Here is a 144,179-nt window from a genome sequence, read left to right as displayed (position 1 = left end):
GTTCCTTGTTCGTTTTATCCGTTCCGCAAAAGGATCGGTCATCGATTTTCTTTGCTCCTCAGGTATGAATTTCCTAGAACTATTACCTCTTTTAGGTATTCTTGTCTTGTCTAGACTCATTTCCTATTTGTACTTTCTCAAGCCTGTACACTCAATTCGATTTATGTCTTGACTATTAATAAAATTAACACAACACAATAAGTTTCACAAGTTTCTATCAGATAGTGACCACGAATCCCTGTATGTTATCAGAATACACCTCGTATACAATTTTATTCACACTAATCAATTATTGGTCGTAAGATATGAGAACTAGCACAATGTTATGTTATCAGTCAATTTAAAAGATAGTGTACTCACTACCCAATCAAGCACAGTTTATGTTGATTTAAAATCAAAAGTAACAGACTAAGAATATTTCTATGAAAAACATATGTGTATTGTATTTCAGTCGGTCGTAGTACTTTAGTCGAACTTAAGTTTTTTAAAGAAAAAGCTTTCCCCGCTTGGTGCAGCACCAAACAGACAAAACTCTAAAGGCAGTAATTTTCTCGAGTGGGCGTCTATTGCACCCACCGAGTACTGTGTTACCTATCTGCCTTCGGACTGCCCGAGCTAGACCTACTATAATCCTCAGGGCAGTCACTTATCGTAAAAACGTATTGGTTTTCAATTTACACCAAAGAGTTACACTATTCCTCAATTTAGACCTAGTGTTGCGAATATCCGAGATCGGACCCGTTTTGTTTTGGTCTGGTCTTATGCAAAAGGCAAGTTACCAGTGCAGTCACTGGCCCCTAGCCTGAGTCTTAATAACCTAAGGCCTCTCACTAGTGTCTTTCTTCTGTTTTGCCTAAGTCCTTAAAATAAAATTTTATCTCTCCGAGTTGACAAAAACAGTACCCCTCCGGATTGGCAAAATTAGGACCCTTCCGGATTGGTAAAATTAAGACCCCTCCGAATTAGGATCCCTCTGAGTTAGTAAATAGTAGACCCCTCCGGATTGGGACCCCTCCGGTTTTGTGGAAAGTAGACCCCTCCAGATTCGGACCCTTCTGACTTTGAAAAAAAAATTTTGACCCCTCCGGATTGGGAGCCCTTTGGTTCTGTCAAAGTAGCTTTTCGGAGTTTTCTTAATTTCAGCTTATACCCCTCCGGATACGTTCTGCGATGCTTTTGTGCTGTTTGAATTAACTGGGAAGGGTATAGGATCCTTTCCTAGACCCCTCCGGATTGAAGTTAAGCCACTTATTTGACAATTCACACTAACGGTGAAGGGTCTTATCACTTGCCTAATTTCGACTCTATTATGGTTGTCTTGTGTCTTCAGCCCTCCCTTTTTGCCTAGAACTGTCCTAAGTTACTTAGTTCAATCGCTATCAACTTTTGGTAGGGGTCTAAGGGTTTTTCAGAAAAATTTATAAAACGTGGAGGGTGTACCCCTCCGGATTTGAGTAATTTGCTAAAAACAACCCCAAAAAATTTTCGCGCTTGCTTTTTCGAGTAATTCTTTTTCCTACTAGTTAGTTCAGCTAATTTCTGATCTAATGGTACCAAGATCAACCGGATCTGTCTAGTTGTCGAAAAGTTATTAGCCAAAACGTCTTTCTTTCAATCTCAAAAAATTTCTCACTTATAGGTTCCACCTAACTTTTTCCGCAATTCTGTTCCTTTCGACCTGAAAATTATTGATCCGAGCTCAGAAGGTCTATAATCTTCTAGTTCAATGCAAAAGACCCGATCTAAAACGCTTTAGCTGAAAAAATTTGCGAAAAACTATGCTACCTGTACCCCTCCGGATTGATGAATCCACCAAATCAAACTCGTTAACTTCGATTTCTCTGGAACGCGGAAGGCTTTCGGTTAGCGGGTTTTAGAACTCGTAGATTCACTATTGGACGTTGTCCAAACAACTATTTTTACTGATCTAACTCAAAAATTTCAAAAAATTTTCTGATTTTATAGTGTTTCTTACTATCAAAAATGGGAAAATTTGGTTTTTGGTACCAAACTAGTTCCAACCACTTCCGAACTAAAGTTAACCGGTTCTAGTTATCATAGTAGTGCAATTACGATATAACACACTAATTTAGCGCTTTTCTCCGTTTCAAAAAATATCAATATTTCAAAAATCGCGATTTGTGGGGGGATCAAAATATCGCTATTTTGACCCTAAAAACCGGTCTGTTTTCCTGTTTTTCACTGAAAAACGATATGGGTTAATAATATAAGCTATAAAAGTAATAATAGTAGTAATACTATACCCCTCCGGGTTTGTTTGATATCCGAATTAAGGTGCTTAACTCGGATATTCGCAGTTCGGTGAAGGGTCACTACAGTGCAGCACTGTCGAGCCCCCCACAGATTACTATCTTACTTTTTGTACCAAAAGGGATACAAAACTTGTTAACGATACCCAACAGTCGATTGTTGTTGTCGTTGAGCCCCTTCTTGTTGCTCCTTGAACTGCTTGCCGGATCGGTCTTCACCCAAGACCCTTCCGAATTGAGCGCAAATCAGCTGACCCCTCCGGGTTGAGCGCAATTTATCATTAACGTGCTTAAATGCTCAAATAACCCTACAGTACAAGCCTCACAAACGGGCAACAAAATTGATCGTAACGATCCTGACTGATATAAATGCCTGTAACAACAATATATCTATCAACAACAAACGGGGGGGTTGAATCACATCTTGTCTGGGGGGATGATTTCTACTGATTTTTTACTTTTTTACTGTTTTTGTTTTTTTTTTGGTTATTTTTTATGTTTTTTGTTTTTCTTGGGTACTATACTACTTTTTGTTTGGTTTTATAAATATCTTTAAGTGTTTTTGGTCACAAACCACTCAGGGGACGAGTGGTTCGCGATTCCCCCCACCCTTCCTGGTTCGTGAATTTTCGGTCTTAACTAGGTTAAAAAGCTATTCACGGCAATCCGGAAGGCTTCCGCGTTCCGAACTACCCTTCCGCCCCGGCGGTTTAGGCCTATTAAGGGCGTTAATGTGAGCATCCGCTCGGCGCGGAGTGCTCGTTAACGGTTCCGCCGGTCATGATGTTATAAAAGAATAACACCCAGGAGCGCCATAAAAACATGTATGTAACATTCGCTCGGAAGATACATATCGACGGAAAACAAAACTAAGTCTTAAGACGACTGGCTAACGTCTAGACAGAGCTTTGCATGCTTTTCACCGTCTCTACCAAGCCAGTACTTTCGGTGGTCTTTCTAACATCGGGTCGACAAAAATGTTACTGTTCTCCGGCTTCGACCAGAACGCTCAAATTCACTTAATTACATGCAAATAGTGAGCTCATCGCTGGGTCTCAGTATCCCCAGACCACGAGGTCACTCCTAAAAACAGGGCTATTACTATTTATTGATTTATTGTTTTTGTTCAGTAGATAAAAATCATCATCTCCATCGAAGATGGATCAACCCTTTCCCCCCAACTCCTAGCTCCTCATCCTTGTCAAAACTAATCCAAATATCAATTAAATTCAGGTCAGGACATGACAGGATGCTTAAAGTTTACGTGGCAGGATAAAAGTTTCAGTTCCTTTACCCTTCCGGATTGACGAATCCGCTGAATCAAGCTCGTTAGTCTTGATTTCCTCCTAATCCGTAAGGCTGTCTCTTACCCTTCACCGTTGTTCGCAACGGCCTTGCAACTATTGTAGCGGCACAATAGTTGCAACTCGGAGTATTCTCTGCTACTCTGTAACTCGTTGTCGTTTTTAATCTCGATTTTCGTCCTGTTCGCTATCGCAGATAAAGTTGTTCTGTTTTTCTTTCTCGTTTTTGCCAAAATGGCCGTTTCTGACGTTTCTCAGAAATATGACGTCATAATTCGAATTTTTGAAATTTTAAAATACCAGAATATTCCGGCCCTCACCGTTTGGCCAATCGTTCAAATAACGTTCTTAACTCTCAATAACCACCAATCCGGAGGGCTTGCTGCTAAAAATTCGAATTCCGCAGAGATTGCATTTTGGCCATTCTGGTCGAATGTCACATACTCCCCGGACAGTCCGGTCAATGTCCTCATTCAATCTCGCAATGTTCGTATAATCGGCACAGTGTCATCGAACAGAATTTACAAAATGCACGTAATCAGTTTTATCCACATCACGTCGACTCACTGCAGAATACATATGGCATCACACTATATCACTATAGCCCTCAAATTCTTTCATTAATCTGCACACTGAGGACTTGACTTAAGATAAAAACGTCTTTTCTGACCTCCAATGTCAATGTCCTGACTAAAAACCTTTCTCTTAGATTTATAAAGGTGCTGGTTTGCAGGACAGTCCTGCCAACCAACAAATTAAAATTATCCTACTATGCTCCTTCCCTTCGGAAATCTTGCTTGTTTTTTGTCTTGAATATTAAAACTAAGGAACTCTGTGGTTAGAAAGAACAATGTAACAATCTCCCTTTTCAAGAGATTACTCAAGTCTTTCATGTCACCACAAAGTGATCAGTTTTCCTAAGTGATTAAAAACAATCATGCAGGCTGGAATGTTTAAATATACTTTCCTCTTAAGCCTTTCTAAATAAATAATAAGTGTCTCTAAAGCCACTTCGCTAAAAATCAAAATGCAAATTTATAAACGCAACAAATTCTCCAATGTTCAAAACTCAACTAAATGTTTCAGTTTTCAATTACAACTTGGTTGCTTGGTTTCTCACTTGAGTTTTTCACACACATAAAACAATTCTGAGTTTTAACTTTTCTTCGTCACTCCTTTGTTTTCTTCTTTTTTGTCGTTTAGAAGTTCTAAAACTTCTAAATTCTTCTAATTTCATCTCTTTCCTTTTGCTTCTTGTTCTTTCGGCCATTCATCAATGTTCCATTTCCTCCTCCTGTGATATTGACTCCGCACTTTCAGTCTCTGTGTCTTGTAACACATCGTTAGCTATCCTGACGCTGTTGGAAGCAGTCCTCCAACACTTCTGCTCTTCTACCCTCTGTTTGCAACAAGGTAGGGGATCCACGTTGGATTCTCTGTTCCTGCAGAAGCTGTTGTGGAGACACAACGTCACATTTCTCTCCAAATCTTCCTTCAACATCTCCTCCTTTTCTTTTCCACTACGTTCACTTGTCCTGGAGATTTTTTCACTGCGGTGGTCACTGCATTCCGATGAGTCACGAAGGCTCGCTTGAAGGCTCCCGCTCCAATGTCCAGCTGATATCCACTATACACCCTGCCGTGCTTCGACATATGCTTCTTAGCATACTCGTACAACCATGCAGTCATGTCAGCTCTGAACCATGGCATCAATCGTTTTCTCGCCCATATCCTCTTCACTCCCATCGGAACGTTCAGAATTTTGCACATTGTTTCAAAAAGATCTAAATCTTTTAGACAATCCAACTTCTGCAAATTGACCTCCACTTCTAACATTACTTTTCTTTCTTCTGAGGTCTTCTGACTCCTCGTTTCAACCATTCTGCCTGAAACCGTCTCTCCTTTGTCGGCCCGGGCTCGTTTGATTCGATCCACAAAAGTGTCGGTCATTGTTTTTCTTTGCTTTTTAGGTATGAACCTCCTAGAGCTAATACCTCGCTTAGGTATCCTTGACTTGTCTAGACTCATTCGCAATTTGTCACTTCTTAATGCCTATACAATCAATTTGATTGCTAGTGACCTTATATTTTGACTACCAATAATAATGACACAACACAATAAATTTCACAAGATTCTATAAAATAGTGACCACGAATTTTGTATGTTATCAGAGTACAGTTTGTAAATAATTTATTCACACTAACCGATTACCGGTCGTAAGATTTGAGAACTAGCACAATATGATGATATCAGTTAATTTAAAAGATAATGTACTCACTACCTAATCAAGCACAAATTATGTTGATTTAAAATCAAAATCAAAAAATCATATATATTGACAGAATATGAATATCTCTATAAAAAACGTATGTGAGTTGTACTTTTAGTCGGTCGCAGTACAGTAGTCGAACTTGTCTTTTAAAGAAAAAGCTTTCTCTGCTTGGTGCTGCACCAAACAGACAAAACTATGAAGGCAGTTATTTTCTCAAGTGGGCATCTATTGCACCCACCGAGTACTGTGTTACCTATGTGCCTTCGGACTGCCCGAGCTAGACCTACTAAAATCCTCAGGGCAGTCAATTTTCACAAAAACGTATTGGGTTTCAATCCACACCAATGAATTGAGCTCTTTTTAGTTTAGACTTATTGTCGCGAATATCCGAGATCGGACCTGTTTTGTTTTGGTCTGGTTCTTATTGGAAGGCAAGTTACCAGTGCAGTCACTGATTCCTAGCCTGTCTGCTAAAAACCTAACACCTCTCACTGTAGTCTTTCTTCTGTTTACCTAAGTTCTTTAATAAAATAATACCCCTCCGGATTGGCAAAAAATAGGACTCTTCCGGATTGGCACAATTGAGACCCCTCCGGATTTAGACCCCTCTGAGTTAGCAAAAATAAGACCCCTCCGGATTGGGACCCCTCCGGTTTTGTGATAACAAGACCTCTCCGGATTGGGACCCCTCCGAATTTGAAAAAAAAACTTCTGACCCCTCCGGATTGGGACCCCTCCGAATTTGAAAAAACTGTTCTTCGGCCAAATTATCGCCAAGTTTGGCCAGTGGCGCTAGCATGATTCGATACAAATCGATGAATCTCAGATTTTTGTAGAGTTTTTTGATTTTTCCGTTTTTGTCCGTGTACGTTTTGATATATACTGAGATGGTCAAGGGTATATTTTTTTCCGCAGATGCGGGTATTACAGTAAAAGTGTTTTCTAAAGCGCTTTTTGCCAGCGCTTTGATTACAAAATGTAAGTCATAATTTGAGAAGTAACGAGCTACTACTGGGATCTAATTCGTTGTTTTCTATTAACGCTACACTTATTGTGTGCCCAACCCAGGAACTTGTTGGTGTAATGACAATGATCAAGTACCACTTGATCATTGTCGGAAAAATCATTCTCGCATATCCAACAAAGTGTAACTCCTTCCCGTTCCTGGTCTGTTATACCAGTGAAAGCGTAATATTTCCTTTTTTCTACGGAATTTTGTCTCGCTAACGATTCAAGAGAGCTAATTAGCTCTTCCGTCACATTCGGTCCTCTTTTAAGCTCAAACTTTAACAAGTCTTATTCCCAAATTCGATTACTGCTAACGCGTAGCCACAAGGTTGATGGATTTTAACTGTTTGCGTGCTAGATTTTTGCGGATCAGTCTGAGTATATTACTCTGGGTACGTACCAATGAGCTGTTAAATTTTTGAACTTGTGGCCGTCTTTTCCCGGCTTGGGCATTGTTATGACGACATCTTCGTCTTGATAGCATAGTTCTTGGTGTCTTCTCAGAGTTTCGAATTAAGCGCATTTGTGGAAACTTTTGCGGCAAATCTCAGATTGGAATCGGTGAACTTTGAGCCGCACGTACTCGACCAAATTCTGGTGATCACTTATCAAGACATAGTGATATTTTGATCCATCTGTCAGCAGCAACAAGTCCACAACCAGGCTACTGGTGAATCTGCTCGAAAATGTTATGGGCAACAATTCGGCATAGTTGAAACTGAACAGAAAAATTAATTTTTAAATCTAGTTTTGGCGTGAAAAGTAAAAGGGGGTTTGAATAGGCGAAGAAAATTGTTGAGCGGGTTTAACGTATTGCTTACCAAAAGACCTTGATTTGACAATTGTTCATTCTTTCAAATATGTCCATAATCATCAGACCCATTGGCATTTCAAATTTCCCATTAATTTTCGCAGCTCCCTCTCTGTCCAGATCGTAGGTTGAGACTTTGTTTTTCTCCAGCCACCGTCTTGATATGAAGTAGAGGGCGGGCTCTTTCACGTTGTCTTATGCTGCAACAAAGCAGTATAGAAAATAACGGTCATCATCTTTAAAGTTGATATTTGTGAGCAGATTAGAAGCAGCGCTGAGTGCATCAGGTAGATCGAGGTAGGATCCTGCTGTTATTGGTGAGAAGGCCGCAAAACTGACTTGCAGTTTTTCAATTAGATCAAAAATTCATCCGCTACCATGAGAAGAGGACGAATTTTAATTGATTGACCATTCGATCAGTTGCAAGTTTTGATCCCCAGCTATTCCCTCGAAGTACACTGTCAATGTCTCAGTGTTTAGAAATAGCATGGCCTTTTCGAAGTTTCTAGTGTCCCTGTCTTGCACAGTGGGATTTTTGATCAACACCACTTCCACATGGAATTGCACTTTGTTCGTACCTTCTTTGATCCTTTCCAGCATTGAAGCATCTATTTTTCCTTGTTTTGCATCATGACTTGAATCAAATCAATTTCTTTTTTTTACCAACATTGAGATCGTATCGGCGCAATTTACCTCTGAACGCGCTTTCCGTCGGTGCAGCGGAAGAGCTCGTCTCGATGCCATCCCAAACTGGCAATGCGTGTTTCTTCAGCAAATGTTTTTGGTAGCTTTCCGCGGTGAGAAAAATTGTATGGCAATAGATACAATGACTATTGGAAGTAAAGTCATGTGCCAGCTCGATGTGCTCTCGGGCTTCTGACAAACTCTCGAGTTATAAGAGACGCTCATCGCAAACAGTTTGAGGAGGAGGAGGAAGAATCTTGTGTACGTTTTGCTCATTTCTTCTCAAGTTCCTTTTCTACAGAATTGAGCTCAGTTTTTTTCCGAAATGCTGGCAAGGAACAGGTGTCGCAATAGAAGTAGAGTTCGGCATTGCTTTTTTGAAGTTACTAAAATAATTCAAAAAATTTTCAAGATTGAAGTATACTGGTTATGAAGAAGCAAAAACAAGATGTGACTAGGACTAAAATCCAAGAACTTGGCCAAGAGCAAGGACAAGTAGAAGCCATTAACGAGAGTTATACTTCGCCGTGAACTTGGCAATAAGTACTTTCCTTTCCAAAAACAGGGTTTATTACAGCTTCAGGCTCTATATGTCTCATCACCTTGTTCAAGTGCAAGAGTTTCGTATATTGAAAAAACTGATTCATTTACAGCCTCAAAATTGTGCTGTTAATTTTAACGGGTAGCGATAAATTTTTTAAGGTTTGGCAATTTTTAGTAAACTGTTTCAGGTTTTCAATTAACATTTCAGCACTAAATTACAAAATTTAAAGCTTAGAACGACTCAGATTCAGCATTAAACTTTTTCAAGTCCACTTTTTGGTTAGCTTAAATCGGTATAATAAAAGTAGAAATGTGAAGTAAAAGTGTAAAAAAATTAAAACCATCAACTATATAAATAAGTTGCAATGTAAAATGGTGTGAGGCAAAAGAATTATTTTCAAACTGGATATCTTGATAATTGAAGATGCATGATAAGCATAGATTGTCATTTGAATATGTTTAAAACATATCGAAATCAAAGTTTCTTTCACGTGGTTCAGTCTACAGTGAAACATTTCATATCAGGTCATTCGAAATTTTTGGGCATGGCCGTTTGGTATAAGGGGCAATAGCTAACCCGGCTTTGTTCGTCGCTACGCTCCTCGGGAACGCCTCCCGTTCTGTAAAGTCAAGTAAAAAAATGTTTCTTTCCAAATTGAGAGAACACCTCCAACTTAAAATATTGTGAAAAAAAAGGAAAAGAAAATTAAACAAAAAGTATTTGAAACCATTTAACAACAAACGAGTAAATTGTAAATGATCTCGAGCACAGTTCTACTGTTCGTGTTGAAAAATTGAAAGCATAAATTTTAAAACTTTTTCTCTTCGTTTTTAACGTAAATCGATCTTTCTCATTTTAAAACCTAGTTAAATTGTTATATGATTTTTTAGTAGCTATTTGACGCCCTATTAGGACCAGCGTAAAAATTAAAAGTGGGTTTAAAGCCAATCAATGAGAGTAGACGCTTGAAAAAATTGTGATTTTTTGAGATAATCCTATTTTTGTGTAAATATTAAAAACAAAAGATGAGAAAAAGAAAATTTTGTCTCCAAATCTATTGACAGGACCCTCGATCAATTTGCCATAATTTTCTGAGCAGTTTCAAGAGTCATGTTCTTTTTTCGAAAATTTTTTTCGTTTTTTTACGTTTTTTACCAAAAAAAATTGTCAGTTACATGCAAAACATGGATTTAAACGATATAAAAAGCTGAATTATATCTTAAAACACTCTCTGTTATTTTGCGTGAGACTTGGCTAACCCAACCGGGCACAAATCAAAATGAGAGAAAGAGAGCAGAGAGTGTTTGATAAAAAAAGCCAAAAAAATATAGTTGGACAACCAACAAGAAAATGTTGCACCCTTCCATTTTTTTCTTTTTTTTTGAAATTAAAGCAGTATACTGAAAAGCATATTTCAAATGAGGTTCATAAAAGCAAGTGCATTTATCTCTCTCTCTCTCTCTCATTCTTTGTTAAATAAAAAGTTTAGTGAAAAATTATTCTCGAATAATGATTTTTTTTAAATTTTTCAAGTTTTTTTCATTTGCTGAAAATTTTACAGAGCAAACTTTAATTAATTTATTAAGCGAGAAAAAATTTTGCTGAAAATTTTACAGTGCAAACTTTAATTGGTTTATTTAGAGAGACAAAAAAATACACACGTCATTGTGAATCAAATTAAAAATCAAATCAAACGAAAATTAAACTGTAAAACCTTGGAAAAATAATTAAATCAAAAGAAAGTTTTTTTGTTTAATTTATAAGAACTCTCGAAATTGTAGTTTTCTCTTTTTGGGCGCTTACCAGGATGCAGTTGGAGGAGTTCCTTGAATAAGCTCTGGGAGCACTAGATCAATTGTCTCCGCAATCTGTGTGGATGAAACCCGAGCATCCGAATAGGAAGTTGATTGTTCTGGAGTTGAAACTTCTACCCTAACAAACTCCTCGGGAGACATTGCTGTCGGAATAACACAGGACGCTTCACGCTCTGCATAATCACGAATACATCCCTTCTAATTCTCATACAACGGCATTGACTCGCAGTCGTAGGCGAAGAGAATTTTTCGCGGAGACTGCTCGAGCGAGTTTGTGTCGTTTATCTCAGTCTTTTATAAAGCTGAATAGCTCCTGTGAATAGTGCAACTCTCTTACATTCTCTTTCGGTTCTATCAAAGTAGATCGATGTGATCTAGTAGGTAGTGCGGTAGCCATTTGTGGCTTTTTGTAGTCCATTCCGCGTTTTGATTGCCGTCGGTTTTTCGGGGAGCATTGAACGGACTTGCTGTAGACGGGGAGACTCTCTTTTTCTGTTGATGGATAATTGCAATCTATTCGCTCGTACAGCGAAGCTATCATATTTTATTTTTTCTTTTACGCACGACGCTTAAGGTTATGTGAAGTTTGCATGTGAAAAAATGACTTTCGAGATTCATATGATAGCTTTATTATAGTGGCTACGGGCGAATGCACTCAGGTTCAAGTTTTCTTCTTAGTTTGCCAGACATTCTTTGACATGTTTCTAAAGTTTCTTGACCATGATTGATAGCAGTCATTAAACTAACCGTGATAAAAAACAAAAGAAGATTTTTAGGATATACCCGCAAGGAAAAAAGCAACTAAATACACGTATAAAATTTTGTTTCTCTTTGAAGATATTTTTTTCTTGGTGATTAAATTTTATCATTATGGCTTATGGCGCTTGTAAAATTGTCAGATACACTTTTACTTTGGTAACGCAAGATCTGTCTTGTATACTGTGATCATTCATTCTTCAACGGTTCACACTAGAAACCAGTTGGTTGTTATACAATTATTATGTATGCTTCCCTTGCAACAGATGCTGACTATTTGGATGAATTTTGGGATAAATCCTCGAATGATAAACGTTCACTTAGAGTCGGTGGAAAAGCATTCGCAAAGACCGGTACTTATGTAACTATCAATTTGTACATTCTTGTATTCTTCTAGCAGCCATTTGCTGAGCTCTAGATGACCTTCTGAACACGACCAGTGGAAAGCCGTCCAGCCATTGTTTTTTGGCGGTGAAATCAAGAAGTTTTGCCCGATAATTTCAACTATTTTAAGAGAACAGAAGCAATTTCACCTTTGCCGTTTGCAGGTGCGCAATGAAATACGGTTTTTTTTATTTTTCATTCGTGTTTTCATAAAGTCCGGATCAATGCCGGCAAAGACAAACAATTTCAAGATGATGACTCAGCAGAGCCTGCATAATTTGCCTGTATCCATTTTTATCTTATATTGTGTGTAATGGCTGATCTGATTCTGACTTGCAATTCTTGTATTCTTCAAGCAGCCATTTGCTGAGCTCGAGATGACCTTCTGAACAAAATCAGTGAAAGCCGTCCAGCCATCGTTTTGTGGCGATGAAATCAAGGAATGTTTGTCCGATGATTTTAACGATTTTAAGAATACAGAAGCAATTTCAGTGTTTCCGTTTGCAGCTGCGAAATGAAACTCGCTTTGTTTGTCTTTGTTTCGTGTTTTCATACAATCCGTATCAATTCTTGCAGCCAACTAAAAACTCCAAGATGATTATCAGCACAGCCAGCATAAGAGGCGTGTTTCCATTGTTATCTTGAACTGTGTGTAACAGCGGATCAGATTCTGACTTGCAATTCTTGTATTCTTCAAGTAGCCATTTGCTGAACTCAAGATAACCTACAGAAGACGACCAGTGGAAAGCCGTCCATCCATCGTTTCCTGGCGATGAATTCAAGGAATTTTTGTCTGATGAATTCGTTTTTTTAGGAGAAAGGATGCAGTTTCAGTATTGTTGTTTGCAGCTGCGTAAAGTAGTACACTTTGTTCGTTTTCGTTTTGTGTTTTCATGCAAACAGGATCAATTTTGGCAAGCCAACTAAGAATTTCAAGATGTTGAATCAGCACAGCCTGCATAGGAGGTGTGTATCCATTGTTATCTTAAATTGTTTGTAACAGCGGACCAGATTCTAACCTGCAAGCTTTGTATGCATCAAGCAGCCAATTGGTGAACTCGAGAAGACCTTCTGAACACGACCAGTGGAACGCCTTCAGGCGATCGTTGTCTGGTGATGAAATCAATGAACTTTTGTCCGAAGAGTTCAACGACTTCAAGAGAGCAGAAGAAATTTCACTTTTGCCGTTTGCAGCTGCGCAATGAAGTACGGTTTTTTTCTTCTGTTTCGTGTTTTCATACAATCCGGATGAATGCTGGCAAAGATTAACAATTTCGAGATGATGACTCAGCACAGCCCGCATAAGAGGCGTGTATCCATTGTTATCTTGTATTGTGTGTTACGCGGATCAGATTCTAAATTGCAATTCTTGTATTCTTCAAGCAGCCATTTGCTGAACTCAAGATAACCTATAGAAGACGACCAGTGGAAAGCCGTCCAGCCATCGTTTCCTGGCGATGAATTCAAGGAGTTTTCGTCTGATGAATTCATTTTTTTAGGAGAAAGGATGCAGTTTCAGTATTGTTGTTTGCAGCTGCGTAAAGTAGTACACTTTGTTCGTTTTTGTTTTGTGTTTTCATGCAAACAGGATCAATTTTGGCAAGCCAACTGAGAATTTCAAGATGTTGAATCAGCAAAGCCTGCATAGGAGGTGTCTATCCATTGTTATCTTAAATTGTTTGTAACAGCGGACCAGATTCTAACTTGCAAGCTTTGTATGAATCAAGCAGCCAATTGGTGAACTCGAGTTGACCTTCTGAACACGACCAGTGGAACGCCTTCATGCGATCGTTGTCTGGTGATGAAATCAATGAACTTTTGTCCGAAGAGTTCAACGACTTCAAGAGAGCAGAAGAAATTTCACTTTTGCCGTTTGCAGCTGCGCAATGACGTACGGTTTCTTTCTTTTGTTTCGTGTTTTCATACAATCCGGATGAATGCTGGCAAGGATTAACAATTTCGAGATGATGACTCAGCACAGCCCGCATAAGAGGCGTGTATCCATTGTTATCTTGTATTGTGTGTTACGCGGATCAGATTATGACTTGCAATTCTTGTATTCTTCAAGCAGCCATTTGCTGAACTCGAGATGACCTTCTGAACACGACTAGTGGAAAGCCGTCCAGCCATCGTTTTTCGGCGATGAAATCAAGAAATTTTTCCGATGATTTTCCAACGATTTTATGAGAACAGGAACAGTTTCACTTTTGCCGTTTGCAGCTGCGCAATGAAGTACGGTTTATTTTTTTTTGATTCGTGTTTTCATACAATCCGGATCAATGCCGGCAAAAATTTTTAATTTCAAGATGATGACTCAGCACAGCCTGCATAAGAGGCCTGTATCCATTGTTATCTTGTATTGTGTGTAACGGCGGATCTGATTCTGACTTGCATTTCTTGTATTCTTCAAGCAGCCATTTGCTGAACTCGAGATGACCTTCTGAACACGACCAGTGAAAGCCGTTCAGCCATCGTTTTGTGGTGATGAAATCAAGGAGTTTTTGCCCAATGATTTCAAAGATTTTAAGAATACAGAAGCAATTTCAGTTTTTCCGTTTGCAGCTGCGAAATGAAGTACGCTTTGTTTGTCTTTGTTTCGTGTTTTCATACAATCGACATCAATTCTTACAGCCAAATAAAAAATTCAAGATGATTATCAGCACAGGCAGCATAAGAGGCGTGTTTCCATTGTTATCTTGTATTGTGTGTAACAGCGGATCAGATTCTGACTTGCAATTCATGTATTATTCAAGCAGCCATTTGCTGAATTCGAGATGACCTTCTGAACACGACCAGTGGAAAACCGTCCAACCATCATTTTTCGGCGATGAAATCAAGAAGTTTTTCCCGATGATTTTCCAACGATTTTATGAGAACAGGACAAGTTTCACTTTTGCCGTTTGCAGCTGCGCAATGAAGTACGGTTTATTTCTTTTTGATTCGTGTTTTCATACAATCCGGATCAATGCCGGCAAAAACTTTTAATTTCAAGATGATGACTCAGCACAGCCTGCATAGGAGGCCTGTATCCATTGTTATCTTGTATTGTGTGTAACGGCGGATCTGATTCTGACTTGCATTTCTTGTATTCTTCAAGCAGCCATTTGCTGAACTCGAGATGACCTTCTGAACACGACCAGTGAAAGCCGTCCAGCCATCGTTTTGTGGCGATGAAATCAAGGAGTTTTTGCCCAATGATTTCAAAGATTTTAAGAATACAGAAGCAATTTCAGTTTTTCCGTTTGCAGCTGCGAAATGAAGTACGCTTTGTTTGTCTTTGTTTCGTGTTTTCATACAATGGACATCAATTCTTACAGCCAAATAAAAAATTCAAGATGATTATCAGCACAGCCAGCATAAGAGGCGTGTTTCCACTGTTATCTTGTATTGTGTGTAACAGCGGATCAGATTCTGACTTGCAATTCTTGTATTATTCAAGCAGCCATTTGCTGAACTCAAGATAACATTTAGAAGACGACCAGTGGAAAGCCGTCCAGCCATCGTTTCCTGCCGATGAAGTCAAGGAATTTTTGTCCGATGAATTCAATTTTTTCGGAGAAAAGAAGCAGTTTCAGTATTCTTGTTTGCAGCTGCGTAAAGTAGTACACTTTGTTCGTTTTCGTTATGTGTTTTCATGCAATCAGGCCAATTTTGGCAAGCCAACTAAGAATTTCAAGATGTTGAATCAGCACAGCCTGCATAAGAGGTGTGCATCCATTGTTGTCTTAAATTGTGCGTAACAGCTGACCAGATTCTAACCTGCAAGCTTTGTATTCATCAAGCAGCCATTTGGTGAACTCGAGATGACCTTCTGAACACAACCAGCGGAACGCTTTCATGCCATCGTTGTCTGGTAATGAAATCAATGAACTTTTGTCCGAAGAGGTCAACGTCTTCAAGAGAGCAGAAGCAATTTCACTTTTGCCGCTTGCAGTTGCTCAATGAAGTACGGTTTCTTTCTTTTGATTCGTGTTTTCATACAATCCGGATGAATGCTGGCAAAAACTAACAACTTCGAGATGATGACTCAGCACAGCCCGCATAAGAGGCTGTATCCATTGTTATCTTGTATTGTGTGTTACGCGGATCAGATTCTGACTTGCAATTCTTGTATTCTTCAAGCAGCCATTTTCTGAACTCGAGATAACCTTCTGAACACGACCAGTGGAAAGCCGTCCAGCCATAGTTTTTCGGCGATGAAATCAAGAAATTTTGCCCAATGATTTCAACAATTTTAGGAGAACAGAAACAATTTCACTTTTGCCGTTTGCAGCTGCGCAATGAAGTACGGTTTATTTCTTTTTGATTCGTAATTTCATACAATCCGGATCAATGCCGGCAAAGAATATTAATTTCAAGATGATGACTCAGCACAGCCTGCATAAGAGGCATGTCCTATTGTTATCTTGTATTGTGTGTAAGGGCGGATTTGATTCTGACTTCATTTCTTGTATTCATCAAGCAGCCATTTGCTGAATTCGAGATGACCTTCTGAACAAGTCCAGTGAAAACTGTCCAGCCATCGTTTTGTCGCGATGAAATCAGGAACTTTTGTCCGATGATTTGAACGATTTTAAGAGAACAGAAGCAATTTCGGTTTTTCCGTTTGCAGCTGCGAAATGAAGTATGCCTTGTTTGTCTTTGTTTCGTGTTTTCATACACTCCGGATCAATTCTTGCAGCCAACTAAAAATTTCAAGATGATTATCGCAGAGCCAGCAAAGGAAGCGTGTTTCCATTGTTATCTTGAATTGTGTGTTACAGCGGATCAGATTCTGACTTGCAATTCTTGCACTCTTCAAGCAGCCATTTGCTGAACTTGAGATGACCTTCTGAACACGACCAGTGGAATGCCGTTTTGACATCGTTGTCTGGTGATGAAATCAATGACTTTTTGTCCGATGAGTTCAACGACTCTAAGGGAGCAAAAGCAGTTTAAGTTTTGCCATTTGCAGCTGCGACATGAAGCACGCTTAATTTGTCTTTGTTTTGTGTTTTCAGACAAGCCAGATCAATGCTGGTGAGCCAAGTAACATTTTCAAGCTGATTTCTCAGCACAGCCAGCATAAGAGCCGTGTTTCCATAGTTAACTTGAATTAAGTGTAACAGCTGATCAGATTCTGAGTTGCAATTATTCTATTCTCCTAGCAGCCATTTGCTGAACTCGAGATGACCTTGTGAACACGAAAAGTAGAAAGCCGTTTTGCCAACGTTGTCTGTTGATGAAAACAAAGAACTTATGTCCGATGAGTTCACCAATTTTAAGAGAATCGAAGCAATTTCAGCTTGGCCGTTTGCAGCTGCAAACTGAAGTGCGCTTACTTTGTCTTTGCTTTGTAATTTCATAAGAGCCGGCTCAATGCTGGGAAGTCAACAAACAATTTCAATATGGTTAAACAGCTAACCCGGCATAAGAGGCGTGTTTCCATTGTTATCTTGAATTGTGTGTATCAGCGGATCAGATTCTGACTTGTAATTCTTTTATTCTTCTAGCAGCGATTTGCTGAACTCGAGAAGACCTTGTGATTACGACCAATGGAAAGCCGTTATGCCATTGTTGTCTTGGGATGAAATCGAGGAACTTTTGTCCGATGATTTGAACGACTTTAAGAGAACAGAAGCAATTTCTGTTTCGCCGTTTGCAGCTGCGTATTGAATTACGCTTTTTTTCTTACTGTTTTGTGTTTTCGTACAATCCGGTTCAATGCTGGTGAGCCAACTAACAATTTCAATCTTTAGATAAATTACAGCAACAGAAGGAGGCGTGTTTCCATTGTTACCATGAATTGTGTGTAACAGCGGATCAAATTCTGACTTGCAATTCTTGCACTCTTCAAGCAGCCATTTGCTGAACTTGAGATGACCTTCTGAACACGACCAGTGGAATGCCGTTTTGACATCGTTGTCTGGTGATGAAATCAATGACTTTTTGTCCGATGAGTTCAACGACTCCAAGGGAGCAAAAGCAGTTTAAGTTTTGCCATTTGCAGCTGCGACATGAAGTACGCTTAATTTGTCTTTGTTTTGTGTTTTCAGACAAGCCAGATCAATGCTGGTGAGCCAAGTAACATTTTCAAGCTGATTTCTCAGCACAGCCAGCATAAGAGCCGTGTTTCCATAGTTAACTTGAATTAAGTGTAACAGCTGATCAGATTCTGAGTTGCAATTATTCTATTCTCCTAGCAGCCATTTGCTGAACTCGAGATGACCTTGTGAACACGAAAAGTAGAAAGCCGTTTTGCCAACGTTGTCTGTTGATGAAAACAAAGAACTTATGTCCGATGAGTTCACCAATTTTAAGAGAATCGAAGCAATTTCAGCTTGGCCGTTTGCAGCTGCAAACTGAAGTGCGCTTACTTTGTCTTTGCTTTGTAATTTCATAAGAGCCGGCTCAATGCTGGGAAGTCAACAAACAATTTCAATATGGTTAAACAGCTAACCCGGTATAAGAGGCGTGTTTCCATTGTTATCTTGAATTGTGTGTATCAGCGGATCAGATTCTGACTTGTAATTCTTTTATTCTTCTAGCAGCGATTTGCTGAACTCGAGAAGACCTTGTGATTACGACCAATGGAAAGCCGTTATGCCATTGTTGTCTTGGGATGAAATCGAGGAACTTTTGTCCGATGATTTGAACGACTTTAAGAGAACAGAAGCAATTTCTGTTTCGCCGTTTGCAGCTGCGTATTGAATTACGCTTTTTTTCTTACTGTTTTGTGTTTTCGTACAATCCGGTTCAATGCTGGTGAGCCAACTAACAATTTCAATCTTTAGATAAATTACAGCAACAGAAGGAGGCGTGTTTCCATTGTTACCATGAATTGTGTGTAACAGCGGATCAAATTCTGACTTGCAATTCTTGCACTCTTCAAGCAGCCATTTGCTGAACTTGAGATGACCTTCTGAACACGACCAGTGGAATGCCGTTTTGACATCGTTGTCTGGTGATGAAATCAATGACTTTTTGTCCGATGAGTTCAACGACTCCAAGGGAGCAAAAGCAGTTTAAGTTTTGCCATTTGCAGCTGCGACATGAAGTACGCTTAATTTGTCTTTGTTTTGTGTTTTCAGACAAGCCAGATCAATGCTGGTGAGCCAAGTAACATTTTCAAGCTGATTTCTCAGCACAGCCAGCATAAGAGCCGTGTTTCCATAGTTAACTTGAATTGTGTGTAACAGCTGATCAGATTCTGAGTTGCAATTATTCTATTCTCCTAGCAGCCATTTGCTGAACTCGAGATGACCTTGTGAACACGAAAAGTAGAAAGCCGTTTTGCCAACGTTGTCTGTTGATGAAAACAAAGAACTTTTGTCCGATGAGTTCACCAATTTTAAGAGAATCGAAGCAATTTCAGCTTGGCCGTTTGCAGCTGCAAACTGAAGTGCGCTTACTTTGTCTTTGTTTTGTAATTTCATAAGAGCCGGCTCAATGCTGGGAAGTCAATAAACAATTTCAATATGGTTAAACAGCTAAGCCGGCATAAGAGGCGTGTTTCCATTGTTATCTTGAATTGTGTGTATCAGCGGATCTGATTCTGACTTGTAATTCTTTTATTCTTCTAGCAGCGATTTGCTGAACTCGAGAAGACCTTGTGATTACGACCAGTGGAAAGCCGTTATGCCATTGTTGTCTTGGGATGAAATCGAGGAACTTTTGTCCGATGATTTGAACGACTTTAAGAGAACAGAAACAATTTCTGTTTTGCCGTTTGCAGCTGCGTATTGAATTACGCTTTTTTTCTTACTGTTTTGTGTTTTCGTACAATCCGGTTCAATGCTGGTGAGCCAACTAACAATTTCAATCTTTAGATAAATTACAGCAACAGAAGGAGGCGTGTTTCCATTGTTACCATGAATTGTGTGTAACAGCGGATCAAATTCTGACTGACAATACTTGTATTTTTCAAGCAGCCATTTGCTGAGCTCAAGATAACCTATAGAAGGCGACCAGTGGAAAGCCGTCCAGCCATCGTTTCCTGGCGATGAAGTCAAGGAAGTTTTGTCTGATGAATTCATTTTTTTAGGAGAAAAGATGCAGTTTCGGTATTGTTGTTTGCAGCTGCGTAAAGTAGTACACTTTGTTAGCTTTCCTTTCGTGTTTTCATGCAATCAGGATCAATTTTGGCAAGCCAACTAGGAATTTCAAGATGTTGAATCAGCACAGCCTGCATAGGAGGTGTATCCATTTTTATCTTAAATTGTGTGTAACAGCGGACCAGATTCTAACCTGCAAGCTTTGTATTCATCAAGCAGCCATTTGGTGAACTCGAGATGATCTTCTGAACACGACCAGTAGAACGCCTTCATGCCGTCGTTCTCTGGTGATGAAATCAATGAAATTTTGTCCGAAAAGTTCAACGACTTCAAGAGAGCAGAAGAAATTTCACTTTTGCCGTTTGCAGCTGCGCAATGAAGTACGGTTTCTTTCTTTTGCTTCGTGTTTTCATACAATCCGGATGAATGCCGGCAAATACTTTTAATTTCAAGATGATGACTCAGCACAGCCTGCATAAGAGGCCTGTATCCATTGTTGTCTTGTATTGCGTGTAACGGCGGGTCTGATTCTGACTTGCATTTCTTGTATTCTTCAAGCAGCCATTTGCTGAACTCGAGATGACCTTCTGAACACGACCAGTGAAAGCCGTCTAGCCATCGTTTAGTGGCGATGAAATCAAAGAGTTTTTGCCTAATGATTTCAAAGATTTTAAGAATACAGAAGCAATTTCAGTTTTTCCGTTTGCAGCTGCGAAATGAAGTACGCTTTGTTTTTCTTTGTTTCGTGTTTTCATACAATCCGTATCAATTCTTGCAGCCAACTAAAACATTCAAGATGATTATCAGCACAGCCAGCATAAGAGGCGTGTTTCCTTTGTTATCTTGTATTGTGTGTTACAGCGGATCAGATTCTGATTTGTAATTCTTGAATTCTTCAAGCAGTGATTTGTTGAACTCAAGATAACCTATAGAAGACGACCAGTGGAAAGCCGTCCAGCCATCGTTTCCTGGCGATGAAGTCAAGGAATTTTTGTGCGATTATTTCAATTTTTTTGGAGAAAAGAAACAGTTTCAGTATTGTTGTTTGCAGCTGCGTAAAGTAGTGCACTTTGTTCGCTTTTGTTTTGTGTTTTCATGCAATTAGGATCAATTTTGGCAAGCCGACTAAAAATTTCAAGATGTTGAATCAGCACAGCCTGCATATCAGGTGTGTATCCATTGTTATCTTAAATTGTGCTTAACAGCGGACCAGATTCTAACCTGCAAGCTTTGTATTCACCAAGCAGCCATTTGGTGAACTCGAGATGACCTTCTGAACACGACCAGTGGAACGCTTTCATGGCATCGTTGTCTGGTGATGAAATCAATGAACTTTTGTCCGAAGAGTTCAACGACTTCAAGAGAGCAGAAGACTAACAATTTCGAGATGATGACTCAGCACAGCCAGCATAAGAGGCGTGTATCCATGGTTATCTCGTATTGTGTGTTACACGGATCAGATTCTGACTTTCAATTCTTGTATTCTTCAAGCAGCCATTTTCTGAACTCGAGATAACCTTCTGAACACGACCAGTGGAAAGCCGTTTTGACAACGTTGTCTGGCGATGAAATCAATGAATTTTTATCCGGTGAGTTCAACAAATTTATGGGAGCAAAAGCAATTTAAGTTTTGCCATTTGCAGCTGCGACATGAATACGCTCATTTTGTCTTTTTTTGTGATTTCAGACAAGCCAGATCAATGGTGGCGAGCCAACTAACAATTTCAAGCTGATTTCTCAGCACAGCCAGCATAAGAGCCGTGTTTCCATATTTACCTTGAATTGTGTGTAACAGCTGATCAGATTCTGACTTGCAACTATTGTATTCTCTTAGCAGCCATTTGCTGAACTTGAGATGACCTTGTGAACACGAAAAGTGGAAAACCGTTTTGCCATCGTTGTCTGTTGATGAAAACAACGAACTTTTGTCCGATGAGTTCACCAATTTTAAAAGAACCGAAGCATTTTCAGTTTTGCCGTTTGCAGCTGCGAATTGAAGTACGCTTACTCTGTCTTTGTTTTGTAATTTCATACAAGCCGACTCAAAGCTGGGAAGTCAACAATCATTTTCAAGATGGTTAAATAGCTAAGCCGGCATAGGAGGCGTGTTTCCATTGTTATCTTGAATTGTGTGTAACAGCGGATCAGATTCTGACTGGCAATACTTGTATTTTTCAAGCAGCCATTCGTTGAACTCAAGATAATCTATAGAAGACGACCAGTGGAAAGCCGTCCAGCCATCGTTTCCTGGCAATACTTGTATTTTTCAAGCAGCCATATGTTAAACTCAAGATAATCTATAGAAGACGACCAGTGGAAAGCCGTCCAGCCATTTGTTGAACTCAAGATAATCTATAGAAGACGACCAGTGGAAAGCCGTCCAGCCATCGAATTTTTGTCTGATGAATTCAATTTATTTAGGAGAAAGGACGCAGTTTTAATATTTCTGCTTGCAGCTGCGTAAAGTAGTACACTTTGTTCGCTTTGACAACGTTGTGTTTTCATGCAATCAGGATCAATTTTGGCAAGCCAACTAGGAATTTCAAGATGTTGAATCAGCACAGCCTGCACAGGAGGTGTGTATCCATTTTTATCTTGAATTGTGTGTAACAGTGAATCAAATTCTGACTTGCAATTCTTGTACTCTTCAAGCAGCCATTTGCTGAACTTGAGATGACCTTCTGAACACGATCAGTGGAGTGCCGTTTTGACAACGTTGTCTGGCGATGAAATCAATGAAGAGTTCAACGACTTCAAGAGAGCAGATGAAATTTCACTTTTGACGTTTGCAGCTGCGCAATGAAGTAGAGTTTCTTTCTTTTGTTTCGTGTTTTCATACAATCCGGATGAATGCTGGCAAAGACTATTAATTTCAAGATGATGACTCAGCACAGCCTGCATAAGAGGCCTGTATCCATTGTCATCTTGTATTGTGTGTTACGCGGATCAGATTCTGACCTGCAATTCTTGTATTCTTCAAGCAGCCATTTGCTGAACTCGAGATGACCTTCTGAACGCGACCAGTGGAACGCTTTCATGCCATCGTTGTCTGGTGATGAAATCAATGAACGTTTGTCCGAAGAGGTCAACGTCTTCAAGAGAGCAGAAGCAATTTCACTTTTGCCGCTTGCAGTTGCGCAATGAAGTACGGTTTATTTCTTTTTGATTCGTGTTTTCATACAATCCGGATCAATGCCGGCAAAGACTATTTTTTTCAAGATGATGACTCAGCACAGCCTGCATAAGAAGCCTGTATCCATTGTTATCTTGTATTGTGTGTAACGGCGGATCTGATTTTGACTTGCATTTCTTGTATTCTTCTAGCAGCCATTTGATGAACTCGAGATGACCTTGTGAACACGACCAGTGAAAGCCGTGCAGCCATCGTTTTGTGGCGATGAAATCAAGGAGTTTTTGCCCAATGATTTCAAAGATTTTAAGAATACAGAAGCAATTTCAGTTTTTCCGTTTGCAGCTTGCGAAATGAAGTACGCTTTGTTTGTCTTTGTTTCGTGTTTTCATACAATCCGTATCAATTCTTGCAGCCAACTAAAAAATTCAAGATGATTATCGCAGAGCCAGCAATCTCAAGATGAATACTCAGCACAGCCAGCATAAGAGGCGTGTTTCCATTGTTGTCTTGTATTGTGTGTAACAGCGGATCAGATTCTGACTTGAAATTCTTGTATTCTTCAAGCAGCCATTTGATGAACTCAAGATAACCTAAAGAAGACGACCAGTGGAAAGCCGTCCAGCCATTGTTTCCCGGCGATGAAGTCAAGGAATTTTTGTCCGATGAATTCAATTTTTTTGGAGAAAAGAAGCAGTTTCAGTATTGTTGTTTGCAGCTGCGTAAAGTAGTGCACTTTGTTCGTTTTCGTTTGGTGTTTTCATGCAATCAGGATCAATTTTGGCAAGCAAACTAAGAATTTCAAGATGTTGAATCAGCACAGCCTGCATAGGAGGTGTGTATCCATTGTCATCTTAAATTGTGCGTAACGGCGGACCAGATTCTAACCTGCAAGCTTTGTATTCATCAAGCAGGCATTTGGTGAACTCGAGATGACCTTCTGAACACGACCAGTGGAACGTTTTCATGCCATCGTTGTCTGGTGATGGAATCAATGAAATTTTGTCCGAAGAGTTCAACGATTTCAAGAGAGCAGAAGCAATTTCATTTTGCCGCTTGCAGTTGCACAATGAAGTACGGTTTCTTTCTTTTGTTTCGTGTTTTCATACAATCCGGATGAATGATGGCAAAGACTAACAGTTTCGAGATGATGACTCAGCACAGCCCGCAATAGAGGCGTGTATACATTGTATCTTGTATTGTGTGTTACGCGGATCAGATTCTGACTTGCAATTCTTGTATTCTTCAAGCAGCCATTTTCTGAACTCGAGATAACCCTCTGAACACGACCAGTGGAAAGCCGTCCAGCCATCGTTGTCTGGCAATGAAATCAATGAATTTTTATCCGGTGAGTTCAACGACTTTAAGGGAGCAAAAGCAATTTAAGTTTTGCCATTTGCAGCTGCGACATGAAGTACGATTAATTTGTCTTTGTTTTGTGTTTTCAGACAAGCCAGATCAATGCTGGTGGGCCAACTAACAGTTTCAAGCTGATTTCTTAGGACAGCCAGCATAAGAGACGTGTTTCCAGAGTTACCTTGAATTCTGGTAGAAAGCAGTTTTGCAATCGTTGTCTGTTGATGAAAACAACGAACTTTTGTCCGATGAGTTCACCAATTTTAAGAGAACCGAAGCATTTTCAGTTTTGCCGTTTGCAGCTGCGAATTGAAGTACGCTCACTTTGTCTTTGTTCTGTAATTTCATACAAGCCGGCTCAATGCTGGAAAATCAACTAACAATTTCAAGATGATTAAACAGCTAAGCCGGCATAGGAGGTGGGTTTCCATTGTTATCTTGAATTGTGTGTAACAGCGGATCAGGTTCTGACTTGTAGTTCTTGTACACCTCTAGCAACCAACTCGAGAAGACCTTGTGATTACGACCAGTAGAAAGCCGTTATGCGATTGTTGTCTGGTGATGAAATGAATGAATTTTTGTCCGATGAACTCAACGACTTCAAGGGAGCAAAAGCAATTTCAGTTTTGCCGCTTGCAGCTGCGCAATGTAGTAAGATTTTTTCTTTTTGTTTCGTGTTTTCATCCACGCCGGATCAATGCTGGCAAGCCAACTAATAATTTCAAGATGATTACTCAGCACAGCCAGCATAAGAGGCGTGTTTCTATTGTTATTTTGAATTGTGTGTAACAGCGGATCAGACTCTGACTTGCAATTCTTGTATTCTTCAAGCAGCCATTTGCTGAACTTGAGATGACCTTCTGAACACGACCAGTGGAATGCCGTTTTGACATCGTTGTCTGGTGTTGAAATCAATGAGTTTTTGTCCGATGAGTTCAATGACTTCAAGGGAGCAAAAGCAATTTCAGTTTTGCCGTTTGCAGCTGCGCAATGTAGTAAGATTTTTTTCTTTTTGTTTCGTGTTTTCATCCAAGCCGGATCAAGGCTGGCAAGCCAACTAACAACTTCAAGATGATTACTCAGCATAGCCAGCATAAGAGGCGTGTTTCTATTGTTATTTTGAATTGTGTGTAACAGCGGATCAGACTCTGACTTGCAATTCTCGTATTCTTCGGGCAGCCAATTGCTGAACTCGAGATGACCTCCGGAACACAACCAGCGGAAAGCCGTCCAGCCGTCGTTTTGTGGCCATGAAGTCAAAGAGTTTTGGACCGAAGAATACAGCCTTTATAAGAGAACAGAAGCAATTTCAGTACGCTATCTTTGTGTTTGTTTTGTATTTTCATACAAGCCGGATCAATGCTGGCAAGAAAACTAACAATTTCAAGATGATTACTCAGCACAGCCAGCATAAGAGGCGTGTTTTCATTGTTATCTTGAATTGTGTGTAACAGCTGATCAGATTCTGACTTGCAGTTATTGTATTCTCCTAGCAGCCGTTTGCTGAACTCGAGATTACCTTGTGAACACGAAAAATAGAAAGCCGTTTTGCCATCGTTGTCTGTTGATGAAAACAACGAACTTTTGTCCGATGAGTTCACCAATTTTAAGAGAACCGAAGCAATTTCAGTTTTGCCGTTTGCAGCTGCGAATTGAAGTACGCTTACTTTGTCTTTGTTTTGTAATTTCATACAAGCCGGCTCAATGCTGGCAAGCCAACTAACAATTTTCAGATAATTAAACAGCACAGCCGGCATAAGAGGCGTGTTTCCATTGTTATCTTGAATTGTGTGTAACAGCTGATCAGATTCTGACTTGCAGTTATTGTATTCTCCTAGCAGCCGTTTGCTGAACTCGAGATTACCTTTTGAACACGAAAAATAGAAAGCCGTTTTGCCATCGTTGTCTGTTGATGAAAACAACGAACTTTTGTCCGATGAGTTCACCAATTTTAAGAGAACCGAAGCATTTTCAGTTTTGCCGTTTGCAGCTGCGAATTGAAGTACGCTCACTTTGTCTTTGTTCTGTAATTTCATACAAGCCGGCTCAATGCTGGAAAATCAACTAACAATTTCAAGATGATTAAACAGCTAAGCCGGCATAGGAGGTGGGTTTCCATTGTTATCTTGAATTGTGTGTAACAGCGGATCAGGTTCTGACTTGTAGTTCTTGTACACCTCTAGCAACCAACTCGAGAAGACCTTGTGATTACGACCAGTAGAAAGCCGTTATGCGATTGTTGTCTGGTGATGAAATCAATGAATTTTTGTCCGATGAACTCAACGACTTCAAGGGAGCAAAAGCAATTTCAGTTTTGCCGCTTGCAGCTGCGCAATGTAGTAAGATTTTTTCTTTTTGTTTCGTGTTTTCATCCACGCCGGATCAATTCTGGCAAGCCAACTAATAATTTCAAGATGATTACTCAGCACAGCCAGCATAAGAGGCGTGTTTCTATTGTTGTTTTGAATTGTGTGTAACAGCGGATCAGACTCTGACTTGCAATTCTTGTATTCTTCAAGCAGCCATTTGCTGAACTTGAGATGACCTTCTGAACACGACCAGTGGAATACCGTTTTGACATCGTTGTCTGGTGTTGAAATCAATGAGTTTTTGTCCGATGAGTTCAATGACTTCAAGGGAGCAAAAGCAATTTCAGTTTTGCCGTTTGCAGCTGCGCAATGTAGTAAGATTTTTTTCTTTTTGTTTCGTGTTTTCATCCAAGCCGGATCAAGGCTGGCAAGCCAACTAACAACTTCAAGATGATTACTCAGCATAGCCAGCATAAGAGGCGTGTTTCTATTGTTATTTTGAATTGTGTGTAACAGCGGATCAGACTCTGACTTGCAATTCTTGTATTCTTCGGGCAGCCAATTGCTGAACTCGAGATGACCTCCGGAACACAACCAGCGGAAAGCCGTCCAGCCGTCGTTTTGTGGCCATGAAGTCAAAGAGTTTTGGACCGAAGAATACAGCCTTTATAAGAGAACAGAAGCAATTTCAGTACGCTATCTTTGTGTTTGTTTTGTATTTTCATACAAGCCGGATCAATGCTGGCAAGAAAACTAACAATTTCAAGATGATTACTCAGCACAGCCAGCATAAGAGGCGTGTTTCCATTGTTATCTTGAATTGTGTGCAACAGCTGATCAGATTCTGACTTGCAGTTATTGTATTCTCCTAGCAGCCGTTTGCTGAACTCGAGATTACCTTGTGAACACGAAAAATAGAAAGCCGTTTTGCCATCGTTGTCTGTTGATGAAAACAACGAACTTTTGTCCGATGAGTTTACCAATTTTAAGAGAACCGAAGCAATTTCAGTTTTGCCGTTTGCAGCTGCGAATTGAAGTACGCTTACTTTGTCTTTGTTTTGTAATTTCATACAAGCCGGCTCAATGCTGGCAAGCCAACTAACAATTTTCAGATAATTAAACAGCACAGCCGGCATAAGAGGCGTGTTTCCATTGTTATCTTCGATTGTGGGTAACGGCGGATCAGATTCTGACTTGCAATTCTTGTATTCTTCTAGCAGCCATTTGCTGAACTCGAGATGATCTTGTAAACACGACTTGTAGAAAGCCGTTCTGCCACCGTTGTCTGGTGATGAATTCGATGAACTTTTGTCCGATGAGTTCATCGACATTAAGAGAGCAGAAGCATTTCAGTTTTGCCGTCTGCAGCTGCGAAATGAAGTTTGCTTATTTTGTATTTGTTTTGTATTTTCATACAAGCCGGATCAATTCTGGCAAGCCAATTAACAATTTCAGGATGATTAAACAGCACAGCCGGCATAAGAGGCGTGTTTCCGTCATTATCTTGAATTGTTTGTAACAGCTGATCAGATTCTGACTTGCATTTATTGTATTCTCCTAGCAGCCATTTTCTGAACTCGAGATGACCTTGTGAACACGAAAAGTAGAAAACCGTTTTGCCATCGTTGTCTGGTGATGAAATCAATGAAATTTTGTCCGATTAGTTCAACGACATAAAGGGAGCAGAGGCAAGTTCAGTTTTGCCGTCTGCAGCTGCGAAATGAAGTTCGCTTATATTGTAATTTTTTTTGTATTTTCATACAAGCCGGATCAATGCTGGCAAGCCAACTAACAATTTCAGGATGATAACTCAGCATAGCCGTTATAAGAGGCGTGTTTCCGTGAATATCTTGAATTGTGTGTAAAAGCTGATCAGATTCTGACTTGCAATTATTGTATTCTCCTAGCAGCCCTTTTCTGAACTCGAGATGACCTTGTGAACACGAAAAGTAGAAAACCGTTTTGCCATCGTTGTCTGGTGATGAAATCAATGAAATTTTGTCCGATTAGTTCAACGACATTAAGGGAGCAGAAGCAAGTTCAATTTTGCCGTCTGCAGCTGCGAAATTAAGTTCGCTTATTTTGTATTTGTTTTGTATTTTCATACAAGCCGGATCAATGCTGGCAAGCCAGCTAACAATTTCAGGATGATTACTCAGCACAGCCGTTATAAGAGGCGTGTTTCTGTCAATATCTTGAATTGTGTGTAACAGCTGATCAGATTCTGACTTGCAATTATTGTATTCTCCTAGCAGCCATTTTCTGAACTCGAGATGACCTTGTGAACACGAAAAGTAGAAAGCCGTTTTGCCATCGTTGTCTGGTGATGAAATCAATGAACTTTTGTCTGATGAGTTCAACCACTCCAAGAGAGCAAAAGCAATTTGAGTTTTGCCGTTTGCAGCTGCGCAAGGAAGTACGCTTTGTTTCTTTTTTTCGTGTTTCCATTTAATCCATATCAGTGCTGGCAAGCGAACTAACACTTTGAAGATGATTATTCAGCACAACCAGCTTAAGATGCGTGTTTCCAATGTTATCTTGAATTGTGTGTAACAGTGAACATGATTCGGACCTACAATCTTGTATTCTTCAAGCAGCCATTTGCTGACCTCGAGAAGATCTTGTGAACACGACCAGTGGAACGCCGTTATGCCATTGTTTTGTGGTGATGAAATCACTAAATTTTTGTCCGATAGTTCAACTATTTAAAGACAACCGAAGCAATTTCAGTTTTGCCGTTTGCAGCTGCGAATTGAAGTACGCTTACTTTGTCTTTGTTCTGTAATTTCATACAAGCCGGCTCAATGCTGGCAAGTCAACTAACAATTTCCAGATGATTAAACAGCACTGCCGGCATAAGAGGTGTTTTTCTATCATTATCTTGTATTGTGTGTAACAGCTGATCAGAATCTGACTGGCAATTTTTGTATTCTCCTCGCAGCCATTTGCTGAACTCGAGATGACCTTGTGAACATGAAAAGTAGAACGCTGTTTTGCCATCGTTGTCTGTTGATGAAAACAACGAACTTTTGTCCAATGAGTTCAACAATTTTAAGAGAACAGAAGCTATTTCATTTTGCCGTTTGCGACTGCGAAATGAAGTACGCTTTGTTAGTATTTGTTTTGTATTTTCATACAAGCCGGATCAATACGGACAAGCCAACTAACAATTTCAAGATGATTACTCAGCACAGCCAGCTCAAGAGGCATGTTTCCCTTGTTATCTTGAATTATGTGTAACAGCGGATCAGATTCTGACATGCAGTTCTTGTATTCTTCTAGCAGCCATTTGCTGAACTCGAGATGACCTTGTGAAAACAACTTGTGAAAAGCCGTTCTGCCACCGTTGTCTGGTGATGAAATCAATGAACTTTCGTCCGATGAGTTCAACGACTTTAAGAGAGCAGAAGCAATTTCAGTTTTGCCGTTTGCAGCTGCGAATGAAGTACGTTTAATTTGTGTTTCTTTTGTATTTTCTTACAAACCGGTTCGTTGCTCGCAAGCCAACTAACAGTTTCAAGATTATTAAAAAGCACAGCCGGCATAAGAGGTGTTTTTCCATCATTATCTTGTATTGTGTGTAACAGCTGATCAGATTCTGACTTGCAATTATTGTATTCTCCTCGCAGCCATTTGCTGAACTCGAGATGACCTTGTGAACACGAAAAGTAGAAAGCTGTTTTGCCATCGTTGTCTGTTGATGAAAACAACGAACTTTTGTCCGATGAGTTCAACAATTTTAAGAGAACAGAAGCAATTTCATTTTGCCGTTTGCGGCTGCGAAAGTAAGTACCCTTTGATTGTATTTGTTTTGTATTTTCATACAAGCCGGATCATTATTGAAAAGCCAACTAACAATTTCAAGACGATTACTCAGCACAGCCGTTATAAGAGGCGCGTTTCCCTCAATATCTTGAATTGTGTGTAACAGCGGATCAGATACTGACTTGCAATTCTTGTATTTTTCAAGCTTCCATTTGCTGAACTCGACGTGACATACTGAACACGAGCAGTGGAAAGCCGTTATGACATCGTTGTCTGGTGATGAAATCAAGGAATTTTTGTCCGATGAGTTCCCCAATTTTGAGAGAACCGAAGCAATTTCAGTTTTGCCATTTGCAGCTGCGACATGAAGTACGCTTTCTTCGTCTTTGTTTTGTATTTTCATACAAGCCGGATCAATACGGACAAGCCAACTAACAATTTCAAGATGATTACTCAGCCCAGCCAGCTTAAGAGGCGTGTTTCCCTTGTTATCTTGAATTATGTGTAACAGCGGATCAGATTCTGACTTGCAGTTCTTGTATTCTTCTAGCAGCCTTTTGCTGAACTCGAGATGACCGTGTGAACACGACTTGTGAAAACCGTTCTGCCACCGTTGTCTGGCGATGAAATCAATGAACTTTCGTCCGATGAGTTCAACGACTTTAAGAGAGAAGAAGCAATTTCAGTTTTGCCGTTTGCAGCTGCGAATGAAGTACGCTTAATTTGTTTTTGTTTTGTTTTTCTTACAACCCGGCTCGATGCTGGCAAGCCAACTAACAACTTCAAGATTATTAAAAAGCACAGCCGGCATAAGAGGTGTTTTTCCATCATTATCTTGTATTGTGTGTAACAGCTGATCAGATTCTGACTTGCAATTATTGTATTCTCCTCGCAGCCATTTGCTGAACTCGAGATGACCTTAAGAACACGAAAAACAGAAAGCTGTTTTGCCATCGTTGTCTGTTGATGAAAACAACGATTTTTTGTCCGATGAGTTCAACAATTTTAAGTGAACAGAAGCAATTTCATTTTGCCGTTTGCGGCTGCGAAATGAAGTACGCTTTGTTTGTATTTGTTTTGTATTTTCATACAAGCCAGATCAATGCTGGCGAGCCAACCAACATTTTCAAGATGTTTTCTCAGCACAGCCAGCACATGAGGCGTGATTCCATTGTTATCTTGAATTGTGTGTAACAGCGGATCAGACTCTGAATTGCAATTCTTGTATTCTCCTAGCAGCCAATTGCTGAACTCGGTTTGACCTTTTAAACACGACCAGTGCAAAGCCGTCATGCCTTCGTATCTGACGATGAAATCAATGATTTTTTGTCCGATGAGTTCACCGATTTTAAGAGAACCGAAGCAATTTCAGTTTTGCCATTTGCAGCTGCGACATGAAGTACGCTTAATTTGTCTTTGTTTGGTCATTTCAAACAAGCCGGATCATTACTGAAAAGCCAACTAACAATTTCAAGACGATTACTCAGCACAGCCGTTATAAGAGGCGCGTTTCCATCAATATCTTGAATTGTGTAAAACAGCGGATCAGATTCTGACTTGCAATTCTTGTATTTTTCAAGCTTCCATTTGCTGATTTCGACGTGACCTACTGAACACGACCAGTGGAAAGCCGTTATGACATCGTTGTCTGGTGATGAAATCAAGGAATTTTTGTCCGATGAGTTCCCCGATTTTGAGAGAACCGAAGCAATTTCAGTTTTGTCATTTGCAGCTGCGACATGAAGTACGCTTTATTCGTCTTTGTTTTGTATTTTCATACAAGCCGGATCAATACGGACAAGCCAACTAACAACTTCAAGATGATTACTCAGCACAGCCAGCATAAGAGGCGTGTTTCCATTGTTATCTTGAATTGTGTGTAACATCGGATCAGATTCTGACTTATAAATCTGGTATTCTTCTAGCAGCCATTTGCTGAGCTCGAGAAGACCTTGTGAACACGACCAGTGAAAAGCCGTCCAGCTTCCGTCAACTGGCGATGAAATCAAAGAACTTTTTTCCGATGAACTCAACGATGTTAAGAGAACCGAAGCAATTTCAGTTTTGCCATTTGCAGCTGCGACTTGAAGTACGCTTTATTCGTCTTTGTTTTGTACTTTCATACAAGCCGGATCAATACGGACAAGCCAACTAACAACTTCAAGATGATTACTCAGCACATCCAGCATAAGAGGCGTGTTTCCACTTTCATCTCGAATTGTGTGCAACATCGGATCAGATTCTGACTTATAAATCTGGTATTCTTCTAGCAGCCATTTGCTGAGCTCGAGAAGACCTTGTGAACACGACCAGTGGAAAGCCGTCCAGCTTCCGTCAACTGGCGATGAAATCAAAGAACTTTTTTCCGATGAACTCAACGATGTTAAGAGAACCGAAGCAATTTCAGTTTTGCCATTTGCAGCTGCGACATGAAGTACGCTTTATTCGTCTTTGTTTTGTATTTTCATACAAGCCGGATCAATACGGACAAGCCAACTAACAACTTCAAGATGATTACTCAGCACAGCCAGCATAAGAGGCGTGTTTCCATTGTTATCTTGAATTGTGTGTAACAGCGGATCAGACTCTGAATTGCAATTCTTGTATTCTCCTAGCAGCCAATTGCTGAACTCGAGATGACCTTGTGAACACGAAAATTAGAAACCGTTTTGACATCGTTGTCTGTTGATGAAAACAACGAACTTTTTTCCGATGAGTTCAACGATTTTAAGAGAACAGAAGCAATTTCATTTTGCCGTTTGTGGCTGCGAAATGAAAAACGCTTTGTTTGTATTTGTTTTGTATTTTCATACAAGCCGGAACATTACTGAAAAGCCAACTAACAGTTTTAAGACGATTACTCAGCACAGCCGTTATAAGAGGCGCGTTTCCATCAATATCTTCAATTGTGTGTAACAGCGGATCATATTCTTACTTGCAATTCTTGTATTCTTCAAGCATCCTTTTGCTGAACTCGACATGATCCAATTAACACTACCAGTGGAAAGCCGTTATGACATCGTTGTCTGGTGATGAAATCAAGGAATTTTTGGCCAATGAATTCCCCGATTTTTTGAGAACCGAAGCAAATTCAGTTTTGCCATTTGCAGCTGCGACATGAACTACGCTTACTTTGTCTTTGTTTTGTATTCTCATACAAGCCAGATCGTTACTGACAAGCCAACTAACAATCTCAAGATGAATACTCAGCACAGCCAGCATAGGAGGAGTGTTTCCATTGTTATCTTGAATTGTGTGTAACAGTGGATCAGATTCTGACGTGTAATTCTTGTATTCTTCTAGCAGCCATTTACTGAACTCGAAATGACCTTTGAATACGACCGGTGGAAAGTTTTTCTGCCATCTATGTCTGGCAATGAAATCAAGGAAACTTTGTCCGATGAGTTCAACGATTTTAAGAGAACAGAAGCAATTTCAGTTTTGTCGTTTGCGGCTGCGAAATGAATTACGTTTTTTTTTCATTTTGTTTCGTGTTTTCATACAAGCCGGATCAAGGATGGCGAGCCAACTAACATTTTCAAAATGATTTCTCAACACAGCCAGCTTAAGAGGCGTGTTTCCATCAATATCTTGAATTGTGTGTAACAGCGGATCAGATTCTGACTTGCTGAACTCGAGATGACCTTTAGAACACGACCAGTGGAAAGCCGTCCAGACTTTATCATCTGGCGATGAAATCAAGGAATTTTTGTCCGTTGAATTCAACGATTTTAAGAGAACAGAAACAGTTTCAATTTGGCCGTTCACAGCAGCGAAATGAAGTACGCTTCTGTTTTTGTCTTGTATTTTCATACAAGCTGGATCAAAAATAACAAGCCAACTAACAGTTTGAAGATGATCACTCAGCACAGCCAACATAAGAGGCGTGTTTCCATTGTCATCTTGAATAGTGTGTAACAGCTGATCAGATTCTGACATGTAATTCCTGTGTTTTGCTAGAAGTCATTTGCTGAACTCGGGATGACCTTCTATACACGACTGGTGGAAAGCTGTTCTGCCATCGTTGTCTGGCGGTGAAATTAAGGACAATTTGTCCGATTATTTCAAAGATTTTAAAAGAACAGAAGCAAATTCAGTTTTGCCGTTTTCAGCTGCGAAATGAAACCCGCTCTGTTTTGTATTCTCATACAAGCCGGATCAATACTGAAAAGCCAACTAACAATTTCATGATGATTACTCAGCACATCCAGCATACGAGGCGTGTTTCCACTTTCATCTCGAATTGTGTGTAACAGCGGATCAGATTCTGACTTGCAATTCTTGTATTCTTCAAGCAGCCATTTGCTGAATTCGAGATGACCATCTGAACACGACCAGTGAAAAGTCGTTATGACATTGTTGTCTGGTGGTGAAATCAATGAATTTTTGTCCGATGAGTTCACCGATTTTTTGAGAACCGAAGCAATTACAGTTTTGCCAATTGCAGCTGCGAAATGAAGTACGGTTTTTTCTTTTTGTGTCGTGTTTTCAAACAAACCAGATCAATGCTGGCGAGCCAACTAACATTTTCAAGATTATTTCTTGGCACAGCCAGCATAAGAGGAGTGTTTCCATTGTTATCTTGAATTGTGTGTAACAGTGGATCAGATTCTAACGTGTAATTCTTGTATTCTTCTAGCAGCCATTTACTGAACTCGAAATGACCTCTGAACACGACCGGTGGAAAGTTGTTCTGTCATCTATGTCTGGCAATGAAATCAAGGAAACTTTGTCCGATGAGTTCAACGATTTCAAGAGAACAGAAGCAACTTCAGTTTTGTCGTTTGCGGCTGCGAAATGAATTACGTTTTTTTTTCATTTTGTATCGTGTTTTCATACAAGCCGGATCAAGGCTGGCGAGCCAACTATCATTTTCAAAATGATTTCTCAGCACAGCCAGCTTAACAGGCGTGTTTCCATCAATATCTTGAATTGTGTGTAACAGCGGATCAGATTCTGACATGTATTTCCTGTATTCTGCTAGCAGCCATTTGCTGAACTCGGGATGACCTTCTATACACGACCGGTGGAAAGCTGTTCTGCCATCGTTGTCTGGCGGTGAAATTAAGGAAAATTTGTCCGATGAATTCAACGATTTTAATAGAACAGAAGCAAATTCAGTTTTGCCGTTTCAGCTGCGAAATGAAACACGCTTTGTTTTGTATTTTCATACAAGCCGCATCAATACTGAAAAGCCAACTAACAATTTCATGATAATTACTCAGCACATCCAGCATAAGAGGCGTGTTTCCACTTTCATCTCGAATTGTGTGCAACAGCGGATCAGATTCTGACTTATAAATCTGGTATTCTTCTAGCAGCCATTTGCTGAGCTGGAAATGAATTTCTGAATACGACCCGTGGAAAACCGGTCTGCCATCGTTGTCTGGCAATGAAATAAAGAAATTTTTGTCCCTTGAGTTCAACGATTTTAAGAGAACAGAAACAGTTTCAATTTTGCCGTTCACAGCTGCGAAATGAAAAATGCTTCTGTTTTTGTTTTGTATTTTCATACAAGCTGGATCAAAACTGACAAGCCAACTAACAGTTTGAAGATGATCACTCAGCACAGCTAACATAAGAGTTATCTTGAATTGTGTGTAACAGCTGATCAGATTCTGACATGTAATTCCTGTATTTTGATAGCAGCCATTTGCTGAACTCGGGATGACCTTCTATACACGACCGGTGGAAATCTGTTCTGCCATCGTTGTCTGGCGGTGAAATTAAGGACAATTTGTCCGATGAATTCAACGATTTTAAAAGAACAGAAGCAAATTCAGTTTTGCCGTTTTCAGCTGCGAAATGAAACACGCTTCGTTTTGTATTTTCATACAAGCCGGATCAATACTGAAAAGCCAACTAACAATTTCATGATGATTACTCAGCACATCCAGCATAAGAGGCGTGTTTCCACTTTCATCTCGAATTGTGTGTAACAGCGGATCAGATTCTGACTTATAAATCTGGTGGTCTTCTAGCAGCCTTTTGCTGAGCCCGAGAAAACCTTGTGAACACGACCAGTGGAAAGCTGTCCAGCTTCCGTCATCTGGCGATGAAATCAAAGAACTTTTTTCCGATGAACTCAACGATGTTAAGAGAACAGAAGCAATTTCAGTTTTGCCGTTTTCAGCTGCGAAATGAAGTACGCTTTGTTCGTTTTTGTTTTCTATTTTCATACAAGCCGGATCAATACTGACAAGCGAACTAGCAATTTCAGGATGATTACTCAGCACAGCCAGCAGTAGAGGCGTGTTTCCAAGGTTATCTGAATTGTGTGTAACAGCGGATAAGATTCTGACTTATAATTCTTGTATTCTTCTAGCAGCCATTTGCTGAGCTCGAGAAGACCTTGTGATTACGACCAGTGGAAAGCCGTTATGCCATTGTTTTCTGGTGACAAAATCATTGAATTTTTGTCGGATGAATTCACCAATTTTAAGAGAACCGAAGCAAATTCGGTTTGCTTTTTGCAGCTGCGAAATGAAGTACGCTTTGTTCGTTTTTGTTTTTTATTTTCATACAAGCCGGATCAATACTGACAAGCGAACTAGCAACTTCAGGATGATTACTCAGCACAGCCAGCATAAGAGGCGTGTTTCCAAGGTTATCTAATTTGTGTGTAACATCGGATCAGATTCTGACTTGTAATTCTTGTATTCTACTAGCAGCCATTTGCTGAACTCTAAATGACCTTCTGAACACGACCGGTGGAAATTCGTTCTGCCATCGCTGTCTTGCGATGAAATCAAGGAAAATTTGTCCGATGAATACTACAATTTTAAGAGAACAGAAGCAGTTTCAAATTTGTAGTTTGCAGCTGCGAAATGAAGTACGATTTTTTTTCGTTTCGTGTTTTCAAACAAGCCAGATCAGTGCTGGCGAGCCAACTAACATTTTCACATTTTCAAGATGATTTCTCAGCACAGCCAACGACAACATAGGCGGCGTTTTTCAAAATATACTTTGAATTGTGTGTAACAGTGGATCAGATTCGGACTTGCAATTCTTGTATTCTTCAAGCAGCCATTTGCTGAAATCCATATGACCTTGTGAACACGACGAGTGGAAAACCGTCCGGCCTTCGTCATCTGGCGATGAAATCAAGAAACTTTTGTTCGATGATTTCGCTATTTTAAGAGAACCGAAGCAATTTCAGTTTTGCCCTTTATAGCTGCGACATGGAGTACGCTTCATTTGTCTTTGTTTTGTATTTTCATACAAGCCAGATCAATGCTGGCGAGCCAAATTACATTTTCAAGATGATTTCTCAGCACAGCCAGCACAAGAGGCGTGATTCCATCAAAATCTCGTATTGTGTGTAACAGCGGATCAGATTCTGACTTGTAACTCTTGTATTCTTCTAGAAGCCATTTGCTTAACTCGAGATTACCTTCTGAACACGACCAGTGGAAAGCCGTCATGCCTTCGTCATCTGGCAATGAAATCAATGAACTTTTGTCCGATGAGTTCACCGATTTTAAGAGAACCGAAGCAGTTTCAGTCTTGCCATTTGCAGCTGCGACATGAAGTACGCATACTTTCTCTTTGTTTTGTATTTTCATACATGCCAGATCAATAGTGACAAGCCAACTTACAATTTCAAGTTGATTACTCAGCACAGCGAGCATAAGAGGCGTGATTCCATTGTAATTTTGAATTGTGTGTAACAGCGGATCTGATTCTAACTTGTAATTCTTGTATTCTTCTAGCAGCCATTTGCTGAACTCGAAAGGACCTTCTGAACACGACCAGAGGAAAGCCGTCCGACCTTCGTCATCTGGCGATGAAATCAATGAACTTTTGTCCGATGAGTTCACCAATTTTAAGAGAACGGAAGCAATTTAAGTTTTGCCCTTTATAGCTGCGACATGGAGTACGCTTCATTTGTCTTTGTTTTGTATTTTCATACAAGCCAGATCAATGCTGGCAAGCCAACTTACATTTTCAAGCTGATTTCTCAGCACAGCCGTCATAAGAGGCGTGTTTTCATTGTTATCTTGAAATGTGTGCAACAGCGGATCAGATTCTGACTTGTAAATCTTGTATTCTTCTAGCAGTCATTTCCTGAATTTGAAATGACCTTCTGAACACGACCGGTGGAAAGCCGTTCTGCCATCATCCTTGTCTGGCGATGAAATCAATGAACTTTTGTCCGACGAGTTCACCGATTTTAAGAGAACCGAAGCAGTTTCAGTCTTGCCATTTGCAGCTGCGACATGAAGTACGCATACTTTCTCTTTGTTTTGTATTTTCATACATGCCAGATCAATAGTGACAAGCCAACTAACAATTTCAAGTTGATTACTCAGCACAGCCAGCATAAGAGGCGTGTTTCCATTGTTATCTTGATTTGTGTGTAACAGCGGATCAGATTCTGGTTTGTAGTTTTTGTATTCTTCTAGCAGCCATTTGCTGAACTTGAAATGACCTTCTGAACACGACCAGAGGAAAGCCGTCCGGCCTTCGTCATCTGGCGATGAAATCAATGAAGTTTTGTCCGATGAGTTCACCAATTTTAAGAGAACGGAGGCAATTTAAGTTTTGCCATTTGCAGCTGCGACATGAAGTACGCTTAATTTGTCTTTGTTTTGTGTTTTCCGACAAGCCAGATCAATGCTGGCGAGCCAACTTACATTTTCAAGCTGATTTCTCAGCACAGCCGGCAAAGAGGCGTGTTTCCAATGTTAACTTGAATTTTGTGTAACAGCGGATCAGATTCTGACTTGTCAATCTTGTATTCTTCTAGCAGCCATTTTCTGAACTCGAAATGACCTTATGCACACGACCGGTGGAAAGCCGTTCTGCCATCGTTGTCTGGCGATTAAATCAAGGCATTTTTGTCCGATGAATACAACGATTTTAAGAGAACAGAAGCAATTTCAGTTTTGTCGTTTGTAGCTGCGAAATGAAGTACAATCTTTTTTCTTTTTGTTTTGTGTTTTCAAACAAACCAGATCAGTGCTGGCGAGCAAACTAACATTTTCAAGATGATTTCTCAGCACAGCCAGCATAGGATGCGTTTTTCAATAGTTACTTTGAATTGTGTGTAACAGCGGATCAGATTCGGACTTGCAATTCTTGTATTTTTCAAGCAGCCTTTTACTGAACTCGAGATGACCTTCTGAACACAACCAGAGGAAAGCCGTCCGGCCTTCGTCATCTGGCGATGAATTTAATTAACTTTTGTCCGATGAGTTCACCGATTTTAAGAGAACGGAAGCAATTTAAGTTTTGCCATTCGCAGCTGCGACATGAAGTACGCTTAATTTGTCTTTGTTTTGTGTTTTCAGACGAGCCAGATCAACGCTAGCGAGTCAACTTACATTTTCAAGCTGATTTCTCAGTACAGCCGGCATAAGAGGCGTGTTTCTATTGTTATCTTGAATTGTGTGTAACAGCGGATCAGATTCTGACTTGTAAATCTTGTATTCTTCTAGCAGCCATTTGCTGAACTCGAAATGACCTTCTGCACACGATCGGTGGAAAGCCGTTCTGCCATCGTTGTCTGGCGATGAAATCAATGAGCTTTTGTCCGATGAGTTCACCAATTTTAAGAGAACCGAAGCAATTTCCTTTTTGCCATTTGCACCTGAGACATGAAGTACGCTTACATGTCTTTTTTTTGTATTTTCATACAAGCCGGATCAATTCTGACAGGTCAACTAACAATTTGAAGATGGTTACTCAGCACAGCCAGCATAAGAGGCGTTTTTCCATCATTATCTTGTATTGTGTGTTACAGCTGATCAGATTCTGACTTGTAAATCTTGTATTCTTCTAGCAGTCATTTCCTGAACTCGAAATGACCTTCTGAACACGACCGGTGGAAAGCCGTTCTGCCATCGTTGTCTGGCAATGAAATCAAGGAAATTTTGTCCAATGATTACCACAATTTCAAGAGCACAGAAGCAATTTCAGTTTTGTCGTTTGCAGCTGGGGAATGAAGTACGGTTTTTTTTCTTTTTGTTTCGTGTTTTCAAACAAGCCAGATCAGTGCTGGCGAGCTAACTAACATTTTCAAGATGATTTCTCAGCACAGCCGTTATAAGAGGCTTGTTTCCATCAATATCTTGAATTGTGTGTAACAGCTGATCAGATTCCAACATGCAATTCTTCTATTCTTCAAGCAGCCAATTGCTAAACTCGATATGACCTTCTGAACACGATCAGCGGAATGCCGTCCGACCTTCGTCATCTGGCGATGAAATTAATGAACTTTTGTCAGATGAGTTCAACGATTTTAAGAGAACCGAAGCAATTTCATTTTTGCCATTTGCAGTTGCGACATGAAGTACGCTTAATTTGTCTTTATTTTGTATTTTCATACCAGCCAGATCAATGCTGGCGAGCCAAGTAACATTTTTAAGATGATTTCTCAGCACAGCCGGCATAAGAGGCGTGTTTCCATAGTTACTTTAAATTGTGTGTAACAGCAGATCATATTCGGACTTGCCTTTCTTGTAATCTTCAAGCAGCCATTTGCTGAACTCGAGATGAACTTCTGAATACGACCAGTGGAAGGCCGTCCGGCCTTCGTCATCTGGTGATGAAATCAAAGATTTTTTCTCCGATAGTTCGCGAAATGAAGTACGCTATGTTTGTTTTCGTTTCGTGTTATCATACAATCAGGATCAATGGTGTCAAGCCAACTAACGATTTCAAAATGATTACTCGGCACAGCCAGCATAAGAGGCGTGATTTCCTTGTAATTTTGAATTGTATGTAACAGCGGATCTGATTCTGTCTTGTAATTTTTATATTCTTCTAGCAGCAATTTGCTGAACTCGAAATGCTCTTGTGAACACGACCAGTGGAAAACCTTCCGGCCTTCGTCATCTGGCGATGAAATCAAGGAACTTTTTTCCGATGACTTCACTGACTTTAAGAGAACAAAAGCAATTTCAGTTTTGCCATTTGCAGCTGCGACTTGAAGTACGCTTACATTGTCTTTGTCTTGTGTTTCAATACAAGCTGGATCAATACTGACAAGCCAACTAACAATTTCACGATGATTACTCAGCACAGCTAGCATAAGAGGCGTGTTTCCATTGTTATCTTGGATTGTGTGTAACAGCGGATCAGATTCTGACTTGCAATTCCTGTATTCTTCTAGCAGCCATTTGCTGAACTCGAAATGACCTTGTGAACACGACCAGTGGAAAGCAGTCCGGCCTTTGTCATCTGGCGATGAAATCAATGAATTTTTGTCCGATTAATTCAACGATTTTAAGAGAACAGAAGCAATTTCAGTTTTGTCGTTTGCAGCTGCGAAATGAAGTACGGTTTTTTCTTTTTGTTTCGTGTTTTCAAGCAAACCAGATCAATGCTGGCGAGCCAACTAACATTTTCAAGATGATTTCTTGGCACAGCCAGCATAAGAGGCGTGTTTCCATAGTAACTTTGAATTGTGTGTAACAGCGGATCAGATTCTGACTTGTAATTCTTGTATTCTTCTAGCAGCCATTTGCTGAACTTGAAATGACCTTCTGAACACGACCGGTGAAAAGCCGTTCTGTCATCGTTGTCTGGCGATGAAATCAAGGAAAATTTTTCCGATTAATTCAATGATTTTAAGAGAACAGAAGCAACTTTAGTTTTGTCATTTGCAGCTGCGAAATGAAGCACCGTTTTTTTCTTTTTGTTTTGTATTTTCATACAAGCCGGATCAATACTGACAAGCCAACTAACAATTTCAAGATGATTACTCAGCACAGCAGGATAAGAGGCGTGTTTCAATTGTTATCTTGAATTATGTGTAACAGCGGATCAGATTTTGACTTGTAATTCTTGTATTCTTCCAGCAGCCATCTGCTGAACTCGAGAAGACCTTGTGATTACGACCAGTGGAAAGCCGTTTTGTCATTGTTGTCTGGTGATGAAATCGAGGAACTTTTGTCCGATGATTTGAACGACTTTAAGAGAAAAGAAGCAATTTCGGTTTTTCCGTTTGCAGCTGCGAAATGAAGTACGCCTTGTTTGTCTTTGTTTCGTGTTTTCATACAATCCGGATCAATTCTTGCAGCCAACTAAAAATTTCAAGATGATTACTCAGCACAGCCAGCATAAGAGGCGTGTTTCCATTGTTATCTTGAATTGTGTGTAACTGCGGATCAGATTCTGACTTGCAATTCTTGTACTCTTCAAGCAGCCATTTGCTGAACTCGAGATGACCTTGTGAACACGACCGCTGGAAAGCCGTCCGGCCTTTGTCATCTGGCGATGAAATCAACGAATTTTTCTCCGGTGAGTTCAACGACTTTAAGGGAGCAAAAGCAATTTCAGTTTTGCCGTTTGCAGCTGCGACATGAAGTTTGCTAAATTTGTCTTTGTTTTGTATTTTCATACAAGACGGCTCAATGCTGGCAAGCCAACTAACGATTTCAAGATGATTAAACATTACAGCCAGCATAAGAGGCGTGTTTCCCTTGTTATCTTGAATTGTGTGTAACTGCGGATCAGATTCTGACTTGCAATTCTTGTACTCTTCAAGCAGCCATTTGCTGAACTCGAGATGACCTTGTGAACAGGACCGGTGGAAAGCCGTTTGGCCTTTGTCATCTGGCGATGAAATCAATGAATTTTTGTCCGGTGAGTTCAACGACTTTAAGTGAGCAAAAGCAATTTCAGTTTTGCCGTTTGCAGCTGCGACATGAAGTTTGCTAAATTTGTCTTTGTTTTGTATTTTCATACAAGCCGGCTCAATGCTGGTAAGCCAACTAACAATTTCAAGATGATTAAACAGCACAGCCGGCATAAGATGCGTGTTTCCATTGTTATCTTGGATTGTGTGTAACAGCAGATCAGATTCTGACTTGCAATTCTTGTATTTTTCTAGCAGCCATTTGCTGATCTGGAGATGACCTTGTGAACACGACCAGTGGAAAACCGTCCGGCCTTCGTCATCTGGCGATGAAATCAAGGAAGTTTTTTCCGATGTCTTCACTGGCTTTAAGAGAACAAAAGCAATTTCAGTTTTGCCATTTGCAGCTGCGACTTGAAGTACGCTTACATTGTCTTTGTCTTGTATTTTCATACAAACTGGATCAATACTGACAAGCCATCTAACAATTTCAAGATGATTACTCAGCACAGCCGGCATAAGAGGCGTGTTTTCATTGTTATCTTGGATTGTGTGTAACAGCGGATCAGATTCTGACTTGCAATTCTTGTATTTTTCTAGCAGCCATTTGCTGATCTGGAGATGACCTTGTGAACACGACCAGTGGAAAACCGTCCGGCCTTCGTCATCTGGCGATGAAATCAAGGAAGTTTTTTCCGATGACTTCACTGGCTTTAAGAGAACAAAAGCAATTTCAGATTTGCCATTTGCAGCTGCGACTTGAAGTACGCTTACATTGTCTTTGTCTTGTATTTTCATACAAACTGGATCAATACTGACAAGCCAACTAACAATTTCAAGATGATTACTCAGCACAGCCAGCATAAGAGGCGTGTTTCCATTGTTATCTTGAATTGTGTGTAACAGCGGATCAGATTCTGACTGTTAATTCTTGTATTCTTCTAGCAGCCATTTGCTGAACTCGAAATGACCTTCTGAACACAACCGGTAGAAAGCCGTTCTACCATTGTTGTCTGGCGAGGAAATCAAGGAATTTTTGTCCGATTAGTTCAACGATTTTAAGAGAATAGAAGCGATTCCAGTTTTGTCGTTTGCAGCTGCGAAAGGAAAGACGGTTTTGTTCTTTTTGTTTCGTGTTTTCAAACAAGCCAGATCAATGCTGGCGAGCCAACTAACTTTTTCAAGATGATTTTTCAGCACACTCAGCATCAGAGGCGTGTTTCCATAGTTACTTTGAATTTTGTGTAACAGCGGATCAAATTCGGACTTGCAATTTTTGTATTCTTCAAGCAGCCATTTGCTGAACTCGAGATGACTTTGTGAACACGACCAGAGGAAAGCTGTCCGGCCTTCGTCAGCTGGCGATGAAATCAAGGAACTTTTTTCCGATGACTTGACCGATTTCAAGAGAACAGTTGCAATTCCAGTTTTGCTATTTGCAGCTGCGACTTGAAGTACGCTTAAATTGTCTTTGTTTTGTATTTTATTACAAGCTGGATCAATACTGACAAGCCAACTAACAATTTCAAGATGATTACTCAGCACAGCCAGCATAAGAGGCGTGTTTCCATTGTTATCTTGAATTGTGAGTAACAGCGGAACAGATTCTGACTTTTAATTCTTGTATCTTTCTAGCAGCCATTTGCTGAACTCAAAATTACCTTGTGAACACGACCAGTGGAAAGCCGTCCGGCCTTCGTCATCTGGCGATGAAATCAAGGAAGGTTTTTCCGATGACTTCACCGATTTTAAGAGAACAGAAGCAATTTCAGTTTTGCCATTTGCATCTGCGACTTGAAGTACGCTTACATTGTCTTTGTTTTGTATTTTAATACAAGCTGGATCAATACTGACAAGCCAACAACAATTTCAAGATGATTACTCAGCACAGCCAGCATAAGAGGCGTGTTTCCATTGTTATCTTGAATTGTGTGTAACAGCGGATCAGATTCTGACTTTTATCTCTTGTATACTTCTAGCAGCCATTTGCTGAACTCGAGATGGCATTGTGAACACGACCAGTGGAAAGCCGTCCGGCCTTCGTCATCTGGCGATGAAATCAAGGAACTTTTGTCCGATGAATTCAACGATTTTAAGAGAACAGAAGCAATTTCATTTTTGTCGTGTGCAGCTGCAAACTGAAGTACGGTTTTTTCTTTTTGTTTTGTTTTTTCATACAAGCCGCATCAATACTGACATGCCAACTAACAATTTCAAGATGATTACTCAGCACAGCCAGCATACGAGGCGTGTTTCCATTTTTATCTTGAATTGTGTGTAACAGCGGATCAGATTCTGACTTTTAATTCTTGTGTTCTTCTAGCAGCCAATCGCTGAACTCGAAATTACCTTGTGAACACGACCAGTGGAAAACCGTCCGGCCTTCGTCATCTGGCGATGAGATCAAGAAACGTTTTTCCGATGACTTCACCGATTTTAAGAGAAAGGAAGCAATTTCAGTTTTGCCATTTGCAGCTGCGACTTGAAGTACACTTACATTGTCTTTGTTTTGTATTTTAATACAAGCTGGATTAATACTGACAAGCCAACTAACATTTTCAAGATGATTTCTCAGCACAGCCAGCATACGAGGCGTGTTTCCATTTTTATCTTGAATTGTGTGTAACAGCGGATCAGATTCTGACTTTTAATTCTTGTGTTCTTCTAGCAGCCAATCGCTGAACTCGAAATTACCTTGTGAACACGACCAGTGGAAAACCGTCCGGCCTTCGTCATCTGGCGATGATATCAAGAAACGTTTTTCCGATGACTTCACCGATTTTAAGAGAAAGGAAGCAATTTCAGTTTTGCCATTTGCAGCTGCGACTTGAAGTACACTTACATTGTCTTTGTTTTGTATTTTAATACAAGCTGGATTAATACTGACAAGCCAACTAACATTTTCAAGATGATTTCTCAGCACAGCCAGCATGAGAGGTGTGTTTCTTTAGTTACTTTGAATTGTGTGTAACCGTGGATCAGATTCTGACTTTTGATTCTTGTATACTTCAAGCAGCCATTTGCTGAACTCGAGATGACCATGTGAACACGACCAGTGAAAAACCGTCCCGCCTTCGTCATCTGGCGATGAAATCATAGAACTTTTGTCCGATGAGTTCAACGATTTTAAGAGAACAGAAGCAATTTCAGTTTTGTTGTGTGCAGCTGCAAAATGAAGTACGGTTTTTTTTCTTTTTGTTTCGTATTTTCATACAAGCCGGATCAATGCTGGCGAGCCAACTAACTTTTTCAAGATGATTTCTCGGTAAACCAGCAAGAGAGGCGTGTTTCCATATCTACTTTGAATTGTGTGTAACAGCGCATCAGACTCGACTTGCAATTCTTGTATTCTTCAAGCAGCCATTTGCTGAACTCGAGATGACCTTGTGAACACAACCAGTGGAAAGCCGTCCCGCCTTCGTCATCTGGCGATGAAATCAAGGAACTTTTGTCCGATGAATTCAACGATTTTAAGAGAACAGAAACAATTTCAGTTTTGTCGTGTGCAGCTGCAAAATGAAGTACGGTTTTTTCTTTTTGGTTCACCGCTTTTAAGAGAAACGAAGCAATTTCAGTTATGCCATTTGCAGCTGCTACATGAAGTACGCTTAATTTGTCTTTGTTTTGTAGTTTTATACAAGCCGGATCAATGCTGGCGAGCCAACTAACTTTTTCAAGATGATTTCTCGGCAAAACCAGCATAAGAGGCGTTATTCCATTGTTATATTGAATTGTGTGTAACAGCGGATCAGATTCTGACTTGTAATTCTTGTATTCTTCTATTTGCTGAACTGGAAATGACTTTCTGAACACGACCGGTGGAAAGCCGTTCTGCCATCGTTGTCTGGCAATGAAATAAAGAAAATTTTGCAACGATTTTAGGAGAACAGAAGCAATTTCAGTTTTGCCATTTGCAGCTGCGACTTTAAGTACGCTTACATTGTCTTTAATTTGTATTTTAATACAAGCTGGATCAATACTGACAAGCCAACTAACAATTTCACGATGATTACTCAGAACAGCCAGCATAAGAGGCGTATTTCCATTGTTATCTTGAATTGTGTGTAACAGCGGATCAGATTCTGACCTCTTAATTCTTGTATTCTTCTAGCAGCCATTTGCTGAACTCAAAATTACCTTGTGAACACGACCAGTGGAAAGCCGTCCGGTTTTCGTCATCTGACGATGAAATCAAGGAACGTTTTTCCGATGACTTCACCGATTTTAAGAGAACAGAAGCAATTTCAGTTTTGCCATTTGCAGCTGCGACTTCAAGTGCGCTTACATTGTCTTTAATTTGTATTTTAATACAAGCTGGATCAATACTGACAAGCCAACTAACAATTTCAAGATGATTTCTCAGCACAGCCAGCATGAGAGGTGTGTTTCTTTAGTTACTTTAAATTGTGTGTATCAGCGGATCAGATTCGGACTTGCAATTCTTGTATTCTTAAGAAGCCATTTGCTGAGCTCGAGATGACCTTGTGAACACGACCAGTGGAAAGCCGTCCGGCCTTTGTCATCAGGCGATGAAATCAAGGAACTTTTGCCCGATGAATTTAACGATTTTAAGAGAACAGAAGCAATTTCATTTTTGTCGTGTTCAGCTGCAAAATGAAGTACGGTTTTTTCACTTTTTTTCGTGTTTTCAAATGAGCCAGATCAATACTGGCGAGCCAACTAACATTTTCAGGATGATTTCTCAGCACAGCTAGCATAAGATGCGTGATTCCATAGTTACTTTGAATTGTGTGTAACAGCGGATCAGATTCGGACTTGCAATTCTTGTATTCTTCAAGCAGCCATTTGCTGAAATCCATATGACCTTGTGAACACGACGAGTGGAAAGCCGTCCGGCCTTCGTCATCTGGCGATGAAATCAAGAAACTTTTGTTCGATGAGGTCATTATTTTAAGAGAACCGAAGCAATTTCAGTTTTGCCCTTTATAGCTGCGACATGGAGTACGGTTTTTTCACTTTGTTTTGTATTTTCATACAAGCCAGATCAATGCTAGCGAGCCAACTAACAATTTCAAGATGATTTCTCAGCACAGCCAGCATAAGAGGCGTGAGTCCAATGTTACTTTGAATTGTGTGTAACAGCGGATCAGATTCGGACTTGCAATTCTTGTATTCTTCTAGCAGCTATTTGCTGAACTCGAGATGACCCTGTGAACACGACTTGTGCAAAGCCGTTCTGCCACCCTTGTCTGGTGATGAAATCAAGGAACTTTTGTCCGATGAGTTCAACGATTTTAAGAGAACAGAAGCAATTTCAATTTTGTCGTGTGCAGCTGCAAAACGAAGAACGGTTTTTTCTTTTTGTTTTGTATTTTCATACAAGCCGGATCAATACTAACAAGCCAACTAACAATTTCAAGATGATTACTCAGCAGAGCCAGCATAAGAGGAGTTATTCCATTGTTATTTTGAGTTGTATGTAACAGCGGATCAGATTCTGACTTGTAATTCTTGTATTCTTCTAGCAGCCATTTGCTGAACTGGAAATGACTTTCTGAACACGACCGGTGGAAAGCCGTTCTGCCATCGTTGTCTGGAAATGAAATAAAGAAAATTTTGTCCGATAAGCTCAACGATTTTAAGAGAACAGAAGCAATTTCAGTTTTGTCGTTTGCAGCTGCGAAATGATGTACGGTTTTTTCATTTTTGTTTTGTGTTTTAAAATGAGCCAGATCAATACTGGCGAGCCAACTAACATTTTCAGGATGATTTCTCAGCAAACCAGCATAAGATGCGTATTTCCATAGTTACTTTGAATTGTGTGTAACAGCGGATCAGATTCGGACTTGCAATTCTTGTATTCTTCAAGCAGCCATTTGCTGAAATCCATATGACCTTGTGAACACGACGAGTGGAAAGCCGTCCGGCCTTCGTCATCTGGCGATGAAATCAAGAAACTTTTGTTCGATGAGGTCATTATTTTAAGAGAACCGAAGCAATTTCAGTTTTGCCCTTTATAGCTGCGACATGGAGTACGGTTTTTTCACTTTGTTTTGTATTTTCATACAAGCCAGATCAATGCTAGCGAGCCAACTAACAATTTCAAGATGATTTCTCAGCACAGCCAGCATAAGAGGCGTGAGTCCAATGTTACTTTGAATTGTGTGTAACAGCGGATCAGATTCGGACTTGCAATTCTTGTATTCTTCTAGCAGCTATTTGCTGAACTCGAGATGACCCTGTGAACACGACTTGTGCAAAGCCGTTCTGCCACCCTTGTCTGGTGATGAAATCAAGGAACTTTTGTCCGATGAGTTCAACGATTTTAAGAGAACAGAAGCAATTTCAATTTTGTCGTGTGCAGCTGCAAAACGAAGAACGGTTTTTTCTTTTTGTTTTGTATTTTCATACAAGCCGGATCAATACTAACAAGCCAACTAACAATTTCAAGATGATTACTCAGCAGAGCCAGCATAAGAGGAGTTATTCCATTGTTATTTTGAGTTGTATGTAACAGCGGATCAGATTCTGACTTGTAATTCTTGTATTCTTCTAGCAGCCATTTGCTGAACTGGAAATGACTTTCTGAACACGACCGGTGGAAAGCCGTTCTGCCATCGTTGTCTGGAAATGAAATAAAGAAAATTTTGTCCGATAAGCTCAACGATTTTAAGAGAACAGAAGCAATTTCAGTTTTGTCGTTTGCAGCTGCGAAATGATGTACGGTTTTTTCATTTTTGTTTTGTGTTTTAAAATGAGCCAGATCAATACTGGCGAGCCAACTAACATTTTCAGGATGATTTCTCAGCAAACCAGCATAAGATGCGTGTTTCCATAGTTACTTTGAATTGTGTGTAACAGCGGATCAGATTCGGACTTGCAATTTTTGTATTCTTGAAGCAGCCATTTGCTGAACTCGAGATGACCTTCTGAACACAACCAGTGGAAAGCCGTCCGGCCTTCGTCATCTGGCGATGAAATCAATGAATTTCTGTCCGATGAGTTCACCGATTTAAGATAACCGAAGCAATTTCAGTTTTGTCATTTGCAGCTGCGACATGAAGTACGCTTAATTTGTCTTTGTTTTTTTTTTTCACACAAGCCAGATCAATGCTGGCGAGCCAACTAACAATTTCAAGATGATTTCTCCGCACAGCCAGCATAAGAGGCGTGATTCAATAGTTACTTTTAATTGTGTGTAACAGCGGATCAGATTCGGACTTGCAATTCTTGTATTCTTCAAGCAGCCAATTGCTGAAATCCATATGACCTTGTGAACACGACGAGTGGAAAGCCGTCCGGCCTTCGTCATCTGGCGATGAAATCAAGGAACTTTTGTCCGATGAGTTCACTATTTTAAGAGAACCGAAGCAATTTCAGTTTTGCCCTTTAAAGCTGCGACATTGAGTACGCTTCATTTGTCTTTGTTTTGTATTTTCATACCAGCCAGATCAATGCTAGCGAGCCAACTAACAATTTCAAGATGATTTCTCAGCACAGCCAGCATAAGGGGCGTGAGTCCAATGTTACTTTGAATTGTGTGTAACAGCGGATCAGATTCGGACTTGCAACTCTTGTATTCTTCTAGCGGCCATTTGCTGAACTCGAGATGACCCTGTGAAGACGACTTGCGCAAAGCCGTTCTGCCACCCTTGTCTGGTGATGAAAAGAATGAACTTTTGTCCGATGAGTTCAACGACTCAAAAAGAGCAGAAGCAATTTCAGTTTTGCGTTTGCAGCTGCTACATGAAGTTTGCTTACTTTGTCTTTGTTTTGTTTTTTCATACAACCCGGATCAATGCTGGCAAGCCAACTAACAATTTCAAGATGATTTCTCAGCACAGCCAGCATAAGAGGCGCGAGTCCAATGTTACTTTGAATTGTGTGTAACAGCGGATCAGATTCGGACTTGCAATTCTTGTATTCTTCTAGCAGCCATTTGCTGAACTCGAGATGACCCTGTGAAGACGACTTGTGCAAAGCCGTTCTGCCACCCTTGTCTGGTGATGAAATCAATGAACTTTTGTCCGATGAGTTCAACGACTCAAAAAGAGCAGAAGCAATTTCAGTTTTGCCGTTTGCAGCTGCTACATGAAGTTTGCTTAATTTGTCTTTGTTTTGTTTTTTCATACAAGCCGGCTCAATGCTGGCAAGCCAACTAACAATTTCAAGACGATTTCTCAGCACAGCCAGCATAAGAGGCGCGAGTCCAATGTTACTTTGAATTGTGTGTAACAGCGGATCAGATTCGGACTTGCAATTCTTGTATTCTTCTAGCAGCCATTTGCTGAACTCGAGATGACCCTGTGAACACGACTTGTGCAAAGCCGTTCTGCCACCCTCGTCTGGTGATGAAATCAATGAACTTTTGTCCGATGAGTTCAACGACTCAAAAAGAGCAGAAGCAATATCAGTTTTGCCGTTTGCAGCTGCGACATGAAATTTGCTTAAATTGTCTTTGTTTTGTTTTGTTTTTTCATACAAGCCGGCTCAAAGCTGGCAAGCCAACTAACAATTTCAAGATGATTTCTCCGCACAGCCAGCATAAGATGCGTGATTCCATAGTTACTTTGAATTGTGTGTAACAGCGGATCAGATTCTGACTTGCAATTCTTGTATTCTTCAAGCAGCCAATTGCTGATCTCGAGATGACCCTGTGAACACGACGAGTGGAAAGCCGTCCGGCCTTCGTCATCTGGCGATGAAATCAAGGAACTTTTGTCCGATGAGTTCACTATTTTAAGAGAACCGAAGCAATTTCAGTTTTGCCCTTTAAAGCTGCGACATTGAGTACGCTTCATTTGTCTTTGTTTTGTATTTTCATACCAGCAAGATCAATGCTAGCGAGCCAACTAACAATTTCAAGATGATTTCTCAGCACAGCCAGCATAAGAGGCGTGAGTCCAATGTTACTTTGAATTGTGTGTAACAGCGGATCAGATTCGGACTTGCAACTCTTGTATTCTTCTAGCAGCCATTTGCTGAACTCGAGATGACCCTGTGAAGACGACTTGCGCAAAGCCGTTCTGTCACCCTTGTCTGGTGATGAAATCAAGGAACTTTTGTCCGATGAGTTCAACGACTCAAAAAGAGCAGAAGCAATTTCAGTTTTGCGTTTGCAGCTGCTACATGAAGTTTGCTTACTTTGTCTTTGTTTTGTTTTTTCATACAAGCCGGATCAATGCTGGCAAGCCAACTAACAATTTCAAGATGATTTCTCAGCACAGCCAGCATAAGAGGCGCGAGTCCAATGTTACTTTGAATTGTGTGTAACAGCGGATCAGATTCGGACTTGCAATTCTTGTATTCTTCTAGCAGCCATTTGCTGAACTCGAGATGACCCTGTCAAGACGACTTGTGCAAAGCCGTTCTGCCACCCTTGTCTGGTGATGAAATCAATGAACTTTTGTCCGATGAGTTCAACGACTCAAAAAGAGCAGAAGCAGTTTCAGTTTTGCCGTTTGCAGCTGCTACATGAAGTTTGCTTAATTTGTCTTTGTTTTATTTTTTCATACAAGCCGGCTCAATGCTGGCAAGCCAACTAACAATTTCAAGATGATTTCTCAGCACAGCCAGCATAAGAGGCGCGAGTCCAATGTTACTTTGAATTGTGTGTAACAGCGGATCAGATTCGGACTTGCAATTCTTGTATTCTTCTAGCAGCCATTTGCTGAGCTCGAGATGACCCTGTCAAGACGACTTGTGCAAAGCCGTTCTGCCACCCTTGTCTGGTGATGAAATCAATGAACTTTTGTCCGATGAGTTCAACGACTCAAAAAGAGCAGAAGCAATTTCAGTTTTGCCGTTTGCAGCTGCTACATGAAGTTTGCTTAATTTGTCTTTGTTTTGTTTTTTCATACAAGCCGGCTCAATGCTGGCAAGCCAACTAACAATTTCAAGATGATTTCTCAGCACAGCCAGCATAAGAGGCGCGAGTCCAATGTTACTTTGAATTGTGTGTAACAGCGGATCAGATTCGGACTTGCAATTCTTGTATTCTTCTAGCAGCCATTTGCTGAACTCGAGATGACCCTGTGAACTCGACTTGTGCAAAGCCGTTCTGCCACCCTCGTCTGGTGATGAAATCAATGAACTTTTGTCCGATGAGTTCAACGACTCAAAAAGAGCAAAAGCAATATCAGTTTTGCCGTTTGCAGCAGTGACATGAAATTTGCTTAATTTGTCTTTGTTTTGTTTTGTTTTTTCATACAAGCCGGCTCAATGCTGGCAAGCCAACTAACAATTTCAAGATGATTTCTCCGCACAGCCAGCATAAGAGGCGTGATTCCATAGTTACTTTGAATTGTGTGTAACAGCGGATCAGATTCTGACTTGTAATTCTTGTATTTTTCTAGCAGCTATTTGCTGAACTGGAGATGACCTTGTGAACACGACCAGTGGTAAGCCGTCCGGCCTTTGTCATCTGGCGATGAAATCAAGGAACTTTTATGCGATGAATTCAATTATTTTAAGAGAACAGAAGCAATTTCAGTTTTGTCGTTTGCAACTGCGAAATGAAGTACGCTTACTTTGTCTTGTTTTGTATTTTCATACAAGCCAGATCAATGCTGGCGAGCCAACCAACAATTTCAAGATGATTTTTCAGCACAGCCAGCTTAGGAGGCGTGATTCCATTGTTATCTTGAATTGTGTGTAACAGCGGATCAGATTCTGACTTGTAATTCTTGTATTTTTCTAGCAGCCATTTGCTGAACTGGAGATGACCTTGTGAACACGACCAGTGGAAAGCCGTCAGGCCTTCGTCATCTGGCGATGAAATCAATGAACTTTTGTCCGATGAGTTCACCGATTTTAAGAGAACCAAAGCAATTTCAGTTTTGCCATTTGTAGCTGCGACATGAAGTACGCTTAATTTGCTTTTGTTTTGTAATTTCATACAAGACAGATCAATGCTGGCGAGCCAACCAACAATTTCAAGATCACTTCTCAGCACAGCCAGCACAAGAGGCGTGATTCCATTGTTATATTGAACTGTGTGTAAGAGCGGATCAGATTCTGACTTGTAATTCTTGTAATATTCTAGCAGCCATTTGCAGAACTCGAGATGACCTTGTGAACACGACCAGTGGAAAGCCGTCAGGCCTTCGTCATCTGGCGATGAAATCAATGAACTTTTCTCCGATGGGTTCACCAATTTTAAGAGAACAGAAGCAATTTCAGTTTTGTCGTGTGCAGCTGCAAAATGAAGTACGGTTTTTTTCTTTTTGTTTTGTATTTTCATACAAGCCAGATCAATGCTGGCGAGCCAACTAACAATTTCAAGATCACATCTCAGCACAGCCAGCATAAGAGGCGTTTTTCCATCGTTATCTCGTATTGTGTGTAACAGCGGATCAGATTTGGACTTGCAATTCTTGTGTTCTTCTAGCAGCCATTTGCTGAACTCGAGATGACCTTGTGAACACGACTTGTGGAAAATCCTTCTGCCACCGTTGTCTGGTGATGAAATCAATGAATTTTGTCCGATGACATCAATAACTTTAAGAGAACCGAAGCAATTTCAGTTTTGCCATTTGCAGCTGCGACATGAAGTACGTTTAATTTGTCTTTGTTTTGTAATTTCATACAAGCCAGATCAATGCTGGCGAGCCAACTAACAATTTCAAGATGATTACTCAACAGAGCCAGCATAAGAGGCGTTTTTCCATCATTATGTCGTATTGTGTGTAACAGCGGATCAGATTCTGACTTGCAGTTCTTGTATTCTTCTAGCAGCCATTTTTTGAACTCGAGATGACCCTGTGAACACGACTTGTGCAAAGCCGTTCTGCCACCCTTGTCTGGTGATGAAACCAATGAATTTTTGTCCGATGAGTTCAACGACTCAAAAAGAGCAGAAGCAATTTCAGTTTAGCCGTTTGCAGCTGCGGCATGAAGTTTGCTTAATTTGTCTTTGTTTTGTTTTTTCATACAAGCTGGCTCAATGCTGGCAAGCCAACTAACAATTTCAAGATGATTTCTCAGCACAGCCAGCATAAGAGGCGTGAGTCCATTGTTACTTTGAATTGTGTGTAACTGCGGATCAGATTCGGACTTGCAATTCTTGTATTCTTCCAGCAGCCATTTGCTGAACTCGAGATGACCCTGTGAACACGACTTGTGCAAAGCCGTTCTGCCACCCTTGTCTGGTGATGAAATCAATGAACTTTTGTCCGATGAGTTCAACGACTCGAAAAGAGCAGAAGCAATTTCAGTTTTGCCGTTTGCAGCTGCGACATGAAGTTTGCTTAGTTTGGCTTTGTTTTGTTTTTTCATACAAGCTGGCTCAATGCTGGCAAGCCAAATAACAATTTCAAGATTATTTCGCAGCACAGCCAGCATAAGAGGCGTGAGTCCAATGTTACTTTGAATTGTGTGTAACAGCGGATCAGATTCTGACTTGTAATTCTTGTATTCTTCTAGCAGCCATTTGCTGAACTGGAGATGACCTTGTGAACACGACTTGTGCAAAGCCGTTCTGCCACCCTTGTCTGGTGATGAAAGCAATGAACTTTCGTCCGATGAGTTCAACGAATCAAAAAGAGCAGAAGCAATTTCAGTTTTGCCGTTTGCAGCTGCGACATGAAGTTTGCTTAATTAGTCTTTGTTTTGTTTTTTCATACAAGCTGGCTCAATGCTGGCAAGCCAACTAACAATTTCAAGATGATTTCGCAGCACAGCCAGCATAAGAGGCGTGAGTCCAATGTTACTTTGAATTGTGTGAAACAGCGGATCAGATTCGGACTTGCAATTCTTGTGTTCTTCCAGCAGCCATTTGCTGAACTCGAGATGATCCTGTGAACACGACTTGTGCAAAACCGTTCTGCCACCCTGGTCTGGTGATGAAATCAATGAACTTTTGTCCGATGAGTTCAACGACTCAAAAAGAGCAGAAGCATTTTCAGTTTTGCCGTTTGCAGCTGCGACTTGAAGTTTGCTTAATTTGTCTTTGTTTTGTTTTTTCATACAAGCCGGCTCAATGCTGGCAAGCCAACTAACAATTTCAAGATGATTTCTCCGCACAGCCAGCATAAGAGGCGTGATTTCATAGTTATTTTGAATTGTGTGTAACAGCGGATCAGATTCTGACTTGCAATTCTTGTATTCTTCAAGCAGACATTTGCTGAACTCGAGATGACCTTGTGAACACGACCGGTGGAAAGCCGTCCGGCCTTTGTCATCTGGCGATGAAATCAAGGAACTTTTATGCGATGAATTCAATGATTTTAAGAGAACAGAAGCAATTTCAGTTTTGTCGTTTGCAACTGCGAAATGAAGTACGCTTACTTTGTCTTGTTTTGTATTTTCATACAAGCCAGATCAATGCTGGCGAGCCAACCAACAATTTCAAGATGTTTTTTCAGCACAGCCAGCTTAGGAGGCGTGATTCCATTGTTATCTTGAATTGTGTGTAACAGCGGATCAGATTCTGACTTGTAATTCTTGTATTTTTCTAGCAGCCATTTGCTGAACTGGAGATGACCTTGTGAACACGACCAGTGGAAAGCCGTCAGGCCTTCGTCATCTGGTGATGAAATCAATGAACTTTTGTCCGATGAGTTCACCGACTTTAAGAGAACCGAAGCAATTTCAGTTTTGCCATTTTTAGCTGCGACATGAAGTACGCTTAATTTGTTTTTGTTTTGTAATTTCATACAAGCCAGATCAATGCTGGCGAGCCAACCAACATTTTCAAGATCACTTCTCAGCACAGCCAGCACAAGAGGCGTGATTCCATTGTTATATTGAACTGTGTGAAAGAGCGGATCAGATTCTGACTTGTAACCCTTGTAACCTTCTAGCAGCCATTTGCAGAACTCGAGATGACCTTGTGAACACGACCAGTGGAAAGCCGTCAGGCCTTCGTCATCTGGCGATGAAATCAATGAACTTTTGTCCGATGGGTTCACCAATTTTAAGAGAACAGAAGCAATTTCAGTTTTGTCGTGTGCAGCTGCAAAATGAAGTACGGTTTTTTTTCTTTTTGTTTTGTATTTTCATACAAGTCAGATCAATGCTGGCGAGCCAACCAACAATTTCAAGATCACTTCTCAGCACAGCCAGCACAAGAGGCGTGATTCCATTGTTATATTGAATTGTGTGTAAGAGCGGATCAGATTCTGAAGTGTAATTATTGTATTCTTCTAGCAGCCATTTGCTGAAATCGAGATGACCTTGTGAACACGACCAGTGGAAAACCGTCAGGCCTTCGTCATCTGGCGATGAAATCAATGAACTTTTGTCCGATGAGTTCACCAATTTTAAGAGATATGAAGCAATTTCAGTTTTGCCATTTGCAGCTGCGACATGAAGTACGCTTAATTTGTTTTTGTTTTGTAATTTCATACAAGCCAGATCAATGCTGGCGAGCCAACTAACAATTTCCAGATGATTACTCAGCACAGCCAGCATAAGAGGCGTTTTTCCATCGTTATCTCGTATTGTGTGTAACAGCGGATCAGATTCGGACTTGCAATTCTTGTGTTCTTCTAGCAGCCATTTGCTGAACTCGAGATGACCTTGTGAACACGACTTGTGGAAAGCCGTCATACCTTCATCATCTGGCGATGAAATCAATGAATTTTTGTCCGATGAGTTCACCGATTTTAAGAGAACCGAAGCAATTTCAGTTTTGCCATTTGCAGCTGCGACATGAAGTACACTTAATTTGTCTTCGTTCTGTAATTTCATACAAGCCAGATCAATGCTGGCAAGCCAACTAACAATTTCCAGATGATTACTCAGCACAGCCAGCATAAGAGTAGTTTTTCCATCGTTATCTCGTATTATGTGTAACAGCGGATCAGATTCTGACTTGTAATTCTTGTATTCTTCTAGCAGCCATTTGCTGAACTCGAGATGACCTTCTGAACACGACCAGTGGAAAGCCGTCATACCTTCATCATCTGGCGATGAAATCAATGAATTTTTGTCCGATGAGTTCACCGATTTTAAGAGAACCGAAGCAATTTCAGTTTTGCCATTTGCAGCTGCGACATGAAGTACACTTAATTTGTCTTCGTTCTGTAATTTCATACAAGCCAGATCAATGCTGGCGAGTCAACCAACAATTTCAAGATGATTTCTCAGCACAGCAAGCACAAGAGGCGTGATTCCATTGTTATTTTGAATTGTGTGTAACAGCGGATCAGATTCTGACTTGTAATTCTTGTATTCTTCTAGCAGCCATTTGCTGAAATCGAGATGACCTTCTGAACACGACCAGTGGAAAGCCGTCATACCTTCATCATCTGGCGATGAAATCAATGAATTTTTGTCCGATGAGTTCACCGATTTTAAGAAAACCGAAGCAATTTCAGTTTTGCCATTTGCAGCTGCGACATGAAGTACACTTAATTTGTCTTCGTTCTGTAATTTCATACAAGCCAGATCAATGCTGGCGAGTCAACCAACAATTTCAAGATGATTTCGCAGCACAGCCAGCATAAGAGGCGTGAGTCCAATGTTACTTTGAATTGTGTGAAACAGCGGATCAGATTCGGACTTGCAATTCTTGTGTTCTTCCAGCAGCCATTTGCTGAACTCGAGATGATCCTGTGAACACGACTTGTGCAAAGCCGTTCTGCCACCCTGGTCTGGTGATGAAATCAATGAACTTTTGTCCGATGAGTTCAACGACTCAAAAAGAGCAGAAGCATTTTCAGTTTTGCCGTTTGCAGCTGCGACATGAAGTTTGCTTAATTTGTCTTTGTTTTGTTTTTTTCATACAAGCCGGCTCAATGCTGGCAAGCCAACTAACAATTTCAAGATGATTTCTCCGCACAGCCAGCATAAGAGGCGTGATTTCATAGTTATTTTGAATTGTGTGTAACAGCGGATCAGATTCTGACTTGCAATTCTTGTATTCTTCAAGCAGACATTTGCTGAACTCGAGATGACCTTGTGAACACGACCGGTGGAAAGCCGTCCGGCCTTTGTCATCTGGCGATGAAATCAAGGAACTTTTATGCGATTAATTCAATGATTTTAAGAGAACAGAAGCAATTTCAGTTTTGTCGTTTGCAACTGCGAAATGAAGTACGCTTACTTTGTCTTGTTTTGTATTTTCATACAAGCCAGATCAATGCTGGCGAGCCAACCAACAATTTCAAGATGTTTTTTCAGCACAGCCAGCTTAGGAGGCGTGATTCCATTGTTATCTTGAATTGTGTGTAACAGCGGATCAGATTCTGACTTGTAATTCTTGTATTTTTCTAGCAGCCATTTGCTGAACTGGAGATGACCTTGTGAACACGACCAGTGGAAAGCCGTCAGGCCTTCGTCATCTGGTGATGAAATCAATGAACTTTTGTCCGATGAGTTCACCGACTTTAAGAGAACCGAAGCAATTTCAGTTTTGCCATTTGTAGCTGCGACATGAAGTACGCTTAATTTGTTTTTGTTTTGTAATTTCATACAAGCCAGATCAATGCTGGCGAGCCAACCAACATTTTTAAGATCACTTCTCAGCACAGCCAGCACAAGAGGCGTGATTCCATTGTTATATTGAACTGTGTGAAAGAGCGGATCAGATTCTGACTTGTAACCCTTGTAACCTTCTAGCAGCCATTTGCAGAACTCGAGATGACCTTGTGAACACGACCAGTGGAAAGCCGTCAGGCCTTCGTCATCTGGCGATGAAATCAATGAACTTTTGTCCGATGGGTTCACCAATTTTAAGAGAACAGAAGCAATTTCAGTTTTGTCGTGTGCAGCTGCAAAATGAAGTACGGTTTTTTTCTTTTTGTTTTGTTTTTTCATACAAGTCAGATCAATGCTGGCGAGCCAACCAACAATTTCAAGATCACTTCTCAGCACAGCCAGCACAAGAGGCGTGATTCCATTGTTATATTGATTTGTGTGTAAGAGCGGATCAGATTCTGAAGTGTAATTCTTGTATTCTTCTAGCAGCCATTTGCTGAAATCGAGATGACCTTGTGAACACGACCAGTGGAAAACCGTCAGGCCTTCGTCATCTGGCGATGAAATCAATGAACTTTTGTCCGATGAGTTCACCAATTTTAAGAGATATGAAGCAATTTCAGTTTTGCCATTTGCAGCTGCGACATGAAGTACGCTTAATTTGTTTTTGTTTTGTAATTTCATACAAGCCAGATCAATGCTGGCGAGCCAACTAACAATTTCCAGATGATTACTCAGCACAGCCAGCATAAGAGGCGTTTTTCCATCGTTATCTCGTATTGTGTGTAACAGCGGATCAGATTCGGACTTGCAATTCTTGTGTTCTTCTAGCAGCCATTTGCTGAACTCGAGATGACCTTGTGAACACGACTTGTGGAAAACCTTTCTGCCACCGTTGTCTGGTGATGAAATTAAGGAATTTTTTTTTGTCCGATGAATTCAATGACTTTAAGAGAACCGAAGCAATTTCAGTTTTGCCGTTTGCAGCTGCGACATGAAGTAGGCTTAGTTTGTCTTTGTTTTGTAATTTCATACAAGCCAGATCAATGCTGGCAAGCCAACTAACAATTTCCAGATGATTACTCAGCACAGCCAGCATAAGAGTAGTTTTTCCATCGTTATCTCGTATTATGTGTAACAGCGGATCAGATTCTGACTTGTAATTCTTGTATTCTTCTAGCAGCCATTTGCTGAACTCGAGATGACCTTCTGAACACGACCAGTGGAAAGCCGTCATACCTTCATCATCTGGCGATGAAATCAATGAATTTTTGTCCGATGAGTTCACCGATTTTAAGAGAACCGAAGCAATTTCAGTTTTGCCATTTGCAGCTGCGACATGAAGTACACTTAATTTGTCTTCGTTCTGTAATTTCATACAAGCCAGATCAATGCTGGCGAGTCAACCAACAATTTCAAGATGATTTCTCAGCACAGCAAGCACAAGAGGCGTGATTCCATTGTTATTTTGAATTGTGTGTAACAGCGGATCAGATTCTGACTTGTAATTCTTGTATTCTTCTAGCAGCCATTTGCTGAAATCGAGATGACCTTGTGAACACGACCAGTGGAAAACCGTCAGGCCTTCGTCATCTGGCGATGAAATCAATGAACTTTTGTCCGATGAGTTCACCAATTTTAAGAGATATGAAGCAATTTCAGTTTTGCCATTTGCAGCTGCGACATGAAGTACGCTTAATTTGTTTTTGTTTTGTAATTTCATACAAGCCAGATCAATGCTGGCGAGCCAACCAACAATTTCAAGATCACTTCTCAGCACAGCCAGCACAAGAGGCGTGATTCCATTGTTATATTGAATTGTGTGTAAGAGCGGATCAGATTCTGAAGTGTAATTCTTGTATTCTTCTAGCAGCCATTTGCTGAAATCGAGATGACCTTGTGAACACGACCAGTGGAAAACCGTCAGGCCTTCGTCATCTGGCGATGAAATCAATGAACTTTTGTCCGATGAGTTCACCAATTTTAAGAGATATGAAGCAATTTCAGTTTTGCCATTTGCAGCTGCGACATGAAGTACGCTTAATTTGTTTTTGTTTTGTAATTTCATACAAGCCAGATCAATGCTGGCGAGCCAACTAACAATTTCCAGATGATTACTCAGCACAGCCAGCATAAGAGGCATTTTTCCATCGTTATCTCGTATTGTGTGTAACAGCGGATCAGATTCGGACTTGCAATTCTTGTGTTCTTCTAGCAGCCATTTGCTGAACTCGAGATGACCTTGTGAACACGACTTGTGGAAAGCCTTTCTGCCACCGTTGTCTGGTGATGAAATTAAGGAATTTTTGTCCGATGAATTCAATGACTTTAAGAGAACCGAAGCAATTTCAGTTTTGCCATTTGCAGCTGCGACATGAAGTAGGCTTAGTTTGTCTTTGTTTTGTAATTTCATACAAGCCAGATCAATGCTGGCAAGCCAACTAACAATTTCCAGATGATTACTCAGCACAGCCAGCATAAGAGTAGTTTTTCCATCGTTATCTCGTATTATGTGTAACAGCGGATCAGATTCTGACTTGTAATTCTTGTATTCTTCTAGCAGCCATTTGCTGAACTCGAGATGACCTTCTGAACACGACCAGTGGAAAGCCGTCATACCTTCATCATCTGGCGATGAAATCAATGAATTTTTGTCCGATGAGTTCACCGATTTTAAGAGAACCGAAGCAATTTCAGTTTTGCCATTTGCAGCTGCGACATGAAGTACACTTAATTTGTCTTCGTTCTGTAATTTCATACAAGCCAGATCAATGCTGGCGAGTCAACCAACAATTTCAAGATGATTTCTCAGCACAGCAAGCGCAAGAGGCGTGATTCCATTGTTATTTTGAATTGTGTGTAACAGCGGATCAGATTCTGACTTGTAATTCTTGTATTCTTCTAGCAGCCATTTGCTGAAATCGAGATGACCTTGTGAACACGACCAGTGGAAAACCGTCAGGCCTTCGTCATCTGGCGATGAAATCAATGAACTTTTGTCCGATGAGTTCACCAATTTTAAGAGATATGAAGCAATTTCAGTTTTGCCATTTGCAGCTGCGACATGAAGTACGCTTAATTTGTTTTTGTTTTGTAATTTCATACAAGCCAGATCAATGCTGGCGAGCCAACCAACAATTTCAAGATCACTTCTCAGCACAGCCAGCACAAGAGGCGTGATTCCATTGTTATATTGAATTGTGTGAAAGAGCGGATCAGATTCTGAAGTGTAATTCTTGTATTCTTCTAGCAGCCATTTGCTGAAATCGAGATGACCTTGTGAACACGACCAGTGGAAAACCGTCAGGCCTTCGTCATCTGGCGATGAAATCAATGAACTTTTGTCCGATGAGTTCACCAATTTTAAGAGATATGAAGCAATTTCAGTTTTGCCATTTGCAGCTGCGACATGAAGTACGCTTAATTTGTTTTTGTTTTGTAATTTCATACAAGCCAGATCAATGCTGGCGAGCCAACTAACAATTTCCAGATGATTACTCAGCACAGCCAGCATAAGAGGCATTTTTCCATCGTTATCTCGTATTGTGTGTAACAGCGGATCAGATTCGGACTTGCAATTCTTGTGTTCTTCTAGCAGCCATTTGCTGAACTCGAGATGACCTTGTGAACACGACTTGTGGAAAGCCTTTCTGCCACCGTTGTCTGGTGATGAAATTAAGGAATTTTTGTCCGATGAATTCAATGACTTTAAGAGAACCGAAGCAATTTCAGTTTTGCCATTTGCAGCTGCGACATGAAGTAGGCTTAGTTTGTCTTTGTTTTGTAATTTCATACAAGCCAGATCAATGCTGGCAAGCCAACTAACAATTTCCAGATGATTACTCAGCACAGCCAGCATAAGAGTAGTTTTTCCATCGTTATCTCGTATTATGTGTAACAGCGGATCAGATTCTGACTTGTAATTCTTGTATTCTTCTAGCAGCCATTTGCTGAACTCGAGATGACCTTCTGAACACGACCAGTGGAAAGCCGTCATACCTTCATCATCTGGCGATGAAATCAATGAATTTTTGTCCGATGAGTTCACCGATTTTAAGAGAACCGAAGCAATTTCAGTTTTGCCATTTGCAGCTGCGACATGAAGTACACTTAATTTGTCTTCGTTCTGTAATTTCATACAAGCCAGATCAATGCTGGCGAGTCAACCAACAATTTCAAGATGATTTCTCAGCACAGCAAGCGCAAGAGGCGTGATTCCATTGTTATTTTGAATTGTGTGTAACAGCGGATCAGATTCTGACTTGTAATTCTTGTATTCTTCTAGCAGCCATTTGCTAAACTGGAGATGACCTTGTGAACACGACCAGTGGAGAGCCGTCAGGCCTTCGTCATCTGGCGATGAAATCAATGAACTTTTGTCCGATGAGTTCACCGATTTTAAGAGAACCGAAGCAATTTCAGTTTTGCCATTTGTAGCTGTGACATGAAGTACGCTTAATTTGTTTTTGTTTTGTATTTTCATACAAGCCAGATCAATGCTGGCGAGCCAACCAACAATTTCAAGATCACTTCTCAGCACAGCCAGCACAAGAGGCGTGATTCCATTGTTATATTGAATTGTGTGTAAGAGCGGATCAGATTCTGAATTGTAATTTTTGTATTCTTCTAGCAGCCATTTGCTGAACTCGAGATGATCTTGTGAACACGAACAGTGGAAAGCCGTCAGGCCTTCGTCATCTGGCGATGAAATCAATGAACTTTTGTCCGATGAGTTCACCAATTTTAAGAGATATGAAGCAATTTCAGTTTTGCCATTTGCAGCTGCGACATGAAGTACGCTTAATTTGTCTTTGTTTTGTAATTTCATACAAGCCAGATCAATGCTTGCGAGCCAACTAACAATTTCCAGATGATTACTCAGCACAGCCAGCATAAGAGGCGTTTTTCCATCCTTATCTCGTATTGTGTGTAACAGCGGATCAGATTCGGACTTGCAATTCTTGTGTTCTTCTAGCAGCCATTTGCTGAACTCGAGATGACCTTGTGAACACGACTTGTGGAAAACCTTTCTGCCACCGTTGTCTGGTGATGAAATCAATGAATTTTTGTTCGATGAATTCAATGACTTTAAGAGAACCGAAGCATTTTCAGTTTTGCCATTTGGAGCTGCGACATGAAGTACGCTTAATTTGTCTTTGTTTTGTAATTTCATTCAAGCCAGATCAATGCTTGCGAGCCAACTAAGAATTTCCAGATGATTACTCAGCACAGCCAGCATAAGAGGCGTTTTCCATCGTTATCTCGTATTGTGTGTAACAGCGGATCAGATTCTGACTTGTAATTCTTGTATTCTTCTAGCAGCCATTTGCTGAACTCGAGACGACCTTCTGAACACGACCAGTGGAAAGCCGTCATACCTTCGTCATCTGGCGATGAAATCAACGAATTTTTGTCCGATGAGTTCACCGATTTTAAGAGAACCGAAGCAATTTCAGTTTTGCCATTTGCAGCTGCGACATGAAGTACACTCAATTTGTCTTCGTTCTGTAATTTCATACAAGCCAGATCAATGCTGGCGAGTCAACCAACAATTTCAAGATGATTTCTCAGCACAGCAAGCACAAGAGGCGTGATTCCATTGTTATTTTGCATTGTGTGTAACAGCGGATCAGATTCTGACTTGTAATTCTTGTATTCTTCTAGCAGCCATTTGCTGAACTCGAGATGACATTCTGAACACGACCAGTGGAAAGCCGTCATGCTTTTGTCATCTGGCGATGAAATCAATGAACTTTTGTCCGATGAGCTCACCAATTTTAAGAGAACCGAAGCAATTTCAGTTTTGCCATTTGCAGCTGCGACATGAAGTACGCTTAATTTGTCTATGTTTGGTAATTTCATACAAGCCAGATCAATGCTGGCGAGCCCACCAACAATTTCAAGATGATTTCTCAGCACAGCAAGCACAAGAGGCGTGATTCCATTGTTATTTTGCATTGTGTGTAACAGCGGATCAGATTCTGACTTGTAATTCTTGTATTCTTCTAGCAGTCGTTTGCTGAACTCGAGATGACATTCTGATCACGACCAGTGGAAAGCCGTCATGCTTTTGTCATCTGGCGATGAAATCAATGAACTTTTGTCCGATGAGCAAACCAATTTTAAGAGAACCGAAGCAATTTCAGTTTTGCCATTTGCAGCTGCGACATGAAGTACGCTTAATTTGTCTATGTTTGGTAATTTCATACAAGCCAGATCAATGCTGGCGAGCCCACCTACAATTTCAAGATGTTTTCTCAGCACAGCCAGCACAAGAGGCGTGATTCCATCAACATCTCGTATTGTTTGTAACAGCGGATCAGATTCTGACTTGTAATTCTTGTATTCTTCTAGCAGCCATTTGCTGAACTCGAGATGACCTTCTGAACACGACCAGTGAAAACCCGTCATGCTTTTGTCATCTGGCGCTGAAAACAATGAACTTTTGCCGATGAAACACGACCGGTGGAAAGCTGTTCTGCCATCGTCATCTGGCGATGAAATCAATGAACTTTTGCCCGATGAGTTCACCGATTTTAAGAGAACCGAAGCAATTTCAGTTTTGCCATTTGCAGCTGCGACATGAAGTACGCTTAATTTGTCTTTGTTTGGTAATTTCATACAAGCCAGATCAATGCTGGAGAGCCAACCAACAATTTTAAGATGATTTCGCAGCACATCCAGCACAAGAGGCGTGGTTCCATCAAAATCTCGTATTGTGTGTAACAGCGGATCAAACTCTGACTTGTAATTCTTGTATTCTTCTAGCAGCCATTTGCTGAACTCGAGATGACCTTCTGAGCACGACCAGTGGAAAGCCGTCATGCTTTTGTCATCTGGCGATGAAATCAATGAACTTTTGTCCGAAGAGCTCACCAATTTTAAGAGAACCGAAGCAATTTTAGTTTTGCCATTTGCAGCTGCGACATGAAGTACGCTTAATTTGTTCTTGTTTGGTAATTTCGTACAAGCCAGCTCAATGCTGGCGAGCCAACCAACATTTTCAAGATGTTTTCTCAGCACAGCCAGCACAAGAGGCGTTATTCCATTGTTATATTGAATTGTGTGTAACAGTCGATCAGATTCTGACTTGTAATTATTGTATTCTTCTAGCAGCCATTTGCTGAACTCGATTTGACCTTTTAAACACGACCAGTGCAAAGCCGTCACGCCTTTGTCATCTGGCGATGAAATCAATGAACTTTTGTCCGATGAGTTCACCGATTTTAAGAGAACCGAAGCAATTTCAGTTTTGCCATTTGCAGCTGCGACATGAAGTACGCTTAATTTGTCTTTGTTTGGTAATTTCATACAAGCCAGATCAATGCTGGCGAGCTAACCAACAATTTCAAGATGATTTCTCAGCACAGCCAGCACAAGAGGCGTTATTCCATTGTTATATTGAATTGTGTGTAACAGCCGATCAGATTCTGACTTGTAATTATTGTATTCTTCTAGCAGCCATTTGCTGAACTCGAGATTACCTTCTGAACACGACCACTGGAAAGCCGTCATGCCTTCGTCATCTGGCGATGAAATCAATGAACTTTTGTCCGATGAGTTCACCAATTTTAAGAGAACCGAAGCAATTTCAGTTTTGCCATTTGCAGCTGCGACATGAAGTACGCTTAATTTGTCTTTGTTTGGTAATTTCATACAAGCCAGATCAATGCTGGCGAGCTAACCAACAATTTCAAGATGATTTCTCAGCACAGCCAGCACAAGAGGCGTGATTCTATCAAAATCTCGTATTGTGTGTAACAGCGGATCCGATTCTGACTTGTAATTCTTGTATTCTTCTAGCAGCCATTTGCTGAACTCGAGATTACCTTCTGAACACGACCAGTGGAAAGCCGTCATGGCTTCGTCATCTGGCGATGAAATCAATGAACTTCAGTTCATCAGATTCGGACTTGCAACTCTTGTATTCTTCTAGCAGCCATTTGCTGAACTCGAGATGACCCTGTGAAGACGACTTGCGCAAAGCCGTTCTGCCACCATTGTCTGGTGATGAAATCAATGAACTTTTGTCCGATGAGTTCAACGACTCAAAAAGAGCAGAAGCAATTTCAGTTTTGCGTTTGCAGCTGCTACATGAAGTTTGCTTACTTTGTCTTTGTTTTGTTTTTTCATACAAGCCGGATCAATGCTGGCAAGCCAACTAACAATTTCAAGATGCTTTCTCAGCACAGCCAGCATAAGAGGCGCGAGTCCAATGTTACTTTGAATTGTGTGTAACAGCGGATCAGATTCGGACTTGCAATTCTTGTATTCTTCTAGCAGCCATTTGCTGAACTCGAGATGACCCTGTGAAGACGACTTGTGCAAAGCCGTTCTGCCACCCTTGTCTGGTGATGAAATCAATGAACTTTTGTCCGATGAGTTCAACGACTCAAAAAGAGCAGAAGCAATTTCAGTTTTGCCGTTTGCAGCTGCTACATGAAGTTTGCTTAATTTGTCTTTGTTTTGTTTTTTCATACAAGCCGGCTCAATGCTGGCAAGCCAACAAACAATTTCAAGATGATTTCTCAGCACAGCCAGCATAAGAGGCGCGAGTCCAATGTTACTTTGAATTGTGTGTAACAGCGGATCAGATTCGGACTTGCAATTCTTGTATTCTTCTAGCAGCCATTTGCTGAACTCGAGATGACCCTGTGAACACGACTTGTGCAAAGCCGTTCTGCCACCCTCGTCTGGTGATGAAATCAATGAACTTTTGTCCGATGAGTTCAACGACTCAAAAAGAGCAGAAGCAATATCAGTTTTGCCGTTTGCTGCTGCGACATGTAATTTGCTTAATTTGTCTTTGTTTTGTTTTGTTTTTTCATACAAGCCGGCTCAAAGCTGGCAAGCCAACTAACAATTTCAAGATGATTTCTCCGCACAGCCAGCATAAGAGGCGTGATTCCATAGTTACTTTGAATTGTGTGTAACAGCGGATCAGATTCTGACTTGCAATTCTTGTATTCTTCAAGCAGCCAATTGCTGAACTCGAGATGACCCTGTGAACACGACGAGTGGAAAGCCGTCCGGCCTTCGTCATCTGGCGATGAAATCAAGGAACTTTTGTCCGATGAGTTCACTATTTTAAGAGAACCGAAGCAATTTCAGTTTTGCCCTTTAAAGTTGCGACATTGAGTACGCTTCATTTGTCTTTGTTTTGTATTTTCATACCAGCCAGATCAATGCTAGCGAGCCAACTAACAATTTCAAGATGATTTCTCAGCACAGCCAGCATAAGAGGCGTGAGTCCAATGTTACTTTGAATTGTGTGTAACAGCGGATCAGATTCGGACTTGCAACTCTTGTATTCTTCTAGCAGCCATTTGCTAAACTCGAGATGACCCTGTGAAGACGACTTGCGCAAAGCCGTTCTGCCACCCTTGTCTGGTGATGAAATCAAGGAACTTTTGTCCGATGAGTTCAACGACTCAAAAAGAGCAGAAGCAATTTCAGTTTTGCGTTTGCAGCTGCTACATGAAGTTTGCTTACTTGGTCTTTGTTTTGTTTTTTCATACAAGCCGGATCAATGCTGGCAAGCCAACTAACAATTTCAAGATGATTTCTCAGCACAGCCAGCATAAGAGGCGCGAGTCCAATGTTACTTTGAATTGTGTGTAACAGCGGATCAGATTCGGACTTGCAATTCTTGTATTCTTCTAGCAGCCATTTGCTGAACTCGAGATGACCCTGTCAAGACGACTTGTGCAAAGCCGTTCTGCCACCCTTGTCTGGTGATGAAATCAATGAACTTTTGTCCGATGAGTTCAACGACTCAAAAAGAGCAGAAGCAATTTCAGTTTTGCCGTTTGCAGCTGCTACATGAAGTTTGCTTAATTTGTCTTTGTTTTGTTTTTTCATACAATCCGGCTCAATGCTGGCAAGCCAACTAACAATTTCAAGATGATTTCTCAGCACAGCCAGCAGAAGAGGCGCGAGTCCAATGTTACTTTGAATTGTGTGTAACAGCGGATCAGATTCGGACTTGCAATTCTTGTATTCTTCTAGCAGCCATTTGCTGAACTCGAGATGACCCTGTGAACTCGACTTGTGCAAAGCCGTTCTGCCACCCTCGTCTGGTGATGAAATCAATGAACTTTTGTCCGATGAGTTCAACAACTCAAAAAGAGCAAAAGCAAAATCAGTTTTGCCGTTTGCAGCAGCGACATGAAATTTGCTTAATATGTCTTTGTTTTGTTTTGTTTTTTCATACAAGCCGGCTCAATGCTGGCAAGCCAACTAACAATTTCAAGATGATTTCTCCGCACAGCCAGCATAAGAGGCGTGATTCCATAGTTACTTTGAATTGTGTGTAACAGCGGATCAGATTCTGACTTGTAATTCTTGTATTTTTCTAGCAGCCATTTGCTGAACTGGAGATGACCTTGTGAACACGACCAGTGGAAAGCCGTCCGGCCTTTGTCATCTGGCGATGAAATCAAGGAACTTTTATGCGATGAATTCAATTATTTTAAGAGAACAGAAGCAATTTCAGTTTTGTCGTTTGCAACTGCGAAATGAAGTACGCTTACTTTGTCTTGTTTTGTATTTTCATACAAGCCAGATCAATGCTGGCGAGCCAACCAACAATTTCAAGATGATTTTTCAGCACAGCCAGCTTAGGAGGCGTGATTCCATTGTTATCTTGAATTGTGTGTAACAGCGGATCAGATTCTGACTTGTAATTCTTGTATTTTTCTAGCAGCCATTCGCTGAACTGGAGATGACCTTGTGAACACGACCAGTGGAAAGCCGTCAGGCCTTCGTCATCTGGCGATGAAATCAATGAACTTTTGTCCGATGAGTTCACCGATTTTAAGAGAACCAAAGCAATTTCAGTTTTGCCATTTGTAGCTGCGACATGAAGTACGCTTAATTTGTTTTTGTTTTGTAATTTCATACAAGACAGATCAATGCTGGCGAGCCAACCAACAATTTCAAGATCACTTCTCAGCACAGCCAGCACAAGAGGCGTGATTCCATTGTTATATTGAACTGTGTGTAAGAGCGGATCAGATTCTGACTTGTAATTCTTGTACTATTCTAGCAGCCATTTGCAGAACTCGAGATGACCTTGTGAACACGACCAGTGGAAAGCCGTCAGGCCTTCGTCATCTGGCGATGAAATCAATGAACTTTTGTCCGATGAGTTCACCAATTTTAAGAGATATGAAGCAATTTCAGTTTTGCCATTTGCAGCTGCGACATGAAGTACGCTTAATTTGTCTTTATTTTGTAATTTCATACAAGCCAGATCAATGCTGGCGAGCCAACTAACAATTTCCAGATGAGTACTCAGCACAGCCAGCATAAGAGGCGTTTTTCCATCGTTATCTCGTATTGTGTGTAACAGCGGATCAGATTTGGACTTCCAATTCTTGTGTTCTTCTAGCAGCCATTTGCTGAACTCGAGATGACCTTGTGAACACGACTTGTGGAAAATCCTTCTGCCACCGTTGTCTGGCGATGAAATCAATGAATTTTGTCCGATGACATCAATAACTTTAAGAGAACCGAAGCAATTTTAGTTTTGCCATTTGCAGCTGCGACATGAAGTACGTTTAATTTGTCTTTGTTTTGTAATTTCATACAAGCCAGATCAATGCTGGCGAGCCAACTAACAATTTCAAGATGATTACTCAACAGAGCCAGCATAAGAGGCGTTTTTCCATCATTATGTCGTATTGTGTGTAACAGCGGATCAGATTCTGACTTGCAATTCTTGTATTCTTCTAGCAGCCATTTTTTGAACTCGAGATGACCCTGTGAACACGACTTGTGCAAAGCCGTTCTGCCACCCTTGTCTGGTGATGAAACCAATGAACTTTTGTCCGATGAGTTCAACGACTCAAAAAGAGCAGAAGCAATTTCAGTTTAGCCGTTTGCAGCTGCGGCATGAAGTTTGCTTAATTTGGCTTTGTTTTGTTTTTTCATACAAGCTGGCTCAATGCTGGCAAGCCAACTAACAATTTCAAGATGATTTCTCAGCACAGCCAGCATAAGAGGCGTGAGTCCAATGTTACTTTGAATTGTGTGTAACAGCGGATCAGATTCTGACTTGCAATTCTTGTATTCTTCAAGCAGCCATTTGCTGAACTCGAGATGACCTTGTGGACACGACCGGTGGAAAGCCGTCCGGCCTTTGTCATCTGGCGATGAAATCAAGGAACTTTTATGCGATGAATTCAATGATTTTAAGAGAACAGAAACAATTTCAGTTTTGTCGTTTGCAACTGCGAAATGAAGTACGCTTACTTTGTCTTGTTTTGTATTTTCATACAAGCCAGATCAATGCTGGCGAGCCAACCAACAATTTCAAGATGATTTTTCAGCACAGCCAGCTTAAGAGGCGTGATTCCATTGTTATCTTGAATTGTGTGCAACAGCGGATCAGATTCTGACTTGTAATTCTTGTATTCTTCTAGCAGCCATTTGCTGAACTGGAGATGACCTTGTGAACACGACTTGTGCAAAGCCGTTCTGCCACCTTTGTCTGGTGATGAAATCAATGAACTTTCGTCCGATGAGTTCAACGAATCAAAAAGAGCAGAAGCAATTTCAGTTTTGCCGTTTGCAGCTGCGACATGAAGTTTGCTTAATTAGTCTTTGTTTTGTTTTTTCATACAAGCTGGCTCAATGCTGGCAAGCCAACTAACAATTTCAAGATGATTTCGCAGCACAGCCAGCATAAGAGGCGTGAGTCCGATGTTACTTTGAATTGTGTGAAACAGCGGATCAGATTCGAACTTGCAATTCTTGTGTTCTTCCAGCAGCCATTTGCTGAACTCGAGATGATCCTGTGAACACGACTTGTGCAAAGCCGTTCTGCCACCCTGGTCTGGTGATGAAATCAATGAACTTTTGTCCGATGAGTTCAACGACTCAAAAAGAGCAGAAGCATTTTCAGTTTTGCCGTTTGCAGCTGCGACATGAAGTTTGCTTAATTTGTCTTTGTTTTGTTTTTTCATACAAGCCGGCTCAATGCTGGCAAGCCAACTAACAATTTCAAGATGATTTCTCCGGACAGCCAGCATAAGAGGCGTGATTCCATAATTATTTTGAATTGTGTGTAACAGCGGATCAGATTCTGACTTGCAATTCTTGTATTCTTCAAGCAGACATTTGCTGAACTCGAGATGACCCTGTGAACACGACCGGTGGAAAGCCGTCCGGCCTTTGTCATCTGGCGATGAAATCAAGGAACTTTTATGCGATGAATTCAATGATTTTAAGAGAACAGAAGCAATTTCAGTTTTGTCGTTTGCAACTGCGAAATGAAGTACGCTTACTTTGTCTTGTTTTGTATTTTCATACAAGCCAGATCAATGCTGGCGAGCCAACCAACAATTTCAAGATGATTTTTCAGCACAGCCAGCTTAGGAGGCGTGATTCCATTGTTATCTTGAATTGTGTGTAACAGCGGATCAGATTCTGACTTGTAATTCTTGTATTTTTCTAGCAGCCATTTGCTGAACTGGAGATGACCTTGTGAACACGACCAGTGGAAAGCCGTCAGGCCTTCGTCATCTGGCGATGAAATCAATAAACTTTTGTCCGATGAGTTCACCGATTTTAAGAGAACCGAAGCAATTTCAATTTTGCCATTTGTAGCTGCGACATGAAGTACGCTTAATTTGTTTTTGTTTTGTAATTTCATACAAGCCAGATCAAAGCTGGCGAGCCAACCAACATTTTCAAGATCACTTCTCAGCACAGCCAGCACAAGAGGCGTGATTCCATTGTTATATTGAACTGTATGAAAGAGCGGATCAGATTCTGACTTGTAACCCTTGTAATCTTCTAGCAGCCATTTGCAGAACTCGAGATGACCTTGTGAACACGACCAGTGGAAAGCCGTCAGGCCTTCGTCATCTGGCGATGAAATCAATGAACTTTTGTCCGATGGGTTCACCAATTTTAAGAGAACAGAAGCAATTACAGTTTTGTCGTGTGCAGCTGCAAAATGAAGTACGGTTTTTTTTCTTTCTGTTTTGTATTTTCATACAAGTCAGATCAATGCTGGCGAGCCAACCAACAATTTCAAGATCACTTCTCAGCACAGCCAGCACAAGAGGCGTGATTCCATTGTTATATTGAATTGTGTGTAAGAGCGGATCAGATTCTGAAGTGTAATTCTTGTATTCTTCTAGCAGCCATTTGCTGAAATCGAGATGACCTTGTGAACACGACCAGTGGAAAACCGTCAGGCCTTCGTCATCTGGCGATGAAATCAATGAACTTTTGTCCGATGAGTTCACCAATTTTAAGAGATATGAAGCAATTTCAGTTTTGCCATTTGCAGCTGCGACATGAAGTACGCTTAATTTGTTTTTGTTTTGTAATTTCATACAAGCCAGATCAATGCTGGCGAGCCAACTAACAATTTTCAGATGATTACTCAGCACAGCCAGCATAAGAGGCGTTTTTCCATCGTTATCTCGTATTGTGTGTAACAGCGGATCAGATTCGGACTTGCAATTTTTGTGTTCTTCTAGCAGCCATTTGCTGAACTGGAGATGACCTTGTGAACACGACTTGTGGAAAGCCTTTCTGCCACCGTTGTCTGGTGATGAAATTAATGAATTTTTGTCCGATGAATTCAATGACTTTAAGAGAACCGAAGCAATTTCAGTTTTGCCATTTGCAGCTGCGACATGAAGTAGGCTTAGTTTGTCTGTGTTTAGTAATTTCATACAAGCCAGATCAATGCTGGCAAGCCAACTAACAATTTCCAGATGATTACTCAGCACAGCCAGCATAAGAGTAGTTTTTCCATCGTTATCTCGTATTATGTGTAACAGCGGATCAGATTCTGACTTGTAATTCTTGTATTCTTCTAGCAGCCATTTGCTGAACTCGAGATGACCTTCTGAACACGACCAGTGGAAAGCCGTCATACCTTTATCATCTGGCGATGAAATCAATGAATTTTTGTCCGATGAGTTCACCGATTTTAAGAATACCGAAGCAATTTCAGTTTTGCCATTTGCAGCTGCGACATGAAGTACACTAAATTTGTCTTCGTTCTGTAATTTCATACAAGCCAGATCAATGCTGGCGAGTCAACCAATAATTTCAAGATGATTTCTCAGCACAGCAAGCACAAGAGGCGTGATTCCATTGTTATTTTGAATTGTGTGTAACAGCGGATCAGATTCTGACTTGTAATTCTTGTATTCTTCTAGCAGCCATTTGCTAAACTGGAGATGACCTTGTGAACACGACCAGTGGAGAGCCGTCAGGCCTTCGTCATCTGGCGATGAAATCAATGAACTTTTGTCCGATGAGTTCACCGATTTCAAGAGAACCGAAGCAATTTCAGTTTTGCCATTTGTAGCTGCGACATGAAGTACGCTTAATTTGTTTTTGTTTTGTATTTTCATACAAGCCAGATCAATGCTGGCGAGCCAACCAACAATTTCAAGATCACTTCTCAGCACAGCCGGCACAAGAGGCGTGATTCCATTGTTATATTGAATTGTGTGTAAGAGCGGATCAGATTCTGAATTGTAATTCTTGTATTCTTCTAGCAGCCATTTGCTGAACTCGAGATGATCTTGTGAACACGAACAGTGGAAAGCCGTCAGGCCTTCGTCATCTGGCGATGAAATCAATGAATTTTTGTCCGATGAGTTCACCGATTTTAAGAGAACCGAAGCAATTTCAGTTTTGCCATTTGCAGCTGCGACATGAAGTACACTAAATTTGTTTTTGTTTTGTATTTTCATACAAGCCAGATCAATGCTGGCGAGCCAACCAACAATTTCAAGATCACTTCTCAGCACAGCCAGCACAAGAGGCGTGATTCCATTGTTATATTGAATTGTGTGTAAGAGCGGATCAGATTCTGACTTGTAATTCTTGTATTCTTCTAGCAGCCATTTGCTAAACTGGAGATGACCTTGTGAACACGACCAGTGGAGAGCCGTCAGGCCTTCGTCATCTGGCGATGAAATCAATGAACTTTTGTCCGATGAGTTCACCGATTTTAAGAGAACCGAAGCAATTTCAGTTTTGCCATTTGTAGCTGCGACATGAAGTACGCTTAATTTGTTTTTGTTTTGTATTTTCATACAAGCCAGATCAATGCTGGCGAGCCAACCAACAATTTCAAGATCACTTCTCAGCACAGCCAGCACAAGAGGCGTGATTCCATTGTTATATTGAATTGTGTGTAAGAGCGGATCAGATTCTGAATTGTAATTCTTGTATTCTTCTAGCAGCCATTTGCTGAACTCGAGATGATCTTGTGAACACGAACAGTGGAGAGCCGTCAGGCCTTCGTCATCTGGCGATGAAATCAATGAACTTTTGTCCGATGAGTTCACCAATTTTAAGAGATATGAAGCAATTTCAGTTTTGCCATTTGCAGCTGCGAAATGAAGTACGCTTAGTTTGTCTTTGTTTTGTAATTTCATACAAGCCAGATCAATGCTTGCGAATCAACTAACAATTTCCAGATGATTACTCAGCACAGCCAGCATAAGAGGCGTTTTTCCATCCTTATCTCGTATTGTGTGTAACAGCGGATCAGATTCGGACTTGCAATTCTTGTGTTCTTCTAGCAGCCATTTGCTGAACTCGAGATGACCTTGTGAACACGACTTGTGGAAAACCTTTCTGCCACCGTTGTCTGGTGATGAAATCAATGAGTTTTTGTCCGATGAATTCAATGACTTTAAGAGAACCGAAGCAATTTCAGTTTTGCCATTTGGAGCTGCGACATGAAGTACGCTTAATTTGTCTTTGTTTTGTAATTTCATTCAAGCCAGATCAATGCTTGCGAGCCAACTAACAATTTCCAGATGATTACTCAGCACAGCCAGCATAAGAGGCGTTTTCCATCGTTATCTCGTATTGTGTGTAACAGCGGATCAGATTCTGACTTGTAATTCTTGTATTCTTCTAGCAGCCATTTGCTGAACTCGAGACGACCTTCTGAACACGACCAGTGGAAAGCCGTCATACCTTCGTCATCTGGCGATGAAATCAACGAATTTTTGTCCGATGAGTTCACCGATTTTAAGAGAACCGAAGCAATTTCAGTTTTGCCATTTGCAGCTGCGACACGAAGTACACTCAATTTGTCTTCGTTCTGTACTTTCATACAAGCCAGATCAATGCTGGCGAGTCAACCAACAATTTCAAGATGATTTCTCAGCACAGCAAGCACAAGAGGCGTGATTCCATTGTTATTTTGCATTGTGTGTAACAGCGGATCAGATTCTGACTTGTAATTCTTGTATTCTTCTAGCAGTCGTTTGCTGAACTCGAGATGACATTCTGAACACGACCAGTGGAAAGCCGTCATGCTTTTGTCATCTGGCGATGAAATCAATGAACTTTTGTCCGATGAGCAAACCAATTTTAAGAGAACCGAAGCAATTTCAGTTTTGCCATTTGCAGCTGCCTTATGAAGTACGCTTAATTTGTCTATGTTTGGTAATTTCATACAAGCCAGATCAATGCTGGCGAGCCCACCTACAATTTCAAGATGTTTTCTCAGCACAGCCAGCACAAGAGGCGTGATTCCATCAACATCTCGTATTGTGTGTAACAGCGGATCAGATTCTGACTTGTAATTCTTGTATTCTTCTAGCAGCCATTTGCTGAACTCGAGATGACCTTCTGAACACGACCAGTGAAAACCCGTCATGCTTTTGTCATCTGGCGCTGAAAACAATGAACTTTTGCCGATGAAACACGACCGGTGGAAAGCTGTTCTGCCATCGTCATCTGGCGATGAAATCAATGAACTTTTGCCCGATGAGTTCACCGATTTTAAGAGAACCGAAGCAATTTCAGTTTTGCCATTTGCAGCTGCGACATGAAGTACGCTTAATTTGTCTTTGTTTGGTAATTTCATACAAGCCAGATCAATGCTGGAGAGCCAACCAACAATTTTAAGATGATTTCGCAGCACATCCAGCACAAGAGGCGTGGTTCCATCAAAATCTCGTATTGTGTGTAACAGCGGATCAAACTCTGACTTGTAATTCTTGTATTCTTCTAGCAGCCATTTGCTGAACTCGAGATGATCTTCTGAGCACGACCAGTGGAAAGCCGTCATGCTTTTGTCATCTGGCGTTGAAATCAATGAACTTTTGTCCGTAGAGCTCACCGATTTTAAGAGAACCGAAGCAATTTCAGTTTTGCCATTTGCAGCTGCGACATGAAGTACGCTTAATTTGTTCTTGTTTGGTAATTTCGTACAAGCCAGCTCAATGCTGGCGAGCCAACCAACATTTTCAAGATGTTTTCTCAGCACAGCCAGCACAAGAGGCGTTATTCCATTGTTATATTGAATTGTGTGTAACAGTCGATCAGATTCTGACTTGTAATTATTGTATTCTTCTAGCAGACATTTGCTGAACTAGATTTGACCTTTTAAACACGACCAGTGCAAAGCCGTCACGCCTTTGTCATCTGGCGATGAAATCAATGAACTTTTGTCCGATGAGTTCACCGATTTTAAGAGAACCAAAGCAATTTCAGTTTTGCCATTTGCAGCTGCGACATGAAGTACGCTTAATTTGTCTTTGTTTGGTAATTTCATACAAGCCAGATCAATGGTGGCGAGCTAACCAACAATTTCAAGATGATTTCTCAGCACAGCCAGCACAAGAGGCGTTATTCCATTGTTATATTGAATTGTGTGTAACAGCCGATCAGATTCTGACTTGTAATTATTGTATTCTTCTAGCAGCCATTTGCTGAACTCGAGATTACCTTCTGAACACGACCACTGGAAAGCCGTCATGCCTTCGTCATCTGGCGATGAAATCAATGAACTTTTGTCCGATGAGTTCACCAATTTTAAGAGAACCGAAGCAATTTCAGTTTTGCCATTTGCAGCTGCGACATGAAGTACGCTTAATTTGTCTTTGTTTGGTAATTTCATACAAGCCATATCAATGCCGGCGAGCTAACCAACAATTTCAAGATGATTTCTCAGCACAGCCAGCACAAGAGGCGTGATTCTATCAAAATCTCGTATTGTGTGTAACAGCGGATCCGATTCTGACTTGTAATTCTTGTATTCTTCTAGCAGCCATTTGCTGAACTCGAGATTACCTTCTGAACACGACCAGTGGAAAGCCGTCATGGCTTCGTCATCTGGCGATGAAATCAATGAACTTCAGTTCATCAGATTCGGACTTGCAACTCTTGTATTCTTCTAGCAGCCATTTGCTGAACTCGAGATCACCCTGTGAAGACGACTTGCGCAAAGCCGTTCTGCCACCCTTGTCTGGTGATGAAATCAATGAACTTTTGTCCGATGAGTTCAACGACTCAAAAAGAGCAGAAGCAATTTCAGTTTTGCGTTTGCAGCTGCTACATGAAGTTTGCTTACTTTGTCTTTGTTTTGTTTTTTCATACAAGCCGGATCAATGCTGACAAGCCAACTAACAATTTCAAGATGATTTCTCAGCACAGCCAGCATAAGAGGCGCGAGTCCAATGTTACTTTGAATTGTGTGTAACAGCGGATCAGATTCGGACTTGCAATTCTTGTATTCTTCTAGCAGCCATTTGCTGAACTCGAGATGACCCTGTGAAGACGACTTGTGCAAAGCCGTTCTGCCACCCTTGTCTGGTGATGAAATCAATGAACTTTTGTCCGATGAGTTCAACGACTCAAAAAGAGCAGAAGCAATTTCAGTTTTGCCGTTTGCAGCTGCTACATGAAGTTTGCTTAATTTGTCTTTGTTTTGTTTTTTCATACAAGCCGGCTCAATGCTGGCAAGCCAACTATCAATTGCAAGATGATTTCTCAGCACAGCCAGCATAAGAGGCGCGAGTCCAATGTTACTTTGAATTGTGTGTAACAGCGGATCAGATTCGGACTTGCAATTCTTGTATTCTTCTAGCAGCCATTTGCTGAACTCGAGATGACCCTGTGAAGACGACTTGTGCAAAGCCGTTCTGCCACCCTTGTCTGGTGATGAAATCAATGAACTTTTGTCCGATGAGTTCAACGACTCAAAAAGAGCAGAAGCAATTTCAGTTTTGCGTTTGCAGCTGCTACATGAAGTTTGCTTACTTTGTCTTTGTTTTGTTTTTTCATACAAGCCGGATCAATGCTGGCAAGCCAACTAACAATTTCAAGATGATTTCTCAGCACAGCCAGCATAAGAGGCGCGAGTCCAATGTTACTTTGAATTGTGTGTAACAGCGGATCAGATTCGGACTTGCAATTTTTGTATTCTTCTAGCAGCCATTTGCTGAACTCGAGATCACCCTGTGAAGACGACTTGCGCAAAGCCGTTCTGCCACCCTTGTCTGGTGATGAAATCAATGAACTTTTGTCCGATGAGTTCAACGACTCAAAAAGAGCAGAAGCAATTTCAGTTTTGCGTTTGCAGCTGCTACATGAAGTTTGCTTACTTTGTCTTTGTTTTGTTTTTTCATACAAGCCGGATCAATGCTGGCAAGCCAACTAACAATTTCAAGATGATTTCTCAGCACAGCCAGCATAAGAGGCGCGAGTCCAATGTTACTTTGAATTGTGTGTAACAGCGGATCAGATTCGGACTTGCAATTCTTGTATTCTTCTAGCAGCCATTTGCTGAACTCGAGATTACCTTCTGAACACGACCAGTGGAAAGCCGTCATGGCTTCGTCATCTGGCGATGAAATCAATGAACTTCAGTTCATCAGATTCGGACTTGCAACTCTTGTATTCTTCTAGCAGCCATTTGCTGAACTCGAGATCACCCTGTGAAGACGACTTGCGCAAAGCCGTTCTGCCACCCTTGTCTGGTGATGAAATCAATGAACTTTTGTCCGATGAGTTCAACGACTCAAAAAGAGCAGAAGCAATTTCAGTTTTGCCGTTTGCAGCTGCTACATGAAGTTTGCTTAATTTGTCTTTGTTTTGTTTTTTCATACAAGCCGGCTCAATGCTGGCAAGCCAACTAACAATTTCAAGATGATTTCTCAGCACAGCCAGCATAAGAGGCGCGAGTCCAATGTTACTTTGAATTGTGTGTAACAGCGGATCAGATTCGGACTTGCAATTCTTGTATTCTTCTAGCAGCCATTTGCTGAACTCGAGATCACCCTGTGAAGACGACTTGCGCAAAGTCGTTCTGCCACCCTTGTCTGGTGATGAAATCAATGAACTTTTGTCCGATGAGTTCAACGACTCAAAAAGAGCAGAAGCAATTTCAGTTTTGCGTTTGCAGCTGCTACATGAAGTTTGCTTACTTTGTCTTTGTTTTGTTTTTTCATACAAGCCGGATCAATGCTGGCAAGCCAACTAACAATTTCAAGATGATTTCTCAGCACAGCCAGCATAAGAGGCGCGAGTCCAATGTTACTTTGAATTGTGTGTAACAGCGGATCAGATTCGGACTTGCAATTCTTGTATTCTTTTGGCAGCCATTTGCTGAACTCGAGATGACCCTGTGAACACGACTTGTGCAAAGCCGTTCTGCCACCCTCGTCTGGTGATGAAATCAATGAACTTTTGTCCGATGAGTTCAACGACTCAAAAAGAGCAGAAGCAATATCAGTTTTGCCGTTTGCAGCTGCGACATGAAATTTGCTTAATTTGTCTTTGTTTTGTTTTGTTTTTTCATACAAGCCGGCTCAAAGCTGGCAAGCCAACTAACAATTTCAAGATGATTTCTCCGCACAGCCAGCATAAGAGGCGTGATTCCATAGTTACTTTGAATTTTGTGTAACAGCGGATCAGATTCTGACTTGCAATTCTTGTATTCTTCAAGCAGCCAATTGCTGAACTCGAGATGACCCTGTGAACACGACGAGTGGAAAGCCGTCCGGCATTCGTCATCTGGCGATGAAATCAAGGAACTTTTGTCCGATGAGTTCACTATTTTAAGAGAACCGAAGCAATTTCAGTTTTGCCCTTTAAAGCTGCGACATTGAGTACGCTTCATTTGTCTTTGTTTTGTATTTTCATACCAGCCAGATCAATGCTAGCGAGCCAACTAACAATTTCAAGATGATTTCTCAGCACAGCCAGCATAAGAGGCGTGAGTCCAATGTTACTTTGAATTGTGTGTAACAGCGGATCAGATTCGGACTTGCAACTCTTGTATTCTTCTAGCAGCCATTTGCTGAACTCGAGATGACCCTGTGAAGACGACTTGCGCAAAGCCGTTCTGCCACCCTTGTCTGGTGATGAAATCAAGGAACTTTTGTCCGATGAGTTCAACGACTCAAAAAGAGCAGAAGCAATTTCAGTTTTGCGTTTGAGGCTGCTACATGAAGTTTGCTTACTTTGTCTTTGTTTTGTTTTTTCATACAAACCGGATCAATGCTGGCAAGCCAACTAACAATTTCAAGATGATTTCTCAGCACAGCCAGCATAAGAGGCGCGAGTCCAATGTTACTTTGAATTGTGTGTAACAGCGGATCAGATTCGGACTTGCAATTCTTGTATTCTTCTAGCAGCCATTTGCTGAACTCGAGATGACCCTGTCAAGACGACTTGTGCAAAGCCGTTCTGCCACCCTTGTCTGGTGATGAAATCAATGAACTTTTGTCCGATGAGTTCAACGACTCAAAAAGAGCAGAAGCAATTTCAGTTTTGCCGTTTGCAGCTGCTACATGAAGTTTGCTTAATTTGTCTTTGTTTTGTTTTTTCATACAAGCCGGCTCAATGCTGGCAAGCCAACTAACAATTTCAAGATGAGTTCTCAGCACAGCCAGCATAAGAGGCGCGAGTCCAATGTTACTTTGAATTGTGTGTAACAGCGGATCAGATTCGGACTTGCAATTCTTGTATTCTTCTAGCAGCCATTTGCTGAACTCGAGATGACCCTGTGAACTCGACTTGTGCAGAGCCGTTCTGCCACCCTCGTCTGGTGATGAAATCAATGAACTTTTGTCCGATGAGTTCAACGACTCAAAAAGAGCAAAAGCAATATCAGTTTTGCCGTTTGCAGCAGCGACATGAAATTTGCTTAATTTGTCTTTGTTTTGTTTTGTTTTTTCATACAAGCCGGCTCAATGCTGGCAAGCCAACTAACAATTTAAGGTGATTTCTCCGCACAGCCAGCATAAGAGGCGTGATTCCATAGTTACTTTGAATTGTGTGTAACAGCGGGTCAGATTCTGACTTGCAATTCTTGTAATCTTCAAGCAGCCATTTGCTGAACTCGAGATGACCCTATGAACACGACCGGTGGAAAGCCGTCCGGCCTTTGTCATCTGGCGATGAAATCAAGGAACTTTTATGCGATGAATTCAATTATTTTAAGAGAACAGAAGCAATTTCAGTTTTGTCGTTTGCAACTGCGAAATGATGTACGCTTACTTTGTCTTGTTTTGTATTTTCATACAAGCCAGATCAATGCTGGCGAGCCAACCAACAATTTCAAGATGATTTTTCAGCACAGCCAGCTTAGGAGGCGTGATTCCATTGTTATCTTGAATTGTGTGTAACAGCGGATCAGATTCTGACTTGTAATTCTTGTATTTTTCTAGCAGCCATTTGCTGAACTGGAGATGACCTTGTGAACACGACCAGTGGAAAGCCGTCAGGCCTTCGTCATCTGGCGATGAAATCAATGAACTTTTGTCCGATGAGTTCACCGATTTTAAGAGAACCAAAGCAATTTCAGTTTTGCCATTTGTAGCTGCGACATGAAGTACGCTTAATTTGTTTTTGTTTTGTAATTTCATACGAGACAGATCAATGCTGGCGAGCCAACCAACAATTTCAAGATCACTTCTCAGCACAGCCAGCACAAGAGGCGTGATTCCATTGTTATATTGAACTGTGTGTAAGAGCGGATCAGATTCTGACTTGTAATTCTTGTAATATTCTAGCAGCCATTTGCAGAACTCGAGATGACCTTGTGAACACGACCAGTGGAAAGCCGTCAGGCCTTCGTCATCTGGCGATGAAATCAATGAACTTTTCTCCGATGGGTTCACCAATTTTAAGAGAACAGAAGCAATTTCAGTTTTGTCGTGTGCAGCTGCAAAATGAAGTACGGTTTTTTCTTTTTGTTTTGTATTTTCATATAAGCCAGATCAATGCTGGCGAGCCAACTAACAATTTCAAGATCACATCTCAGCACAGCCAGTACAAGAGGCGTGATTCCATTGTTATATTGAATTGTGTCTAAGAGCGGATCAGATTCTGAATTGTAATTCTTGCATTCGTCTAGCAGCCATTTGCTGAACTCGAGATGACCTTGTGAACACGACCAGTGGAAAGCCGTCAGGCCTTCGTCATCTGGCGATGAAATCATTGAACTTTTGTCCGATGAGTTCACCAATTTTAAGAGATATGAAGCAATTTCAGTTTTGCCATTTGCAGCTGCGACATGAAGTACGCTTAATTTGTCTTTATTTTGTAATTTCATACAAGCCAGATCAATGCTGGCGAGCCCTCTAACAATTTCCAGATGAGTACTCAGCACAGCCAGCATAAGAGGCGTTTTTCCATCGTTATCTCGTATTGTGTGTAACAGCGGATCAGATTTGGACTTGCAATTCTTGTGTTCTTCTAGCAGCCATTTGCTGAACTCGAGATGACCTTGTGAACACGACTTGTGGAAAATCCTTCTGCCACCGTTGTCTGGTGATGAAATCAATGAATTTTGTCCGATGACATCAATAACTTTAAGAGAACCGAAGCAATTTCAGTTTTGCCATTTGCAGCTGCGACATGAAGTACGTTTAATTTGTCTTTGTTTTGTAATTTCATACAAGCCAGATCAATGCTGGCGAGCCAACTAACAATTTCAAGATGATTACTCAACAGAGCCAGCATAAGAGGCGTTTTTCCATCATTATGTCGTATTGTGTGTAACAGCGGATCAGATTCTGACTTGCAATTCTTGTATTCTTCTAGCAGCCATTTTTTGAACTCGAGATGACCCTGTGAACACGACTTGTGCAAAGCCGTCAGGCCTTCGTCATCTGGCGATGAAATCAATGAACTTTGTCCGATGAGTTCACCAATTTTAAGAGATATGAAGCAATTTCAGTTTTGCCATTTGCAGCTGCGACATGAAGTACGCTTAATTTGTCTTAATTTTGTAATTTCATACAAGCCAGATCAATGCTGGCGAGCCAACTAACAATTTCAAGATCACATCTCAGCACAGCCAGTACAAGAGGCGTGATTCCATTGTTATATTGAATTGTGTGTAAGAGCGGATCAGATTCTGAATTTTAATTCTTGCATTCGTCTAGCAGCCATTTGCTGAACTCGAGATGACCTTGTGAACACGACCAGTGGAAAGCCGTCAGGCCTTCGTCATCTGGCGATGAAATCAATGAACTTTTGTCCGATGAGTTCACCAATTTTAAGAGATATGAAGCAATTTCAGTTTTGCCATTTGCAGCTGCGACATGAAGTACGCTTAATTTGTCTTTATTTTGTAATTTCATACAAGCCAGATCAATGCTGGCGAGCCCTCTAACAATTTCCAGATGAGTACTCAGCACAGCCAGCATAAGAGGCGTTTTTCCATCGTTATCTCGTATTGTGTGTAACAGCGGATCAGATTTGGACTTGCAATTCTTGTGTTCTTCTAGCAGCCATTTGCTGAACTCGAGATGACCTTGTGAACACGACTTGTGGAAAATCCTTCTGCCACCGTTGTCTGGTGATGAAATCAATGAATTTTGTCCGATGACATCAATAAATTTAAGAGAACCGAAGCAATTTCAGTTTTGCCATTTGCAGCTGCGACATGAAGTACGTTTAATTTGTCTTTGTTTTGTAATTTCATACAAGCCAGATCAATGCTGGCGAGCCAACTAACAATTTCAAGATCACATCTCAGCACAGCCAGTACAAGAGGCGTGATTCCATTGTTATATTGAATTGTGTGTAAGAGCGGATCAGATTCTGAATTGTAATTCTTGCATTCGTCTAGCAGCCATTTGCTGAACTCGAGATGACCTTGTGAACACGACCAGTGGAAAGCCGTCAGGCCTTCGTCATCTGGCGATGAAATCAATGAACTTTTGTCCGATGAGTTCACCAATTTTAAGAGATATGAAGCAATTTCAATTTTGCCATTTGCAGCTGCGACATGAAGTACGCTTAATTTGTCTTTATTTTGTAATTTCATACAAGCCAGATCAATGCTGGCGAGCCCTCTAGCAATTTCCAGATGAGTACTCAGCACAGCCAGCATAAGAGGCGTTTTTCCATCGTTATCTCGTATTGTGTGTAACAGCGGATCAGATTTGGACTTGCAATTCTTGTGTTCTTCTAGCAGCCATTTGCTGAACTCGAGATGACCTTGTGAACACGACTTGTGGAAAATCCTTCTACCACCGTTGTCTGGTGATGAAATCAATGAATTTTGTCCGATGACATCAATAACTTTAAGAGAACCGAAGCAATTTCAGTTTTGCCATTTGCAGCTGCGACATGAAGTACGTTTAATTTGTCTTTGTTTTGTAATTTCATACAAGCCAGATCAATGCTGGCGAGCCAACTAACAATTTCAAGATCACTTCTCAGCACAGCCAGTACAAGAGGCGTGATTCCATTGTTATATTGAATTGTGTGTAAGAGCGGATCAGATTCTGAATTGTAATTCTTGCATTCGTCTAGCAGCCATTTGCTGAACTCGAGATGACCTTGTGAACACGACCAGTGGAAAGCCGTCAGGCCTTCGTCATCTGGCGATGAAATCAATGAACTTTTGTCCGATGAGTTCACCGATTTTAAGAGAACCAAAGCAATTTCAGTTTTGCCATTTGCAGCTGCGACATGAAGTACGCTTAATTTGTCTTTATTTTGTAATTTCATACAAGCCAGATCAATGCTGGCGAGCCCTCTAACAATTTCCAGATGAGTACTCAGCACAGCCAGCATAAGAGGCGTTTTTCCATCGTTATCTCGTATTGTGTGTAACAGCGGATCAGATTTGGACTTGCAATTCTTGTGTTCTTCTAGCAGCCATTTGCTGAACTCGAGATGACCTTGTGAACACGACTTGTGGAAAATCCTTCTGCCACCGTTGTCTGGTGATGAAATCAATGAATTTTGTCCGATGACATCAATAACTTTAAGAGAACCGAAGCAATTTCAGTTTTGCCATTTGCAGCTGCGACATGAAGTACGTTTAATTTGTCTTTGTTTTGTAATTTCATACAAGCCAGATCAATGCTGGCGAGCCAACTAACAATTTCAAGATCACATCTCAGCACAGCCAGTACAAGAGGCGTGATTCCATTGTTATATTGAATTGTGTGTAAGAGCGGATCAGATTCTGAATTGTAATTCTTGCATTCGTCTAGCAGCCATTTGCTGAACTCGAGATGACCTTGTGAACACGACCAGTGGAAAGCCGTCAGGCCTTCGTCATCTGGCGATGAAATCAATGAACTTTTGTCCGATGAGTTCACCGATTTTAAGAGAACCAAAGCAATTTCAGTTTTGCCATTTGCAGCTGCGACATGAAGTACGCTTAATTTGTCTTTATTTTGTAATTTCATACAAGCCAGATCAATGCTGGCGAGCCCTCTAACAATTTCCAGATGAGTACTCAGCACAGCCAGCATAAGAGGCGTTTTTCCATCGTTATCTCGTATTGTGTGTAACAGCGGATCAGATTTGGACTTGCAATTCTTGTGTTCTTCTAGCAGCCATTTGCTGAACTCGAGATGACCTTGTGAACACGACTTGTGGAAAATCCTTCTGCCACCGTTGTCTGGTGATGAAATCAATGAATTTTGTCCGATGACATCAATAACTTTAAGAGAACCGAAGCAATTTCAGTTTTGCCATTTGCAGCTGCGACATGAAGTACGTTTAATTTGTCTTTGTTTTGTAATTTCATACAAGCCAGATCAATGCTGGCGAGCCAACTAACAATTTCAAGATGATTACTCAACAGAGCCAGCATAAGAGGCGTTTTTCCATCATTATGTCGTATTGTGTGTAACAGCGGATCAGATTCTGACTTGCAATTCTTGTATTCTTCTAGCAGCCATTTTTTGAACTCGAGATGACCCTGTGAACACGACTTGTGCAAAGCCGTTCTGCCACCCTTGTCTGGTGATGAAATCAATGAACTTTTGTCCGATGAGTTCAACGACTCAAAAAGAGCAGAAGCAATTTCAGTTTAGCCGTTTGCAGCTGCGGCATGAAGTTTGCTTAATTTGTCTTTGTTTTGTTTTTTCATACAAGCTGGCTCAATGCTGGCAAGCCAACTAACAATTTCAAGATGATTTCTCAGCACCGCCAGCATAAGAGGCGTGAGTCCATTGTTACTTTGAATTGTGTGTAACTGCGGATCAGATTCGGACTTGCAATTCTTGTATTCTTCCAGCAGCCATTTGCTGAACTCGAGATGACCCTGTGAACACGACTTGTGCAAAGCCGTTCTGCCACCCTTGTCTGGTGATGAAATCAATGAACTTTTGTCCGATGAGTTCAACGACTCGAAAAGAGCAGAAGCAATTTCAGTTTTGCCGTTTGCAGCTGCGACATGAAGTTTGCTTAATTTGGCTTTGTTTTGTTTTTTCATACAAGCTGGCTCAATGCTGGCAAGCCAACTAACAATTTCAAGATGATTTCTCAGCACAGCCAGCATAAGAGGCGTGAGTCCAATGTTACTTTGAATTGTGTGTAACAGCGGATCAGATTCAGACTTGCAATTCTTGTATTCTTCAAGCAGCCATTTGCTGAACTCGAGATGACCTTGTGGACACGACCGGTGGAAAGCCGTCCGGCCTTTGTCATCTGGCGATGAAATCAAGGAACTTTTATGCGATGAATTCAATGATTTTAAGAGAACAGAAACAATTTCAGTTTTGTCGTTTACAACTGCGAAATGAAGTACGCTTACTTTGTCTTGTTTTGTATTTTCATACAAGCCAGATCAATGCTGGCAAGCCAACCAACAATTTCAAGATGATTTCTCAGCACAGCCAGCACAAGAGGCGTGATTCTATCAAAATCTCGTATTGTGTGTAACAGCGGATCAGATTCTGACTTGCAATTCTTGTATTCTTCTAGCAGACATTTGCTGAACTGGAGATGACCTTGTGAACACGACCAGTGGAAAGCCGTCAGGCCTTCGTCATCTGGCGATGAAATCAATGAACTTTTGTCCGATGAGTTCACCGATTTTAAGAGAACCGAAGCAATTTCAGTTTTGCCATTTGTAGCTGCGACATGAAGTACGCTTAATTTGTTTTGTTTTGTAATTTCATACAAGCCAGATCAATGCTGGCGAGCCAACCAACAATTTCAAGATGATTTTTCAGCACAGCCAGCTTAAGAGGCGTGATTCCATTGTTATCTTGAATTGTGTGCAACAGCGGATCAGATTCTGACTTGTAATTCTTGTGTTCTTCCAGCAGCCATTTGCTGAACTCGAGATGATCCTGTGAACACGACTTGTGCAAAGCCGTTCTGCCACCCTGGTCTGGTGATGAAATCAATGAACTTTTGTCCGATGAGTTCAACGACTCAAAAAGAGCAGAAGCATTTTCAGTTTTGCCGTTTGCAGCTGCGACATGAAGTTTGCTTAATTTGTCTTTGTTTTGTTTTTTCATACAAGCCGGCTCAATGCTGGCAAGCCAACTAACAATTTCAAGATGATTTCTCCGCACAGCCAGCATAAGAGGCGTGATTCCATAGTTATTTTGAATTGTGTGTAACAGCGGATCAGATTCTGACTTGCAATTCTTGTATTCTTCAAGCAGCCATTTGCTGAACTCGAGATGACCTTGTGAACACGACCGGTGGAATGCCGTCCGGCCTTTGTCATCTGGCGATGAAATCAAGGAACTTTTATGCGATGAATTCAATACTTTTAAGAGAACAGAAGCAATTTCAGTTTTGTCGTTTGCAACTGCGAAATGAAGTACGCTTACTTTGTCTTGTTTTGTATTTTTGTACAAGCCAGATCAATGCTGGCGAGCCAACCAACAATTTCAAGATGATTTTTCAGCACAGCCAGCTTAAGAGGCGTGATTCCATTGTTATCATGAATTGTGTGTAACAGCGGATCAGATTCTGACTTGTAATTCTTGTATTCTTCTAGCAGCCATTTGCTGAACTGGAGATGACCTTGTGAACACGACCAGTGGAAAGCCGTCAGGCCTTCGTCATCTGGCGATGAAATCAATGAACTTTTGTCCGATGAGTTCACCGATTTTAAGAGAACCGAAGCAATTTCAGTTTTGCCATTTGTAGCTGCGACATGAAGTACGCTTAATTTGTTTTTGTTTTGTAATTTCATACAAGCCAGATCAATGCTGGCGAGCCAACCAACAATTTCAAGATGATTTTTCAGCACAGCCAGCTTAAGAGGCGTGATTCCATTGTTATCTTGAATTGTGTGCAACAGCGGATCAGATTCTGACTTGTAATTCTTGTGTTCTTCCAGCAGCCATTTGCTGAACTCGAGATGATCCTGTGAACACGACTTGTGCAAAGCCGTTCTGCCACCCTGGTCTGGTGATGAAATCAATGAACTTTTGTCCGATGAGTTCAACGACTCAAAAAGAGCAGAAGCATTTTCAGTTTTGCCGTTTGCAGCTGCGACATGAAGTTTGCTTAATTTGTCTTTGTTTTGTTTTTTCATACAAGCCGGCTCAATGCTGGCAAGCCAACTAACAATTTCAAGATGATTTCTCCGCACAGCCAGCATAAGAGGCGTGATTCCATAGTTATTTTGAATTGTGTGTAACAGCGGATCAGATTCTGACTTGCAATTCTTGTATTCTTCAAGCAGCCATTTGCTGAACTCGAGATGACCTTGTGAACACGACCGGTGGAATGCCGTCCGGCCTTTGTCATCTGGCGATGAAATCAAGGAACTTTTATGCGATGAATTCAATACTTTTAAGAGAACAGAAGCAATTTCAGTTTTGTCGTTTGCAACTGCGAAATGAAGTACGCTTACTTTGTCTTGTTTTGTATTTTCGTACAAGCCAGATCAATGCTGGCGAGCCAACCAACAATTTAAAGATGATTTTTCAGCACAGCCAGCTTAAGAGGCGTGATTCCATTGTTATCATGAATTGTGTGTAACAGCGGATCAGATTCTGACTTGTAATTCTTGTATTCTTCTAGCAGCCATTTGCTGAACTGGAGATGACCTTGTGAACACGACCAGTGGAAAGCCGTCAGGCCTTCGTCATCTGGCGATGAAATCAATGAACTTTTGTCCGATGAGTTCACCGATTTTAAGAGAACCGAAGCAATTTCAGTTTTGCCATTTGTAGCTGCGACATGAAGTACGCTTAATTTGTTTTTGTTTTGTAATTTCATACAAGCCAGATCAATGCTGGCGAGCCAACCAACAATTTCAAGATGATTTTTCAGCACAGCCAGCTTAAGAGGCGTGATTCCATTGTTATCTTGAATTGTGTGCAACAGCGGATCAGATTCTGACTTGTAATTCTTGTGTTCTTCCAGCAGCCATTTGCTGAACTCGAGATGATCCTGTGAACACGACTTGTGCAAAGCCGTTCTGCCACCCTGGTCTGGTGATGAAATCAATGAACTTTTGTCCGATGAGTTCAACGACTCAAAAAGAGCAGAAGCATTTTCAGTTTTGCCGTTTGCAGCTGCGACATGAAGTTTGCTTAATTTGTCTTTGTTTTGTTTTTTCATACAAGCCGGCTCAATGCTGGCAAGCCAACTAACAATTTCAAGATGATTTCTCCGCACAGCCAGCATAAGAGGCGTGATTCCATAGTTATTTTGAATTGTGTGTAACAGCGGATCAGATTCTGACTTGCAATTCTTGTATTCTTCAAGCAGCCATTTGCTGAACTCGAGATGACCTTGTGAACACGACCGGTGGAATGCCGTCCGGCCTTTGTCATCTGGCGATGAAATCAAGGAACTTTTATGCGATGAATTCAATACTTTTAAGAGAACAGAAGCAATTTCAGTTTTGCCATTTGTAGCTGCGACATGAAGTACGCTTAATTTGTTTTTGTTTTGTAATTTCATACAAGCCAGATCAATGCTGGCGAGCCAACCAACATTTTCAAGATCACTTCTCAGCACAGCCAGCACAAGAGGCGTGATTCCATTGTTATATTGAACTGTGTGAAAGAGCGGATCAGATTGTGACTTGTAACCCTTGTAATCTTCTAGCAGCCATTTGCAGAACTCGAGATGACCTTGTGAACACGACCAGTGGAAAGCTGTCAGGCCTTCGTCATCTGGCGATGAAATCAATGAACTTTTGTCCCAAGGGTTCACCAATTTTAAGAGAACAGAAGCAATTTCAGTTTTGTCGTGTGCAGCTGCAAAATGAAGTACGGTTTTTTTTCTTTTTGTTTAATATTTCCTTACAAGTCAGATCAATGCTGGCGAGCCAACCAACAATTTCAAGATCACTTCTCAGCACAGCCAGCACAAGAGGCGTGATTCCATTGTTATATTGAATTGTGTGTAAGAGCGGATCAGATTCTGAAGTGTAATTCTTGTATTCTTCTAGCAGCCATTTGCTGAAATCGAGATGACCTTGTGAACACGACCAGTGGAAAACCGTCAGGCCTTCGTCATCTGGCGATGAAATCAATGAACTTTTGTCCGATGAGTTCACCGATTTTAAGAGAACCGAAGCAATTTCAGTTTTGCCATTTGCAGCTGCGACATGAAGTACGCTTAATTTTTTTTTGTTTTGTAATTTCATACAAGCCAGATCAATGCTGGCGAGCCAACTAACAATTTCCAGATGATTACTCAGCACAGCCAGCATAAGAGGCGTTTTTCCATCGTTATCTCGTATTGTGTGTAACAGCGGATCAGATTCGGACTTGCAATTCTTGTGTTCTTCTAGCAGCCATTTGCTGAACTCGAGATGACCTTGTGAACACGACTTGTGGAAAGCCTTTCTGCCACCGTTGTCTGGTGATGAAATTAATGAATTTTTGTCCGATGAATTCAATGACTTTAAGAGAACCGAAGCAATTTCAGTTTTGCCATTTGCAGCTGCGACATGAAGTAGGCTTAGTTTGTCTTTGTTTTGTAATTTCATACAAGCCAGATCAATGCTGGCAAGCCAACTAACAATTTCCAGATGATTACTCAGCACAGCCAGCATAAGAGTCGTTTTTCCATCGTTATCTCGTATTATGTGTAACAGCGGATCAGATTCTGACTTGTAATTCTTGTATTCTTCTAGCAGCCATTTGCTGAACTCGAGATGACCTTCTGAACACGACCAGTGGAAAGCCGTCATACCTTCATCATCTGGCGATGAAATCAATGAATTTTTGTCCGATGAGTTCACCGATTTTAAGAGAACCGAAGCAATTTCAGTTTTGCCATTTGCAGCTGCGACATGAAGTACACTTAATTTTTCTTCGTTCTGTAATTTCATACAAGCCAGATCAATGCTGGTGAGTCAACCAACAATTTCAAGATGATTTCTCAGCACAGCAAGCACAAGAGACGTGATTCCGTTGTTATTTTGAATTGTGTGTAATAGCGGATCAGATTCTGACTTGTAATTCTTGTATTCTTCTAGCAGCCATTTGCTAAACTGGAGATGACCTTGTGAACACGACCAGTGAAGAGCCGTCAGGCCTTCGTCATCTGGCGATGAAATCAATGAACTTTTGTCCGATGAGTTCACCGATTTTAAGAGAACCGAAGCAATTTCAGTTTTGCCATTTGTAGCTGCGACATGAAGTACGCTTAATTTGTTTTTGTTTTGTATTTTCATACAAGCCAGATCAATGCTGGCGAGCCAACCAACAATTTCAAGATCACTTCTCAGCACAGCCAGCACAAGAGGCGTGATTCCATTGTTATATTGAATTGTGTGTAAGAGCGGATCAGATTCTGATTTGTAATTCTTGTATTCTTCTAGCAGCCATTTGCTGAACTAGAGATGATCTTGTGAACACGAACAGTGGAAAGCCGTCAGGCCCTCGTCATCTGGCGATGAAATCAATGAACTTTTGTCCGATGAGTTCACCAATTTTAAGAGATATGAAGCAATTTCAGTTTTGCCATTTGCAGCTGCGACATGAAGTACGCTTAATTTGTCTTTTTTTTTGTAATTTCATACAAGCCAGATCAATGCTTGCGAGTCAACTAACAATTTCCAGATGATCACTCAGCACAGCCAGCATAAGAGGCGTTTTTCCATCCTTATCTCGTATTGTCTGTAACAGCGGATCAGATTCGGACTTGCAATTCTTGTGTTCTTCTAGCAGCCATTTGCTGAACTCGAGATGACCTTGTGAACACGACTTGTGGAAAACCTTTCTGCCACCGTTGTCTGGTGATGAAATCAATGAATTTTTGTCCGATGAATTCAATGACTTTAAGAGAACCGAAGCAATTTCAGTTTTGCCATTTGGAGCTGCGACATGAAGTACGCTTAATTTGTCTTTGTTTTGTAATTTCATTCAAGCCAGATCAATGCTTGCGAGCCAACTAACAATTTCCAGATGATTACTCAGCACAGCCAGCATAAGAGGCGTTTTCCATCGTTATCTCGTATTGTGTGTAACAGAGGATCAGATTCTGACTTGTAATTCTTGTATTCTTCTACCAGCCATTTGCTGAACTCGAGACGACCTTCTGAACACGACCAGTGGAAAGCCGTCATACCTTCGTCATCTGGCGATGAAATCAACGAATTTTTGTCCGATGAGTTCACCGATTTTAAGAGAACCGAAGCAATTTCAGTTTTGCCATTTGCAGCTGCGACATGAAGTACACTCAATTTGTCTTCGTTCTGTAATTTCATACAAGCCAGATCAATGCTGGCGAGTCAACCAACAATTTCAAGATGATTTCTCAGCACAGCAAGCACAAGAGGCGTGATTCCATTGTTATTTTGCATTGTGTGTAACAGCGGATCAGATTCTGACTTGAATTCTTGTATTCTTCTAGCAGCCATTTGCTGAACTCGAGATGACATTCTGAACACGACCAGTGGAAAGCCGTCATGCTTTTGTCATCTGGCGATGAAATCAATGAACTTTTGTCCGATGAGCTCACCAATTTTATGAGAACCGAAGCAATTTCAGTTTTGCCATTTGCAGCTGCGACATGAAGTACGCTTAATTTGTCTATGTTTGGTAATTTCATACAAGCCAGATCAATGCTGGTGAGCCAACCATCAATTTCAAGATATTTTCTCAGCACAGCCAGCACAAGAGGCGTGATTCCATCAACATCTCGTATTGTGTGTAACAGCGGATCAGATTCTGACTTGTAATTCTTGTATTCTTCTAGCAGCCATTTGCTGAACTCGAGATGACCTTCTGAACACGACCAGTGAAAACCCGTCATGCTTTTGTCATCTGGCGATGAAAACAATGAACTTTTGCCGATGAAACACGACCGGTGGAAAGCTGTTCTGCCATCGTCATCTGGCGATGAAATCAATGAACTTTTGCACGATGAGTTCACCGATTTTAAGAGAACCGAAGCAATTTCAGTTTTGCCATTTGCAGCTGCGACATGAAGTACGCTTAATTTGTCTTTGTTTGGTAATTTCATACAAGCCAGATCAATGCTGGAGAGCCAACCAACAATTTTAAGATGATTTCGCAGCACATCCAGCACAAGAGGCGTGGTTCCATCAAAATCTCGTATTGTGTGTAACAGCGGATCAAACTCTGACTTGTAATTCTTGTATTCTTCTAGCAGCCATTTGCTGAACTCGAGATGACCTTCTGAGCACGACCAGTGGAAAGCCGTCATGCTTTTGTCATCTGGCGATGAAATCAATGAACTTTTGTCCGAAGAGCTCACCAATTTTAAGAGAACCGAAGCAATTTTAGTTTTGCCATTTGCAGCTGCGACATGAAGTACGCTTAATTTGTCTTTGTTTGGTAATTTCATACAAGCCAGATCAATGCTGGCGAGCTAACCAACAATTTCAAGATGATTTCTCAGCACAGCCAGCACAAGAGGCGTTATTCCATTGTTATATTGAATTGTGTGTAACAGTCGATCAGATTCTGACTTGTAATTATTGTATTCTTCTAGCAGCCATTTGCTGAACTCGATTTGACCTTTTAAACACGACCAGTGCAAAGCCGTCACGCCTTTGTCATCTGGCGATGAAATCAATGAACTTTTGTCCGATGAGTTCACCGATTTTAAGAGAACCGAAGCAATTTCAGTTTTGCCATTTGCAGCTGCGACATGAAGTACACTTAATTTGTCTTTGTTTGGTAATTTCATACAAGCCAGATCAATGCTGGCGAGCTAACCAACAATTTCAAGATGATTTCTCAGCACAGCCAGCACAAGAGGCGTTATTCCATTGTTATATTGAATTGTGTGTAACAGCCGATCAGATTCTGACTTGTAATTATTGTATTCTTCTAGCAGCCATTTGCTGAACTCGAGATTACCTTCTGAACACGACCACTGGAAAGCCGTCATGCCTTCATCATCTGGCGATGAAATCAATGAACTTTTGTCCGATGAGTTCACCAATTTTAAGAGAACCGAAGCAATTTCAGTTTTGCCATTTGCAGCTGCGACATGAAGTACGCTTAATTTGTCTTTGTTTGGTAATTTCATACAAGCCAGATCAATGCTGGTGAGCTAAACAACAATTTCAAGATGATTTCTCATCACAGCCAGCACAAGAGGCGTGATTCTATCAAAATCTCGTATTGTGTGTAACAGCGGATCCGATTCTGACTTGTAATTCTTGTCTTCTTCTAGCAGCCATTTGCTGAACTCGAGATTACCTTCTGAACACGACCAGTGGAAAGCCGTCATGCCTTCGTCATCTGGCGATGAAATCAATGAACTTTTGTCCGATGAGTTCACCGATTTTAAGAGAACCGAAGCAATTTCAGTTTTGCCATTTGCAGCTGCGACATGAAGTACGCTTAATTTGTCTTTGTTTGGTAATTTCATACAAGCCAGATCAATGCTGGCGAGCTAACCGACAATTTCAAGATGATTTCTCAGCACAGCCAGCACAAGAGGCGTGATTCTATCAAAATCTCGTATTGTGTGTAACAGCGGATCCGATTCTGACTTGTAATTCTTGTATTCTTCTAGCAGCCATTTGCTGAACTCGAGATTACCTTCTGATCATGACCAGTGGAAAGCCGTCATGCCTTCGTCATCTGGCGATGAAATCAATGAACTTTTGTCCGATGAGTTCACCGATTTTAATAGAACCGAAGCAATTTCAGTTTTGCCATTTGCAGCTGCGACATGAAGTACGCTTAATTTGTCTTTGTTTGGTAATTTCATACAAGCCAGATCAATGTTGGCGAGCTAACCAACAATTTCAAGATGATTTCTCAGCACAGCCAGCACAAGAGGCGTGATTCTATCAAAATCTCGTATTGTGTGTAACAGCGGATCCGATTCTGACTTGTAATTCTTGTATTCTTCTAGCAGTCATTTGCTGAACTCGAGATTACCTTCTGAACACGACCAGTGGAAAGCCGTCATGCCTTCGTCATCTGGCGATGAAATCAATGAACTTTTGTCCGATGAGTTCACCGATTTTAAGAGAACCGAAGCAATTTCAGTTTTGCCATTTGCAGCTGCGACATGAAGTACGCTTAATTTGTCTTTGTTTGGTAATTTCATACAAGCCAGATCAATGCTGGCGAGTCAACCAACATTTTCGAGATGTTTTCTCAGCACAGCCAGCACAAGAGGCGTTATTCCATTGTTATATTGAATTGTGTGTAACAGCGGATCAGATTCTGACTTGTAATTATTGTATTCTTCTAGCAGCCATTTGCTGAACACGAGATGACCTTCTGAACACGACCAGTGGAAAGCCGTCATGCTTTTGTCATCTGGCGATGAAATCAATGAAATTTTGTCCGATGAGCTCACCACCAATTTTAAGAGAACCGAAGCAATTTCAGTTTTGCCATTTGCAGCTGCGACATGAAGTACGCTTAATTTGTCTTTGTTTGGTAACTTCATACAAGCCAGATCAATGCTGGCGAGCCAACCAACTTTTTCAAGATGTTTTCTCAGCACAGCCAGCACAAGAGGCGTTATTCCATTGTTATATCGAATTGTGTGTAACAGCGGATCAGATTCTGACTTGTAATTATTGTATTCTTCTAGCAGCCATTTGCTGAACTCGATTTGACCTTTTAAACACGACAAGTGCAAAGCCGTCACGCCTTTGTCATCTGGCGATGAAATCAATGAACTTTTGTCCGATGAGTTCACCGATTTTAAGAGAACCGAAGCAATTTCAGTTTTGCCATTAGCAGCTGCGACATGAAGTACGCTTAATTTGTCTTTGTTTGGTAATTTCATACAAGCCAGCTCAATGCTGGCGAGCCAACCAACAATTTCAAGATATTTTCTCAGCACAGCCAGCACAAGAGGCGTGATTCCATCAACATCTCGTATTGTGTGTAACAGCGGATCAGATTCTGACTTGTAATTCTTGTATTCTTCTAGCAGCCATTTGCTGAACTCGAGATGACCTTCTGAACACGACCAGTGAAAACCCGTCATGCTTTTGTCATCTGGCGATGAAAACAATGAACTTTTGCCGATGAAACACGACCGGTGGAAAGCTGTTCTGCCATCGTCATCTGGCGATGAAATCAATGAACTTTTGCCCGATGAGTTCACCGATTTTAAGAGAACCGAAGCAATTTCAGTTTTGCCATTTGCAGCTGCGACATGAAGTACGCTTAATTTGTCTTTGTTTGGTAATTTCATACAAGCCAGATCAATGCTGGAGAGCCAACCAACAATTTTAAGATGATTTCGCAGCACATCCAGCACAAGAGGCGTGGTTCCATCAAAATCTCGTATTGTGTGTAACAGCGGATCAAACTCTGACTTGTAATTCTTGTATTCTTCTAGCAGCCATTTGCTGAACTCGAGATGACCTTCTGAGCACGACCAGTGGAAAGCCGTCATGCTTTTGTCATCTGGCGATGAAATCAATGAACTTTTGTCCGAAGAGCTCACCAATTTTAAGAGAACCGAAGCAATTTTAGTTTTGCCATTTGCAGCTGCGACATGAAGTACGCTTAATTTGTTCTTGTTTGGTAATTTCATACAAGCCAGCTCAATGCTGGCGAGCCAACCAACATTTTCAAGATGTTTTCTCAGCACAGCCAGCACAAGAGGCGTTATTCCATTGTTATATTGAATTGTGTGTAACAGTCGATCAGATTCTGACTTGTAATTATTGTATTGTTCTAGCAGCCATTTGCTGAACTCGATTTGACCTTTTAAACACGACCAGTGCAAAGCCGTCACGCCTTTGTCATCTGGCGATGAAATCAATGAATTTTGTCCGATGAGTTCACCGATTTTAAGAGAACCGAAGCAATTTCAGTTTTGCCATTTGCAGCTGCGACATGAAGTACGCTTAATTTGTCTTTGTTTGGTAATTTCATACAAGCCAGATCAATGCTGGCGAGCTAACCAACAATTTCAAGATGATTTCTCAGCACAGCCAGCACAAGAGGCGTTATTCCATTGTTATATTGAATTGTGTGTAACAGCCGATCAGATTCTGACTTGTAATTATTGTATTCTTCTAGCAGCCATTTGCTGAACTCGAGATTACCTTCTGAACACGACCACTGGAAAGCCGTCATGCCTTCATCATCTGGCGATGAAATCAATGAACTTTTGTCCGATGAGTTCACCAATTTTAAGAGAACCGAAGCAATTTCAGTTTTGCCATTTGCAGCTGCGACATGAAGTACGCTTAATTTGTCTTTGTTTGGTAATTTCATACAAGCCAGATCAATGCTGGCGAGCTAAACAACAATTTCAAGATGACTTCTCAGCACAGCCAGCACAAGAGGCGTGATTCTATCAAAATCTCGTATTGTGTGTAACAGCGGATCCGATTCTGACTTGTAATTCTTGTCTTCTTCTAGCAGCCATTTGCTGAACTCGAGATTACCTTCTGAACACGACCAGTGGAAAGCCGTCATGCCTTCGTCATCTGGCGATGAAATCAATGAACTTTTGTCCGATGAGTTCACCGATTTTAAGAGAACCGAAGCAATTTCAGTTTTGCCATTTGCAGCTGCGACATGAAGTACGCTTAATTTGTCTTTGTTTGGTAATTTCATACAAGCCAGATCAATGCTGGCGAGCTAACCAACAATTTCAAGATGATTTCTCAGCACAGCCAGCACAAGAGGCGTGATTCTATCAAAATCTCGTATTGTGTGTAACAGCGGATCCGATTCTGACTTGTAATTCTTGTATTCTTCTAGCAGCCATTTGCTGAACTCGAGATTACCTTCTGAACATGACCAGTGGAAAGCCGTCATGCCTTCGTCATCTGGCGATGAAATCAATGAACTTTTGTCCGATGAGTTCACCGATTTTAAGAGAACCGAAGCAATTTCAGTTTTGCCATTTGCAGCTGCGACATGAAGTACGCTTAATTTGTCTTTGTTTGGTAATTTCATACAAGCCAGATCAATGTTGGCGAGCTAACCAACAATTTCAAGATGATTTCTCAGCACAGCCAGCACAAGAGGCGTGATTCTATCAAAATCTCGTATTGTGTGTAACAGCGGATCCGATTCTGACTTGTAATTCTTGTAATCTTCTAGCAGTCATTTGCTGAACTCGAGATTACCTTCTGAACACGACCAGTGGAAAGCCGTCATGCCTTCGTCATCTGGCGATGAAATCAATGAACTTTTGTCCGATGAGTTCACCGATTTTAAGAGAACCGAAGCAATTTCAGTTTTGCCATTTGCAGCTGCGACATGAAGTACGCTTAATTTGTCTTTGTTTGGTAATTTCATACAAGCCAGATCAATGCTGGCGAGTCAACCAACATTTTCGAGATGTTTTCTCAGCACAGCCAGCACAAGAGGCGTTATTCCATTGTTATATTGAATTGTGTGTAACAGCGGATCAGATTCTGACTTGTAATTATTGTATTCTTCTAGCAGCCATTTGCTGAACATGAGATGACCTTCTGAACACGACCAGTGGAAAGCCGTCATGCTTTTGTCATCTGGCGATGAAATCAATGAAATTTTGTCCGATGAGCTCACCACCAATTTTAAGAGAACCGAAGCAATTTCAGTTTTGCCATTTGCAGCTGCGACATGAAGTACGCTTAATTTGTCTTTGTTTGGTAATTTCATACAAGCCAGATCAATGCTGGCGAGCCAACCAACTTTTTCAAGATGTTTTCTCAGCACAGCCAGCACAAGGGGCGTTATTCCATTGTTATATCGAATTGTGTGTAACAGCGGATCAGATTCTGACTTGTAATTATTGTATTCTTCTAGCAGCCATTTGCTGAACTCGATTTGACCTTTTAAACACGACCAGTGCAAAGCCGTCACGCCTTTGTCATCTGGCGATGAAATCAATGAACTTTTGTCCGATGAGTTCACCGATTTTAAGAGAACCGAAGCAATTTCAGTTTTGCCATTTGCAGCTGCGACATGAAGTACGCTTAATTTGTCTTTGTTTGGTAATTTCATACAAGCCAGATCAATGCTGGCGAGCCAACCAACAATTTCAAGATGTTTTCTCAGCACAGCCAGCACAAGAGGCGTTATTCCATTGTTATATTGAATTGTGTGTAACAGCGGATCAGATTCTGACTTGTAATTCTTGTATTCTTCTAGCAGCCATTTGCTGAACTCGATTTGACCTTTTAAACACGACCAGTGCAAAGCCGTCACGCCTTTGTCATCTGGCGATGAAATCAATGAACTTTTGTCCGATGAGTTCACCGATTTTAAGAGAACCGAAGCAATTTCAGTTTTGCCATTTGCAGCTGCGACATGAAGTACGCTTAATTTGTCTTTGTTTGGTAATTTCATACAAGCCAGATCAATGCTGGCGAGCCAACCAACAATTTCAAGATGTTTTCTCAGCACAGCCAGCACAAGAGGCGTTATTCCATTGTTATATTGAATTGTGTGTAACAGCGGATCAGATTCTGACTTGTAATTCTTGTATTCTTCTAGCAGCCATTTGCTGAACTCGAGATGTCCTTCTGAACACGACCAGTGGAAAGCCGTCATGCTTTTGTCATCTGGCGATGAAATCAATGAACTTTTGTCCGATGAGCTCACCAATTTTAAGAGAACAGAAGCAATTTCAGTTTTGCCATTTGTAGCTGCGACATGAAGTACGCCTAATTTGTTTTTGTTTGGTCATTTCATACAAGCCAGATCAATGCTGGCGAGCCAACCAACATTATCAAGATGTTTTCTCAGCACAGCCAGCACAAGAGGCGTTATTCCATTGTTATATCGAATTGTGTGTAACAGCGGATCAGATTCTGACTTGTAATTATTGTATTCTTCTAGCAGCCATTTGCTGAACTCGATTTGACCTTTTAAACACGACCAGTGCAAAGCCGTCACGCCTTTGTTATCTGGCGATGAAATCAATGAACTTTTGTCCGATGAGTTCACCGATTTTAAGAGAACCGAAGCAATTTCAGTTTTGCCATTTGCAGCTGCGACATGAAGTACGCTTAATTTGTCTTTGTTTGGTAATTTCATACGAGCCAGATCAATGCTGGCGAGCCAACCAACAATTTCAAGATGATTTCTCAGCACAGCCAGCACAAGAGGCGTGATTCCATCAAAATCTCGTATTGTGTGTAACAGCGGATCAGATTCTGACTTGTAATTCTTGTATTCTTCTAGCAGCTATTTGCTGAACTCGAGATGAACTTCTGAACACGACCAGTGGAAAGCCGTCATACCTTCGTCATCTGGCGATGAAATTAATGAACTTTTGTCCGATGAGTTCACCGATTTTAAGAGAACCGAAGCAATTTCAGTTTTGCCATTTGCAGCTGCGACATGAAGTACGCTTAATTTGTCTTTGTTTGGTAATTTCATACAAGCCAGATCAATGCTGGCGAGCCAACCAACAATTTCAAGATGATTTCTCAGCACAGCCAGCACATGAGGCGTGATTCCATCAAAATCTCGTATTGTGTGTAACAGCGGATCAGATTCTGACTTGTAATTCTTGTATTCTTCTAGCAGCCATTTGCTGAACTCGATTTGACCTTTTAAACACGAACAGTGCAAAGCCGTCACGCCTTTGTCATCTGGCGATGAAATCAATGAACTTTTGTCCGATGAGTTCACCGATTTTAAGAGAACCGAAGCAATTTCAGTTTTGCCATTTGCAGCTGCGACATGAAGTACGCTTAATTTGTCTTTGTTTGGTAATTTCATACAAGCCAGATCAATGCTGGCGAGCCAACCAACAATTTCAAGATGTTTTCTCAGCACAGCCAGCACAAGAGGCGTTATTCCATTGTTATATTTAATTGTGTGTAACAGCGGATCAGATTCTGACTTGTAATTCTTGTATTCTTCTAGCAGCCATTTGCTGAACTCGAGATGTCCTTCTGAACACGACCAGTGGAAAGCCGTCATGCTTTTGTCATCTGGCGATGAAATCAATGAACTTTTGTCCGATGAGCTCACCAATTTTAAGAGAACCGAAGCAATTTCAGTTTTGCCATTTGTAGCTGCGACATGAAGTACGCCTAATTTGTTTTTGTTTGGTCATTTCATACAAGCCAGGTCAATGCTGGCGAGCCAACCAACATTATCAAGATGTTTTCTCAGCACAGCCAGCACAAGAGGCGTTATTCCATTGTTATATCGAATTGTGTGTAACAGCGGATCAGATTCTGACTTGTAATTATTGTATTCTTCTAGCAGCCATTTGCTGAACTCGACTTGACCTTTTAAACACGACCAGTGCAAAGCCGTCACGCCTTTGTCATCTGGCGATGAAATCAATGAACTTTTGTCCGATGAGTTCACCGATTTTAAGAGAACCGAAGCATTTTCAGTTTTGCCGTTTGCAGCTGCGACATGAAGTACGCTTAATTTGTCTTTGTTTGGTAATTTCATACAAGCCAGATCAATGCTGGCGAGCCAACCAACAATTTCAAGATGATTTCTCAGCACAGTCAGCACAAGAGGCGTGATTCCATCAAAATCTCGTATTGTGTGTAACAGCGGATCAGATTCTGACTTGTAATTCTTGTATTCTTCTAGCAGCTATTTGCTGAACTCGAGATGAACTTCTGAACACGAGCAGTGGAAAGCCGTCATACCTTCGTCATCTGGCGATGAAATTAATGAACTTTTGTCCGATGAGTTCACCGATTTTAAGAGAACCGAAGCAATTTCAGTTTTGCCATTTGCAGCTGCGACATGAAGTACGCTTAATTTGTCTTTGTTTGGTAATTTCATACAAACCAGATCAATGCTGGCGAGCCAACCAACAATTTCAAGATGAATTATCAGCACAGCCAGCACAAGAGGCGTGATTCCATCAAAATCTCGTATTGTGTGTAACAGCGGGTCAGATTCTGACTTGTAATTCTTTTATTCTTCTAGCAGCCATTTGCTGAACTCGAGATTACCTTCTGAACACAACCAGTGGAAAGCCGTCATGCCTTCGTCATCTGGCGATGAAATCAATGAACTTTTGTCCGATGAGTTCACAGACTTTAAGAGAACCGAAGCAATTTCAGTTTTGCCATTTGCAGCTGCGACATGAAGTACGCTTAATTTGTCTTTGTTTGGTAATTTCATACAAGCCAGATCAATGCTGGCGAGCCAACCAACTTTTTCAAGATGTTTTCTCAGCACAGCCAGCACAAGAGGCGTTATTCCATTGTTATATTGAATTGTGTGTAACAGCGGATCAGATTCTGACTTGTAATTATTGTATTCTTCTAGCAGCCATTTGCTGAACTCGATTTGACCTTTTAAACACGACCAGTGCAAAGCCGTCACGACTTTGTCATCTGGCGATGAAATCAACGAACTTTTGTACGACGAGTTCACCGATTTTAAGAGAACCGAAGCAATTTCAGTTTTGCCATTTGCAGCTGCGAGATGAAGTACGCTTAATTTGTCTTTGTTTGGTAATTTCATACAAGCCAGATCAATGCTGGCGAGCCAACCAACAATTTCAAGATGTTTTCTCAGCACAGCCAGCACAAGAGGCGTTATTCCATTGTTATATTGAATTGTGTGTAACAGCGGATCAGATTCTGACTTGTAATTCTTGTATTCTTCTAGCAGCCATTTGCTGAACTCGATTTGACCTTTTAAACACGACCAGTGCAAAGCCGTCACGCCTTTGTCATCTGGCGATGAAATCAATGAACTTTTGTCCGATGAGTTCACCGATTTGAAGAGAACCGAAGCAATTTCAGTTTTGCCATTTGCAGCTGCGACATGAAGTACGCTTAATTTGTCTTTGTTTGGTAATTTCATACAAGCCAGATCAATGCTGGCGAGCCAACTAACAATTTCAAGATGTTTTCTCAGCACAGCCAGCACAAGAGGCGTTATTCCATTGTTATATTGAATTGTGTGTAACAGCGGATCAGATTCTGACTTGTAATTCTTGTATTCTTCTAGCAGCCATTTGCTGAACTCGAGATGACCTTCTGAACACGACCAGTGGAAAGCCGTCATGCTTTTGTCATCTGGCGATGAAATCAATGAACTTTTGTCCGATGAGCTCACCAATTTTAAGAGAATCGAAGCAATTTCAGTTTTGCCATTTGTAGCTGCGACATGAAGTACGCCTAATTTGTTTTTGTTTGGTCATTTCATACAAGCCAGATCAATGCTGGCGAGCCAACCAACATTATCAAGATGTTTTCTCAGCACAGCCAGCACAAGAGGCGTTATTCCATTGTTATATCGAATTGTGTGTAACAGCGGATCAGATTCTGACTTGTAATTATTGTACTCTTCTAGCAGCCATTTGCTGAACTCGATTTGAACTTTTAAACACGACCAGTGCAAAGCCGTCACGCCTTTGTCATCTGGCGATGAAATCAATGAACTTTTGTCCGATGAGTTCACCGATTTTAAGAGAACCGAAGCAATTTCAGTTTTGCCATTTGCAGCTGCGACATGAAGTACGCTTAATTTGTCTTTGTTTGGTAATTTCATACAAGCCAGATCAATGCTGGCGAGCCAACCAACAATTTCAAGATGATTTCTCAGCACAGCCAGCACAAGAGGCGTGATTCCATCAAAATCTCGTATTGTGTGTAACAGCGGATCAGATTCTGACTTGTAATTCTTGTATTCTTCTAGCAGCTATTTGCTGAACTCGAGATGAACTTCTGAACACGACCAGTGGAAAGCCGTCATACCTTCGTCATCTGGCGATGAAATTAATGAACTTTTGTCCGATGAGTTCACCGATTTTAAGAGAACCGAATCAATTTCAGTTTTGCCATTTGCAGCTGCGACATGAAGTACGCTTAATTTGTCTTTGTATGGTAATTTCATACAAACCAGATCAATGCTGGCGAGCCAACCAACAATTTCAAGATGATTTCTCAGCACAGCCAGCACAAGAGGCGTGATTCCATCAAAATCTCGTATTGTGTGTAACAGCGGATCAGATTCTGACTTGTAATTCTTTTATTCTTCTAGCAGCCATTTGCTGAACTCGAGATTACCTTCTGAACACAACCAGTGGAAAGCCGTCGTGCCTTCGTCATCTGGCGATGAAATCAATGAAATTTTGTCCGATGAGTTCACCGATTTTAAGAGAACCGAAGCAATTTCAGTTTTGCCATTTGCAGCTGCGACATGAAGTACGCTTAATTTGTCTTTGTTTGGTAATTTCATACAAACCAGATCAATGCTGGCGAGCCAACCAACAATTTCAAGATGAATTTTCAGCACAGCCAGCACAAGAGGCGTGATTCCATCAAAATCTCGTATTGTGTGTAACAGCGGATCAGATTCTGACTTGTAATTCTTTTATTCTTCTAGCAGCCATTTGCTGAACTCGAGATTACCTTCTGATCACAGCCAGTGGAAAGCCGTCATGCCTTCGTCATCTGGCGATGAAATCAATGAACTTTTGTCCGATGAGTTCACCGATTTTAAGAGAACCGAAGCAATTTCAGTTTTGCCATTTGCAGCTGCGACATGAAGTACGCTTAATTTGTCTTTGTTTGGTAATTTCATACAAGCCAGATCAATGCTGGCGAGCCAACCAACTTTTTCAAGATGTTTTCTCAGCGCAGCCAGCACAAGAGGCGTTATTCCATTGTTATATTGAATTGTGTGTAACAGCGGATCAGATTCTGACTTGTAATTATTGTATTCTTCTAGCAGCCATTTGCTGAACTCGATTTGACCTTTTAAACACGACCAGTGCAAAGCCGTTCCGCCTTTGTCATCTGGCGATGAAATCAATGAATTTTTGTCCGATGAGTTCACCGATTTTAAGAGAACCGAAGCAATTTCAGTTTTGCCATTTGCAGCTGCGACATGAAGTACGCTTAATTTGTCTTTGTTTGGTAATTTCATACAAGCCAGATCAATTCTGGCGAGCCAACCAACAATTTCAAGATGTTTTCTCAGCACAGCCAGCACAAGAGGCGTTATTCCATTGTTATATTGAATTGTGTGTAACAGCGGATCAGATTCTGACTTGTAATTCTTGTATTCTTCTAGCAGCCATTTGCTGAACTCGAGATGACCTTCTGAACACGACCAGTGGAAAGCCGTCATGCTTTTGTCATCTGGCGATGAAATCAATGAACTTTTGTCCGATGAGCTGACTAATTTTAAGAGAACCGAAGCAATTTCAGTTTTGCCATTTGTAGCTGCGACATGAAGTACGCCTAATTTGTTTTTGTTTGGTCATTTCATACAAGCCAGATCAATGCTGGCGAGCCAACCAACATTATCAAGATGTTTTCTCAGCACAGCCAGCACAAGAGGCGTTATTCCATTGTTATATCGAATTGTGTGTAACAGCGGATCAGATTCTGACTTGTAATTATTGTATTCTTCTAGCAGCCATTTGCTGAACTCGATTTGACCTTTTAAACACGACCAGTGGAAAGCCGTCATGCCTTCGTCATCTGGCGATGAAATCAATGAACTTTTGTCCGATGAGTTCACCGATTTTAAGAGAACCGAAGCAATTTCAGTTTTGCCATTTGCAGCTGCGACATGAAGTACGCTTAATTTGTCTTTGTTTGGGAATTTCATACAAGCCAGATCAATGCTGGCGAGCCAACCAACTTTTTCAAGATGTTTTCTCAGCACAGCCAGCACAAGAGGCGTTATTCCATTGTTATATTGAATTGTGTGTAACAGCGGATCAGATTCTGACTTGTAATTATTGTATTCTTCTAGCAGCCATTTGCTGAACTCGATTTGACCTTTTAAACACGACCAGTGCAAAGCCGTCACGCCTTTGTCATCTGGCGATGAAATCAATGAACTTTTGTCCGATGAGTTCACCGATTTTAAGAGAACCGAAGCAATTTCAGTTTTGCCATTTGTAGCTGCGACATGAAGTACGCTTAATTTGTCTTTGTTTGGTAATTTCATACAAGCCAGATCAATGCTGGCGAGCCAACCAACAATTTCAAGATGTTTTCTCAGCACAGCCAGCACAAGAGGCGTTATTCCATTGTTATATTGAATTGTGTGTAACAGCGGATCAGATTCTGACTTGTAATTCTTGTATTCTTCTAGCAGCCATTTGCTGAACTCGAGATGACCTTCTGAACACGACCAGTGGAAAGCCGTCATGCTTTTGTCATCTGGCGATGAAATCAATGAACTTTTGTCCGATGAGCTCACCAATTTTAAGAGAACCGAAGCAATTTCAGTTTTGCCATTTGTAGCTGCGACATGAAGTACGCCTAATTTGTTTTTGTTTGGTCATTTCATACAAGCCAGATCAATGCTGGCGAGCCAACCAACATTATCAAGATGTTTTCTCAGCACAGCCAGCACAAGAGGCGTTATTCCATTGTTATATCGAATTGTGTGTAACAGCGGATCAGATTCTGACTTGTAATTATTGTATTCTTCTAGCAGCCATTTGCTAAACTCGATTTGACCTTTTAAACACGACCAGTGCAAAGCCGTCACGCCTTTGTCATCTGGCGATGAAATCAATGAACTTTTGTCCGATGAGTTCACCGATTTTAAGAGAACCGAAGCAATTTCAGTTTTGCCATTTGCAGCTGCGACATGAAGTACGCTTAATTTGTCTTTGTTTGGTAATTTCATACAAGCCAGATCAATGCTGGCGAGCCAACCAACAATTTCAAGATGATTTCTCAGCACAGCCAGCACAAGAGGCGTGATTCCATCAAAATCTCGTATTGTGTGTAACAGCGGATCAGATTCTGACTTGTAATTCTTTTATTCTTCTAGCAGCCATTTGCTGAACTCGAGATTACCTTCTGAACACAACCAGTGGAAAGCCGTCATGCCTTCGTCATCTGGCGATGAAATCAATGAACTTTTGTCCGATGAGTTCACCGATTTTAAGAGAACCGAAGCAATTTTAGTTTTGCCATTTGCAGCTGCGACATGAAGTACGTTTAATTTGTCTTTGTTTTGTAATTTCATACCAGCCAGATCAATGCTGGCGAGCCAACCAACAATTTCAAGATGATTACTCAGCACAGCCAGCAAAAGAGGCGTTTTTCCATCGTTATCTCGTATTGTGTATAACAGCGGATCAGATTCGGACTTGCGATTCTTGTGTTCTTTTAGCAGCCATTTGCTGAACTCGAGATGACCTTGTGAACACGACTTGTGTAAAGCCTTTCTGCCACCGTTGACTGGTGATGAAATCAATGAATTTTTGTCCGATGAGTTCAATGACTTTAAGAGAACCGAAGCAAATTCAGTTTTGCCATTTGCAGCTGCGACATGAAGTACGCTTACTTTGTCATTGTTTTGTATTTTCATACAGCCGGATCAAACTGACAAACCAACTAACAATTTCAAGATGATTACTCAGCACAGCCTGCATGAGAGGCGTGTTTCCATTGATATCTTGAATTGTGTGTAACAGCGGATCAGATCCTGACTTGTAATTCTTGTATTCTTCTAGCAGTTGTTTGCTGAACTCGAGATGACCTTCTGAACACGACCAGTGGAAAGCCGTCATACCTTCGTCATCTGGCGATGAAATCAATGAATTTTTGTCCGATGAGTTCACCGATTTTAAGAGAACCGAAGCAATTTCAGTTTTGCCATTTGCAGCTGCGACATGAAGTACGCTTAATTCGTCTTCGTTTTGTAATTTCATACAAGCCAGATCAATGCTGGCGAGCCAACCAACAATTTCAAGATGATTTCTCAGCACAGCAAGCACAAGAGGCGTGATTCCATTGTTATTTTGAATTGTGTGTAACAGCGGATCAGATTCTGACTTGTAATTCTTGTATTCTTCTAGCAGCCATTTGCTGAACTCGAGATGACCTTCTGAACACGACCAGTGGAAAGCCGTCATGCCTTTGTCATCTGGCGATGAAATCAATGAACTTTTGTCCGATGAGCTCACCAATTTTAAGAGAACCGAAGCAATTTCAGTTTTGCCATTTGCAGCTGCGACATGAAGTAGGCTTAATTTGTCTTTGTTTGGTGATTTCATACAAGCCAGATCAATGCTGGCGAGCCAACCAACAATTTCAAGATGATTTCTCAGCACAGCCAGCACAAGAGGCATTATTCCATTGTTATATTGAATTATGTGTAACAGCGGATCAGATTCTGAATTGTAATTATTCTATACTTCTAGCAGCCATTTGCCGAACTCAATTTGACCTTTTAAACACAAACAGTGCAAAGCCGTCACGCCTTGGTCATCTGGCGATGAAATCAATGAACTTCTGTCCGATGAGTTCACCAATTTTAAGAGAGCCGAAGCAATTTCAGTTTTTTCATTTGCATTTGCGACATGAAGTACGCTTAATTTGTCTTTGTTTTGTAATTTCATACAAGCCAGATCAATGCTGGCAAGCCAACCAACAACTTCAAGATGATTTCTCAGCACAGCCAGCACAAGAGGCATTATTCCATTGTTATATTGAATTATGTGTAACAGCGGATCAGATTCTGAATTGTAATTATTCTATACTTCTAGCAGCCATTTGCCGAACTCAATTTGACCATTTAAACACAAACAGTGCAAAGCCGTCACGCCTTGGTCATCTGGCGATGAAATCAATGAACTTCTGTCCGATGAGTTCACCGATTTAAAGAGAACCGAAGCTATTTCAGTTTTGTCATTTGCAGCTGCGACATGAAGTACGCTTAATTTGTCTTTGTTTTGTAATTTCATACAAGCCAGATCAATGCTGGCGAGCCAACCAACAATTTCAAGATGATTTCTCAGCACAGCCAGCACAAGAGGCGTGATTCCAATGTTATATTGAATTCTATGTAACAGCGGATCAGATTCTGACTTGTAATTATTGTAATCTTCTAGCAGCCATTTGCTGAACTTGAGATGACCTTTTGAACACGACCAGCGGAAAGCCGACGCACCTTTGTCATCTGGCGATGAAATCAATGAACTTTTTTCCGATGAGTTCACCGATTTTAAGAGAACCGAAGCAATTTGAGTTTTGCCATTTGCAGCTGCGACATGAAGTGCTCTTAAATTGTCTTTGTTTTGTTATTTCATACCAGCCAGATCAATGCTGGCGAGCCAACTACCAATTTCAAGATGATTACTCAGCAGAGCCAGCATAAGAGGCGTTTTTCCATCATTATGTCGTATTGTGTGAAACAGCGGATCAGATTCTTACTTTTAATTCTTGTATTCTTCTAGCAGCCATTTGCTGAGCTCGAGATGACCTTCTAGAAACGACCAGTGGAAAGCCGTCATGCCTTCGTCATCTGGCGATGAAATCAATGAACTTTAGTCCGATGAGTTCACCGATTTTAAGAGAACCGAAGCAATTTCAGTTTTGCCATTTGCAGCTGCGACATGAAGTACGCTAAATTTGTCTTTGTTTTGTAATTTCTTACAAGCCAGATCAATGCTGGCGAGCCAACCAACAATTCAATTTCAAGATGATTTCTCAGCACAGCCAGCACAAGAGGCGTGATTCCATTGTTATATTGAATTGTGTGTAACAGCGGATTAGATTCTGACTTGTAATTCTTGTATTCTTCTAGCAGCCATTTTCTGAACTCGAGATGACCTTCTAAACACGACCAGTGGTTAGCCGTCATGCCTTATTAATCTGGCGATGAAATCAATGAACTTTTGTCCGATGAGTTCACCGATTTCAAGAGAACCGAAGCAATTTCAATTTGCCATTTGCAGCTGCGACATTAAAAACGCTTAATTTTTCTTTGTTTTGTAATTTCATACAAACCAGATCAATGCTGGCAAGCCAACCAACAATTTCAAGATGATTGCTCACCACAGCAAGCTCAAGAGGCGTGGTTCCATCATTATCTCGTATTGTGTGTAAGAGCGGATCAGATTCTGACTTGTAATTCTTGTATTCTTCTAGCAGGCATTTGCTGAACTCGAGATGACCTCTCAAACACGACCAGTGGAAAGCCGTCGTGCCTTCGTCATCTGGCGATGAAATCAATGATTTTCTTTCCGATGAGTTCACCGATTCTAAGAGAACAGAAGCAATTTCAGTACTGCCGTTTAAAGCTGCGAAATGAAGTACACTTTTATTGTTTTTGTTTCGTGTTTTCATACAATCCGGATCAATGCTGACAAGCCAGCTAACAATGTCAAGGCTATTACACAGTACCACGTGCATAAGAGGCGTGTTTCCAAAATTATCGACAATAGTGTGCAGTTCTCGCTGACTTTTCCCCTTCGATTTGTGCCGGTTGCGGAAATATTGGAGCAGCTTCAAATGACCATGTTTAGCAGCAACGAAAAATATTGATTTGCCCGTATCCTCTTTCTGCTCTATATAGGAATTTTGTTCCTCATCGGGAGTGAAATCCAGAATCATTCGGGCAATTCGTAAATTTCCGACTTTTGCAGCTATCATTAATGGCGTAGTTTTTTTTCGATATTTACATAGCGCTAGAGAAGAGTTCTGTTCCAGCAGACACTGAACAGTGTCCTCGCACTCGTTGTAGCACGATCTTAAAAACAAGCGGTCACAATAGTCTCTCAGAAACGTTTGTCGTTGAGAACTTTCCAGTATGTCGAGTGTATGCAATAATGTTGGTTTGTGACAACAAAACGATAGCAAATTTATCAGATGTGACAAATCCGTTTGCTTAATGACCTCAGCTAATATGGGTAGCTCCTTGCAGCGTTTCAGAAATTGTCTACATTTGGGAGTTTTGAAAAACGCTGGCAGCCATACACTGCTAGAATTGTAAGCATGGTCTCTATGTTGATGGATAATGTACTGTATGAGATTAAATACATGTGGTTTCTCGGAGTCTCCTTTCAGAAACAATACTTCTAAAAGAGAGGATGCAAGCTTGGTATCATCTATCAAATGTTGCTTTATATCATCGGTTATCTCGGGAAAATCGCCAATGCGAATTTGCTGAACAAGTTTGTCGCCGACATGGTTATGATAAGCATCAATCACGTTACACACTGTCGAGTTTTCCGTGTATATGATGACGCTTTTCACAGCTCGTGTTATCATATTGTAAACAACTGAGAGAAGAAGAGGGTGATGTCCATTCCCAATAAAAATGCAAACATGATCCCATTCTGCCCCAGTGAATTCCAAATCTTCTATTTTAGACACACTTTCCATATTAACATTAATTAGCATTGCTTTTTGTTGTATCGTGTTGTCAATGAGTGTTGTATAAACTGAGAATACAACTGAGTTTGAGTTCTGTAACATTAAACAAGAATTAGGCATATTTACCAATTAAAACTGTATAAGGTTTGATCAACAAATGATGGGAAAGTAAAAAGAACGAACCATTTCACTTATGACATGTTGCTGGTCTTGTTTTGAAGGCCAAAATCGTTTCAACTGGAACGATTTTTTGTTCCCCGATGAGAAGCATTTGAAGAGAACAGCAGACGAAGGACCGAGTGCTGGTAATATCCATTTATTCAGAATGTATGTCGATAGTCTAGATATATGCGCGGAACTCCTGTATAGTACCGTGAGATAACATGTTTTGAATGAGCTAATAAACTCGCGGCTGTCAGGGACATTCTTTTGACCACCAACAACACACGCTACCCATACGGTTGGAGAAATGTATTTGCGGTAATCTTCGATTTCTCCAAAGTCAGTATGGTATACTTCGTCAACCAGGAACGTGGCTTTTCTCCAGTTTTTCTTAACTATATCTTCGAACTTGCTGAGACAAGTGACATGGAAATAACTTTCTTCACAATATTTCTGCCTAAACGTTTCTAAATCTTTAAGGAAAGAACTTTTCCGGTCAGGTTAGAAATAATACACGTGTTGTGGTGTCTCTACTTGTTTCCCGCATTTTTTAAAGCAAGCGCGAGTAGCAGTCTTTTGCTGAACTCGAGATGACCTTTTAAACACGACCAGTGGAAATCCGTCACGCCTTTGTCATCTGGCGATGAAATCAATGTACTTTTTTTCCGATGAGTTCACCGATTTTAACAGAACCGAAGCAACTTCAGTTTTTCCATTTGCAGCTGCGACATGAAGTAGGCTTAATTTGTCTTTGTTTTGTAATTTCATACAAGCCAGATCAATGCTGGCGAGCCAACCAACAATTTCAAGATGATTTCTCAGCACAGCCAGCACAAGAGGCGTGATTCCATTGTTATATTGAATTGTGTGTAACAGCGGATCAGATTCTGACTTGTAATTATTGGATCATTCTAGCAGTCATTTGCTGAACTCGAGATGAACTTTTAAACACGACCAGTGGAAATCCGTCACGCCTTTGTCATCTGGCGGAGAAGTCAATGATTTTTTGTCCGATGAGTTCACCGATTTTACGAGAACCGCAGCAATTTCAGTTTAGCCATTTGCAGCTGCGACATGAAGTACGCTTAATTTGTCTTTGTTTTGTAATTTCATACAAGCCAGATCAAAGCTGGCGAGCAAACCAACAACTTCAAGATGATTTCTCAGCCAAGCCAGCACAAGAGGCGTGATTCCATTGTTATATTGAATTGTGTGTAACAGCGGATCAGATTCTGACTTAAAATTCTTTTATTCTTCTAGCAGCCATTTGCTGAACTCGAGATGACCTTCTGAACACGACCAGTGGAAAGCCGTCATGCCTTCATCATCTGGCGATGAAATCAATGAACTTTTTTCCGATGAGTTCAACGATTTTAAGAGAACCGAAGCAATTTCAGTTTTTCCATTTGCAGCTGCGACATGAAGTACGCTTAATTTGTCTTTGTTTTGTAATTTCATACAAGCCAGATCAATGCTGGCGAGCCAACTAACAATTTCAAGATGATTTTTCAGCACAGCCAGCACAAGAGGCGTGATTCCATTGTTATATTGAATTGTGTGTAACAGCGGATCAGATTCTGACTTGTAATTCTTGTATTCTTATAGCAGCCATTTGCTGAAATCGAGATGACCTTCTGAACACGACCAGTGGAAAGGCGTCATGCCTTCATCATCTGGCGATGAAATCAATGAACTTTTTTCCGATGAGTTCACCGATTTTAAGAGAACCGAAGCAACTTCAGTTTTTCCATTTGCAGCTGCGACATGAAGTACGCTTAATTTGTCTTTGTTTTGTAATTTCATACAAGCCAGATCAATGCTGTCGAGCCAACCAGCAATTTCAAGATGATTTCTCAGCACAGCCAGCACAAGAGGCGTGATTCCATTGTTATATTGAATTGTGTGTAACAGCGGATCAGATTCTGACTTGTAATTATTGGATTATTCTAGCAGTCATTGGCTGAACTCGAGATGACCTTTTAAACACGACCAGTGGAAATCCGTCACGCCTTTGTCATCTGGCGATGAAATCAATGAACTTTTTTCCGATGAGTTCACCGATTTTAAGAGAACCGAAGCAACTTCAGTTTTTCCATTTGCAGCTGCGACATGAAGTACGCTTAATTTGTCTTTGTTTTGTAATTTCATACTAGCCAGATCAATGCTGGCGAGCCAACCAACAATTTCAAGGTGATTTCTCAGCACAGCCAGCACAAGAGGCGTGATTCCATTGTTATATTGAATTGTGTGTAACAGCGGATCAGATTCTGACTTGTAATTATTGGATTATTCTAGCAGTCATTTGCTGAACTCGAGATGAACTTTTAAACACGACCAGTGGAAATCCGTCACGCCTTTGTCATCTGGCGGAGAAGTCAATGATTTTTTGTCCGATGAGTTCACCGATTTTAAGAGAACCGAAGCAATTTCAGTTTAGCCATTTGCAGCTGCGACATGAAGTACGCTTAATTTGTCTTTGTTTTGTAATTTCATACAAGCCAGATCAATGCTGGCGAGCCAACCAACAACTTCAAGATGATTTCTCAGCCCAGCCAGCACAAGAGGCGTGATTCCAGTGTTATATTGAATTGTGTGTAACAGCGGATCAGATTCTGACTTAAAATTCTTGTATTCTTCTAGCAGCCATTTGCTGAACTCGAGATGACCTTCTGAACACGACCAGTGGAAAGCCGTCATGCCTTCATCATCTGGCGATGAAATCAATGAACTTTTTTCCGATGAGTTCACCGATTTTAAGAAAACCGAAGCAATTTCAGTTTTTCCATTTGCAGCTGCGACATGAAGTACGCTTAATTTGTCTTTGTTTTGTAATTTCATACAAGCCAGATCAATGCTGGCGAGCCAACCAACAATTTCAAGATGATTTCTCAGCACAGCCAGCACAAGAGGCGTGATTCCATTGTTATATTGAATTGTGTGGAACAGCGGATCAGATTCTGACTTGTAATTATTATATTCTTCTAGCAGCCATTTGCTGAACTCGAGATAACCTTTTAAACACGACCAGTGGAAAGCCGTCACGTCACGCCTTTGTCATCTGGCGATGAAATCAATGCGTTTTTGTCCGATGAGTTCACCGATTTTAAGAGAACCGAAGCAAATTCAGTTTTGCCATTTGCAGCTGCGACATGGAGTACTATAAATTTGTCTTTGTTTTGTAATTTCATACAAGCCAGATCAATGCTGGCAAGCCAACTAACAATTTCAAGATGATTACTCAGCAGAGCCAGCATAAAAGGCGTTTTTCCATCAGTATCTCGTATCGTGTGTAACAGCGGATCAGTTTCTGACTTGTAATTATTGGATTTTTGTAGCAGTCATTTGCTCAACTCGAGATGACCTTTTAAACACGACCAGTGAAAAGCCGTCTCGCCTTTGTCATCTGGCGGAGAAGTCAATGATTTTTTGTCCGATGAGTTCACCGATTTTAAGAGAAACGAAGCAATTTCAGTTTAGCCATTTGCAGCTGCGACATGAAGTACGCTTATTTTGTTTTTGTTTTGTAATTTCATACAAGCCAGATCAATGCTGGCGAGCCAACCATTAATTTCAAGATGACTTCTCAGCACAGCCAGCACAAGAGGCGTGATTCCATTGTTATATTGAATTGTGTGTAACAGCGGATCAGATTCTGACTCGTAATTCTTGTATTCTTCTAGCAGCCATTTGCTGAACTCGAGATGACCTAATGAACACGACCAGTGGAAAGCCGTCATGCCTTCATCATCTGGCGATGAAATTAATGAACTTTTTTCCGATGAGTTCACCGATTTTAAGAGAACCGAAGCAAATTCAGTTTTTCCATTTGCAGCTGCGACATGAAGTACGCTTAATTTGTCTTTGTTTTGTAATTTCATACAAGCCAGATCAATGCTGGCGAGCCAACCAACAATTTCAAGATGATTTCTCAGCACAGCCAGCACAAGAGGCGTGATTCCATTGTTATATTGAATTGTGTGGAACAGCGGATCAGATTCTGACTTTTAATTATTATATTCTTCTAGCAGCCATTTGCTGAACTCGAGATGACCTTTTAAACACGACCAGTGGAAAGCCGTCACGTCACGCCTTTGTCATCTGGCGATGAAATCAATGAACTTTTGTCCGATGAGTTCACCGATTTTAAGAGAACCGAAGCAATTTCAGTTTTGCTATTTGCAGCTGCGAGATTAAGTACTAGTAATTTGTCTTTGTTTTGTAATTGCATACAAGCCAGATCAATGCTGGCAAGACAACTAACAATTTCAAGATTATTACTCAGCAGAGCCAGCATAAAAGGCGTTTTTCCATCATTATCTCGTATCGTGTGTAACAGCGGATCAGACTCTGACTTGTAATTCTTGTATTCTTCTAGCAGCCATTTGCTGAACTCGAGATGACCTTCTAAACACGACCAGTGGAAAGCCGTCATGCCTTCGTCATCTGGCGATGAAATCAATGAACTTTTGTCCGATGAGTTCATTGATTTTAAGAGAACCGAAGCAATTTCAGTTTTGCCATTTGCAGCTGCGACATGAAGTACTCTTAATTTGTCTTTGTTATTAATTTCATACAAGCCAGATCAATGCTGGCGAGCCAACTAACAATTTCAAGATGATTACTCAGCAGAGCCAGCATAAAAGGCGTTTTTCCATCATTATCTCGTATCGTGCGTAACAGCGGATCAGATTCTGACTTGTAATTCTTGTATTCTTCTAGCAGCCATTTGCTGAACTCGAGATGACCTTCTAAACACGACCAGTGGAAAGCCGTCATGCCTTCGTCATCTGGCGATGAAATCAATGAACATTTGTCCGATGAGTTCACCAATTTTAAGAGAACCGAAGCAATTTAAGTTTTGCCATTTGCAGCTGCGACATGAAGTACGCTTAATTTGTCTTTGTTTTGTAATTTCATACAAGCCAGATCAATGCTGGCGAGCCAACCAACAGTTTCAAGATGATTTCTCAGCACAGCCAGCACAAGAGGCGTGTTTCCATCATTATCTCGTTTTTTGTGTAACAGCGGATCAGATTCTGACTTGTAATTCTTGTATTCTTCTAGCAGCCATTTGCTGAACTCGAGATGACCTTCTAAACACGACCAGTGGAAAGCCGTCATGCCTTCGTCATCTAGCAATGAGATCAATGAACTTTTGTCCGATGAGTTCACCGATTTTAAGAGAAGCGAAGCAATTTCAGTTTTGCCATTTGCAGCTGTGACATGAAGTACGCTTAATTTGTCTTTGTTTTGTAATTTCATGCAAGCCAGATCAATGCTGGCGAGCCAACCAACAATTTCAAGATGATTTCTCAGCCCAGCCAGCACAAGAGGCGTGATTCCATTGTTATATTGAATTGTGTGTAACAGCGGATCAGATTCTGACTTAAAATTCTTGTATTCTTCTAGCAGCCATTTGCTGAACTCGAGATGACCTTCTGAACACGACCAGTGGAAAGCCGTCATGCCTTCATCATCTGGCGATGAAATCAATGAACTTTTTTCCGATGAGTTCACCGATTTTAAGAGAACCAAAGCAATTTCAGTTTTTCCATTTGCAGCTGCGACATGAAGTACGCTTAATTTGTCTTTGTTTTGTAATTTCATACAAGCCAGATCAAGGCTGGCGAGCCAACCAACAATTTCAAGATGATTTCTCAGCACAGCCAGCATAAAAGGCGTTTTTCCATCAGTATCTCGTGTCGTGTGTAACAGCGGATCAGATTCTGACTTGTAATTATTGGATTATTCATTATTCTAGCAGTCATTTGCTGAACTCGAGATGACCTTTTAAACACGACCAGTGGAAAGCCGTCTCGCCTTTGTCATCTGGCGGAGAAGTCAATGATTTTTAGTCCGATGAGTTCACCGATTTTAAGAGAAACGAAGCAATTTCAGTTTAGCCATTTGCAGCTGCGACATGAAGTACGCTTATTTTGTCTTTGTTTTGTAATTTCATACAAGCCAGATCAATGCTGGCGAGCCGACCAACAATTTCAAGATGACTTCTCAGCACAGCCAGCACAAGAGGCCTGATTCCATTGTTATATTGAATTGTGTGTAACAGCGGATCAGATTCTGACTCGTAATTCTTGTATTCTTCTAGCAGCCATTTGCTGAACTCGAGATGACCTTCTGAACACGACCAGTGGAAAACCGTCATGCCTTCATCATCTGGCGATGAAATCAATGAACTTTTTTCCGATGAGTTCACCGATTTTAAGAGAACCGAAGCAATTTCAGTTTTTCCATTTGCAGCTGCGACATGAAGTACGCTTAATTTGTCTTTGTTTTGTAATTTCATACAAGCCAGATCAATGCTGGCGAGCCAACCAACAATTTCAAGATGATTTCTCAGCACAGCCAGCACAAGAGGCGTGATTCCATTGTTATATTGAATTGTGTGGAACAGCGGATCAGACTCTGACTTGTAATTCTTGTATTCTTCTAGCAGCCATTTGCTGAACTCGAGATGACCTTCTAAACACGACCAGTGGAAAGCCGTCATGCCTTCGTCATCTGGCGATGAAATCAATGAACTTTTGTCCGATGAGTTCATTGATTTTAAGAGAACCGAAGCAATTTCAGTTTTGCCATTTGCAGCTGCGACATGAAGTACTCTTAATTTGTCTTTGTTTGTAATTTCATACAAGCCAGATCAATGCTGGCGAGCCAACTAACAATTTCAAGATGATTACTCAGCAGAGCCAGCATAAAAGGCGTTTTTCCATCATTATCTCGTATCTTGCGTAACAGCGGATCAGATTCTGACTTGTAATTCTTGTGTTCTTCTAGCAGCCATTTGCTGAACGCGAGATGACCTTCTGAACACGACCAGTGGAAAGCCGTCATGCCTTCGTCATATTGCGATGAGATCAATGAACTTTTGTCCGATGAGTGCACCGATTTTAAGAGAACCGAAGCAAATTCATTTTTGCCATTTGCAGCGGCGACATGAGGTACGCTTAAATTGTCTTTGTTTTGTAATTTCATACAAGCCAGATCAATGCTGGCGAGCCAACCAACAATTTCAAGATAATTTCTCAGCACAGCCAGCACAAGAGGCATGATTCCCTTGTTATTTTGAATTGTGTGTAACAGTGGATCGGAATCTGACGTGTAATTCTTGTATTCTTCTAGCAGCCATTTACTGAACTCGAGATGAACTTCTAAACACGACCAGTGGAAAGCCGTCATGCCTTCGTCATCTGGCGATGAAATCAATGAACTACTGTCCGATGAGTTTACCGATTTTAAGAGAAACGAAGCATTTTCAGTTTTGCCATTTGCAGCTGCGACATGAAGAACGCTTAATTTGTCTTTGTTTTGTAATTTAATACAAGCCAGATCAATGCTGGCGAGTCAACCAACAATTTCAAGGTGATTTCTCAGCACAGCCAGCATAAGAGGCGTGATTCCATTGTTATACTGAATTGTGTGTAACAGCGGATCAGATTCTGACTTGTAATTCTTGTATTCTTCTAGCAGCCATTTGCTGAACTCGAGATGACCTTCTGAACACGACCAGTGGAAAGCCGTCATGCCTTCGTCATCTGGTGGTGAAATCAATGAACTTTTGTCCGATGAGTTCACCGATTTTAAGAGAACCGAAGCAATTTCAGTTTTGCCCTTTGCAGCTGCGACATGAAGTACGCTTAATTTGTCTTTGTTTTCTAATTTCATACAAGCCAGATCAATGCTGGCGATCCAGCCAACAATTTCAAGATGATTTCTCAGCACATCCAGCACAATAGCCGTGATTCCAGTGTTATATTGAATTGTGTGTAACAGCTGATCAGATTCTGACTTGTAATTCTTGTATTCTTCTAGCAGCCATTTGCTGAACTCGAGATGACCTTCTGAACACGACCAGTGGAAAGCCGTCATGCCTTTGTCATCTGGCGATGAAATCAATGAACTTTTGTCCGACGAGTTCACCGATTTTAAGAGAAACGAAGCAATTTCAGTTTTGCCATTTGCAGCTGCGACAAGAAGTACGCTTAATTTGTCTTTGTTTTGTAATTTAATACAAGCCAGATCAATGCTGGTGAGTCAACCAACAATTTCAAGGTGATTTCTCAGCACAGCCAGCACAAGAGGCGTGATTCCATTGTTATATTGAATTTTGTGTAACAGAGGATCAGATTCTGACTTGTAATTCTTGTATTCTTCTAGCAGCCATTTGCTGAACTCGAGATGACCTTCTGAACACGACCAGTGGAAAGCCGGCATGCCTTTGTCATCTGGCGATGAAATCAAAGAACTTTTGTCCGATGAGTTCACCGATTTTAAGAGAACCGAAGCAATTTCAGTTTTGCCATTTGCAGCTGCGACATGAAGTACGCTTAATTTGTCTGTGTTTTGTAATTTCAAACAAGCCAGATCAATGCTGGCGAGCCAACCAACAATTTCAAGATGATTTTTCAGCACAACCAGCACAAGAGACGTGATTCCATTGTCATTTTGAATTGTGCGTAACAGCGGATCAGATTCTGACTTTTAATTCTTGTATTCTTCTACGGCCATTTGCTGAACTTGAGATGACCTTCTGAACACGACCAGTGGAAAGCCGTCATGCCTTCGTCATCTGGCGATGAAATCAATGAACTTTTCTCCGATTAGTTCACCGATTTTAAGAGAACCGAAGCAATTTCAGTTTTGCCATTTGCAGCTGCGACATGAAGTACGTTTAATTTGTCTTTGTTTTCTAATTTCATACAAGCCAGATCAATGCTGGCGATCCAGCCAATAATTTCAAGATGATTTCTCAGCACATCCAGCACAATAGCCGTGATTCCAATGTTATATTGAATTGTGTGTAACATCTGATCAGATTCTGACTTGTAATTCTTGTTTTCTTCTAGCAGCCATTTGCTGAACTCGAGATGACCTTTTGAACACGACCAGTGGAAAGCCGTCATGCCCTTGTCATCTGGCGATGAAATCAATGAACTTTTGTCCGATGAGCTCACCGATTTTAAGAGAACCGAAGCAGTTTCAGTTTTGCCATTTGCAGCTGCGACATGAAGTACGCTTAATTTGTCTTTGTTTTGTAATTTCATACAAGCCAGATCAATGCTGGCGAGTCAACCAATAATTTCAAGATGATTTCTCAGCACAGCCAGCACAAGAGGCGTGATTCCATCAACATCTCGTATTGTGTGTAACAGCGGATCAGATTCTGACTTGTAATTCTTGTATTCTTCTAGCAGCCATTTGCTGAACTCGAGATGACCTTTTGAACACGACCAGTGGAAAGCCGTCATGCCCTTGTCATCTGGCGATGAAATCAATGAACTTTTGTCCGATGAGCTCACCGATTTTAAGAGAACCGAAGCAGTTTCAGTTTTGCCATTTGCAGCTGCGACATGAAGTACGCTTAATTTGTCTTTGTTTTCTAATTTCATACAAGCCAGATCAATGCTGGCGAGCCAACCAACAATTTCAAGATGATTTCTCAGCACAGCCAGCCCAAGAGGCGTGATTCCAATGTTATATTGAATTGTGTATAACAGCGGATCAGATTCTGACTTGTAATTCTTGTATTCTTCTAGCAGCCATTTGCTGAACTTGAGATTACCTTCTGAACACGACCAGTGGAAAGCCGTCATGCCTTTGTCATCTGGCGATGAAATCAGTGAACTTTTGTCCGATGAGTTCACCGATTTTAGGAGAACCGAAGCATTTTCAGTTTAGCCATTTGCAGCTGTGACATGAAGTACGCTTAATTTGTCTTTGTTTTCTAATTTCATACAAGCCAGATCAATGCTGGCGAGCCAACCAACAATTTCAAGATGATTTCTCAGCACAGCCAGCCCAAGAGGCGTGATTCCAATGTTATATTGAATTGTGTATAACAGCGGATCAGATTCTGACTTGTAATTCTTGTATTCTTCTAGCAGCCATTTGCTGAACTTGAGATTACCTTCTGAACACGACCAGTGGAAAGCCGTCATGCCTTTGTCATCTGGCGATGAAATCAGTGAACTTTTGTCCGATGAGTTCACCGATTTCAAGAGAACCGAAGCAATTTCAGTTTTGCCATTTGCAGCTGCGACATGAAGTACGCTTAAATTGTCTTTGTTTTGTAATTTCATACAAACCAGATCAATGCTGGCGAGCCAACCAACAATTTCAAGACGATTTCTCAGCACAGTCAGCACAAGAGGCGTGATTCCATTGTTATTTTGAATTGTGTGTAACAGCGGGTCAGGTTCTGACTTGTAATTTTTGTATTCTTCTAGCAGCCATTTGCTCAACTCGAGATGACCTTCTGAACACAACCAGTTCAAAGCCGTCATGCCTTCGTCATCTGGCGATGAAATCAATGAACTTTTAACCGATGAGTTCACCGATTTTAAGAGAACCGAAGCAATTTCAGTTTTGCAGTTTGCAGCTGCGACATGAAGTACGCTTAATTTGTCTGTGTTTTGTAATTTCATACAAGCCAGATCAATGCTGGCGAGCCAACCAACAATTTCAAGATGATTTCTCAGCACAGCCGGTACAAGAGACGTGGTTCCATTGTTATATTGAATTGTGTGTAACAGCGGATCAGATTCTGACTTGTAATTCTTGTATTCTTCTACGGCCATTTGCTGAACTCGAGATGACCCTCTGAACACGACCAGTGGAAAGCCGTCACGCCTTTGTCATCTGGCGATGAAATCAATGAACTTTTGTCCGATGAGTTCACCGATTTTAGGAGAACCGAAGCATTTTCAGTTTAGCCATTTGCAGCTGTGACATGAAGTACGCTTAATTTGTCTGTGTTTTGTAATTTCATACAAGCCAGATCAATGCTGGCGAGTCAACCAACATTTTCGAGATGTTTTCTCAGCACAGCCAGCACAAGAGGCGTTATTCCATTGTTATATTGAATTGTGTGTAACAGCGGATCAGATTCTGACTTGTAATTATTGTATTCTTCTAGCAGCCATTTGCTGAACTCGAGATTACCTTCTGAACACGACCAGTGGAAAGCCGTCATGCCTTTGTCATCTGGCGATGAAATCAGTGAACTTTTAACCAATGAGTTCACCAATTTTAAGAGAACCGAAGCAATTTCAGTTTTGCAATTTGCAGCTGCGACATGAAGTACGCTTAATTTGTCTGTGTTTTGTAAATTCATACAAGCCAGATCAATGTTGGCGAGCCAACCAACAATTTCAAGATGATTTCTCAGCACAGCCAGCCCAAGAGGCGTGATTCCATTGTTATATTGAAATGTGTATAACAGCGGATCAGATTCTGACTTGTAATTCTTGTATTCTTCTAGCAGCCATTTGCTGAACTCGAGATTACCTTCTGAACACGACCAGTGGAAAGCCGTCATGCCTTTGTCATCTGGCGATGAAATCAGTGAACGTTTAACCAATGAGTTCACCAATTTTAAGAGAACCGAAGCAATTTCAGTTTTGCAATTTGCAGCTGCGACATGAAGTACGCTTAATTTGTCTGTGTTTTGTAAATTCATACAAGCCAGATCAATGTTGGCGAGCCAACCAACAATTTCAAGATGATTTCTCAGCACAGCCAGCACAAGAGACGTGATTCCATTGTTATATTGAATTGTGTGTAACAGCGGATCAGATTCTGACTTGTAATTCTTGTATTCTTCTAGCAGCCATTTGCTGAACTCGAGGTTACCTTCTGAACACGACCAGTGGAAAGCCGTCATGCCTTTGTCATCTGGCGATGAAATTAGTGAACTTTTGTCCGATGAGTTCCCGATTTCAAGAGAACCGAAGCTATTTCAGTTTTGCCATTTGCAGCTGCGACATGAAGTACGCTTAAATTGTCTTTGTTTTGTAATTTCATACAAGCCAGGTCAATGCTGTTGAGCAAACTAACAATTTCAAGATGATTACTCAGCAGAGGCAGCAGAAGAGGCGTTTTTCCATCATTATCTCGTATTGTGTGTAACAGCGGATCAGATTCTGACTTGTAATTCTTGTATTCTTCTAGCAGCCATTTGCTGAACTCGAGATGACCTTCTAAAGACGACCAGTGGAAAGCCGTCATGCTTTCGTCATCTGGCGATGAAATCAATGAACTTTTGTCCGATGAGTTCACCGATTTTAGGAGAACCGAAGCATTTTCAGTTTAGCCATTTGCAGCTGTGACATGAAGTACGCTTAATTTGTCTTTGTTTTCTAATTTCATACAAGCCAGATCAATGCTGGCGAGCCAACCAACAATTTCAAGATGATTTCTCAGCACAGCCAGCCCAAGAGGCGTGATTCCAATGTTATATTGAATTGTGTATAACAGCGGATCAGATTCTGACTTGTAATTCTTGTATTCTTCTAGCAGCCATTTGCTGAACTCGAGGTTACCTTCTGAACACGACCAGTGGAAAGCCGTCATGCCTTTGTCATCTGGCGATGAAATTAGTGAACTTTTGTCCGATGAGTTCACCGATTTCAAGAGAACCGAAGCTATTTCAGTTTTGCCATTTGCAGCTGCGACATGAAGTACGCTTAAATTGTCTTTGTTTTGTAATTTCATACAAGCCAGGTCAATGCTGTTGAGCAAACTAACAATTTCAAGATGATTACTCAGCAGAGGCAGCAGAAGAGGCGTTTTTCCATCATTATCTCGTATTGTGTGTAACAGCGGATCAGATTCTGACTTGTAATTCTTGTATTCTTCTAGCAGCCATTTGCTGAACTCGAGATGACCTTCTAAAGACGACCAGTGGAAAGCCGTCATGCTTTCGTCATCTGGCGATGAAATCAATGATCTTTTGTCCAATGAGTTCAACGATTTTAAGAGAACCGAAGCAATTTCAGTTTTGCCATTTGCAGCTGCGACATGAATTACGCTTAATTTGTCTTTGTTTTGTAATTTCATACCAGGCAGATCAATGCTTGCGAGCCAACCATCAATTTCAAGGTGATTTCTCATCACAGTCAGCACAAGAGGCGTGATTCCCTTGTTATTTCGAATTGTGTGTAACAGCGGATCAGATTCTGACTTGTAATTATTGTATTTTTCCAGCAGCCATTTGCTGAACTCGAGATGACCTTCTAAACACGACCAGTGGAAAGCCGTCTTGCCTTCGTCATCTGGCGATGAAATCAAAGAAATTTTGTCCGATGAGTTCAACGATTTTAAGAAAACCGAAGCAATTTCAGTTTTGCCATTTGCAGCTGCGACATGAAGTACGCTTAATTTGTCTTTGTTTTGTAATTTCATACAAGCCAGATCAATGCTGGCGAGCCAACTAACAATTTCCAGATGATTTCTCAGCACAGCCAGCACATGAGGCGTGATTCCATTGTTATTTTGAATTGTGTTTAACAGCGGATCAGATTCTGACTTGTAATTATTGTATTCTTCTAGCAGCCATTTGCTGAACTCGAGATGACCTTCTGAACACGACCAGTGGAAGGCCGTCATGCCTTCGTCATCTGGCGATGAAATCAATGAACTTTTGTCCGACGAGTTCACCGATTTTAAGAGAACCGAAGAAATTTCAGTTTTTCCATTTGCAGCTGCGACATGAAGTACGCTTAATTTGTCTTTGTTTTGTAACTTCATACGAGTCAGATCAATGCTGGCGAGCCAACCAACAATCTCAAGATGATTTCTCAGCACAGCCAGCACAGGAGGCGTGATTCCATTGTTATTTTGAATTGTGTTTAACAGCGGATCAGATTCTGACTTGTAATTCTTGTATTCTTCTAGCAGCCATTTGCTGAACTCGAGATGACCTTCTAAACACGACCAGTGGAAAGCCGTCATGCCTTCGTCATCTGACGATGAAATCAATGATCTTCTCTCCGATGAGTTCAACGATTTTAAGAGAACCGAAGCGATTTCTGTTTTGCCATTTGCAGCTGCGACACGAATTACGCTTAATTTGTCTTTGTTTTGTAATTTCATACCAGGCAGATCAATGCTGGCGAGCCAACCAACAATTTCAAGATGATTTCTTAGCACAGCCAGCACAAGAGGCGTGATTCTATTGTTATTTTGAATTGTGTGTAAGAGCGGATCAGATTCTGACTTGTAATTATTGTATTCTTCTAGCAGCCATTTGCTGAACTCGAGATGACCTTCTGAACACGACCAGTAGAAAGCCGTCATGCCTTCGTCATCTGGCGATGGAATCCATGAACTTTTGTCCGATGAGTTCACCGATTTTAAGAGAACCGAAGCAATTTCAGTTTTGCCATTTGCAGCTGCGACATGAAGTACGCTTAATTTGTCTTTGTTTTGTAATTTCATACAAGCCAGATCAATGCTGGCGAGCCAACCAACAATTTCCAGATGATTTCTCAGCACAGCCAGCACATGAGGCGTGATTCCATTGTTATTTTGAATTGTGTGTAACAGCGGATCAGATTCTGACTTGTAATTATTGTATTCTTCTAGCAGCCATTTGCTGAACTCGAGATGACCTTCTGAACACGACCAGTAGAAAGCCGTCATGCCTTCGTCATCTGGCGATGAAATCAATGAACTTTTGTCCGACGAGTTCACCGATTTTAAGAGAACCGAAGCAATTTCAGTTTTTCCATTTGCAGCTGCGACATGAAGTACGCTTAATTTGTCTTTGTTTTGTAACTTCATACGAGCCAGATCAATGCTGGCGAGCCAACCAACAATCTCAAGATGATTTCTCAGCACAGCCAGCACAGGAGGCGTGATTCCATTGTTACATTGAATTGTGTACAACAGCGGATCAGATTCTGACTTGTAATTATTGTATTCTTCTAGCAGCCATTTGCTGAGCTCGAGATGACCTTCTGAACACGACCAGTGGAAAGCCGTCATGCCTTCGTCATCTGGCGATGAAATCAATGAACTTTTGTCCGACGAGTTAACCGATTTTAAGAGAACCGAAGCAATTTCAGTTTTGCCATTTGCAGCTGCGACATGAAGTACGCTTAATTTGTCTTTGTTTTGTAATTTCATACAAGCCAGATCAATGCTGGCGAGCCAACCAACAATTTCAAGATGATTTCTCAGCACAGCCAGCACAAGGGGCGTGATTCCATTGTTATTTTGAATTGTGTGTAACAGCGGATCAGATTCTGACTTGTAATTATTGTATTCTTCTAGCAGGCATTTGCTGAACTCGAGATGACCTTCTAAACACGACCAGTGGAAAGCCGTCATGCCTTCGTCATCTGGCGATGAAATCAATGAACTTTTGTCCGATGAGTTCACCGATTTTAAGAGAACCGAAGCAATTTCGGTTTTGCCATTTGCAGCTGCGACATGAAGTACGCTCAATTTTTCTTTGTTTTGTAATTTCATACAAGCCAGATCAATGCTGGCGAGCCAACCAACAATTTCCAGATGATTTCTCAGCACAGCCAGCACATGAGGCGTGATTCAATTGTTATTTTGAATTGTGTGTAACAACGGATCAGATTCTGACTTGTAATTTTTTGTATACTTCTAGCAGCCATTTGCTGAACTCGAGATGACCTTCTGAACACGACCAGTGGAAAGCCGTCATGCCTTCGTCATCTGGCGATGAAATCAATGAACTTTTGTCCGACGAGTTCACCAATTTTAAGAAAACCGAAGCAATTTCAGTTTTTCCATTTGCAGCTGCGACATGAAGTACGCTTAATTTGTCTTTGTTTTGTAACTTCATACGAGCCAGATCAATGCTGGCGAGCCAACCAACAATCTCAAGATTATTTCTCAGCACAGCCAGCACAGGAGGCGTGATTCCATTGTTATATTGAATTGTGTGTAACAGCGGATCAGATTCTGACTTGTAATGATTGTTTTATTCTTGCAGCCATTTGCTGAACTCGAGATGACTTTCTGAACACGACCAGTGGAAAGCCGTCATGCCTTCGTCATCTGGCGATGAAATCAATGAACTTTTGTCCGATGAATTCACCGATTTTAAGAGAACCGAAGCAATTTCAGTTTTGCCATTTGCAGCTGCGACATGAAGTACGCTTAATTTGTCTTTGTTTTGTAATTTCATACAAGCCAGATCAATGCTGGCGAGCCAACCAACAATTTCAAGATGATTTCTCAGCACAGCCAGCACAAGAGGCGTGATTCCATTGTTATTTTGAATTGTGTGTAACAGCGGATCAGATTCTGACTTGTAATTATTGTATTCTTCTAGCAGCCATTTGCTGAACTCGAGATGACCTTCTAAACACGACCAGTGGAAAGCCGTCATGCCTTCGTCATCTGGCGATGAAATCAATGAACTTTTGTCCGATGAGTTCACCGATTTTAACAGAACCGAAGCAATTTCGGTTTTGCCATTTGCAGCTGCGACATGAAGTACGCTTAATTTTTCTTTGTTTTGTAATTTCATACAAGCCAGATCAATGCTGGGGAGCCAACCAACAATTTCCAGATGATTTCTCAGCACAGCCAGCACATGAGGCGTGATTCAATTGTTATTTTGAATTGTGTGTAACAACGGATCAGATTCTGACTTGTAATTTTTGTATACTTCTAGCAGCCATTTGCTGAACTCGAGATGACCTCCTGAACACGACCAGTGGAAAGCCGTCATGCCTTCGTCATCTGGCGATGAAATCAATGAATTTTTGTCCGACGAGTTCACCGATTTTAAGAGAACCGAAGCAATTTCAGTTTTTCCATTTGCAGCTGCGACATTAAGTACGCTTAATTTGTCTTTGTTTTGTAACTTCATACGAGCCAGATCAATGCTGGCGAGCCAACCAACAATCTCAAGATTATTTCTCAGCTCAGCCAGCACAGGAGGCGTGATTCCATTGTTATATTGAATTGTGTGTAACAGCGGATCAGATTCTGACTTGTAATGATTGTATTATTCTAGCAGCCATTTGCTGAACTCGAGATGACCTTCTGAACACGACCAGTGGAAAGCCGTCATGCCTTCGTCATCTGGCGATGAAATCAATGAACTTTTGTCCGATGAATTCACCGATTTTAAGAGAACCGAAGCAATTTCAGTTTTGCCATTTGCAGCTGCGACATGAAGTACGCTTAATTTGTCTTTGTTTTGTAATTTCATACAAGCCAGATCAATGCTGGCGAGCCAACCAACAATTTCAAGATGATTTCTCAGCACAGCAAGCTCAAGAGACGTGGTTCCATTGTTATTTTGAATTGTGTGTAACAGCGGATCAGATTCTGACATGTAATTCTTGTATTCTTCTAGCAACCATTTGCTGAACTCGAGATGACCTTCTAAACACGACCAGTGGAAAGCCGTCATGCCTTCGTCATCTGGCGATGAAATCAATGAACTTTTGTCCGATGAGTTCACCGATTTTAAGAGAACCGAAGCAATTTCAGTTTTGCCATTTGCAGCTGCGACATGAAGTACGCTTAATTTGTCTTTGTTTTGTAATTTCATACAAGCCGGATCAATGCTGGCGAGCCAACCAACAATTTCAAGATGATTACTCAGCACAGCAAGCTCAAGAGGCGTGGTTTTATTGTTATTTTGAATTGTGTGTAACAGCGGATCAGATTCTGACTTGTAATTCTTGTATTCTTCTAGCAGGCATTTGCTTGACTCGAGATGACCTCTCAAACACGACCAGTGGAAAGCCGTCATGCCTTCGTCATCTGGCGATGAAATCAATGAACTTTTGTCCGATGAGTTCACCGATTTTAAGAGAACCGAAGCAATTTCAGTTTTGCCATTTGCAGCTGCGACATGAAATACGCTTAATTTGTCTTTTTTTTGTAATTTCATACAAGCCGGATCAATGCTGGCGAGCCAACCAACAATTTCAAGATGATTACTCAGCACAGCAAGCTCAAGAGGCGTGGTTTTATTGTTATTTTGAATTGTGTGTAACAGCGGATCAGATTCTGACTTGTAATTCTTGTATTCTTCTAGCAGGCATTTGCTTGACTCGAGATGACCTCTCAAACACGACCAGTGGAAAGCCGTCATGCCTTCGTCATCTGGCGATGAAATCAATGAACTTTTGTCCGATGAGTTCACCGATTTTAAGAGAACCGAAGCAATTTCAGTTTTGCAATTTGCAGCTGCGACATGAAGTACGCTTAATTTGTCTTTGTTTTGTAATTTCATACAAGCCGGATCAATGCTGGCGAGCCAACCAACAATTTCAAGATGATTACTCAGCACAGCAAGCTCAAGAGGCGTGGTTTTATTGTTATTTTGAATTGTGTGTAACAGCGGATCAGATTCTGACTTGTAATTCTTGTATTCTTCTAGCAGGCATTTGCTTGACTCGAGATGACCTCTCAAACACGACCAGTTGAAAGCCGTCATGCCTTCGTCATCTGGCGATGAAATCAATGAACTTTTGTCCGATGAGTTCACCGATTTTAAGAGAACCGAAGCAATTTCAGTTTTGCCATTTGCAGCTGCGACATGAAATACGCTTAATTTGTCTTTTTTTTGTAATTTCATACAAGCCAGATCACTGCTGGCGAGCCAACCAACAATTTCAAGATGATTTCTCAGCACAGCAAGCTCAAGAGGCGTGGTTCTATTGTTATATTGAATTGTGTTAACAGCGGATCAGATTCTGACTTGTAATTATTGTATTCTTCTAGCAGCCATTTGCTGAACTCGAGATGACCTTATGAACACGACCAGTGGAAAGCCGTCATGCCTTCGTCATCTGGCGATGAAATCAATGAACTTTTGTCCGATGAGTTCACCGATTTTAAGAGAACCGAAGCAATTTCAGTTTTGCCATTTGCAGCTGCGACATGAAGTACGCTTAATTTGTCTTTGTTTTGTAATTTCATATGAGCCAGATCAATGCTGGCGAGCCAACCAACAATCTCAAGATGATTTCTCAGCACAGCCAGCACAGGAGGCGTGATTCCATTGTTATATTGAATTGTGTTAACAGCGGATCAGATTCTGACTTGTAATTATTGTATTCTTCTAGCAGCCATTTGCTGAACTCGAGATGACCTTATGAACACGACCAGTGGAAAGCCGTCATGCCTTCGTCATCTGGCGATGAAATCAATGAACTTTTGTCCGATGAGTTCACCGATTTTAAGAGAACCGAAGCAATTTCAGTTTTGCCATTTGCAGCTGCGACATGAAGTACGCTTAATTTGTCTTTGTTTTGTAATTTCATACAAGCCAGATCAATGCTGGCGAGCCAACCAACAATTTCAAAATGATTTCTCAGCACAGCCAGCACAGGAGGCGTGATTCCATTGTTATATTGATTTGTGTGTAACAGCGGATCAGATTCTGACATGTAATTCTTGTATTCTTCTAGCAGCCATTTGCTGAACTCGAGATGACCTTCTGAACACGACCAGTGGAAAGCCGTCATGCCTTCATCATCTGGCGATGAAATCAATGAACTTTTTTCCGATGAGTTCACCGATTTTAAGAGAACCGAAGCAATTTCAGTTTTGCCATTTGCAGCTGCGACATGAAGTACGCTTAATTTGTCTTTGTTTTGTAATTTCATACAAGCCAGATCAATGCTGGCGAGCCAACAAACAATTTCAAGATGATTTCTCAGCACAGCAAGCTCAAGAGGCGTGGTTCCATTGTTATTTTGAATTGTGTGTAACAGCGGATCAGATTCTGACATGTAATTCTTGTATTCTTCTAGCAACCATTTGCTGAACTCGAGATGACCTTCTAAACACGACCAGTGGAAAGCCGTCATGCCTTCGTCATCTGGCGATGAAATCAATGAACATTTGTCCGATGAGTTCACCGATTTTAAGAGAACCGAAGCAATTTCAGTTTTGCCATTTGCAGCTGCGACATGAAGTACGCTTAATTTGTCTTTGTTTTCTAATTTCATACAAGCCAGATCAATGCTGGCGAGCCAACCAACAATTTCAAGATGATTTCTCAGCACAGCAAGCTCAAGAGGCGTGGTTCTATTGTTATTTTGAATTGTGTGTAACAGCGGATCAGATTCTGACTTGTAATTCTTGTGTTCTTCTAGCAGGCATTTGCTGAACTCGAGATGACCTCTCAAACACGACCAGTGGAAAGCCGTCATGCCTTCGTCATCTGGCGATGAAATCAATGAATTTTTGTCCGACGAGTTCACCGATTTTAAGAGAACCGAAGCAATTTCAGTTTTTCCATTTGCAGCTGCGACATTAAGTACGCTTAATTTGTCTTTGTTTTGTAACTTCATACGAGCCAGATCAATGCTGGCGAGCCAACCAACAATCTCAAGATTATTTCTCAGCTCAGCCAGCACAGGAGGCGTGATTCCATTGTTATATTGAATTGTGTGTAACAGCGGATCAGATTCTGACTTGTAATGATTGTATTATTCTAGCAGCCATTTGCTGAACTCGAGATGACCTTCTGAACACGACCAGTGGAAAGCCGTCATGCCTTCGTCATCTGGCGATGAAATCAATGAACTTTTGTCCGATGAATTCACCGATTTTAAGAGAACCGAAGCAATTTCAGTTTTGCCATTTGCAGCTGCGACATGAAGTACGCTTAATTTGTCTTTGTTTTGTAATTTCATACAAGCCAGATCAATGCTGGCGAGCCAACCAACAATTTCAAGATGATTTCTCAGCACAGCAAGCTCAAGAGACGTGGTTCCATTGTTATTTTGAATTGTGTGTAACAGCGGATCAGATTCTGACATGTAATTCTTGTATTCTTCTAGCAACCATTTGCTGAACTCGAGATGACCTTCTAAACACGACCAGTGGAAAGCCGTCATGCCTTCGTCATCTGGCGATGAAATCAATGAACTTTTGTCCGATGAGTTCACCGATTTTAAGAGAACCGAAGCAATTTCAGTTTTGCCATTTGCAGCTGCGACATGAAGTACGCTTAATTTGTCTTTGTTTTGTAATTTCATACAAGCCGGATCAATGCTGGCGAGCCAACCAACAATTTCAAGATGATTACTCAGCACAGCAAGCTCAAGAGGCGTGGTTTTATTGTTATTTTGAATTGTGTGTAACAGCGGATCAGATTCTGACTTGTAATTCTTGTATTCTTCTAGCAGGCATTTGCTTGACTCGAGATGACCTCTCAAACACGACCAGTGGAAAGCCGTCATGCCTTCGTCATCTGGCGATGAAATCAATGAACTTTTGTCCGATGAGTTCACCGATTTTAAGAGAACCGAAGCAATTTCAGTTTTGCCATTTGCAGCTGCGACATGAAATACGCTTAATTTGTCTTTTTTTTGTAATTTCATACAAGCCAGATCACTGCTGGCGAGCCAACCAACAATTTCAAGATGATTTCTCAGCACAGCAAGCTCAAGAGGCGTGGTTCTATTGTTATATTGAATTGTGTTAACAGCGGATCAGATTCTGACTTGTAATTATTGTATTCTTCTAGCAGCCATTTGCTGAACTCGAGATGACCTTATGAACACGACCAGTGGAAAGCCGTCATGCCTTCGTCATCTGGCGATGAAATCAATGAACTTTTGTCCGATGAGTTCACCGATTTTAAGAGAACCGAAGCAATTTCAGTTTTGCCATTTGCAGCTGCGACATGAAGTACGCTTAATTTGTCTTTGTTTTGTAATTTCATATGAGCCAGATCAATGCTGGCGAGCCAACCAACAATCTCAAGATGATTTCTCAGCACAGCCAGCACAGGAGGCGTGATTCCATTGTTATATTGAATTGTGTTAACAGCGGATCAGATTCTGACTTGTAATTATTGTATTCTTCTAGCAGCCATTTGCTGAGCTCGAGATGACCTTATGAACACGACCAGTGGAAAGCCGTCATGACTTCGTCATCTGGCGATGAAATCAATGAACTTTTGTCCGATGAGTTCACCGATTTTAAGAGAACCGAAGCAATTTCAGTTTTGCCATTTGCAGCTGCGACATGAAGTACGCTTAATTTGTCTTTGTTTTGTAATTTCATACAAGCCAGATCAATGCTGGCGAGCCAACCAACAATTTCAAAATGATTTCTCAGCACAGCCAGCACAGGAGGCGTGATTCCATTGTTATATTGATTTGTGTGTAACAGCGGATCAGATTCTGACATGTAATTCTTGTATTCTTCTAGCAGCCATTTGCTGAACTCGAGATGACCTTCTGAACACGACCAGTGGAAAGCCGTCATGCCTTCATCATCTGGCGATGAAATCAATGAACTTTTTTCCGATGAGTTCACCGATTTTAAGAGAACCGAAGCAATTTCAGTTTTGCCATTTGCAGCTGCGACATGAAGTACGCTTAATTTGTCTTTGTTTTGTAATTTCATACAAGCCAGATCAATGCTGGCGAGCCAACAAACAATTTCAAGATGATTTCTCAGCACAGCAAGCTCAAGAGGCGTGGTTCCATTGTTATTTTGAATTGTGTGTAACAGCGGATCAGATTCTGACATGTAATTCTTGTATTCTTCTAGCAACCATTTGCTGAACTCGAGATGACCTTCTAAACACGACCAGTGGAAAGCCGTCATGCCTTCGTCATCTGGCGATGAAATCAATGAACATTTGTCCGATGAGTTCACCGATTTTAAGAGAACCGAAGCAATTTCAGTTTTGCCATTTGCAGCTGCGACATGAAGTACGCTTAATTTGTCTTTTTTTTGTAATTTCATACAAGCCAGATCAATGCTGGCGAGCCAACCAACAATTTCAAGATGATTTCTCAGCACAGCAAGCACAAGAGGCGTGGTTCCATTGTTATTTTGAATTGTGTGTAACAGCGGATCAGATTCTGACTTGTAATTCTTGTATTCTTCTAGCAGGCATTTGCTGAACTCGAGATGACCTCTCAAACACGACCAGTTGAAAGCCGTCATACCTTCGTCATCTGGCGATGAAATCAATGAACTTTTGTCCGACGAGTTCACCGACTTAAGAGAACCGAAGCAAATTCAGTTTTTCCATTTGCAGCTGCGACATGAAGTACGCTTAATTTGTCTTTGTTTTGTAACTTCATACGAGCCAGATCAATGCTGGCGAGCCAACCAACAATCTCGAGATGATTTCTCAGCACAGCCAGCACAGGAGGCGTGATTCCATTGTTATATTGAATTGTGTGTAACAGCGGATCAGATTCTGACTTGTAATTATTGTATTCTTCTAGCAGCCATTTGCTGAACTCGAGATGACCTTCTGAACACGACCAGTGGAAAGCCGTCATGACTTCGTCATCTGGCGATGAAATCAATGAACTTTTGTCCGATGAGTTCACCGATTTTAGGAGAACCGAAGCAATTTCAGTTTTGCCATTTGCAGCTGCGACATGAAGTACGCTTAATTTGTCTTTGTTTTGTAATTTCATACCAGCCAGATCAATGCTGGCGAGCCAACCAACAATTTCAAAATGATTTCTCAGCACAGCCAGCACAGGAGGCGTGATTCCATTGTTTTATTGATTTGTGTGTAACAGCGGATCAGATTCTGACTTGTAAATTTTGTTTTCTTCTGAAATTGAGATGACCTTCTGATCACGACTTGTGAAAAACCGTTCTGCCACCGTTGTTTTGTGCTAAAATCAATGAACTTTTGTCCAATGATTTTAACGATTCTAAGAGAACAGAAGCAATTTCAGTATTGCCGGTTGCAGCTGCGAAATGAAGTACACTTTGTCTGTTTTTGTTTCTTGTTTTCATACAATCCGGATCAATGCTGTTAAGCCAACTAACAATGTCAAGGTTATGACACAGTACCATGTGCATAAGAGGCGTGTTTGCAAAATTATCGACAATAGTGTGCAGTTCTCGCTGACTTTTACTCTTCGATTTGTGCCGGTTGCGGAAATATTGGAGCAGCTTCAAATGACCATATGTAGCAGCAAGGAAAAACATTGATTTGCCGTTATCCTCTTTCTGCTCTATATAGGAATTTTGTTCCTCATCGGGAGTGAAATCCAGAATCATTCGGGCAATTCGTAAATTTCCGACTAGTGCAGCTATCATTAATGGCGTAGTTTTTTTCGATATTTATATAGCGCTAGAGGAGAGTTCTGTTCCAGCAGACACTTAACAGTGTCCTCGCACTCGTTGCAGCACGATCTTAAAAACAAGCGGTCACAATAGTCTCTTAGAAGCGTTTGTCGTTGAGAACTTTCCTGGAGGTCGAGTATATGCAATAATGTTGGTTTGTGACAACAAAACGATAGCAAAATTTCCAGATGCGACAAATCCGTTTGCTTAATGACTTCAGCTAATATGGGTAGCTCCTTGCAACGTTTCAAAAAATGTCTACATTTGGGAGTTTTGAAAAACGCTGGCAGCCACACACTGCTAGAATTGTAAGCATGGTCTCTATGTTGATGGATAATGTACTGTATGAGATTTAATACATGTGGTTTCAGGAACAATACTTCTAAAAGAGAGCGTACAAGCATGGTATCATCTATCAAATTTTGCTTTATATCATCGGTTATCTCGGGAAAATCGACACTGCGAATTTGCAGAACAAGTTTGTCGCCGACAGGACTATGATAAGCATCAATCACCTTACATACTGTTGAGTTTTCCGTGTATATGATGACGCTTTTCACAGCTCGTGTTATCATGCTGTAAACAACTGAGAGAAGAAGAGGGTGATCTCCATTCCCGATAAAAATGCAAATATGATCCCAATCTGCCCCAGTCAATTCCAGATCTTCTATTTTAGACACACTTTCTACGTTAACTTTAAATAGCTTCGCTTTTTGTTGTATCGTGTTGTGACTGAGTGTTGTATAAACTGAGAATAAAACTTAGTTTGAGCTCTGTAACATTAAAAAAGAATTATGCATATTTACCTTTTAAAACTGTCAAAATTTCGATCAACAAATGGATGGAAAAATAAAAAGAACGAACCATTCGACTTATGACATGTTGCTCGTCTTGGTTTGATGGCCAAACTCGTTTCAACTGGGACGATTTTTTGATCCCCGATGAGAAGCATTTGAAGAGAAAAGCAGGCGAAACACCGAGTTCTTGTAATATCCATTTATTCAGAACGTATGTCGATAGTCTAGATACATGCGCGGAACTCCTGTATAGTACCGTGAGATAACATGTTTTGAATGAGCCAATAAACTCGCGGCTGTCAGGGACATTCTTTTGACCACCAACAACACACGCTACCCATACGGTTGAAGACATGCCTTCGTAAAACGCTGCGATTTCTCCAAAGTCAGTATGATATACTTCGTCAAACAGGAACGTGGCTTTCTTGTTCCCGGTGTCCTCATTGACATGTTCGAACTTGCTGAGATAATTGATATGGAAATATCTTTCTTGACAATATTTCTGCCTAAACGTTTCTAAATCTTCAAGGAAAGAACTTTTCCGATCAGGTAAGAAATAATACACGTGTTCTGGTGAAGAAACTACTTGTTTCCCGCATTTTTCTAAAGCAAGCGCGAGTAGCAAAGATGACTTTCCTGGTCAAGCATCTCCGTAAACATCAAGTCTGCGAATACCACTTCTCGGAATTGAGAGTTGCTGTGGACTTAGAATAAGGTCAGATAACTGGAACTGGAACACCTTTCTGTCGTCATATGTGACATCTGACGCTTCCGATTTGATTCCTAATTGAGATTTGATATAATCATTATGCTGCAGTTGAAACCGGTCACGGACGCTCAACAAAAGTTGTTGAAAACTGTACGATAGATAATTTATACCAACTATGTAATGATGCAACCTTGTTTTCTGACATTCTGCTTGGTTATTGTTAAATGCCAAGATATCTGTCCACAAAGTTTGCTCGCAGTCCACAATTTTCGATGATTTTCCCATTAGCCCGCTGAACCGATAAATAAATTTTTTCTCTGGGGATGATTCTACCGTTTCCTTCGTAATGAACCAAAGTTGATTAAGAATGGATGAACTGGACAAACAATCAGTGTCGTCAACAACTTTTTTGCCAGCCGCTCGTTTTCTGTTGTTATCAATGATTCGGCCGCTGATATGTTTACGAATGTCTTTCCAATAATGAACAAAACGTTCTCACCGAGATAAGCTCTGACAGCATTGTTTTGTTCATCAATTTGTTCCTAAATACAGTTGTGAAATAGGTTTGTGTTCTTCTGATTAAGGCAGTAAATCGTCATTAGTAATTAAAGGCGAACTGCGAGGAAAGTGCGGAAGCAGTGTGTAAAATTTTAGTAGCCAGTTCCCCGAAGAACACTTTATGCATCAAGCTGAATAGACAAACTTAATCAATTGCCCGCCGCAGTAAGATTGCTCACCTGGTGAGTTGTGTAGGCCTTGATGATACTCCTCAGCTTGTGTTGAACCCTCGGAACAGTCCTTGTAAGCATCTGTTCAATTTTCTCTTTGATGATTTTTGCAGGTGTCTTGCCACAAGAGCGACCATTTCTATCGCAACAAGATGGTGGTTGTTGACGTAGAGGCAATCTATCTCAAAGCTGCAAAGACGATCATATATGTAAATGAATGCATGTGTCAAACTACAATTTTCACAAAAAAAAAACAGCAAGGCTGCTCGTATCAGGACGAAATCCTAATTGTTCAGACGACTGCCCTTTGAGGTCTATGAATCTATGTTCGCTCAAAACAAATTGGAGTATCTTTTTAGGAAAAAGAAAAAAAAATGAGATCCCATCACTCGCCATAATAGGAGAAAGGTGATACATTTCGCTCCCAGCAAAGTAGCAAAAATGACAATCAGCCTCCTTCAACTAAATTGGAACGATTTCTAAAAGAGGTTTAACCCTCGCTTACGCGTTCGTTGCGCGAAATAAAATGAGCGTAAATTGTACCAATTCGGCAATATTGCTAATGTTTAAACCCCATCAAACTTTACAAAAACTTGTCACAGGAGAATCAACTTTTCAATTTTGAGCTCAACACAACAATACTTTTTGGCTGATATAAAAAATTTTCGTCGAAAATCCTATTCAAAACGTTAAAATTAGTTAGGAATTTTTTTTTCAATCTTGTCAAGATCTTGAAGAATCCTGAATTACCGCCAACAATCATGTTTTACCCCGAGCACAAAAATTTTGCTTACCCCGAGCACAAAAATTCTGTCAATTTCTTCAAAAGTTAAAACAAAATCGACTCACTTGTCAGTGTCAGATGCATTTGAAAACACTCTGATCGAATTAGAGCCATTAAAACTGTGTAGAAACAATCCTGCTGCTTCAATGTTTGCAACACACTCATCCCAAAATTCAAGAAATTCGCCTGTAATGGTAAAGAAGAGTGAATAGTAATCTTGAAAGAGACGCCAAATCTAGTCAACTTGAGAAGATAGCAAAAAATCTTCAAAAATAGTTGTGTTTTTAAGACTTTTGACCGTCCAAAAAACATGAACACGTTTCCAGAAACCTGTATGATATATTTTCAGCCCGTTAAGCGAATTTGAAATTTTTCTGAATTCTTGCAAAGATCTTCAAGATTCTTCAAAAAATTTTTTGAAGATTTTTCAAGATTTTTATAGATCTCGAAGAAAAATTTTAAAACATTTTCATGATCAATTTGCCAAACTTCATGGAGAAAAAAATTGTCAGCAAAAACGACGTATCAATAACAAGAATTAAAGCAAATCTCTATTTTCTTAATCTTGTAAATTTTCTTTTATTTTTGTAAAATTTCAAAGTTTGATCATCAAGATTTGTAAAATTTCGAAGAAGATCATCAAAAATCTTCAAGATTCTTCAAAAAATTTTTTGAAGATTTTTCAAGATTTTTATAGATCTCGAAGAAAAATTTTAAAACATTTTCATGATCAATTTGCCAAACTTCATGGAGAAAAAAATTGTCAGCAAAAACGACGTATCAATAACAAGAATTAAAGCAAATCTCTATTTTCTTAATCTTGTAAATTTTCTTTTATTTTTGTAAAATTTCAAAGTTTGAATTGCTGTTTTTATAAATAACATCAGATTTTTTTTCGGAATTTAAATAAAATTTTAAAACAGCTTTCGGGCTTCAATTTTTCATTGTGTAAGATCAAAAACAATTCAGTTTGGGGCAATTTAATTTTTTTTTAATTTTAGAGAATAAATACAACTTCAGAGCGTTCGATCAAAAAAATTCTAGCGCAATTTTTGTTCATCAACCGTTTAGTTAGTTATCCGCATTGTTAATGTCTGATTTTACTGCTTTGAAATGCTTTGAAATGCTTTGAAACTAAAATCATCAGAAAAGTTTGGAGGTTTTTAGCAAAAAAAATATATGTTTTACTGATGATCATTTTGTTCATACATTTTTGTAAGCTTCGCTGTTTTGCGCATAACATTAGATTCAAGTGACTTTATGCTTCATTTTTTTGCCCTTATTTGTTTTGGAAATGGATTAAGCATAAATTTTTGGAAACTTTTGGCAAAAAATTGATTTTTGTTCTGATGGTTCTTAGTAAATTCAAGGTCAAAATGTTTCCATTTTATAATTTTTTTATTTCAAATTAATGTTTTTAGGAATTTATTTTTATTTGTAAGATTCATTTGAAACAGATATTTTGTCTTAGTGTTTTTTGTAAGTTCAAAAAATATTGAATGTGTGATGATTCAAAAAAACTTCTCCATTTTTTGCTCTTCTTTTTTGTGGACTTCAAATAATTCATTTTTGAGCAAGCTATTTGATGGCACTGAGGACTTAGACACAACGCCGCAAAATTTGGTTCTAAGAAAAATTTTTGTTTGTTCAAATACTTGGTCAGGTTTTTCAAATTCAGTCAAAGGATGTTATATGACGAAATAAATTTTTTTTTGTTTGATGACGGTTCCAGGTCTAAATTCCATGTTGTTCAATAAGTTTGATTTTATTCAATGCAAACAAAATAACAGTAGTTTGGAATGAAGTAGTTTCTGCGATGCCTAACGACAGGCAGTAATAATTTTTTCAGTTGCTAGAGTTTTGTTAGTCTTCCGTCGCTTTTGTAATCAAAGATCACTGTTTTTATATTTAGTAAAAGCAAATAGCACAGATGAAAAAATAGATTTTAATAGTGCCTTTCGTGTATTTTCTACGTTCCTTGCGCGCGGTTCTTTATGTATAATTGATAGATATTACAAAAAAAAACAAAAAAGCCAAAAAAAGAAACTTCTTCCTTATCGGAAAAAAATACAATATTTGCTTATAACTCTGAACAGAGCCCAGCCAGTGTCATTTACGTTCAAATACAGCAAGAAATAAGCTTAAGCTTATTTTGAAAACTGCTGAAGTTATCATTATTGAAAGTTCAAATAAAATATTCTACAAACAATACAAAAACTTTTGGAAAATTAGAAATTTTAAACAGCAGTTAGTGATATAAGCTATGAAATCAATTGATTCCAAAGTCATATATCACTAATTGCTAATTTAAATTTTCTAATTTTTCCAAAACTTTCTGTATTGTTTGCGGATAACTTTATTTGAACATTCAATCGTGATAATTTGAAGAGTTTTTGCTTATGATAAAATGTATCAAGTCTATCAATTTTTAATTTTCGTTTCTCAAAATTTTTAATTATTGATTGGTTCGCACGATTTTGGAAATAAATATATTTTAAGCCAAAACGCTTCAATTGGCAATCAGAGTCTTTTTATTTCGGCCTTCCTCGTCCAAATTTTTTTCTGATCTCAATTTCGTTACAGTTTCAATTTCAATATGTCATTCACTATGTAGTCAAATAAAAAAATAACTGCAAAGCGTTTTATTTGTCCTTTATATCATCATGGCATAGCATGAAAAACATTTTGCACCTGCAAAACTTTAACAAATCAAGTCAACTCTCTGTTTTATATATTTTCGCAAAATATCTAAGTCGCTTTGTTGATTTTTGAAAAATTTGAGACATTGCGTGGTTAAAATTCAACGTTTTCGTGAACAAAATTTAAAAAATAACCAAATCTTTTAAATGGAAACTTTCAATTCAGGAAAAATTTTATTTTTATCGTGCATGCTCAAAAAGAAACAATTTTTGCTATAAATTTCAGAAACTTTCCAAACAAAGTCTTTTGAGTTATTTCTCGCATTTTTTTTCATCTGATACATCGAATTTACTCTTCTCAGGTGTTTTAAGCAACATCTAATTGTCCAAATTCTAGTTAACCTACTTGAGTTTTTTTAATGATTTGCTTTCTATAATTTTTTAAACTTAATTACATCGTGATATCAACTCAATTGTTGCTACATACCACATGATTAAGATACATCAGCAAGGACGCTGAATGCTCTCAAGAAGTTTTCTATTTGAACATTGGTTCTTTTTTCAGATTTTTCCTTTATTCAATATAAAACTCAAGAGAAGTTTTAATTTGATTTGCACAGTTTTTGCAAAGGATCTTCATCATGTGTTTGCCAAAAAACCCTGAGACTTCTGTTGAGTCTAGCTTAGTCGACTCGATGACTAATTTTGAATTTATTCACTTGAAATTATCATGAACTCGATCATTCTTTGGTAGTTTAATGTCTCATTTCCATGGGCATCAGCTTCCTTGTGTCTTGATATCATATCTTGCTTGACACAGTCTGAGGCATTGATCCCAATTAACCCGAGATATAGAATATTCTGTGCGGTATCAAGTCATTCAATTCAGCTAATTTTTTCACTTATGTTTTTTTTCTGGATTTCAGAAGAGGGCCTTCTTCCAGTGAATCTCCTCTAAACCGATCCCTAGCAAAACAGGAGTGCTGGAATTTTTGTAAAAGCATCTTCAACAGCATTTTAGATCAAATTTTTGAAAAAGAGTCGCAGGATAGTTTTGTTTATTAAGTGGTTTTTGCAACTGCTATCAGCTCGTAGTTTGAAAAATGAATTTTTCATGTAAACAATTTTTTTCGTCCTTTAAACAATTTTGTCAAGAATTCGAACAATCTGTTCCAACTCATACCACTAAGTCAATTAGCGTGCTTCGTTTCCCAAAATTGTTCTTTTTGCGTGTTTTCGTTGTTTTCTGAGAACAGTTCTAGAAGTTTTAATAGAATAATTTCTATTTCAGAAACATATCATAACATTGAAGCTATAAAGACTCAGTAAATCACACCTAGACTTCTCATTAATTAACTTCTAGTGCACATACAATTAAAGCGCCAATTCCGAATTGTAGCTATAATTTTTTTCTGCTAAAATTGTACTAACAACTTTTTTCACCTCACTTTGCTCGTCTCATATGATTTGCACTAAATTAAAACTCGCATTTTTTTTGGTTTTTTACTGATGTAGAACTAACTAAAAAATTTTCTTTCATTTTAATGGTTTACTATCCTTTAATTGCTATGCGATTATACTCACTCACTTTACTCAAATATCCATGAACTCACTCATGGAATTAGAGAAAAAAAATA

At 40.6% G+C, this 144,179-nt stretch overlaps 1 protein-coding gene across 1 annotated transcript; it reads right to left on the bottom strand.

Annotated features, from left to right (window-relative positions):
* Positions 1–54,855: 54,855 nt before the first annotated feature.
* On the bottom strand, positions 54,856–120,088 carry LOC134851420 (serine/threonine-protein phosphatase 6 regulatory ankyrin repeat subunit B-like). The gene is made up of 11 exons (XM_063867496.1): positions 119,702–120,088; positions 117,495–117,554; positions 112,506–112,951; positions 112,033–112,232; positions 111,539–111,744; positions 62,198–63,532; positions 61,853–62,152; positions 60,473–60,772; positions 57,333–58,008; positions 56,669–56,938; positions 54,856–55,559 (listed from the first exon to the last, which is right to left on the bottom strand). Exons 1-11 carry the CDS (start codon positions 120,086–120,088, stop codon positions 54,856–54,858), a joined length of 4,884 nt encoding a protein of 1,627 aa, XP_063723566.1.
* Positions 120,089–144,179: the final 24,091 nt, after the last annotated feature.

Source organism: Symsagittifera roscoffensis, chromosome 7 (genome assembly GCF_963678635.1).
Source record: "Symsagittifera roscoffensis chromosome 7, txSymRosc1.1, whole genome shotgun sequence".
In the NCBI taxonomy this organism is placed as follows: Eukaryota; Metazoa; Xenacoelomorpha; order Acoela; family Convolutidae; genus Symsagittifera; species Symsagittifera roscoffensis.
This window is presented reverse-complemented; position numbering and strand designations above follow the sequence as displayed.

What these genes read in the sequence shown, in the direction of transcription:
- LOC134851420 (XM_063867496.1), bottom strand. Translation starts at nt 120,088, where the DNA reads ATGCCTCTTGTGCTGGCTGTGCTGAGAAATTATCTTGAAATTGTTGGT. An exon ending in AGAGCAGAAAGAGGATACGG is followed by an intron (nt 111,745 to 112,032) that starts GCAAATCAATAT and finishes CTGTTCTCTTAG; the next exon opens with AATCGGTGAACTCATCGGAA. An exon ending in TGAGTAATCATCTGGAAATT is followed by an intron (nt 58,009 to 60,472) that starts GTTAGTTGGCTT and finishes ATGAAATTACAG; the next exon opens with AACGAAGACAAATTAAGTGT.